Raw genomic sequence first — 144,179 nt, 5'->3', positions numbered from 1 at the left:
GATTTGTCAAATGCCAAATATTACAACGCTGTCAGCCCATAAAGACTAAGAGCCTGAATGCAAACGATGACAATGAGTAATGCTTTATATGCAGGAAGGTTTTGATGGACCCCACTGCCCTATAGGGAGGAGGATGATGAGGGAGAGGACGAGGTGGTGGATGGGGACCCTCTGACCCTTCTGATGATTAACTAGATTAACCTTCTAATAACATGCTAATCCTTTGCCCTTTGGCAAACCAAAAAACATTAATTTTTCTTCATGCAATATTAAAGTGATATTTTACCTATTCATAAATGGTGTATTTTATTATTTCAATAATTAGTGTGACGACCCTCCTCATATCATGCACTGGGTGCCGCATTGTGTTTCCTGTGTTGCAGGTGGTGATTGGAGGCTCGTCAGCCAGATGAGCAGCACCTGTGCCGGTGTGGCTGGGGCCTTAATTAAAAATACCCTGTTCAGTTGGCAGCGAGGGATTGAGAGGGAAGATCGCTGTTGACGGGCTCACGACCGGTGGTGCTGTCGTGGCGTAATCCGCTGGGAAACATTGTGCTACCTGTGTTTGGCGAGACAAATAAATTGTTTCTTTTTGGCCGCTAGCTCGTTGTCTCCCCGTTCTTGTTTTCAGTCTATGAGCCAGGCTGCGACATTATTAAGTCATATTAATCTTGCAAACATTCAGAAATTCATTAAAAACACAATTTTTTTTCCCCTCATCTGTTCTAACATTGTTGAAATTGAATACTGGTGGATTTGAAATATTTCAGAAAAAACCTGACAGTCTGAACTATGTAGCCTGTTTTCACAAATGAAAATGTCATTTCAAAATATTCCCAGTTAAACATGCAAATATATCTGCAAAGTGCGATTGTGTCGTGATCTATGCAGAAAAACATGCAAACGTTATTATATACAGTCTATGGTGCGAACACATCAGATGGTTAACAGTTCAAAAGGGATCCCAAGCTTGCACTACATCCCAAAAATACAAAACGCTGGCATGAGAACGTAGAATAAAAATAATGGTTAGACATGAAATGCCAAAAAACACATGTGATTAATTAACCACTATCGCCAGTATAATAATTAGCCCAATGGATTTGGACGAAAATGAAACGCTAGCAGGATAACGTAAACGAGGGTAATGGGGTGTCCCTACGTACGACACTTTGGGAATCCCCATTGATGGAGTTGTATGAATCAGTTTAGGTGAAAAACTACTGTTATGGTATACATGAATAGTTCCTATGACACACATCAATGGCAGACGCCTAATGCTGTCATAATCTGCAGGAGATAAAAAATAAACGGAAATTAAATGAACCCATTCATTAAAATAAATAACGAGGTGGTGGTGGTGGGGGGGGCAGGATAAGTTTGTTAGCGACCGCATGTCACTATGAAAACGCTGTCCCAATACATTATGCTATTAAAAGCACCTCTCATCTCAGGAAAGAATAGTAACAGAAAAATAATAAAGACTAGAATACGCTTTTTCCAATTAATTGTAGGAATCACGGCAAAGATCCGTTGATTAGAAACCTATTTGTAATGCGTCAAACACAAACGTGATCAGGGAGAAAATACGTTTCTAGTCAAATGTAATTGAGAATGTATTTTAGTTTTGGGGGAATGTCATTTTTAGGAGACCGGGTTGCACAATAACATCAACAATGGTTTCCTTAAACTATAAATTCTTCCTTCTTTGGTGTTCCCACCTCATCTTTTTCAGTCAAACATAGAATACACGTTCGAGCATGTTTTGATTCAAGTTCCGCATCTTGTCAGCATGCGTGTGTGTGTGTGTGTGTGTGTGTGTGTGTGTGTGCATACGTGCTTGCGTGTGCGTTCGGCCTTAATAACACCACCTCATTCCTCAGAGAGTTATCTGTTCGGAATCAGTGGGGACTGAGATCTCTCTCTTCCCTCAGGGAGGCTTTTTTTTCCCCAAAGACTCGCTCTCCTCCCCGAGATTGCAATGATGAACAACAACACATAACACCTAGAAAGTAGGCCAAAAGCTGTCTAATCAGTCCTCCTTCCAGCCAACTTTTTGTTGAGGACGAATGGGAGGATGGAGAAGGGGAAGAGTTAAACTGCTTATTGAAGCACCTGCTTTCTTGCAACCATCGCGGTAAAACAGCTAGAAGAAAAAACTGCCCCAGGACCCTCACATCGGAACAGGAAAAAGCCTCAGAGAGAGCAACAGAGGAGGGATCCTCTCCCAGGAAGGACAGAAGTGTGACAGATGTCATGCGTACAGAATGAACAACATAGCAGAGTTTCAACGCATTTGACAGAAATTATTCATATAATGAGAGTAAAGCGGAGTATAGCACTGATAGAATAATACTAGAAAAAGGTTAACTACTAATAATAATAATGTGCGTTATATATGTGTGTGTGTGTGTGTGTGTGTGTGTGTGTGTTATGGCATGAGGATACATGTTAGACAGCAGACCGGACTCATCTCTTTCTCCTAGCAGAACTTTTAATGTTGAGAGTTTCATTAAACCCTTTTAATCTTTCATTACAGAGTCGCATTTGTGAAAATAAATGTTCCTTATTTCATTGAATGTTTCACATTTTGGGAGGAAGTGTGCATGTCTGTCTCCGCCTCACCTGTCCACCAGTGGCCACTGTCACTCTGGTTTCTTTTGGTTGCCATGATTTCTATTGTCTTCCATGTAATTGGTGAGGATCTGTCTCTTTCTGTCTCTGACAGTGGAGAGATATTCAGACTACTCATGAGAGAAGCTATGTCACCTGCTCTGAACCCGCAGACTGTACATAAAGTAAATCTGTGGTTTGCAGAAACGTACAATGCTGACATGTGTTCTTGGTGCCTGGGCTAGAACTTCCAGAGAAAAAAATAAATGGAGTTGCTATGTTAAATCATGTTCTGTGCCTGCTTTCTGTCTAATATTAAAGATTAGTTTTTTCTCCACTGACCACAGGGGGTGTGTGTGTGTGTGTGTGTGTGTGTGTGTGTGTGCGCATCTGCTCGTGACCTTCTAATGCAGAGCCCGGGGCAGGGCAGCCACTCTCTGACCTTAACAGAGTTTAGAGAAAGAGTCAGTCCGCTGGCTAAGGATCATCATTCTGCAGAGAGGCGGGGGGGGGGGGGGGGTGGTATCTCTGCTCCAGCATTGATCTAAATGGCCTGTTTTGTCCAAATATGAATACAGAAATGTAACCAAACACTGAGCTCAGTCCCATCACACAGCTGGTGTGGTAAAGGTCAGACACAGTATTTGGTTAAAGGCCAGTTCAACTCTCAAAACTCACAGGGAAACAATGCTGCTGTCCGTCCTTGCTCTGCTTGTGCTCACACATTCATTTCGTCGACATAAAGGCATTGAGACATGGAAGCATGTTAGGTTTCCCTTTCAAAACATGTGTTTTTTGTTTGCGTAATAAAGACACAAATATACCTTCATAAAACTCTGTTCCCGATGAGGGAATCAGAGGTCTGCACCTCACCATTTTGTTTGCCAAACCGACAAATGAATGCTTACTTCATGCAGTGTCTGGCCAGGGATGGGGGGGTAGACAGGGTTTGAACTTCTGTTGCTTTTCATTCAAACAATGCAACACTACGACCATCTTTGAGGAGAGCCCATTTGAACGCGTGCTTTCTTCTTTCGGGAAAAAACCAGCGAGGCAGTGGAGGCCATCACAACAGGCACGTACACCGCAGTCACGTTGCCAAAATCGGTGGTAATACTGTTGCTTCTGTGTGTTTCGAATCAAACGCAGAGCAACTTTTACAGTGTAATTGCATAAAAAGTCAGCAGAGCAATGCAGAAGGACATGAACTGATGGAGATTTTTTTTCAGACTGAGGCACTGGTTTGTCACTTACCGAATGCTGTTCACTTAAAGACAAAGTCCATCCTCCTTTCTTTGTTGACAAAGAGTTTAATCCTACGATTGTGGTACATCGTTTCAGTTCCAGTAAGAAGTCCTTCTCGATTCATGGACGCCAGTGATGACAGTCCAGCCTCCCCAGTTGTATTTCGCCGGTCTGCGGCGGCCAGTTTGCAGAGGGGCCGGGATCCCACCTCCGCTGCGCCCGGCAGATGCAGTTGTCCCTGCGAACGTGTTCGTTGATCTGTAGATCCACTCGGGTTTCTCCAAAAGTTTTCAAAAGCACCGTAGTGTCCTGCCGTGCTATGGCGTCCTCAGGTTAGCGTAGCGTAGCTCCAAACACCAAGACACTCAATTCAAATTGAACACATTCCCAGCCATAAAATATGCAACGCTTCTCCGACAGGAACATCGTTCATACAAATCCTTTTCCTGGCTGGGTCAGGGCTGCTAGCTGTGGCGTTGACTTATTTCTTAGGATGTCCAGTTTTTCCTGAAATGTCCTTCTTGAGAAAGGCGTTGCCAGTAACTCCGCCACTAAATCCGTTTCTCCTCCTCCTTCAGCCATTGAGTGTTAAAAAACAAAGCTAGGTAAAAAAAAAAGAAAAAAACCACACCAAGCAAAACCCTAAAAATGTCATCATTTCTTCCATATCTTTCACTTTGAATTTGTACCACTCCAACTAACTTCTGCCAGCTTCCTTAAGTTTCACATTTGTCACGCGCTCGCCCACTAACCAATCACGGCGCATGCTGCACCTTCCTGCAGGGCTGACCTTAATACTGAGCAGCACGTTAATGATGACGTACTTGTAGGCCAGCTAGAAGGCTCTGGCACGTCAAAGAATACGCCCAACATGTCAAACTAAAGATCTGATTGGTTGAAGACTATGACAATCAACAATATCATCCCCATTTACTTAAACTGCAGAGGCTTTCACTTGTGAGTCTGAAAGCCTCGGGCCTCTCTTCTTACCTAGAGACATAGAGGTGAAATGTGATTGGATCAGAGCTCTCCTTAAAACAAGCTGTGCTGGAAGCAGAGCAACAGAGGAAGACAGTAGCTGTGCAATGAGAAAATAAGATAATGGGAAAAATAATTATTAATAATTATAATTAATAATTATTATAAATGTAGTGTATTTATGAAAAAATATTAAATTATAAAATAGCTATAACTTTGTGATTCTGTTTAGGGCAGCAGAGAAGGCTTAGCTGGCCCTGACGACTCACCACTGCAATGAATGCTTCACTCACAATCTAAAGAAGAAGAGCTTAAAATGAAAACAGTGTTAAATTGAAGTGTTCAAGTAAAAGCAAATGACACTGCTGTTCTGTTAACTTTCATGTAAGTCCAACTACAATCAGCAGGACACTGCAGGGAGTTGAACCCCATCCCAGTAAACTGACGGTCTGTTATGCTACAAACACTGAAGTGCATTCACACACATTTTCTTAATGATCTTAACAGGCTTACATTTATGATTGTATCGGAGGTACACTCAAAACATTTGAGGCTTAAGACCTGGCAACATGATCTTGCTACGCTGCTGGTCGACGCAGGAAATATCATCTAACTCGTGCACGCAGTGTATGACGGTCACAGAAATGCATGGCCGCGTCAACCAGAGTCCTGCCAGTACCCTCGACGTGCGTGAAGTTGCGAGGGCCCGATCAATGCTGCTTGCAGCTTTAATTTTTCATGCAATTGATCCCCGAGGACTTCAGAGTGACTCCTCCTCTGGTTTACCGGCTCGCCGCTCTGCTCACAAGGTAGATCAACTGGCATTGTGTAACTAGCGGGAGGTCCGGGTGTCTGCATCTAGTCTGTGCTTGAATCACTGGCCTCCTCCGGGGGGATGGGGAGCTTTGCCTGGCGCAGGACACGCCAGACTGAAGAGCACGGCAGGAAGCAAAACACTGATTTTTAATTGATACATTAAACAGTCAAACAGATTGCACAACCTCGGGCCATGAACAAAACAGCATGCACAACTCCAAGCCCCAGGCAAGCAGAGAAGCACTATCTCTCTCTGTTGTCTTCCTGTCCTTATTCTTACACTTACTCTCTATTCCGCGGGGGATGCGCTTTTGTTGTCTGGTTCTGCTGAAAACTGTGCACGCACACACAGACCTGCACAGTTTGCAGAGGAGCTGCTGCTTCACTGAGGCAAAGCTGCAGCACAGGAGTGGCAACCAAAGTCCCTGTTTTATGGAAATTGACTTGTCTTTAATTTGGCTCCCTGATCTCAGCCAGCAAACATTCAAATTGCATCATGTTCCTCCTGCTTGTGTGTGTGTGTGTGTGTGTGTGTGTGTGTGTGTGTGTGTGTGTGTGATCAATATGAACGACAGCTCCTACTCCAACTAATGCGCTTTAAATAGGAGAGTGTTTGTTTTTCGGCAGGACTAATCAAAATGATTCATGCTAACCTAGCATGGCGTCACTGGAGGCCAAGGTAAAGCCCACTAGATAAACAAAATAGCCAAGAATAAGGCTACATCCACACTAATCTATCTTCGTCCACACTGGCGTTTCAGCATCGTTTTCGAAATGATCTCCGTACGGACTAAAACGCCTGAAAACGAATATCACGTGAAAACATGAAGCTGAACACCTACAAATACACTAACTGCAGAGCGCTAAAACACGCATTCCGCCAGACACTCAAGAGCACGGGCCATTCAAATATGATTCACATTAGAGGGAATAATATTAACCATATCATAAAAACAACACAGTAGCAAAATGAACACAATAGTAACGCTACTGCAGATGTAAAAACACAAAAGCAGTTCACTTACCAAAGCTGCTGTTCACTTAAAGACAAAGTCCATCCTCCTTTCTTTGATTACAGAGAGTTCAATGACGCGGTTGTACAGAACATCTGTTCGGTTCAGTTCCAGCAAGAGGTCCTTCTCGATTCATGGACGCCAGGTGATGACAGTTGAGCCACCCCAGTTGTATTTCTAGAATATGTTTTGATGCGTTTGAGAGCTGAAAATGTCCACTCGACAGAGGCAGTAGATATTGGGATTGTCACCGCCAAATATGCCTAATAGCTAAAAATGTAATGTCACGTAAAAATGTCTTACATATCTTTAAACTTTAACTATTACAAAGTTCTGCTTGGACCAATCTAGCCGCACGTTAATGCTGACGTACTTGTAGGCTAGCTAGAAGCTCTGACATGTCAAACTAAAAATCTGATTGGTTGAAGACTATGACGATCAACATTATCGTCCCCATTCACTTAAACTGCAACGGGATTCACTTGTAATTCTAAAGGCCTCCGGGCAGATTTTTTTTACTTTTTTTACTTAGAGACAGCGTGGGAAGCAGCGCAACTGAGAAAGACAGTAGCTTTGCAAAGAGATAATAAGCTAATGGGGAAAAAATATTTAGAATACATGTAGTGTATTTATGAAAAATAATTGAATTATAAAATAGCTATAACTTTGTGAATCTGTCTAGGCCAGCAGAGAAGGCTTTGCTGGCCTTGACGGCCCACCACTGCTATCAAGACACCAAGCGGCACTGCCTACGTGTCAGTATCCTCAGAGGATGCGAGGAAAACCCTGATTAGAGTGAATATGAGTAGAGCTGCTGGGCCTGATAATATCTCTGGTCCTGTACTAAGATCATGTACCTACCAGCTAACTGATGTCATCACTGATATTTGCAACATATCACTGTCACACAAAAAAACATCTGCTTCTGTCCTGTGGTAACCACTCAGAACATCATTGGTACCATCTACTGAGCATCAGTGATATTGGTGAGAACAGGAGCCTGCAAAGAACCCAAAGGATATTAAGAGACTGAATCCACCCAGACACAACCTGTTCACCTGCTTTCTGTCTGGAAAGAAACAGACGTATCAGATGCTCAACTGCCAGTCATCAGAACAGAATATTTGTTTATATATCTTCGGTGTGTATAGCTTGAAGGGTTCTAAAGCGGCATTTCATTTTGCAATCCTGTATTACAAAATGACAATAAAGCGGAAACCTTGTAAATCCATCAGTAGTGTGTACAGTATATAATTGTGGTGAAGATGAAGTTCAGTAGTTCAATCTTCATATAGATCCATGCTCAGTCCTTAATGTTAGTTTAATGCAGATGTGAGTACCTATTGTTAGACTGCTACATAAGGCAAAGTGACTCAAATCTTATACTAGTCAAATTAATTTGTTTCTTGGAGTTTTCACACTTAAGTCAACAATGTGAAGATTAGATCTTCACATAGATCTTGAGCAAAATCTCATTAACAGCCTTTGTGGTGTTGACATTTCATTTGCATCCAGCCAACGAAAATACATCACTTCATTTCACACTTTGGTCTCCCAATTTCCTCCTCAGTTATGCCAGAACAAAGGGAAACAATGTATGAGAGTAATTTCCTTAACATTCCATTAATGCACAGATGTCAACAGCAGCGTACAGTACAGTATGTGGCCATGCTTCCTCTGGGTGCGTTAGCGAAGCTGTCAGCCTGCTGCTAACGACCCCTAAACCACCTCATGGACAACCCTTCTGCTCCTCTCGCTCTCTCTCTACTGGAAAGACGGTTTGGCATTTCATGAATGAGATGAATTACAGTTCTTGGTTGGTAAAGTGTTCATTTTCTCTTAACAATGTATAAAGAATTTAGAAGACTTAAGGAAATTAGGACGTGATAATGCATACCTTTCAAAATAAAAACCTCTTTACATAAAATGTTACATAAATTTATAATAATGAATAATAATTCATGCTTTAGCAAAACAAACAGACTAGCTACTCAGAGCAAATCAAATCCACTATGTTATCATTATTATAAACGCATATGCTTTGTCTCTTTACAACAGAAATAATGATTTGTGGGAAGTTGTGTCGGTGATTCAATGATCTGATTCAATAGATTTAAAAATAAATAAATGTCCTGATTCTACATGGCAACTTTTCAATCCTTTAATTCACTGCACCTATTTCTCCTCATTCTAATACATATTTTAATCCCCACTGATGTGTGTGGATACACTATTTCGTGATACTGCTTGTTTGCATTGTATGTGCTATATCCTCAATTGTCTCAAATGTCATTGTCATCGGCAGAACTCCCATCGCAACGGGCTTACAACAAACTCTAATGTAAACCCATCCACGTCATTATTAGACAGTCAGAGCAACTGATGTAGTTTAAAGAGTGTGAAAGTCCATGTAGGATGGGTCAAACAGACAAAGAACTTTCACCCAGGAGACCGCTGTTCATGTCCTTTGTGAAAGCAAGTCAATTTTGACTTATTTTACCATAGTTTTCTTACGTAGTACTGTACATAACTAAAGCTGGTTACTTAACAGTTCTAGTTATTTACATAACAAACATACCAATCTTACCCCAAACCACAATCTTTTCATTTAACTAGCCAACTGGTTTTGTTGTGTACGTAAACTTAAAAACAAATTAAAGCTGCGAGCAGTGATGAACAGGCCCTGACCAAATTTTAAGTGGATCTGACAAAGTCCCTAGAAGGAGTTCGTTGGTAATTTTAACTCATTTTCACTCTAGGCCACATCAGCATTATAGTTGCCCTCAAAGGGCCAGATGTAACTGTAAGACTGTATAAATGTAACTACTCCATAACATGTTGTTAAACAACTCTCTCTGCATTTGATTATTGTGTATTCAAGTGTAAACATATTGCATACATGCATTCATATAAATGTAAAATTATATGTGAGCATATGTGTTATTATAACATAAATCAAAGATCATCAATAAAAAACAAATGTCATCAAACACAAGTGAGTTATGTTAGTTATTAACTCTGTTCAAAGCATTTTTGTCACAGTTGAGGGGGACATAACTATGGTACAACAAATAATTGTGAGTTGCTAAGAACATGTGTGACAGATGTGACATCTAACTCAAACAGACAGCCTTGTAGAGGGCATACAACCAACTAATGAGAGATGGTTTTGATTACAGTAAACATTTGGCTGTATGAACACGTACACCTAAACACACTGAATACGTTGCTATACATACAAAGTAGTATATTTAATAACTCAAAATAGCAATAAGATATGTCTCGGTTCACAATTATATTGTTCAAGTTCCGGGTGAGGTTGATGAGGTGATGCTGCATGGCTTTGAACACACCAAGTAAATACTTCCTCACCCTAGGACACCATATCACACACCATCCTCATCCATTGATCATGTTCTGAAAATAACAACAAACAAAACAAAATGCAAACACAGCCATTCAATTTCACACATATTACACTGTACTTATTCTTGGTTGAAATACATTTTATTCTATTTTTAATTCAATTCAGGTTTTTAAAAATTGTCGTCCATCATTTCAGATAGCCCAAAACCCATGTGTGTTGCTGTGGACTGGGACACCACCAGCTAAAAGTAGCGACTCTGTCACTCCCAGAGAAACAAAAAAAAGAGAGTGAATCCAGGCCGACAGTAGTAACAGCAGCAGCCACAGAGTGTGTTCTCAATCTTACTGGCTGGATATCAGCTGCTGCCATCTGTGCCAGCCACATCTCACATTCAGCTCCTCTTTTTGAGCCCAGAAATTGAGCAGGAAGATTCTCCTAAAGCCTTGGCATTGCACAGGGAGTGGAACAAATGGGATTTCTTTCGTCTTTGATCTTTATTTTCAGTCTGATGCCATCTGCATGCATAGGTTCTAGCATGGCTCACTGCTGCCCATTAATATTGAAATGATAGTAATTATCCAAAGAGGCCGTGCATGCATGTTGTCACATGCCCCATTGTGAAGGCTGCAACTGCTATTCACATTCTATTACAGATATGGAAGTCTCTAAATGGGGATTCTATGTCCATAGAAACGCATAGATATTTATGTATATATACAGTATATTTAGCAGACCCCCTCAAACAGAATGTGCAACAGTCAAAGCTGTGGTTAAGTGTTACGTTGTCATTGCTTTTGGTTGTCACATTCAGGAAGTATTCAGCATAATCACACAGCCCATTACAGTCAGAAGCAAAGTGTGTAAATGATGAAAGAGGCCTAATCCTCAGGAAAGGTGGATGCTGCTTCTCCCTGTAGCTGAGGAGCAGATGGAAATTTGCTTTCAACTTCCTTCACCATTCTCTGAAAACTGAAAATCAAATTAACTTTTATCCATAGAAAGTGCATGCCCCGTGCTTATTTGATTTCTTGAAGAGTTAGATGGATATTACTATCATATGTGTTAAGTGGAGCTTGGAGTCAGCACCAGGCGACTTCAACATTGAAGTGTCTAAACCTGCATTCTCTCTAATGTCCATCAGGGGGTGACTCCTCTGGTTGTATAGGAGTCTCTGAGCTGCGGTACATTTTTTACATTTAAAAAGATCCCGTGGCACGCCAACAATCAAAAAAGTTACAAAATGACACATTGTAGCATAATGCAGCATATATGTTGACAATTTAATGACAAGTCTCTCAATTTGTCAAATATTTCTCCATCGCTGTTCGTCTTGTCACCGCAACCTCTCCCATCATTTAATTCTACTCTCTTAAATTAAAACGGCCATTATTGCGCTATCTACTGCCACCCACTGGTATGGAAGAGTATTTAATTACTTAGCCAGCCACTATATTGCAGGCTCAGACACTCAACCATGGCAAATTATTTGCAGCAACAAAATAATATTTTTTGGACCAATTAAGTGAAATTTGGACATTTTCCCACGGCACACCTGACGATCCCTCGCGGCACACGGTCACAGTGGTTGAAAGTCACTGCCCTAAGCTATGTTTTCCTTGTTTTCATTTTTGGGTTTCCTGTTTTATTTTGTCACTCATCTCTCCCTCTGGTTTTAGATAACTTCACTTTCTGCTTCACCTGTTTCCAATTACCCCTCCCCGGAGTATTTAGTCCATGTGCTCCCCTTTAGCTGTGCTAGTTCGTCTTAGTACCACTGGGTCTAGCGTACCAGCATTTTCTTTCCTGTGATCTGGGTAACCTTGTTATCTACTCTGCCTTTCCTCGACTGCATTTTGCCTTACCCCTGTTTTTGTATTTGTTTGCCTGTTCTGACTGCCTACCTGTGAACCAAACCTTTGTAAGTAAAGACTGTGTGTTGTTGGAACTGTCGTGGTCAAGTGCTTTTGAGTCTAAAACAAGATGGAGAGTTCCCACCAATCAGCCTGCATAAGGAGGTCATTTATGACTCTTAACAAAGCAGTTTCAATACAGTTTTTTGCTGATTAAAATTGACCAAAAATACTATTCTCTTTAATAACCTGAAGGAGCTTTTTTTTTTTTTTTTTTTACCAAATATTTAAAAATGAATGGTAATGGGTTGATGGTGGCTGTTTTGCTGTACACAAGCTGTCTTAAATTGATCAGGGATGCCGCTGGAGGTGAGGGACAGGTTTTGATGGAAAGTACAGCTGTACAGATGATGGGCAGGAAGTAAAACAAGTAATGTTTAGAGGGTACCAATCTAAAGATGGTAGGAGAACAGACGCAGGTGCAAAATAGTCTTTGTAAGGTAATGGGAACAAATTGCATTAGTAGAATTGGAATTTGACCAGATGGATCAGAAGATGTTGGATCAAACAAAAATTCTGGATCTGATGATGTTGATCTTGTTGAAGAAAAAAATAGAGAAGGTTGAAGGGAATTATATAGATCAGAGAAGATATGAGAATTTATTATTCAAAATGAGGACGGTAACTGCTTCAGAATTAGAGAATTTGCCTGGAGACAGAAGTCAAGTAGAATACATTTATGGTCAGACACTAAGAGGAGTGTATATTAAGCCCTTAAGTAAATACAAGGTCAAGGGAGTGTCCTCGGTTATAAGTTGAACCAGAGTCATGCTGCACGAGCTTGAAAGAATCATGAATGTTTAGGAATTCAGTGACAAAATGGTTGGATGGGTCATCAACATGGATATTAAAATCCCCTACAATTTTAATTATATTGTTCATTCCACCTATATATATATATATATATATATATATATATATATATATATATATATATATATATATATATATATATATATATATATATACACCACGGCTGGTGCACCTCATTGTTCAAATAACTGTAGTTGAGTGGGCAGAGTTGACTGGCAGCAGTCCCCAGTCTTGGTGAGAATGAATCAATCCTGATTATAGGAAGAGATCAAATAATTCAAGGTTATAAAGGTTTAGTATTACAGACACCTAGCATTAAAAAAATCAACGGCTGTAAAAGTAACAGTGGTACAGGCCGAAGGAGATCGGGTATGTTAACCTGTTTAGTGGTGCAAAGTGGGCGAGAAACCCTATTTGTTACAATGGTCTTAATGGGGGGGGGGGGGGACTGGTAACGGTGTTGGGGACAGACAGGGACAGTAGGGGGAGGTAATTCCCAGGTCAGTGGATTTAGATGGAAGCATAGAAGGAGAAGAAGAGGGGATTTGCGATGTGCATGAGTGAGGGGAACAGTAAATCACCAGGATCTGAGAGCACCGTCCCTGTAATAAAGAGACAGGCGATTTCAAGAACAGGTTAAACTTGTTAACATTGTGACACAGGTGGACTGCAGCCGAATGTGAAGACTTAAGAGTCTGCTAAAATGATCTGGACCACGGCCAACTGAGGGAAGGGGTCCTGAGATAAAAACATTCTATTATTCCGTTCATCTTAAGTAAGTCAACCTTTAGTCCTTTTGTTGTCTAATGCAATTTAACTTAGGAATTTAGCTTCATATTGTTACTTTAATCACAGACATAAGAGTGGTATTTATCTTCTCATCTCAGCGTCAGAAAGAGAGCAAGATGTTCCTTTGATTTAAACTGCTGTGCCCTGGGAGTGGGATGTGGGATGTATTCCCATGTGTTCGGCTGGCTATGTCTTTGTGTACTCTCCTGTTTGTGTGAATGAACACCCATTATGACTTCTTAACTGCTGCCGTTTGGATGGCCTAATTGGCCTAAATCATCTATTCTCTGCTGGCTTTCATTCTCTGGGCAATGTGAGAGAGAATCCCCGCTGTTCAGGAGCTTGCCTCCTCCTGCCATACAGATGAAGCCGAGCAGGAGAGAAAACAGTGGAAGAATAAACCGTTCAACAGTCCACCCCCAGCTCCCCACAGTCATACACCTCATTAACCCACAGAGGGCACAGGAAATGAAACCTCTGACAGGACGTTAGGGAGCAACTAATGACCCAATCAGCAAGGTTGCCACCAGCCAAATTAGCATGAGGCAAGTGTGTGTGTGTGTGTGTGTGTGTGTGTGTGTGGGGGGGGGGGTTATCCATTCACTGACCCCAAACCTCTATATTTGATATTTGATGCACACACACTCATCATCTGCAGAACATGTTGCTGCGGTTGTTTGTCAAGCCTCCTTCATATATCTGCATGTTAAATAAAGCCTTATAGGTAACTGTTTGATGGTAGTTCATCCATGTGAATGGTAATAAGATCCTACTGAACCCCAGGCTGCCCACTGCTCTGCACCGTGTGGGCCTCCTGGTACACAACCTCCTCCGAAAACACACACACACACACACACACACACACACACACACACATGCACACACACACACACACACACACACACACACACACACACACACACACACACGGCTACCACACAGAGTTCAAAAGTCTTCAAAATGCATATAATGAGATTTTACTGTGTGTATAACACAATAACATGATTAGACTAAGGCTGTTACATTCATAACATTTCACAGCCGCTTCCCACCGAGACCAAGATGTTTTCTAGGTCTGTATGTTATTTCAAAGAATGAATTTGTCTCCCGTGTCCATACACACTGTGTGGTGTTCTTCTCTGTTGTCTTTTTAATTCTTTATTCTCTGGTCTTTCTGGTGCTGTGGAGGTATAAAAAAAAAAAAGTGGGCAGCCGCACCGTGCTGGTGTTGCATTTACTCGGCCAGAAATAAAACAAGATGAAATGAGGCAGGTCCTGAAAACGATTCTGCTTTATTAAATCACGTCACTGTGCCCACAACAACGTTTTCATGGCAATTCAAAATGTGCATAAAAGATGGACAAATATACGTGTGCCCTCTACTGACTTTTTATTAAAAAACAAAAAAAACAAAAGTAAAGCTTTATTTTGAAAGGTAACTGTATGCATGTAACAAGTGTATAATTTAATTGTTTGTGTATTGTTGTTATTGCCACATAGTGCCATGCGGACACATATTGCATTAATATTGTTTTGCAAGCAAATGTTTACTTATTGTTATTAAACATTTTGTATTTGAAGACGTTTTTGTTTTCTTTAACTGTTGACTTTTCTAAACAAAACATTGTACATTATTAATGAATTAAAACTGGAGGCAACGTTGCAAAGAATTTCAAGTATATTCAACTAATGGGCAGTGGAATTTAGTAAGAAAATATTTTAAGTTTAGAGTAAGGTTCTCTCAACTCAAAAAGTGCAGTGCTATTGATGTACATTTTCAATCTACAAGAACACACAATTTCAAGTTTCTCCAATTTAATATTTCAAGTTTTTGTTAACTTAAGTACATAAGTAGGTCTGAAGAGTAATGTTAATTTTGACAAATTTAAGATATCACTTTGAGTGAACTTCTTATCTTAAGTTTAGAAACTTCCTTCGCCCTGAGTTGAGTAAACTCTAAAAGGCTTTGCAGCTGGTTGCTTTACTTTTTTAAGTTTTCTCAATTTTTCTTTTCTTAGAGTGATGTCAAGTGACTAAAGACTGTTGTGACAAAATAGTTAATAGATTTGCATTCATACAGAGTCTTTCTAGTCTTTTGATCACTATTCAATTACATGTCAACATTCACCCATTCACACAGACATTCATTCACCAATAGCACAGACTTCAGGAGTCATTTGGGCTTCAGTATCTTGCCCTAGGACACCTTGCCGTGCATTCTGGAGGAGCCAGGAATCGAACCGGCCACCCTCCGGTTGCCAAGCCACGTCCCCAGAGCCTTCAACTCGCACCTTCTAGTGGAATCCCTTTCCTACTTTGATGAGAAGCTTAGAACTCCGTATGGTTTTGATCCATTTTGCCACTGACCTCATTCACTATCACAGTCCCCATTTCCATGAGCTCAATTAATCGTGCATGTTTCCAGGTGTTTTCCCCTGATGTCATCGCATTTCAATAAGATCACACACTTTACAAAGGCAATGACATTTACACCTTTTGATGAGTTAAGATAAATGTGGTTTTAAGAATTCTGTGTTCAACTATCCTTGACTGAAGTGAGCGTGAAAGCAGGATTCAACATTTCATATAACATTTAAAACAATGTGAAGGAGGCGTTATCTGCCCTTCTCTTCTGCTTTCGGATAAAAGAAATAAGGCAACAAGGACACAAATACAAGTATGAGGATTAGAGACAGACTCATATATATATATATATATATATATATATATATATATATATATATATATATATATATATATATATGCATGTTTGTTACAAGCATGGGCAGCTCTCTATTGCCGTATTACATGCAACATTTCAATTCTATTGTCTCTACGTCTCTAAGAATCCCCACCAAAATGGTTAGATTATCATCATAAAATGTGTGTGTGTGTGTGTGTGTGTGTGTGTGTGTGTGTGTGTGTGTGTGTGTGTGTGTGTGTGTGTGTATAGAGAGAAGTGGGCCAGTTGTAATGAATCAAATTGACTGGAGACAGAAAAAAAGAACACGGAACAAAAAGAGGCCATCCTCACAGATGTTGTGTGAAGTGGTGAGCTAATGAAACTTTACAGTAAATAAAGGCAGAAAGCAACAAATGAAAAGGCAATATCCTGGAGTGTCCTTCTGTGTGCTGTCTAAGGACAACATCCATTGTGATCAATACATAATCCTGCAGTGGGTTTTTGTTTGGCAGTAGAGACAGGAAGAGAGGCTTCGTCGCGGTATTATAATGGCTTAATTGGGAGAATCTGATTAAAGCTCTTCACTGCCTTTATGAATTGTGCGTTAAAGTGTAAGCAGCTAATAAAAAGCTTGTGCTGTGCAAACAGAATGGAGGATGTTGATTTTTTTATTGTTGGGACCTCTAGCAAGCAGTCTCGGAGAGGTTGTTTTGGTCTGCAACAGAATGCAATCGCTGTGTTCACAACTGCCTAAACAAACCACACCAGAGTTTGATAAAAACAGTGCGTTCACACCAAATTGTGCCACAGCGTCACGCGATTATGCATCACTCCAGTCTCATCGGAAAACTATCCACATAGGAAGCATATGGACTGTATATGACATCACTCAGTGGTTTGTGGACTGATGTTTTGAAGCCTTGAGTTTGGCATTATGGCTGGCGCTATCTGGGATTCCGAATTGGCTTCTTACTTCAGAACGGAAGGTTGCCGCCAGGTTTAGACTGATACAAAAAATAGTGCCTCTCTATCATCACTTCAGACCCTGAAGTGTGTGGATGTGTCTGTATCTGCAGAGACTCTGCTCCCTGCCTGGATCTTCTCTTCTCATCTTGCTTTGCTGTGTTTAGGATGTTTGTGGGTGTCAGGAAAGAGCATTTGGGCCCCACTTGAGGGAGTAACTAAAGTTTGAAAGTAATGTTTTGTTATGTAACTTACACACATGGCGTTAGTTAAGAACACAAGTTACATAACAAAAGTAAGTGAAATAAGTCAACGATGACAGCTTAGGCCATGTCCACACTACTCCGTTTCTATTTGAAAACGTATATGTTTTGCTATGTTTACACTGAGCGTCCACACTACGTCTGCGAGTTTGAAAACGCTCCCAAGGATGGATAAGTTTGAAAACGCCGGGGTTGCGTATTCGTGTGGACGGACGAAAACGGACAAGTTTAGAAACGATGGCGTAGACACCCACGTTCGCTACTTGATTGGTTCTTAGCAGTCACGACGCGTCCTTCCCTGATTCGTCACTCCCCTATCAAGTGATCCAAGTGAGCGGACGTCTGAAGTCACTGTTAGCTGCTTTAGGGACGGTGATTGACACAAAACGGAGGACCTTCCTGTCTTTATTCATGCTTATTTCGTTCTGCACAACTATTGTGGAGTCCGCAGATAATAAAGAATAAAGTTTCTGTTCTTACGTTCTGTGGAATAAAGTTTCTGCTCTGATGTTCTGTGGAATAAAGTTTTCAATACGAAGCAGATGAAAAGTGGTGATGGGGATATTGAAGGTTCTGTTTGATCTCTTTCATCCACGTATAATCTGCTATTCCATAAATCGGTCTCATCACAAACTCACTCTGGATGAAGGTATTTAATAATAAGTAATCATTGAGGAGATGATAATTTAACAAATGTTTAGACTCAATGCCGATATTTGCTTCCAATATATAGTATGGGATGATATTACTTACACAAAAGTTACTGTGACTTTACCATCTTTAATTTTACTTTATGCATCACCGCAAATTAAACTCAACACATTCAAACTTAAGGCATGACATTAGTTTGTATATAAATGAGCCATCAATTGAGCTGATGATGTAATCAATCTGTTTAAAAACATCATAAAGACTTTTTTTTGCATTTAAAAAGTGATCGATATTAGAGCAGCACAGGGTAACAAACTAAAGGAAACCCCATTGGAGAAACAATGGATGCAGTCAAAAGGGCTCACTGAATGGTGAGAATGGTGATGAATAGTGATGAGTGTAAGAGTCATTTGCTAGGGTCTTCACTGTGATGAGGAAAAACGACAGTATCAGTCATTTCATCAAGCGCCTCAAAGGGACAAAGGAGGAAGTCCGGTGGTGCAATTATAGAGGTAAACAGGCCATGTGGTGAGGAGGTCGGCTGGATGGTCGGGTCAACAAAACATCACACTAAGCAGGAGACTGCTGTTTGTTTCTTGTGTCCTACCAACTTGTTTTAAAAGCAGGACCACATGATTATTATCAATACCAATGGTGACGAAGATCCCTTAACCTTGACGAACAAAATAGCCACGTTTCCATTCATGTATTTTTATGAGCAGTTTGAAGTTGCATTAGAAAAGCTTTATGGAAACGGTGAAATTCGATCAAACCTCTTCAATTGTGCAAAAAAAGTTTCCATGCTTGCTTGAGGTGGTTTTTGCCCTTGTAAAAAAAAACGAGTTGAGTAAATTCTGACATATCGACTACGTCACCCCAACACAGTTTAGACCGTCTGTTGTTACAGACAGGCTACCGCTGGTCCGTTTCATTGTGAAACCTCTTGCTTCTCGTTTTGGAACCCATGCTTACAGGCTAGACCAGTCCTCAACAGAGGTGAGCCGCCCGCTCACGATCCACACCTCGTTGGTACAGTTCTGATCCGATAGGGTCTGCTCTGCATATTTTCAAACTCTTTCTTCGTGTGGGCTAAGATCTTAAAGGTTATGTCAGATTGGTTCGATCGAAGATGTAAAATATTTGAACTGCCTGTGGTGACAAGAAACATTATTGAACAATGACAAACCTGTGGAAGAAACTATACCTAAAGATGTTTTGCTTGATATGTTCTCTTACATCGCCAATAGTGAAAATGAGTAGAATCCTGAACAGAAAGTTGGTCTGTAAACTGTGATGGATGTTTACTACGGACTGTTTGAGTCACAGGTCTACTGTTCATTTTCTCTCCGAAGTCTTCTCACTGCACACATTTATTGACCCGTTGGACGCATTTTTTTGCTGTTTAAGAGATTCCAATTACTCAACTGACACAACTGATGAAACCAGAGTTATTGAAATAAAAGTTGTAATAAACCATCCTTTAACAAGGATGAGCGATATGTCACTGAATCCAGAAGCATAGCAATGATGATCAGTCTCTGAAGACCATGACTAGAGGAAACTAAGGGATGGATTGGGTAGAAGTTGGCATTCATCCATCTGCTTATCATCTGTCTGTTCACATGTCAGCCGTGCTACCATCAGATTCATCTCTTTACAGCTCTGCATGCTATCAGTCTAAACATCATCACTGCACACCGGCCTTCCTGTCATCCCCGCTGATAGCAGCGGGGATGACAAGAGGTGAGATATAGAAGAAGGTTGTTTGGGTTTTGATTAAATGAGCTGGATCAATATAGTGAACCGACATGGAAAGTAATTGATAAGGCAGATGGACATTCTTGGAAAAAAAACTTGAAATATTTCTGTGCTTGGATATGACATTTCAGTGTGTCAGCTGTGGAAAATCACTACAAATATGCTGTGCAAGCGAGAAGCCTTTGTGCAACCATGTGTTAATATGATGCATTGATTTGACATTTACATAGGTACTTGGCAAATAACTCACGTCACAAGATTGACTTTGAATGGCACGGCGCAGAATGTATGTTTAGCAGCGCTGTCAGTGGAAGCAGGGCTGATACAACGAGACTGCCGCAAAAGCCGATGCAGAGAAGAGTCCAGTCTTGACTCTGGTTTTCCTACAGTAGTGTGTTTACTTAAGGGCATTAGAAACAGCGGATCAATGGATGGGGAAGACATACAAGCAACAAATAACAACATGGATTTAAAATAATGAATATGAAGTGGAGATAATTCCCAATCTAAAAAAAGAAACATGTGAAACTATTGACCATGGTGGTTTACAGACTAAAAGAAAAGCAAATGAATGAGTGGACAAACGCAATGAATGGACTAAATGAAATCCAATATTTTAATTAGTAAATCACATGCACAATCACTTTATTTTACCGTCTATTGATCCTGGTCCCATTTTATATTGATTACTGCAACAAAAGTTTCTTTGTATTGTTTGTTTCTTTTCCACAGAAAACTGGACAGATCGCCACCATGTGACGAAGAATAACAGCAGTAGAAATACTTCTACTAATACCTACCGTGCCTACATCACCGGTGCCGGCATGGGCAGGACAACAGGACGCCTTTTTTGTCCCCTCTCTTTCAGTTGTTGTAGTAATAAAGTGGTCTAAGCCAGGTGTTATGGTCATAGAATGTTGGCAATAATGTCGAAGCCAATGTCATCTAAAAAATTGGTTCATTGTCGGATCATAACCAGAGCAAGTTATAAGTGATTCTGAATTCTTAATGGAGCTGTTAACTGTTTTCAATGCATCAGTCTCCAACAGTTGATGTGCAGAAAGCACCGTGAAGAAGAATGAAACAAAACATCATGTTTGACGTGCACATAGGACTGGTCCAAAGCAAGCTGGTACCTCCGGTGCTGAAACATGAAGCCAACTTTCCAACAAAAAAACACACTTTTGGTCTGCTGCTGGCGGTCTGAGGTCCGGTCTCTGGAATATACGATGGATTAGGACTTCAGGAGAACCCTGTGATGGGAGGTCGGTGACTCCATAGTGGCATCCCGGATCAGGCTGCACTTTACGGGCAGACAGCAGGACAGAGAGCAGGACTCCGGTGGGACCAGAGAAGATGTGTTTACATCATGATGATATATCCTTATGAAGCTAATTAAAAACAGAAATGTTGCCATGTTTTTCTTGTGTTACAAATGGGCTACAACTGCATTTGGTTGTCATCCATGACTTGCATAATGGCAATAAACGATCCTTGAATCATTGAAACGACAGGGAGCAGTAAACCAGAGAGAGAGCGCTGCAAACAGCTGATTTGACAGAGAATCAGTCAAGTATATCTTGCTCTCTGACGGCGCTACGTTCTTGTGTGAATGCGCTGATTAATAAATGTGTTCTTTGATTTTGAAACGGTAGCCTCATGTTGTTGTTCTTCAGCCTTTTAGAGGCCGTTGCCAACGTGCTGCTCTGATGGTTCATGTTCTTCCACCACTGCGACGATTCAGCTGTTCGATCTTTAAACAGTCCATCTTTAAACAGTCCACTATTCAGGGTCAGCGCAAGTGCCAAGGGTTTGATCTCAGACCGCTACGACTCCCCACCAGATTAACAAACTTTCTGTTGCTGCCGTTACACAGGTTAGATCCTGCACTGACTTCTGGCCACCAGCCCGCCGTGACCCCCCCAGCACTGGGATCTATGCTGGCTGAACTTGAGTTGCTCCAGCTGCTATCTGAAGGATCGTCCCTGTGAAATATGACAGCCCCTGAAGCAATATAATGTGTGTGTGTGTGTGTGTGTGTGTGTGTGTGTGTGCGTGTGTGTGTGTGCTTATTAGAAAGATGTGTTGTCTTTGTGACAACACTACATCAATGATGTCTCATGCGTTCGTTTCCTGCTCTGGCTTCTTTATTTTGTCATTACTCACTCATTAAACCACATTTAGTTTCCTGATCTTCTTGTCTTGATCTGTCCCATCGCTCCTGTAATTTGTGATTCTTTATTTTCTGTTTCCCAGGCTCCTCTGTGGCGTGTAGATCTGGCCTGCTGGATGGGGGCTTTGAAGTAACCCCCCCCCCCCGCCTGCCGCTGCCTGGCCCCATCTCTCCACGCTGCTACACGGAATGGTAAGGTGGCTGCCAGCTCTAATTGAAATGCCACAGAGTAGAGAATAGAGACACAGATGGAAGGAGGGGTATCAACCTGTCAGGACAGAAAGTAAAGACAAAATTTTCTCGCAGACAAGGCGACAGTTTGATGAGGGGAGTATGTAAAGGTTACCCGGCTCTGCTTTCATTCAGCGCTCAACGTTCTCGAAGTGTCCTGTTGCTGGTTTGACATATTGATTCCACTGTAGAGGAGAGTAGATCTCTCTCTCTGGGAGGCTCTCTGGAGTTTCATATTCGGTTCGAGGCCTGTCACTACAGTCAGAGTTACAGAAAGTTGTGGATATAGAAGATTTGTTTGGTCCTAGTCTGACTTTTACCCAAAGAGTCTGAAGACGTGCTTTTTTTTTTTACAATATTTACTACTGGTATATCTTCTATGTTGATAAGGTGGGTGTCATTGTTGGAGGAAGTGGCTTTAATTTTGCCTCTTCTTATCCCTGAACAGTTCCAAAACTTTCCAAATATTGTTAAATTCAATAGTGGCACCACAATAACTGTCTAAAGTTGAAAATGTGTCAAATAAATGAAATTGCTGCTATATGTGAAGTAAACTACAGAGAAATTATCATTTTTCATTTTTCGATGATTCTGCATTCAATGTCAAACAGGAAGTAATGTGTTGTTAATTCATTTTGCAGACACGTTTGTTCCTATACGTTCATCCCCCTTTGGAACAAAGACGTCATACAAAACTGTGAGTGCATCCCTCTCAAACAGACACCAAAGAGCCTGTTCACTGCTACGGTACGTGAGCTTACAGTCAGTGTGAACATGCTCTATAGCAAGATGTGCGTAACTGCTTAGTCATCTCTCCGCATGCTGTCATCGTAGCTACTCCAGATCTCTGATACTAATACATTTTCTCGAGATAACAGCATTAAAAAAGAATTGCTAGCACGGGCGTTCTCGACTATTCTCTATATTTTATTTTGGGAATTGTAGTACTATCTATTTATGCAACTACTATTATTGTATTGGGGTAATTCAGATTGAGAATTATTTTATGTAGCATTGAGGCTAAATGTTTGATATCATGTGTGTGACGGCCCCAGGGCCTCTGCCGGGACAGGGGTGTGTGTGTGTGTGTGTGTGTGTGTGTGTTTGTGTGTTGTGTCTGTCTTTCTTTCAGTGTCCCTGGATTTGAGAGTGAGGCCATCAAGGAAATTGGAGGCAGCTGGCCACTGCCTTCGCCCTATAAGACCCGCCCCATCCTGACAGAGAGCCGGCTTCTTCCCACCTGACGTGCTGCACAGAAGTGTTGGCAGCAAGATTCCGTTAGTCAAACTGGCGGCACGTTTTGCCTACTAGCATTCGTTACGGGAATGCTTATTTTTGTTGCACATTTGAAATGTCCTGGCCTTTTGTTAATTAAAAGTATTTGTTTGGTGAAATCCTTGCCTGAGTTTGCGTGACATTTGTTTTGGTTTTGAGCCAGACCATAATTTACCATATAATATTACCATATAATAAAGTTTTAGTTCAAACCACAGGTTTTTATGTCATGTGACATAGCTGTCATGTATAAAAAAAATAATGGTAGTATAAAGCCTCCTTTCCCTTGAAACTCACTGGGACCAGCTGGGTTAGTATAGAGGGCTACATACTCATAGAACTGGAGTTACATCCAGGTAACTACTGTTTCTAGCCATTGGTTAAAACCTAAGGCGAAGGCTGTAGAGATTAGACGTACTCACAGCTGTGGACACTTGAATTGTAGTTGTTTAACACAGGCCAGTCCTCCCCGTGTGGTGTCGAATACTGTTTCCCCATTTAAACATCGGTCCAGTATGGTGGTTACGTTGAGTATAATGTTATAACGTTAAGTAACCTATGAAGCATTCTTTAACGTCATTATTGCTGGGGTTTGTGACTGTGGGGCTGGCGCATGTGAACCGGTAAAGCTTTGTTTATACTCCGCTCATATCTTATATTCATGGACTACTTTATTACCTTTGTACAAGCTCTGTAAACATACAAGTTAAGTATAATATCCTAAACAATTTGATTTGACTGCAAAATACATATTGAAGTGAAGACCTCCTGTTTCTAAAGCATCTGAAAAGGGCTTGGCCTTCTTTGTATAATCCCTCGACATGTAAATAGAACAAGTTTTCTTACCTTTTATTTGCCTTTGAAAATTATACTGAAGTAGCATTTTGATATGATATTAAATGTCATAGAACCCTTAGGTGTGTTTGTTTGGGGTTACAGTTAAGTTTTCACTTGGCCATTTTGCACTTCCTCTTCCCTTGTATGACAGATTCAACCCGGCCATAATCTATTCAGTCATGGAACATGGATGGGGTTGTTATGGCTTCATTGGGATATGTGTCATATCGGTGAAATTAAGCCGTATCATGGTAGTTATTATATATTTGCAAATTACAAGGTCTGCAGCTTAAATGCTTTGAGCAAAACTGAATATGTCCTTTATGTGTATCTTTTGATTCAGGGGTGGATTGGATGCTGTGCAAATTTGCAAGTTCCAGTCAAGAGATTCTTCTGAAACACTATCGTCTTTGTCACGGAAAAGGTGCACCCTGGCCATGTGTTCACACGCACTGTGTATTTAAAACTCCCGGTGCATTAGGACCCCACATAACTTGGAAAATCCATGAAAATTCAACATTTCGATGTGAATTGCGTGAGATCTGCAATGAAAAAACTTTTTGGAACCATAAAACCTGACGGATCGCAGGTTTCTTTAAACCATCGCCAAAACTACACTGTTTATTCTACATTATATTACAGTCGTTACAGTCACACACACACACACACGACATAATTATAGATGAACTTTCTGCTTTCGATTTCAATTTCCTACACAGTGTTGCTTCAATATATAACCAGTTTGTTGGTGCAGCCTCCCATGCACGATTAGCCTTTGCACTCTTAAGTGAATTAAATCATCAGCATACATACGGAAAAGGCTTAATGCTAATCTGTTAGTTGGCCTACATTTGGCTTTGTCCCCTCCAGCACTTGAACTGTTTACATTTTCCGGTTTGGATATTTACCGCAATCTGCAACAACAATTTATAATGCAAAGATGAAAGGGCTTTATGTGTAAAGTTCAGAAGATATTAGCGGCTTTTCTTTTCCTTTTTTTTTTAATTGCTAACAAGCATCGGACAAAACCGAAGACACTTTTTCAAAACTCTTCATACAGCCTGCATTACTAACATGCAGCTCCCTCAATCCACCAAAACACTTCATGCATGTCTCAAAATGAGCTCGTTGGACCAAAACACTGACAACAAAAATGTCACTCAGAAAGGAAACATTGTCACTCATAACACACTGACTTAAAAAACTGTAACAACAGGGAGCGTCACAGAAATAATAAGTCTTCTTCATCCATGCTTTCAAACATTGAGAATCGGTCTCACAGTTTTCCTGCCTCTTTTATGCTCCTCTGACTAGTACCTAGTACATGCGTCACACATGCAGGAGACATCTTGTAACAGAGTCAGCAACAGAATGTAACTGGTTGTAACTGGTTTGGTCCGGATAGACCAAAGCACTATACAAGCACTTGTTACATTAAAGTGTGTAAGCAGGCTACATGTTTCTATCACTTCTATCATGAAATAAAACAGTTTATATGTTAAATCATATCTAATATGAAATAAAAACAGTTTAGGTTAAATCAGTTATAATATGTGTAAACAAGTATTGTGACAGTTATAAAAAGTGAAAAAAAGATATATCTTTGTGATGGTTATACTTTTATGCTTTCATATCTTTCTACGATTTCTTAACAATCTTCTCAGCCCGAGAAAGGGGAGCACAGCAGTGGCAGAAGGCCTGAGGAGTGAAAGTCACATTGGTGGGCTCTGGGCCCAGGCACGACTCACAACGGGCAAATAGAAGGACAGCGCTGTTGGACAACATCGCAAGCATACAGTTTAAGCAGAAGTCTAAGCGCAAGCAGGGGCTTTGGGAGTGTGAGGACAGGGTTCGGAGGAAGGGCATTACAAAATCTGAAGTGGAATCAATGAGTTATGAAAGAACACGCTCTTGAATAAAGATAGGGAAAAAAAACTCACTTTGTAATATGCAGCCAGTAACACCAGAAGCACATTTCTCCGCTCTGACGGTGTGTGTGTGTGTGTGTGTGTGTGTGTGCGTGCTCACTCCAAAGGTAATGTAAACAAGTTTGCTCAAATGTTGGTAGGGACAATTCTGTCCTCCAAAATATTGGCAAGGACATGTGCGAGCCTAAGCCAGTTCATAGTAGAACAAAAGACTGGAGAATGCACTCTTCAATTTGATCACTGGTCTAATAAATTGAAAGAATTGCATACAAAGAGATTGTCAAGTTTAAATTAACAATGAGTCTATATTATTTAAGAATTAGTCATTTAATCTGTATCTTTTTAATATCCCGCGTTTGCTCTGAAAAAGCTCTTGTCATATGGGGGGGGTATGGTAGAAATGCAAAAAGATGTCCATGTTTACGACTTGCCCCGCTTTCAGGGTATGGGGCCTTACAGCAGTTCCCCACTTTGCCCGGTTGGTAATCAGCCATGAGCATATAATATTTATATGCTGCTGGAATATTAGAATGCATTACACACCCCGAGCTGTATGAGTAAATGCCATTGTAGCGATGACAGTAATATTAGAGGACTCAAGCCACTTGGTTTAGGATGGGAAAATATGGCAGTTGTGGTTTTATAGTTCATTTTTTAAGGAAAAACTAAATCGGTAGACATCATTAAAAAATAGTTTGGATCATTGGAAACATTAGCTCTCACTATTGGTCAGTAGTGATCCTACAGTTGCCTCACAATGTTTCAATTGTTTTTCTAACAGCTGGTGAGTAAATGTATTTGTGTCTACCAAGATTTGACCCTAATCACTAGTAAAAGAGATGAAGCAAATCAGGAATCAATCAAACACCCCAACCACCATAGCGTTATATTGTTATATTATTATATTATTATTCATAGCGGTATTATACTGCTCTATAAGCCACAAATGGGAACACAAGGTCATGGTTATTAAGTAGTAAGAGTGTGCTGAGGAATGATACGGTTTACCAAGTCAGTTTGTATATATACCTACAAAAAGCAATGCACTTTAATTCAAATATAACTCCCATAATCATGAGCCATGACTCTGAGAAAGTCAGGTGACGTAGTATGAAGACAAGTATGGACTGACAGGTGTTCAGAGTGAAACAAAAAAGTCAACGTTGACTTATTTTGAATGACTTTTGTTAAGTAACTTATGTAACAAAGATACTTATTTTAGGTAACAAAGTGTTATTTCCCTAAACCGTACCGAGCGGTTTTTTTGTTGCCTTAACAGGTTCTGCGAGCGCACTTATTGCTCATGTTGCTAGATATTCATAAGAGCGCATGTAATATACCTTTTCATATAAGCTATCGTAGGAACCGTTGTATGAGGATACATTGAGTAGAAACAAACGAAGCACAGGAGCACCCTGATTTGAAACACTAAGAGGACCCTTAACCGGACCCTGGGACTAAATAAAGAAAAATAATTTTAAAAAATGCTGTTGTATTTATAAGCTTGGACATTAGTGCTTCTGTAATTTTGAATCAAGCCACATACACACACACCTAACAGAGACAGGCCCCGGGGGAGACGGTGAAGTCTGCTCTGTCTCTCATCCACCACATGCTAGCTGTGCTAATAGCACATTGTTACACTGTAAAACAAAAGCTGTCTGGAAGTAACGTTAGTCAAACTGTTAAGCTCAGTTTTGCTACATACTCTTGAAATTCTTGTAAATTCATTACACATTACATTACAGTCATTTAGCAGACGCTTTTATCCAAAGCGACTTACAATTCAGTATCTATCTACACACCGTAGACGCAGCTACGGGAGCCATTTTGGGGTTAAGTGTCTTGCTCAAGGACACATTGACATTAGACTAGTAGAGCAGGAGCCGGGGATCGAACCGCCGACCCTCTGATTGAAAGGCAGCCCTGCTCTCCACTTAGCCACGGTCACCCTATTCCTCTGCTGGCTGAGACAAGTGGCATGAAGTGTCAATAATCACAACTGATAGTGAATCTGTTCTTTCCCCTCCTACTACAAATGATCAAGTTCACACTGAAATAGAGCAAAATCCATTCAGAATTCAGCTCTGGTTCACTGTAGGATTTATTCCAAATGAAACAGCTCTGTGCCAGCTTCGAAGACAGGCTCCACATTCGTTGTTACATCTCTTCCCCAGCTCTAATTGTTTGCATTTGACCTTTGCAAATCACATTAAAGCAGAAGGCAGGGAGAGGGAAGGGCACATTTTGAATTCAGCCATTAATTCCGACGATGCATGCACAGTCATTTAGCTGCTCGGCCCAGGAATCTATCAGTTTTTGCTCCAGTGTTTCGGCTCTTTGGAGAATGAATAGCTAGCCTGGCTGTAGCAGCTGCAGTGGTGCCAATGGGCAGTTAGAGTCCTGCGGTGCAGGACAGACGGTTGAAGCTAATACAGGACAAAAAAACGGCCAAGACTTGGAGATGGGATGGCAAGGAAAGCCGGGACTGGGAAACGGAGGCTGAGATGACCAAATTTCCCTCAAGTGAAGGGGTTTAGTCAAGTCAATTACTTTTTATTGATAGCTTTAAATCACATAGCGCAGATTTGCCTTAAGGACGCTCTTCTACCTGCACAACAATGAACTCTTTCAAGTTAACAATATGTCATTCCCACTCTTCAGACACAGGTTGCCAGCACAGGGAGGAAGAAAAAAAGTAACCCGTTAAATGAGTCTGGAAGTCCTGAGAAGGTCTTTTGTAGAGAGAGTAAGGAGGAGAGGAGATGAGAGGAGATGGAAGGAGATGGGGGTGGGTAAGGGCTGCCTGGATGGAGAAGAAAGGTGTGGGTGGTGGCAGCCTCCGGCTGGGATTTACAGGACGAATGCCAAGAAGAGTCCAGCCTTATCTTGACTCTTGTTTTTCTCTGCTCTCCACTTTAGCTGGCAGTGTTTTACTACAGCAGTACGGGAGTTTATGCAAACCCTTTGATACTGGAAGAAATATAGATCCAATTTGAATTTTTACATATATTTGCTTTGAAATACGAGAATAACCAACACAGAATCCTATGCCACCCACACAGCTGACAGAAACTGCTAAGCCTGATTTTTTTTTTTTTTTTTTCAGCTGTTTTCAAAAGCAAAACTGCCTTTTTTTAAGCTATATGGACAACCATGTCAAGAATGTCACTACTTTCTGCTCCCCATTCCTAGAATGTTCCATTTTCATTCCTGTTTAAATATCCTTTAACACCATCTGTAGCTACTTGCTACCATTCATTTGGTTTCTCCTGCTGAAGTCCAAATAATAGAAACAATTGTTTGTTATTTCTCATGTTTTTGAATAAAGATATAATTTATTATTTGTATAACTTGCTACTGAAAAGGGAATACTGCTGTTAAAAAGCACCTTATTTGTTTTAAGTGTTTGCATTTTAAATTTTTAATCGCGATTAAAAATTGAAATCGTTGCCCAGCACTAATACATATTTATAATTGTCCTTTACACAATAATATTTCCTTTACATATGTTGGTCACAATACTTTAATATATACATTTAAGGGTTCTTGTTTTTTATTATTCTTCTCATTTTTATTTCATTTGACTTTGTAGCATCTCTAAACTAGCCTTGACATCCATGTGTTCATAGATAGCAGGCCGTGTGTAATCGGGCGTGTGCATGTCTCTGGAGCGTCTGTTGACATGGTTTGCAGCCAGCTTGTAGCCTTTCTCCTCAACTGTGTGAAACCACTTGCCCACAGTCCATGGGAAGGCTGCCTGGAAACGGCCCCGGTGCTGAAAAACGCACGTCAGCGTCAGCTTTTTCCAAACCCTGAGTCTGACTCTGGTTGTGCTGGGATCTCATCACAAATACTCGCCCTGATGGCGGGAGAAGGTTGATAGTTCTATAAGCTCGGTAATGCACATTTAAAAAGAGGATTTGTTACAAGTGGAAATGTGAGGAAGTGACTGGGCTGTGCCTGCTGCATTGTGACTGGTGTGTGCAGCGGCGAGGCCTTTGCTTTGTGTGGGGGAGCGTTTGTCTGTGTGTGAGAAGCTGTGAAGAAGGCAGCAGTGGCTGGAGGGCGCCTTTCTCTTTGCTCCTTGCTCGGCTGCTTTGTACAGATGAGCCAGGTGTCTGGAGGAGCGGTCCATAATGTAAGCTTTTAAGGTATTGAACCTCTTGGAGGGCAAATCAAATCACAAAGGACATCTTTCTTTAGTCTGGACGTAGCTTAGAACATGTTAGTTCAGAGCATAGCAAATTAAACTTAAATCAGTTTCTAGCTGAAACTATCAGCAACTAATGGCATGCTTCGGCAAATGATGAGGAGCAACAGTCTACAAGTTGGAGAGCCAATAATACGGGCCTTAAAATGGATGTACGCCCTGTTTCTTTTCACTGCCCTCTACTAATATTTCCTTTCTCACTAAACCAAACAAGAAGTCTTATGGGACCAGGGCTGTTTGTGATCTGCCTGCATGGATGAAGCGGTCATGCAGATGGCTGGATGGATAGCCAACTGCCTCTGCAGGTGTTAGCCACCTGTTGGTTCCAGAGGTGTCCAGGAAAAGAGCCAGTTCCTCTGGGCTGGGGAGGACAACAAGGGTCTGGGGAGATGAAGGTCCTCTGGATGGAGGAGATGGAAACATGAGGGACCACTGTTGAACTTGGCATGATGATGCTTTCTAACAGAAGGCTATACTGACCAAAAGACCAACACAGATGGAAAGAAGACTATGTGGAATACCGTTTCTTTCTTTACACTTCTTTTTCCGATGTTAATGAATGTCTTGTGTCATATACCCTCCTCGCATTGTCCCTCCCACGAGGGATGCATGGAGAGATGCAAGGAAAAGATGCAAGTGAAGGAAACGAGGATGAGACATGGACTGTGTGAGAGTTAAATGAAATGTACAGCACAAACTTAGGTGTATTGGCTCAGAAGCTGATGTTTTCAAATTGATGTGAATATTTTGGTGAAGAATTTGTAGTTCTAAATGTGAAGGGTTGTCACACTGTGGTGGGTTTCTGGAAGTATGTGGCTAAAAGCTTTAAAACGATCAAGAGGTTAGAGATGGAGGATGAAGATGAAGTTGAGAAGCTCATCAGGAGCATCAAATCCGAAGTGGCCCCATGCAATCAGACCACATTAGGTAAATCTGCATCTCCGTTTGTTGTCGAAGAACACCGCTGATGATCACAAAAGGTTTGGTCTGACTGCTGAATCGGGGCCCAGACTTCTACATCGCAATTTCAAATGCGTCACAGAGGCAGTTGGTTTGAAACAAAACGTTTCCTTTTAATAAAGAGGTTATGGGTTAATCTCGGCGATTGTTGAGCATACACACCACCTTTTTTTTTTTTTATTTAAACACACTCGACACTTTTAACATTTCGCTTGTTTCCAGTCCTGTTATCTGTTTGTTGTGCACTTTATTTTATATTTTATATTCTTTTGTAAATTTTAATGTTTCTATTTATTGCACGTCTTGATTGTTGTTGATCGTTTGATGTTCTTGTTTGTTGATTGTTTAATGTTCTGCACCTTCCGCCATGACAAATGCCTTGTAGGTGCAAACTTCCTTGGCAATAAATGATTCTGATAAAAACGACTCAGTAACTTAAGCAACACAAACACGATAATAAACACAATAACCTAAATTAGCCCAGACTCTTTGCCTGAGTAGATTTCGTGGTCTGATCAGTCGGTCTGATCGGTTGGTCCTCCGACGGCGCCGTTCCGTGTGTTGCGCAATAAATTCTCTCCGTAGCAGAGAATTTATTCGGCTCATAACCGGCATGAATCGACTTGAGGAGAAAGGGACGTTGTCCTTTCTTCACTTCTGCAGGGAAATTGTCCACTTCCTCTTCCAGGATGCGAAACAAAAACAAACAGTCCAGTAGATTCGTCCAGCTAATGTAAAACTGTTTAACCTAGGATTTTCTTTTTAAACAGCAACATTGTGTCCATGCTTACTTTCGCCGACACAACGTCAGCGAGATAAGCGAACCCCCCCCCCCCGGGGCGCTAAGTGGTTTTGTAAGGTGGTTGTTTCCGGCCGTAAAACCGGAAGTCCTGCCTCCGCATCCCTGGTCTCGTCCAATGAGAGCCGCGGTGCGTTTGGGTGACGATTTCACAGGCGAGTGTGAAATCCTTTCTGGTGGGGGGTGTGGCGCTATCTACCCAAATCAGGATGGGCCTTGCTTGCAGAATCGGCAGGCCCAGATCCCTTTTGTTTCAAAACACATGGCAAGGCACATGGTCAGATCCCAACAGCACCCATCAGGACTGTACGCTACATCGACATGCTTCCACGTGGTCCATATGGGGATGATGAACACACACATTCACAAGCACACTCTGACAGGGACTGTGCACCACTCCTAATGCAGCCTGTTTACAGCAGCCTCAGCATATGATTACACATAAATCAACATCACACCAACCCATCTGAACACAGACACACACACTATAGGCACAGGAGCACAGAAAAGAAAACACAAACACAAAACAGCTGACATTGACATAAGCTTCTCAAAGAGCATGCATCACATACATATTAATACAGAAGTGCAGCGACATCTGCACCTCAGTACCAGCTGTAAGCTTTTAAACTAAAACTGTCAGGGTCTGCAAAAGGCAGCAGCCAGGAAATCAGAGTAGGACCCAAACGCCAACAAACACGGGTAGCAAGAGGATGATTAAAGGTGATTTTAATACAGTTCCGAAGGCGGATGCTCTCCAGAGGACAACCGGGAGGCTGGGACGACGGGCAAAGGACTTCTGTAGGGCAAACAGACAGGTGGGGCTGGGCCAGAGAACGGACCAGTCATTTGGGAAGCAGCCAGGAACCAGGAGGCAGGACCAGAAGAGCAGAATGCCTCCGGAGGGCGGACATGGGAAACTGAGTCTCTGGCGACTGGAACTCTAGTGACTAACACCGGCAACTGGGTCTGCAGGAACAGGAGGTTTGCCGTGGCCCAGTGGGGAGCAGGTGTCAGCCGCCACGAAGACACGGGAACTGGAGATACATCGGCTCCAACCTGCTTGAGCCGCATGTTGCAGTGCGACAGATCAGAGTCATTCCTTTACAATTCTACATACTGTATACGTTGCCTTGCGTTACTTTGCTACAGGTGCTTCACACTGTCAGCGATTTTTTTTTTTTTTTTTTTTTTTTTTTTTTTTTGCTAGCCTGAATTGATAACACTTGTTGTAGGACCGTTCAGCACGTGTCATAGCTCTGCCACTTCTATCCTGTTTATCTATCTCTCACTCAGCTTATTCAGTGCACCTGCTAGTCACACCCACCTCATCACCCTCACCTGCTCACTCTGCTGCACCCACTATTTAGACCCTAGTTACACACACACACACACACACACACACACACACACACACACACACACACACACACTCACTGCCAGATCGTTCTCCGCATTCATGCCTGACCTTCCAGTGAATACCCTCCGACTGATTTCCCGTTACCGACCCTGCCTGTCTTGGACTTCTCCACCTTGCCTCTGCCCCAGTAATTCACTCAGTCTTCTGTCCCCGACCACGAGATCCTGCCGCTGTTTCCTCAGGATTCTGTCTGCATTCTCCCGTAACAGATTGGCGTTCCACCGTGTGGGATTATACACCTGTGCTTATCCTAGACTGTTAACCTGTTGTGTGTCCAGTGGAAAATAAAGCTTCGATTCCAACTATCCAGGGTGTCTGTCGTACTGCTTCTGGGTCCTTACCACACCCGTTACAGTACGATCTGGCCTTAACATGGATCCAGCATACGACACCACATCACAGGCCTGGTTCGTGTCGATCGAAGAGGCGATACAGCGGCACGAGACCCTGGTGGTCACCAACACCGACGAGGGGGTGACCGTGGCTAAGTGGAGAGCAGGGCCGCTTTTCAATCAGAGGTTCAGCGTTTCGATCCCCGGCTCCTGCTCTGCTAGTCTCATGTCAATGTGTCCTTGAGCAAGACACTTAACCCCAAAATTGCGTAGATAGATTTGGGAACCACTGCTCTAGTGGAATGAAAGACCAATTGTTATCAAAAGGTTGAATTTGTATTTGCAAGAAGGCATGTCAACATATCAAATTTTGATATCACGACTATTGTCTGAGGAAATCCTAACTTTGTTATAGTCATGCCATAGTGGTGATTTGCTTAAGAAGACATAATTGAAATGATTAGGAAAAAAAATATTGGCACTAATAGTTTTTATTATGTATTAAAAGCTGCTTACAGCTAGTGTTAGGAAGTTAAACATGTCATAATTCCCTCTCTAATATCTATTTTATAATGCTGTGAAAACCTCTCTTTCAAACAAATGAAGCTCTAGCACAAGTTCAGTCAGGAAGGATTTACTCTTGCATGCCTAAGCCCGTAGTTTATTTCCCATACATCTGCCAATCACTCCTCACACATGCTCATTATTTCCTTGCTGTCATTGCTCTTCGCTGTCAATCATGACATCAGCTGTTTAGATCAGCCGGTCTCCTCTATCCAATAGCACAACCAGAAAAAAGCAAGGCAGAAAGAGGAGTAGAACGTGATTATTAAACTATTCCAAGATGTGGCTTCGTTTGGTGAGCGGAACCCAATTAAGCTAACAAAATCAATAAACAGGATGCTGGGTGAGGTGAAAAATGATAAAATAGCGTGAAATGAATCGCTGTTGATTTTCTGTAGAGATAATGTGCAACAAGGAGAGGCCATACGAATAAACAAGATAGATAGTAAGAATGTGCCGTGTTCATTGCTTGAGAATGGAGAGTTTTCTCAATGAGGCATTTCGGGAATACCTACAGATGTGTCAGTTGACCAAGTCAAAGATAATGTCAAAGGTGAAAAAGTGCTGGACGTAAAACGTCTGTAAACAACCAGAAATAGAGAGAAATGTGACAGCCTGTCTGTCATGATCAAATTCAATGAACCTAGACTACCATCTAAAGGATATATACGATATATGAGTTCGGAGGTTAGGCCAAATATTCCACTGATGCTACAACTGCAAACAATATGGCCACTTAGAAGGGAATTGCAGAGGCAAACAGAGATGTGGCAGAAAAGACTGCACATGAGTATGGAAAGGAGCTACACTTAAGTGTTGGAACTGTGGAGGAGAACACAGCTCAGCATATTGTGGTTGCTAAATCGTTAAGAAAGCAGCAGAGGTGCAGCGAGTTAAGGTCTCCCAGGGGATTTCCTATGCTGAAGCAGTGAAGTAAGTGTCCAGGCAAGATCAGTGGCAACAGAGAGCAAAAACACACCCTGTGGAGGATGTGACAAGCTTGCTGTAAATAAAGATATGCTTATTGTGGGCAATAAGGAGTTTGTATTGTTTATGGTAGATGTGATGAACTGCTCAGCACGGATGAGCAAAAAGACTGAGAAGATCAAGATCGTCGTAAAATCAGCTGAGAAATACTTAAAAAGACTTCCACAGGAAGTAGTGGAAGAAATATTAAGTGAAGGAACACCAAACTCTCAGGCTCTTCATGAAGTTAGTTATCCTACACTAGAGGTCTTGTCCCCAATGGATAAGAATTCAAAAAGTGTGTTGCTGATTTATCAGACAAGCCTCACGTAATATTAATACGAGAGACATGGTTGAAGCCACAATGGGATTTTTTTTTATATGGTTACACTGCAATTGGGGAAACAGGAAAACCGGGCAAGGTTTAGCTATAATTTAATTAATTTGGGAATGAGCAAGAATCAATTGTAATTAAAGTGTGGACAGGAAAGGACAGCTTAATGACAGTCAATTATTATAATCCTTGAATTAGACTTAGCTGTGACATATTGAGTGCAGCAAGTAGAACAACTCATGGGAAAGTAGAATGGTGTGGGGATTTCAATGCAATAGTATTTTGTCGGGGGAGTAATAATACAGATGCAAAGGGGCCTGCATTTGAGGAATGCATGGATGATAAGGGCTTAGTGTGTTCTAATAACGGAAAGGTCACAAGATATTACAGTACACAGAATACAGGAAGTCCAATTGATCCGACACTCACATCCACTGTACTCGCAGGTGTTAGCACTTTGGAAGTGTTTAACCAGTCAACAGTGGGCAGTGATCACTACCAAATAGTAACCATGATTGGAATAGAGTGAGGGAGTGAGGGAGGGATGACCCTTGTTTTGGTTGAGTTGTTTCTGGTTTTATTTTGAAGTGCCCTGCCTCTTGTGTCCCCGTGTTCTTGTCTTTGTGGTCTTCCCTCCTTTTTTCTGTGCAGCATCTGTGTTTGTCATGTGTCGTCCTTATCTCCTCAATTATGTTTCCTTATTTTATCAGTTATTTTTATTTCCTGTTTTATTTTGTCACTTACTTCTCTTCTTGTTTCAGGTCACTTCACTTCCTGCCTTTGTGTGTTTTCCCGCCACTGTGATTAGAGCTGCGTCTCAATTCAGGGGCTGCATACCTCCAGTATATATACTGTAAAGGTTTTAGTTTAGTGTTTTTAATCAGTTTTTTAATCATATATTCAATAATTCATTCAAAGTTCTTTTTCATATTGTTTTTCTAAATTAATAAAGTTCATTAAAACAATGTATTTATTAATAACTTTATTTTATTTCATTCACACATGAAATATATAATATATATTATATATATTGCAATCCTAAGAGAGGAAGAGGAAATCAATCAAGACAGTTAACATTAACAACAGCGGCAAAACAAATGTCAGCAAATGCGTTTATTAACTTGCAGTAGCACATATGCACACACTATTTTTTATATAAGTTGTGGGATGAGAGCTAATGTAACTGTAACCTTAAGTACAGGATGGTCAAATGGAGATGTTACAAATGGACTAATGTCTCAATTCCAAGCCATGGTTGCTGAATGTTTGTCCGTCGTTCTCCCCCTCAGCTCCTGGCTCCCTGTAACAAAACAAGAACAGAATTAGCAAAATACTCAAATTCAGTTTATCCGTGTAGTTAATCTCAATGTTTGTAACGTTACCGGACTTAAAGTGATATCTCAGGTTGATAACCTGTCTACTCGAGCTCCTGTTGGTCCGTTTATGTACATGACATGAAGTATAAATCATCTGTAAAATCGTCACAATCTCAGTAAGATATCAGTGAACCTCTGAAGTTTGAAAGTGAAGGCATTCAAAGTTACTTTACAAGGCTAACTATGGTCAGATGCAGGCAGACGAGCTGCCGCTAATAGCGTGCCGATGGATTGATTGGACCAACTCCATGTGGTCAATGCCCACGATCTTTGAACAAGATGGTAAACAATCACATAGTGTAATGGGTATTCAGACACTTATGACCATACATGATAGGCTAGTGTACGTTTAATTCTTTAATAAAATCTTGAGTAACAAATAGGATTTAATATCTAGCCTGATTATAATGTGTTTGTCACATTTACATGTTGTAACATATCACAGCCTTAAGGCTGATAACGAATGGAAAATGAATCTAAAAAAAGAATCCATGTTAAACTTAGCTAAACTCTTTGTATCAAATGCTATTTGTCCCCCTTGAGTGTGCCCACCATGTAGTGCATATTGTGAGGCTATGTGAGACTAATTGAATGTGATTATGTCTTTTACTCATTACAATCTAATTAACTCAACTATTTGACATCTGTGGTCTTTGCTGGTTGAATTCTCAATTTTATGAATTTTCTTTTCTTGTTGCCTCCGATGCGTTATTGTCCACAATGTGTATTTTCACTTCATGACAACGGCATAGACATCAGCCTCATTCATTTGTAGCACCCCAGAACCCCAGATATCAGGTTCAAACGCTGTTTAGGCATGTACACGCAGGAAGCTGTGTTGTATATATGAATCTTTACGCATGTAACAATATTAATTTCATGTTTAAAACCAGCTTCGCACAGACAGCAACAGCCTGGTTGGTATCCAACAACACTACAGGTTACGCATCGCCGTGATGGCAACGTAATTAATCCCATACAGCTACTCCTCCCAACAAAACACACCGGCCCCAACTAACATTGTCCGCAACTGCTCAGGAAGCTGTACAACATGAATACAAAATCACATATTTCATTTTACATAATTTCTATACCATACAAAAAAAAAAATGCATAATAAAAACCACACAGATATGAATGTGTACCTCATAGCAACAATCCACCGGCACACACCGCCACATCTGGGCAAGATGCTTCCTAGACACTGAGCTTTCCTATGAGTAAAATGTATAGTTTCATTTATCTGTGTCTGGACGCCGCAGTATTACCATACATCAAACGGTTTACTCACAATGAAGCAAAAAACTGCCGGTTTCTCTCGGCCAGTCACTTCAGTCCCAGCTCAGCGCAACGGAGACAGAGAGCAGACTCACAGGCCGCGGTTCAAATTACCGGTCTGGCCCGAAGCAACCATCCCTCATTGTCAGTTCCACCACCCTCCTAATTCGTGGTTCAGTCAACTCTCTGGTCATTTTATATCCAAAATGCTGCCTCACTGACAATTTATTGCACTTTCTGGTGAATATAAGGCTGTAGTGTTGGGTCCCTCTGAAATATTTACAGCAGCGCTTCAGGTGAATGACACTACTCCCACACACACACACACACACACACACACACACACACACACACACGCGCACACACGCACACACACATTATGTGACTTGCAGAACAGATTTCACCTCACATACACGTGTCTTAATGCAGGAATCAGAACACCATAGATATCATAGCTTTATCTCTTCAAGGGTGGACTATTGTAATGCTTGCTGGACTTCCAAAAAAAGACTGTGATGGCTTCAGCCAGAGTATTGTTACAGTCTGGCTCTAAAACCATAACAAATGTCACGCAAACTCAGGCAAGGAGTTAACCAAACAAATACTTTTAATGAACAAAAAGGCCAGGACATTTCAAATGTGCAACAAAAATGAACATTCCCGTAACGAATGCCAGAAAGGAAAAACGTGCCGCCAGCTCAACTACTGCAATACTGCTGCCAGACACTCCGTGCAGCACGTCAGGTGGGAAGAAGCCAGCGCTCCGTCAGAATGAGGCGGGTCTTATAGGGCGAACCAACCAACCAGGAACACTGAAAGACATACACAGCAACGCAACACACACACACACACACACACACACACACACAAGTCCCGGCAGAGGCCCTGCGGCCGTCACAGTACTCTCTGGGACAGGAAAATATTAACATATTGCTCTGATCGCTGAACTGGATTATGATAAATTACAGAATTGATTTCAAAATGTTGTTCCCCGTTTACATTGGGTTACTATGGGCCCACCGTCTGGAACAAACTGCCTGATGCTAGAAGATGTACCACAACTGTGTCCTCTTTAAAAAGCAAGTTGTTCTGTCAGGCCTATGGCTAGAAAGTGCCGCCATCTCTGTCTGTCTCTCTCTCTCTCTCTTTTTGAGCATGTGTGGGTGGATATGCTTATGGGGATGTATAATTTATCAATTTTTTTTTTACATGTATTTAAGTATGTATTCATGTCCTATTTTTCTGTTCATACTTGTGGTATGTAAAGCACATTGAGCTTGCATTGTATAACAAAATATACTTTTACTTGACCTACTCAGTGAATGGATGGACGGATAAACTGATTTGTTTCACTCATAAATTTTTCAATTTTGTCAGCCAAGCATCGCGTTCATGTTCGCCCAGTTATTGTTGAGTTTGGTTGACCTAAGTAAATGATCCATCCCACCAGTCAACATGGAAGCTGTGGTAGTGGCTGCTAGAAGTAGTTAATGTTTTTCCTCAACCATCAAATGAATATGCTGACAGAGAACGACATCCATGCAATTAAGTTTTCTCCAAAAAATACAGTATTTGGCAAAGTAGTTTGAGTCATTGAGCTACAGTCCTTACCCAGCACAGCCCCCCAACGAGCCTCTCCACAGGCGAGAGCGAGACGTCCCAATAGTCCCAGGCATGAATGGAGTTGATGTTTTGAGCATTGACACCAGTCTGGTTCCCCCTGTCTGTCGCTGCAGTCGTGGTGTGGTGAGGTGACGGCCGGTCAAACGGGAGATGACTGTATCGGTTGAGCTTCAGCCCCCTCTCTGTCTCTTGTGATCTTTGTTTGAGCAGGAATGAAAAGCTGTCAGCTCAGCATTACCTGTGAGGACTGGCAGAAGAGGGAGTTTTTGACACAGGGTGGAGGGAGTAGTACTCTGGAATGATTGTGTACTTCACCTCGGGGACTTTCAACTGGAGAGGATAGGTTCAGTAGAGAGTGTGTCGGGAGAAATGATGGAAATGACAGCTTGCGGGATTGTGAGGACGCCAGTCTCCCCTGTGACGAAAGACACAAACGCTGCAGGTGGCTGGGCCAACGTCACTGTGTGCTGTGATTTAACAATGGTTAAAGGCAATGCTATGTGCGATGGTCACACTTTTCCTAATTGTCATGTTTCTTTAAAAATGTGCTTGATAAATTATTTTGTTATCCATAATAGGCTTTCATACCGTCAGCAACAGATTGAGAAGTCATTCGAATTCTATTTTCTAGACCATGAATGGAGCTTCAGCTACTTAGTACATGATATACCTGGAGTGTTTTTCACATTGCAACTTAAAGCATCATGCTGTTGGAACCCTTTTGTTAAGATATGGTTCTGCCAACACATTCTAAATCTCAACGTATCAAACAGCAGCTTGGTCAGTGGCCCTTCTCTTCACAGTATGGCGATCTAGGTTCCCCTCTAGCGTCCGTTTTGGACTTGTCAGGGTACAGTGTGTCAAGTTTCTGCTTGTTACATGCATAATGTCTATTTAAAATAAGCTTCCAACGTAGATTTACTAACTTGTTACGTTTACTTACGTTTGTTACGTAAAATCAAGTCAAGTAAAGTCCGGAATTTACGTAACAAAACTATGTTACAATAACTAAACGTTGACTGCCACACTTTTTTTTTACATTTAATGTTCCTTTTTTTTTATTATATTGATGAGATTTATATCTTGGAGGCAATTCAGCAATTATAAAGTCTGAACTACGATATTGATATCAATGAGTTTTTTTTTTTTCACAATTCACACAAATGGGAACACCGGTGTCAGCATTTGTCATGTTGTTTAGAATATTACAACATTTTCATATATCAAGATTAATTTTCTATTTGTATGTAGTGTATAGTCTTGGCTTGTTGGTGATGTCTGATATAGTCAATCCACCTATTGAAAGGTTGTGTGATAAATTAAAAAAATGGAGGAATCATTTTACATATTGTTTACATCACAAATGTGGACCTGTGTAAGTACCTGTTTAAATAAGAAAAATTGACTCGTTGATTAATTTCGACAAGTCTCCTAACTTTCCAAAGACATCAAGTTAATTTGAGAATACCAAGTGTCAGTGAAGCCTGAGCATTTCAAGTGAGCCTTACATTATAAGTTTCACAGCAGCTCTGTGGAGAGAGTAATATAACTGAAGATATGTTTGTTGAGTGGTTAGAATACCTATCCACTCATATCCGACAGACCTCACTGGAGTGGCCCGATTGCTTGATCTGCTTACAGTGCTGCTCACAGTGTTGCCTACAAACGCTCATTGCTTGATGACTCCAGGGAAGTGTCTTAATATCGGTAGATCTGGCATCCAGCAGCAAAAATTAATTTCAGTCAATGCGTTTCAGCCTGTAAAGGCCCACCCCTGATGCACAGAACACTGTTCGCTATATTAAAAGTTTATTAATACGGAACATATTGCATATCCAAATTGCACCAAATTTTAAAAAAAAACTCCATGGGGTCCCTAGCAATACACCTGCTAAGCGTGAAGTCGACCAGATGAGCAGTTTTCAAAAGATGTGAAGAAAACACAAAGACAGAGAGAGATTCCATGCTTTACACTGAGATACTGCTGAACTGCTTTCCCCTGCGTCCAGCCTTTATGCTTAGCCAAGCTAACCGCATCTGGATTCCAGCTTTGTGCACAGAGACACACATTTGATATCCGTCTTCTTATCTCGCTTTCAGATAGAAAGTGACAACAAAGTGTTTCCCAAAATGTTAAACATGGACCAAAGTTTTGGTCAAGGGGACATTTTGATAGATTCTTCATTCAGCTGCTACGTATACAATAATGCTGTAGTATTTACTGTGGAGCATTTAATTTCACAACATAGCAATGGTATACTGTTGTCGAGAATAAAGCAGTTACACAGCGTCTGTTAGTTTTCGCGGAGAATAAAGGGCTGGACCAAAATGCAGGGAAACAAGAGGGTAGGATAAATGTGGATTTAATGGCAACAAAAAAAGTATTTAACACAATAACGTGTGAACCAAAAGTCCAAAGAATAAGTCACAAAAAGTCCATGAAAATAAAACGTCCAAAAAACAGGGAACGCAACAGAGGGGAGCAGACACGAAACAGGGACCATACTGGGGAGAAATGGCAGACAGACTATTATATTACTATTACTATTATAGACATTATTAAACGGACTAACACAATTCATCAAGATCCTTCGGCCAAAGAAGTCTCTGCCTCATGCTGACACACTCTTTTTCTTTGCCGCCTCTCTCTTCCTCCCTGACACTTTAGACTCTCTGCTGCTATCGTTACAAACAGAGTGGCTTCCGGTCTCTGAGCCAGTCACCCAGAACCCATAGCCAGCTGCAGTGTGTCATCGGTAAATGTAGACTAGGTGTCAGGGTGACTGGAGAGTAGGAGGATGTTGTACTCCAAGTGCAGTCACTTTGATGAAAAAAAAAACAGGCTTCAACTGTCAGACTTCATGTAGCAGGGGCCAAAAGTCATCAATGCATTTAATGACGGCAACGTAAGAACCCTATGAAGGAGGCTTTCTGGTCTTGTTTTGCCTAGGGGCAGACCGGTACTGGTTGTCTAGAAGGGTTGCAGCCGCTATGTGGCGGTCGTGGCTCATTGGGTTAGTGCTGTACTTGTATATCTCTTTTCTAGTGTTCCGACCACTCCAAGTGCTTTAACACTACATGTCATTATTCACCCATTCACACACTGATGGTAGGGGCTACCATGCAAGGTGACACCTGCCCATCAGCACTATATAACATTCATACTCATTCATACAGCGTAGGCACAGCTACGGGAGCAATTTGGGGTTAAGTGTCTTGCCCAAGGACACATCGACATGGAATAGCGAAGCCGGGGATCGAACCGCCGACCCTCTGATTGAAGGACGACCCTGCTCTATTACTGAGCCACAGTCGCCCGGTGTACCGGACCGTTGTGGTGAAGAAGCCAAGCCAGAAGGCAAAGCTTTCAATTTACCAGTCCATCTACTTTCCGACCCTCACCTATGGACATTAGCTTAACAGTGGAAATACTTGTTGGTCTAAAAAGACCTCACATCATTTTGTGACATATTCTTGGCGTTGCAGAAAACCCACTCCACTGTTAAAAATATGGACACTGGGCCTAGTTCTAACCCACCCATAACTGCAGTTTGTTATGCCATGGGTTTTTTGAAGGGCTGCTTGGATTGCTCAGGTGGAAGCCATGCTGATGGCAACAACAGCCAGCTGCAGCCAGTTAATCAAAGGGATAAAAACACTGGACAGAAAGTACTGGATATCTCTCAAAAACTATACGCCAAACCAGCCACTAAAGCGCTGATCGTAATATTAATATATCATTTAATTTAATAGTAATATATTTGTTTTGAGGAAGTGTTTTTTGTCCTTTAAGTACATTACAGCAACTTTTAAAAGCATCTAAAACATGCCACTAATAACTACATTTGAATATCTGCACATATAATTAACAATCATGAAACACCCTTGTTATATTGTGAGACATGTACAACATTCCGCTGTAGTTGACAGAAGTGAAATGGATTTAAAAAGAATGCATGATTATGTTTGTGACATATTCTAAACATACCGTATGTACTGATGTTCCTGACATCCAAACATCTAAGTGAACATTTGTGTACTTTGGTTCCTCAGCTCACTCAGGCAGTGGAGGTATCATAGAGACAGCCTTTTATCCCTAGTGTGTCTGTTCCAGAGGGGCTATGTTGTAATGAGATATGCTATTTCACATTCCCACCGTCCCAAATAACAAGGAGAACAGAGGGGCCAGTGCCCAGACAGTGCCCCCTTGCTCCTCCATATCCTGACTCCAATGCTCCCTCATATCCTGCTTATTACCACCAATGCCTTAGTGCTTAGGAAAACAGCAGTCGTTTTAAAGTTCACCACTACATCATAACTCTCAGCCTTCAAAAGAAGTCCAGTTCTCCGCTTGGGTCGCCCGTCCTCCTCAGGCAAAACAGGGGGATGAAGTTATTTCACAGCCAGTGACACAACATGTGTCACGGCACGTGGGCCACAGCCCTGGTGTCATTTCCCCTTTTGGCTCCAGGAGAGAGTTGCTGCTTTGCTGTCATTTTGGCTTTCATTACTTGTGTTTTCTTGTTCTTGAATGACACGGCTAGCTCTGACACATTACGACTTGCCATGCAACTCCATTCAGCTGTGAAAACAGGACGCTCGGGGCTTATGTGGGCCTGTGTAAAACAAATTCTTCTGTGTTACCGCGCTGTTCTGTGCCTCTCTATTTGGGGTTTGTTGTGGAACTGCACAGGATTAAATGACGTTGTGCTTTCCCTTAAGATTGCATTGTTTCAAGTCATGGTGTTTCTGGTGTGGACTAAAACGTCTGCAGTCATTTGGGTCACAGAAGAAAAGTACTGTCAATTTATAATCTGGGTCATATTTCATAGATTGGGCTAAAAGACATATATTTGAACAGTATAGATGAGTTTGTAAGGGTTAAAGGAATCGAATGGCATCACAAAAATAGTGAGGAGTGCTAAGGCCTTGTTTAGACTGCCAGGCCAATTCTGTTTTTTTGGCATATCCATATCCCGATTGATTTTAGGAAGTCTGGATAACCAAAAATGTGATTTTTGCAAATCTGATCTAAAGCACGATTGGAGGTGGTTTAAAATTCAATTCCAATCAGATATCTATGCTCTGGCTCCTTAAATCAAATTTCAAAGTGTCTTTTTGCAATGCAACACACAATGTCAACGTCAAAACCCAGAGTGATGGAAGTGCTGAACAGAATCCATGCTCTACTAGCAAAGCGCTATGGACATCAACATTAAGGACAACAACAGTCCGTGGACAGATGACAAAATCAATTCAAATACAATTCATACCAGCCTCCTTGGACGCTGAGTTTGTCTGGTGCGATGGAGGAGTTCTGCGCCACAACTTGACAGTGCGATTGTTTGTAAGAAGAAATGATGGACCTCCTTTCACCATGCTTCCGCATGAGAAAGGTTCATCGCCAGTGTAGCTACAGAGTGACTTTGTCTCAGTAGTGGACCCAGTAGTGGGTGTGAATGTCAGATGGTCAGTTTTTGGAAAGTTACAGGAATGGTTGCACAAAACCCCCCTCATTCAGATGTCTGAAAAGTGTGGGTGTGGCAGAAGGAAGTCTCAGAAGCTCTTCGGTCATACATCATGTAGTTCTGATGAAGTGTACTGGCATCTTAAGGTTACCTAGGTTGCAAAAGAAGATTTTTTTTTTCTTTAAGAACACCAGTATGCTGTGAATACTAATCAGTAAAATAACATCCCTTTGCTTCTAAAGTGGGACTGTGTGCTGTTTGCCAATGTGTATCCATAAACACTGTCCATTCCTGGCAGTGTTTCTCTCCAGGGATGAAGTGTCAGTGGCTGTCTGTCTATCCTCAGGATTTCTCTCTGGCAGAGCCAACAGGGAATGGACAGAGAAATCAATCACACTGGTGCCCAAACACTAATGCTGATGTTTGCATTTATTTTTTACTCCCCTCTCTATTCTGTGTTAAGGATTTAATGTAATACACTGTCAACTCCATCGTTAATTCATCTCATAAAGGCGTAAAAATGTGAGGGCATGCATATATATATATATATATACCTCCAACTACCACCATGGCCATTACGGCTGCTTTCCCCCAAGGGACCTGATGTTTCTTCTAAATACACCGCCTCATCCAAGCAGCCCTGCTGTGCTAAATAGGGTCCAGCTTAAAGAAGCTGCATTGTTTTCTGCTGCCAAACGCTGTTTGGAAGGTAAATGTCTTTGATTAATTGAGTTATTTTGTTGTTGCCATGGTTCCATGGGAAGCTTGCAGAATTAGATTGAGAGACTACTTCATCCTTCACAAAGAGGGGTCAAAGCAATTCTAGCTTGTCCCAAGGAGAGATTCTTGGAGGCGTCTCTCAGACGAGTGTACATAATGTGCATTAGCAGGATCCTGGAATGAGTAAATAGATCAAATAAAGCTACTTGGAGATCAATCCCTCTTTGATGGTCTGTTCTCAGCCAAGTGAGAAGAATGAGTCAGTGGGAGGCCAGGAGTGATGGCCTGCATCTTAATAAAATAAAACAGCAATATGTCAAAGATATATACCCACTTTATGTTAGCACTCAACTGCTTCCACGAACCCAACAATGTCTTCCTGGATCACTGATGTTGTAAAGCCCAACTGTCAACTGTGTTGATATGAATCAGAGTGGACTATGCAGATCAGACCGGAGTTGTTTAAGGTGGTCTGCTGTTAACCTGAAGTAAAATGATGTAACTATGCATTGTTTCCTCTAAAATCAAATCGGAAATTAGACAAATTGTCTCATAAATGTGATTTGAAGTTGGCTCGTGAATGAAATTTTTTGAAGAACTTTAATTTTGAAATGCTACATCACAATGTCCCGGTTCTCTTTGAGTGACACCTTGAGGTGGTCTGGTATTAACCTGAAGTGAAATGATGCAACTATGCACCGATTCCTCTAAAATCAAATCTGAAATTAGACAAATTGTCTCATGAATGAGATTTGAAGTTGGCTCGTGAATGAGATTTTGAGGGGCTTTGATTTTGAAATGCTACATCACAATGTCCCGGTTCTCTCTGAGTGACACCTTAACCCATCAAAATATACATTTATTTCAAAATGGTACTGAACTTCACCCTCAGACTATTTAATCTAACGCAGTAATTTCACTTCATGGTTAACTGTTCTCTCTGCTCTGATCGACACCAACACCTGTCTGCCCTTAGCTCAGTCACCGGCTCTATCTCATCTATGGTATTGATGGAAAAATAGATCAGCAATCCAGGTATATATATATATATATATATATATATATATATATATATATATATATATATATATATATATATATATATATATATAGTAATAGCTCCAACTCGAGGCACTACAAGCTGATCATTTCTGGACCCTCTAGTGTCATGGTCATGCACAGTATTACTATAAACAAAATTGATTCAACAAAAACATAAGAGTATGTATTTAATAATGACTTTTTCTCAACTTTAAGGCAAGATAGGCACTTGTGCAAATGATTCATGTTGGATCAAAGTATACAACCCAGAACCAACTGTTATGCCCTTTTTGCAGCAGATGACCAGACCATGTAAGAACAGTCAAGGTGCCAATGTGACGTAGAAGAGGACGACCAACAAAAGAACATGTCGTGGAAATACCAACTGCTTTTCCCATCTTTAAAATAATGTAATTATTGTGATGAGATCAAGATAGAGTGTAATGAAGCATCACTGCAAGGAGTTTTGCCCTCTCAACTTGTTGAATTATTGAATTACATAATTGAATAACTATATATCCTTTAACAAAGTGGTTCTCAACTGGTCTGGCTGCGGGACCCACCATCACCCCTTAATGACAAGCCGCGACCCAAATGTTCAACTTCTCAAATGTATTTAATGAAAAGATGGACCCACTGAAAACGGGTCCGCAACCCACTTGTTGAGAATCACTGCTTTAATCTTAAGGGCCAAAATATAACCTTTGACTTGTTCCAAGCACTATATTTTTTTATCTGCATATATATATATATCCTTCTACAGTTGAACCACCTTCTAATAACCTCATTATGACGCCACAGCTACAGTTATTTTTTGTTTCCAAGGGTGTAACAATACACGTATTCGTATTAAACCGTTCGTTACGAGGCTAACAATCCGAACAATACATTTGAATAATAGTGCATTTGGAAAATGCAGAAGCTTAAATTGTGGTAAATATAATGTTTTCAGCGGACTAGGCTCAATATGGTAGCATGCTGTCTGACACTCCCACCCCGGAACCACAACATTGTACTCTGGTTTGGTGCGTGTGTTCTGGGAGGCTATGCTAAACTAGCTTAGCAGGAAAACAACTGCAGCACACAAGCTACAAACTCTCCCTGCTGCGTTTAGCTGTTCCCTACTGATTCAAACAGGGCTAAAGCAATCACCACACAATCTTCATTTCTCCAGACCATAATTCAGGCTTTGTAAAAGAAAAAAAACACCCCAAACAGAGAATCAAATGTCTGACCCTAACCCCATGATGACGGGATGCTTCGTCATTAATGGACAATGCATATAGTCAAAATCAACGTAATTAACACAACGACAAGAACAAACTCACAAGAACCAGTCACATATATTTATATGACAACAAAGCATGACAAATCAATCCAGCAACACTGCAGAGCTAAAACACGTATTCATCCACACACTGAAGAGCACGAGCCATTCAAAAAGTATTCACATCAGAGGGAACAATATTAGCCATATCATAAAAAACGACACCATAGACAAATGAACACAGTAGTAACACTACTGCAGAACATCGGTCCGATTCAGTTCCAGCCAGAGGACCTCCTGCGAACGTGTTCGTTGAGTTGTAGATCCACTCGGGTCTCAGCAAAAGTTTTCAAAAGTTTGTTGCTGCCTTGGTTAGCAAATCCAGCTTAGCTCCAAAGAACCAAGACGCTCAGTCCCAAATAAAACGCATTCTTAGCCATAAAATGTGCAACACTTCTCCGACGCTGTCAGACAGAAATATCGTTCGTACAAATCCTTTTCCTGGCTGGGTCAGGGCTGCTAGCTGTGGGGCTGGCCGACCCTTTTCTACTATGTCCACCTTTTCTGGAAATGTCATTCTCCAGAAAGGCGTTGCCAGTAACTCCCAAATCCGTTTCTCCTCCTTCTTCAGCCACTGAGTGTTAAAAAACAAAGCAAAACGCAAAAAATGTCATGTTAATGTCATAACTTCTTAAATATCTTTCCACTTGAACTCTTACTAATACTAACTTCTGCTAGCTGCTTCAGCGTCACAACAGTCATGCTGGCCCACTGACCAATCACACCGCACCTTAATACTGCCTACAATACTTGTAGGCCACCGAGACAGCTCTGACACGTCAAAGAATACGCCCAACATGTCAAACTAAAGATCTGATTGGTTGAAGACAATGACAATCAACAATATCGTCCCCATTTACTTAAACTGCTAAATCTTCCTAGCGGGCCTCGGGCCTCTCTTCTTACCTGGAGACATAGAAGTGAAATCTGATTGGATAAAAGCTCTACTTAAAACAAGCTGCACTGGAAGCAGAGCAACAGAGGAAGACAGTAGCTGTGCAATGAGAAAATAAGCTAATGGGAAAAATAATTAGAATACATGTAGTGTATTTATGAAAAATTATGAAATAGCTATAATTTTGTGATTCTGTTTAGGCCAGCAGAAAAGACTTTGCTGGCGCTGATGGCCCACCACTGATATATATATGTATATATATATATATATATATATATATATATATATATATATATAATATATATATATATATATATAATATATATATATATAATATATATATATTTTATATATATATATATATATATATATATATATATATATATATATATATATATATATATATATATTATATAATAATTTGTTTTAAAGTTGGAAGTTTATAGCAGAATTTTTAATTTGAGGTTATAACAACCCTGTGCATGTTGAGCGAATGCCAGAAAATAGTATGTGTTGCTGACTCCAATGGGTTTTGCAGTATCCATCTATTAATCTGTTGCACCAGTCTGGACAAAGTGTTTCATTCTGACCGCGCAATACCTGTATTTTTACGTTTTTACCAGAACTATTAAAATCCTATTTCAGCTGGATTTTAACTTTAATTTAATTTTGTGTATATGGGTCCTGTGCTTGTAGTTTGCTTTACAATCATTCTCTTCCATTCTAAAGAGTGCATCTGTGTCTGGATCGAAGTAACCAGGTTATAGCTACCCTGCACTCATGTTCGTGTCGGACAGTCATGCTTGTGTCAGTATCACAGAAGTATCAGCGAAGCTCTGGTCATCACGGCTATTTCAAAAGAGAAGCAGCTGGGATCCAAAGGGGCTCCCCTGACCGTCCCTCGGGGGCCCGCTCGGCTTGGCCAACATGCAGAGTGAAGCAGGAAGTATCAGTCTCGCATATCCTCCCAGGGTTAATTAAAACTCACCCCACGGCCCAAACACCACGGCCATAAGTCATGTCATGCTCACTGAGCCTGTAATGTGTGGAAGGAAAAGCAATACAAAGTGGTACAGGCACACGTCTGTAATCTTAATTAAATATGCCCAGCTGTGCACCCTTTTCTCTCGCACTCACTGGGTTCACGCTTAATTTGAACCATCCGCTTCTATAGGAAGGCAGACATGGAAAAAAGAGGGAGGAAGAGAGATGGAGAGAAAGTGCTGTGTAGCACACTGAGAGGCGAAATCTATAAAAGGAACGGCTGAGTCGTTGATTAAAGCTGGTTACTGAAGCAGTTTAGGTGTAACCCTGGACATCCTCCCTCTGCTCTGGAAAAAGAGGATGAAAAAAGAGGAGGGAGGAGGTTTACACAATAAATGGAGGGGGAGGTTCCTACAGAGGGATGGCTGCCGGACATTATTCCTCAGCGTTGTACAGGGCTACTGCTTAAGTCATCAGCAGGGAGCTGTGATTTAGTGTACTTCTACACCTCTCCTGTCCTTTCAAAAGACACTGGCCACGCCCATTGCACTCTCACATGGAAGACGTAAAGCTCATTAACTATTTATCTTTGGATGTGATGTCTGTTTTTCGGCTCTGTGGTTGGCCAACCGGCACGATTGTTCAAGTGATGCTGAGGTCTGCTGTTCATCGTTACCAACCGTGTCAATAAAGGGCTTCTGCGTTTGTTTTATTGTGGTCCAAGCTAGGGCACCAGAAGTAGGGGGTAGGAAGTGAGGAAGGAGCCATTAAGCTTCTGGCTGATTTGGGTTTGGCCGTTGTTTGGATTAAATAATTAAGGAAGTTAAATTATATAATATGAAATAAAATATTTGTCATGGCCTAGGAGCAGGGTTATGACAAATGCATGATGCCAATTGGCTACTGCTTCTTCCTCGACTAACACTATACACATACTGTATAGAAACGATCAACAGCGTCCAGAGATTGAGGACATTGAGGACTCTTGGTGTTGTGGGAAAACAACAATTAGTGCAAATAGCAGTGCTGTGTCTGACACTCTTTCAATCAAAGAGCACAAACAGTCAGTTGGCATGCTGGGGGGGTGGAGCCGAGGACTTTCACTCAGAGCCTTATGCTAATGGTGACCTTTAGCACAAACCACATTTGGCAAACACTGGAGTCAGAAACAGTGTGTAAAAACTGTGCACATAGTACATACATGCACACATAGTACATACATGCACACATAGTATATACAGGCACCAAGAGTACTGCCACACCTTTGGGGACCACGGAAATGTATTCATGTTGTTACAAAGCCATAAATCTAAAAGAAATCTCTTACATCATTGGTACAGTGCACATCTGTCTATATTTTTGCAGTCTGGGGATTTTATGTCCCAACACAAACAGAACCCCCCCCCCACACACACACACACACACACACACACACACACACACTCCTTTCATTAGCTAGTCCCCTCAGTTACCTCATACTAGCTCAAAACTAAATATTTTCATCAAATCACTTTCGCCACACACACACACACACACACACACACACCCTGGTGAATCCGCACTGACTGACAGAACACAAAGAGCACATGACCATTGCCACTGGATGTCTTTTGTAATCTGCCAAATTTACAGACAGTAAATAATTGATGTGTTGATGTTTTTATTGACAAATTGTAACAATGGGGATTTTTTACTGTTGTCACTAGAAGTCAGATCTCTAAGGCAGTAAACGGCCTGCAAAGGCTCAAGGAGATGACCGACCCCTTTTTAGAGTCAATATCCTACATTCCAGGATCACACATATTGAACTAGGCGCCTGAATGCACGGGGTTACAGGGCCTTAAGTCCCAAGCCCAGAGTAGCCGGGACCTTACGGGACATGAGCTTAAGAAAATGTTTAAATATATTTGTTAGATTATGATATTATATATTGACACCTCTACCGCTATGAACAGTATTGGAACAGGGAAGTCAGAGGTTTCTGGTGCGTAGCTGTGATGATCAGCGCAATCAGAAGAAAGAATGTGGCCGAGCCTCTGGTTGAGTATGGGTGGGCAGTCAAAAAACAGTCAAAGTCTGTTTTTTTAGACTTTTTATTACAATAATGGATTCATACTGAGTAGTTCAATATCATGCATATTTAATTTTAAAAGATGACTAAGATATATTAATAATGACACCTAAACAACCCGGCTCCTAGGCCATGACAAATCCAGACGAGACACAAGGGATGGTGGTAAAGTATTTATTTTTAACTAAATAAAGAAGTCGTAATAATAATAATAATAATAATACATTTTATTTATATAGCGCTTTAAAAGGCACTCAAAGACACTTTACATGGGAAAAACAGAAACGATAAAAGCAATTATAATAAGAACAAAATAGACGACATGACAGTAAATAACAACACGAAAAGAAAAAAAGAAAACATTAGACGAGACACCTCCCATGGCCACGCCCCTGATTGGTACACAGCTGCAGACACTTCAGTTGATTACCTCCTGCGGGGTGACACACCAGACCCAGATCCCACTAATGAGATCTGGGCAGTATTTGAACCCTGGTCCTCCAGACCTGTGTTGTCAGTCCGTACAATCTTCATGCCAGAACAGTCATCATACAGGCTTCATTCCCAAACCAGCCTCCGGTGTCGATCTGCCTGCAACTCTGTGTCGGACCAAGGGATCCACACTGTAATCCTGCCTGTCTTCCTGTATCGGTCCACGGAGAACCACACCGTCGATCCTGCATGCTCTACCTTATAAAATAAAGTATTTCCTTTCCTCAATTTCTGTGTCGTGGTCGTGCTATTGAGTCCTGTCCAGAACTCCCTTGACAGTATGCTTAAGTCTCACCTCACTATTTGACCTTTCACTTAAAGTGACTAAAACAGTGACTTGGTGACAGATCCATGATCAGCACCATGGACAGTGCAACACAAACAAGCAAGGCTTCTATTTCTTGATATGGAATTTCGATGCAAACACAGACTGAAAAAGAATCAATATTTTGAACCACTTTAAAGCTGGAAGATAATTCAGGAAAACTTACCCAAAATAAGAAGTATGATTGTGGCCTACTTACCTACACACACCAGGAGAGAGCACTTCTGAGAGTAAGACAGTAGCCGGCTTTATACCCTAGCTTTGTCTTGACTTATTGTTGACGTATTGTCTTATATTGACGAGCATCATATCGTGTTTACTGATTAGGAGGCACTCCATTTACTATTCGTCACCGTTAACGGGGGGGTTCTGAATTAATATTGACGTGGCATATTGTGAAAGGAGGGAAAGGCTTCTGCATACAGGCCTTAAATGGATTCTCAAAACCTCATGTAGACATCCTATATAATGAACTAAGAATGTCTTACAATTACACAAATCAATTTAAACTAAGCCATCATTTTAACTGTGGGGAACAAAATTATAATATTATAATCAATAATATATTGGCCTTTATTCTTTCACTTTCTCAAAATGTTGTGTGAGTGTTTTGGGCCATCCTATAAATACGAATAAAGAAAAAAAGATGAAGGAGAAAAAACAAAACATAATTAAAGCTGCATGCAGCGATGTTGTCGGTGCTCGGGCCCTAATTAGACAAATTGTCTCATGAATGTGATTTGAAGTTAGCTCATGAATGCGATTTTAAAGGGCTTTAATTTTGAAATGCTACATCAGAATGTCCTGGTTCTCTCTGAGTAACACATTGAGGTGGTCTGCTATCAACCTGTCGTGAAATGATTTTGTAACTATGCGGCCGCCAGGTGCTCCGGCCGCCAGGTGCTCCGACCGCCAGGTGCTCCTGGCGCCTGGTGCCAGGAGAGGCTTTTTTGTAGATCTGGAGGAGGTGGACATGTGTGTTGAATTTCAAGTAAATCGGACATACTGGCTGAGGGGCGTCGCCGGTCCAAATTCTAGGAGGCGCTAGAGAGCCATTTATTTACACACAAATATGCAACCTATATCAGATGGCTATATTCACCAGGCCTGACAAGTGTGCAAAATTTGGTGAGTTTTCGAGTATGGCAAGTCCCCCAAATATGTGCCCGATGTACTATGTGTATTCAAATTTCAATAGGGCCTTCGCGGCCCGACGTTGTCGGTTGCTCGGGCTCTAATAATTTCAAACATTCACTCACCCGCTGAGCAACTTCTCCTCTATCCATCACCCACACATGAGTAATTTAGTCCAGCCCTTAAACAGTGTCACTGTTTAGTCCAGCCCTTAAACAGTGTCACTGAGCACACAAACATGCACCCAAACACCATTCTCTTATCCATAGATGGGTGTGAAGACCGATGCATGTGGTGTGTGTATATGAAAGCCTCCGTGTGTTTGGTCTGGATGGAAAAGGCCACAGGAATGACATTTCCTCTCCACAGCAGCACTACAAACACACCCCGCAGCTTCTCTCCCTCTCTCGCTCCTACAAAAGCCTGATACACTCTTTTTCCATCTTGTATGTATTGTTTATTATTATTTCCAATATGGACTGATGCACAATGCAAGGTATTTTAATACACCTGTTTGCTGGGGAGGTTTTTGTGCGCTTGTTAGTAGCTGGAGCTGGCATTCAGAGAAAATGCCACCACAGATTTTTGGTATTTCAGCTGGAAAAGCATGAGGATGACATTGACCTTAAATGGGAGGATTTGTAAAGAGCTCTCATCATCTGCCTGGAGAGGTATCCAATGTGTCTGGGCTTTGTAAGTATTTATTTAATATTGAAAATCCATTTTAAAATCTACTCTTTTTTTCTCTGCTTGTATATGACCTGGCTTGCTTTGCTGTGTTACACAATTGAACACAAAAAATGTTATGATATCTTGCATATAACGCTATAAAAATAGATCTTACAAAAAGTTTTTGCACATTCTCCTATGAATGTATCAGCAACAAAACCACTTGGTTAGATTTAGGAAAGGATTGCAGTTTGGGTTGAAAGTTTGTTACATAACTTGCGTGTTACATTGTACATGTGTACGTGGCGTTAGTTAAGTACCTAAATTGCGTCCCTAAAGGGGGCTCAGGTCCATGTTCTGTCAGCCTTATGTTCCCTCAGTACACTTGATTTTTCTTTCCCATCCAAATTAAGCCCTATTTTTTTCCTAAGCCCCATGTTCCTCTCAGCATCATCCTTGGCCCATGTTAAAATGTTTCTGTAACTTTTTAAGATATCACTCCAACACTATCCAATAACAGACAGAGAGTCTGGCTGGTGCTCTTTGCCTTCGTTGGCGCCTTGGTCAGGTTTAGACATGAGGAGTGAGATTGTTTTGGTTTAGGGCAAGAATGTCAGGGTAAGCAAATCAGAGGCAGAGTAGGGCAGGTCATGCCTTCACTATAGTAGGAAAACTAAATTGCGACCAGGAAGGTCCGGTGACGTCACTCTATATAATAATTAGCTTTGTGTTTGATCTGTGTTTGTTGTATATTCTGAGTAATGGGCCTTTGGAACAATGGTCGTTTGTTTTTGAGGAAACAGGCTGACATAAGATTGGGGCGACTGTGGCTCAGTGTTAGATCCGATCGTCCTTCAATCAGAGGATCGACCGTTTGGTCCCCAGCTCCTTGAGATAGGTGTGGGAGACCAAGTGAAGGGAATGAGTGATTGCATGGTCTTAGTGGCAGGACCTGAAGTGATAGGAGAGTTAGTGAAACGGGCAAATCCAGATCAAAACTAACTAAAAAGGTGTACAATTTGTGACAAGTTTAATCAACTTTGATTCTTGGTTTCACATGGGATACGGACAGCAGTCTCCTGGGTGAAAGTCCTGTCTTTGTTTGACCAATGCATCTACCCCAACCTCCTCCCTATGTGGACTTTGTTGCTGTTTATACTAGGTCACCTGACTTCACATGGCAGTGTACTTCAATCGTATTGAAGTATTTAATGTGTTCTCAGTTGCTGAAAACAGAGGACAAACTGCGACTGCAGTTCTGTTTTAATTCAAATGAATAGGCTTGCAAATCAAGGTGGAAAAGAGCTCATAAGAAAAAAACTAGTCGAACACGATAAGTGAATAATTGTAGAGAAGAGCCATATCTTATCATTTATAAATGTATTTGTGACCTGAGAGATAATAGTTATTAAAGTACGCTTACTAGCTTTTTTTCTGGTCTGTCAACCACATTTTGTGCCAAGTTCATGAAGTTTAAGACAACTAAGGGAGGATTTTGCTAGCTTGTCTTCATGTCAACTGAGCAAACTCATGATCTTGTAGTTTTCATTGGTGGTATTGTAACAACAGTACTTTCAGACAAGAGTATGATTCATATGACTACCAGAGGGGAGAGGCGGAACTGCCCATTGTTCCGACAGCCCATCGTTTCAAAACCCAGATGGTCTGAAAAATGTCCTACATTCACCTTCGTTTCCTCTTCCAAATGAATTTAAAAAACGAGTGGTTTGTTCTACAATTTGTATACTTCGAAAGCTTAGGATATTTGCACTGTTGGACTTTTTTTTAGCATTGTTGCATTGTTCACAGATGTCAGCAATCAAATTAGCTGGGTACCATGTTTTCGTATATGAAAATAAGATCCACGTTCAACTCAACCACAGTTTTTTAACCAAGTCAATGATAACTACCTCAATTTCCTCCTCTTGTGGCCTCTGAATGCCTATGCCTGAATATTTTGGTTGCTTCTGTAATAGAGATGAATTGAGTCCCACATTGTTGAGATTTTTTGATTGGAAATACATAATTAGTCCTGCTGAGGCTTTCATGGGTTTCAGAAATTCTGTCCAACAGAACTCCCTTGTCAGTCCTAGCTGTATTTGCAGAGTCATTGAATTTGAAAAGGGGCATAACTGCATCCAGCAGTTTCTTTAAGGGTAGCATTTGCTGAGTTGTGTATTCTATCACGCAAACAGCCAAAGAAAAGCATTTACATAAAGACCATCAAATCCCAGTTAGAGGTAATTGCTTTGTTTGGATTTGAAGGAAGGCAGGCATGGCAGGGCATACTAACGCCTTTATTACCATGCCACATCTTTCACCTGCAAACTGTCTCGCTCAAAAGGCAGCTAATGTTGCTCTGGCACTGCAGTGTTATGTAGATAACTAGCAGAAAGAGAGATGGAAATGACAATTACATTGCTCATTGTAATAATACTCAGCCTTTTGCAGCTGTTGCCAATAACACAGCCAAGAAAAGTCTGCCTGCTCACGTATGTTGGGACTGCTGGGATCGAATAAAGCTGTGGATCTGGATGGATGTTGGCAAAACTATGAGAAGAAAAAGAGAAAGGGGGTTAATAGGAAGAAGGTATTAGCAGGTTGGCTTTAACAGCTCTAGATGGCACTTTAAAGAAGACAACATCCTATAACTGAAAAAAACTACCTGTCCAAATTTCAAAATAAAAAAATAAAATAATACAGTTACCAGTTGTCATTGTACCCACAACAACATACTGATGATTTAGCTATTTCTGAGGCCTCAGTAAGCTTTAAACACAGTATTTGGCAGGTCGTTTAATGCCCTATTTCCAGTGCATGGTTCGGTTTGACTTGACTCAACCTGACTCAGTGTATGGTCAGTAATCAAGCGATGACTCAGCGTATGGTCAGTAATCAAGCGATGACTCAGCGTATGGTCAGTAATCAAGCGATGACTCAGCGTATGGTCAGTAATCAAGCGATGACTCAGCGTATGGTTTGTAATCAAGCGATGACTCAGCGCATGGTCAGTAATCAAGCGATGACTCAGTGTATGGTCTGTAATCAAGCGATGACTCAGTGTATGGTCAGTAATCAAGCGATGACTCAGTGTATGGTCTGTAATAGAGTGATGACTCAGTGTATGGCTTGTAATCAAGTGATGACTATATAGAGGTGTCATGAAATAAGAATACCGCCTGTGCTGTTTGTACATTAAAGGTTAACTGCATTGTGTTTGTGTGTTGAATATAGAAAAATAAATATAATGAATTTGAACAATCGATGAGAAACATCTGCCTTTTAATTTCATTTTTTCATGAGCTGAGGTTTATCATTCTGAAGCCGAGATCAAGAAAAGACTTTCATAAGACTAAAAAGTGAACGTTAATACAACCATTACTGTGGGAGTTATGTGGAGGCAGCAGCCATTGCATTTTGTCTTAAAAACACTTGGAGGGAAGCCTGCTTAAGTTGCGTGTGTGCTGGAGAAGTCTAGAAGTTTTCACCGCCCACATCCAAACACCCACTCACTGCCTGTCTGTCTGCCTGTCAGCCTAGCTGTAGCTCGGTCTGTTCCTGTCAGCAGTTGAAACAGTGCATCTGTCTGCTAGCCTGTCTGTCTGTGTTATTATGCATTCATGTACTGTCAGCATGTTGGGATATATGACAAATCCAGCACTGTGTATCGCTTTAAAACCCTCATTTGTTGGGCAGTGAACTTGAAGAAACTGGGATTCTAGTAGGCTTCTGGCACTGGAAGACTTTTCAAAAACAGATACTAGTGTTGCTACTTTTTAAAATGACTGCCCTTAGGCTACAACTAACAGGAGTGTTTATAGTGACAATGTCTTTCTTTCTTTGCTTTGTAACGCATTCTGTTCTCCTCTAAATAGGGCTTACTGCCTCACAGTGTTTGGGCTTTAGACATGAACTTTAGTTGTGCTGATCCGTCTAATTAGAGAATCTTCACTCACAGTAGAACACAAATGGGAATGTCCCTGACTAAGAATGTAAACGGTCAAATCTGATGTAGTATAGCCTATCATTGACTGAATGTCGAATCATAATTTCTTTCTGCTCATTGATCCCTATTGTCATTTGCAACATTGGCTTCCAATCTGTCCACACCTGACCAGAGACTGAAACACCATGAGGACGTCGGTGGACGACTAGTCCGTCCACACATTGTTAACACCTTTAAGTTCAGACAGAAACTACTGTTTTATACCATCCTAATCAGATCATTGTTGTTGAAATGTTTCCAATGTATTGCTTCAGTTCAAAGTATTTCCCGACTACATGTCTGGTGCAAAACATTGGTCGAGTCTGAAATAAAATAGCAAATTAATTAAGTCTGGCCAATAGAGTTATGTGGCAATTTCTGTTGTCTATTTTGACTAAAACGTTACACTCTAGAAGCAGAATTACCTAATATTAAACTAACTAAATACATAAATAAATGGGTATGTGGAATGCACACACACAATTCACAGTGACGTAGCTACTTTTTTCACTTTGATGCAAACCATATCAGTCTCTGAAGAGACATCACTCTCTTCCTGCGGTTGGTCGGAACCGCTGCGGTCCACACCCACCAGACCATTGGCAGATTGGAGATTCCTCTTCAAAAATATCAACAAGGATGTTCCTGTATACTGAGGTTTACGGGGCAGGACCCCCGACGGTTTGTCTTCTTATTTGTCACTATGTTAGACTGCTGGCTGAACAGCTTTATTTATTTCTTATTTCAATGTCTGCAGAATTGCCTTTTCCTTTTCTCTGATCCACCACAACTTTGCTGCAAATTGAAAATGATTAGCTACAAATTAGTAAAATAGTGGGAGATTGTTAAAACTGTATCCTAGCAACACACTCTGCAGGGCAGGGTGGGCATTCACATGAATGTGCATCACTAAAATCGGGCATTGTTAAGCCTAGGCTTGAGTTTGGTTGGTACAACTGACGTAAAGTCCATTCTGAAGACCGGTCTTAACAAAGGCCGACTTAGCAGTTAGGATCAGGCTTAACAATAACCAGCTGGTGCCACCCTGCCCTGGATCTGATATCCACGGCAAAACCTTACTCTTTGAAACATCTGGAGCTGGTATCCGAGCTACACTGTAGCTGAACTGTAACTACAGAAAGATTTGAACCTGGTATTCATTGCAACAATGCAGTGGAACAGCAAGAAGTTGGCGAAGATTATTAAATAGTAGACAGTGATGAACTTGCATGCTCACAAGGCACTGCTAACAGATCTCTATACTTTTTTTTTTTTTTTTCAAGAAGATGAGTAGCCAAATATAACACCAGATGATTCATCACCCAAAAGATGCATGATAGCAAAATGTGGTCACAGGAGAAAAGCTTTCTGTGGTTTCATTTGTGTTATTTCCCATGAAGCCTCATGTACCAGGAGACTAATTTGAGTTATTCATATCAGACCCTTAAATCATCTCTACCTGGATGTTATCAGTTTCAGTGCTCTTGAAGAAAGCATTGTATTAATTATGTATACAGTTATTTACTGGGCAGTGCAGTTCCCCTTGTATTCAACCAATCAGCCCTCTGTTCAGTAAGCATGGCATGGACATTCTAACAAAACACTAGAAGCAAACACAAATAAAAGCACAGACAGAGGATTTGAAGATTATTGAGACTTTGGGGGCCTCCACACATCTGCTTCTCATTTTAGACATACTCTTTGTTAGAATGTTGTGAGAGGCAGACTTGGTAGACCCGTAAAAATGATTCACCTTCACAGCTACACATTTACACACACACACACACACACACGTATACACACGTTACTCTGCCGACTGACCCCTGACCTCTTGTCTTGACTTGTCTCTCAAACCACCTGATCATGTTACTTGCTCTCATATTATGTTCCTGTGCCCATTTCAGTAATTATCAGTAGATAGTATACCACAAACAATGACTATGGTCAGAATTATCATCTCCACACTAATGCAGGATATTGCCTAAACATACAGTAAGTGGTCTAACTGAACAATGTTGTCCTGAGGCAACGGACAAAAAAAACACAATTTTAGTACATAAATAAAAAGTAAAAAAGATTCTTTACACAATCCAACATACTTCTTTACATTCTAATGTGAATGCATACATCTTTTATATAAAGATATTTAAATGTTAAACATGTTAAAAAGCTACAGTGAACTTACCAATGTGTGGCACTGTGTCCTGTGCAGCTTTGCGTCACTCCCAAACAAAAGGTCATACCCACTTCAGCCCCTCAATTCATTGGACACAGACATGTCTGGTGATAGTAAATACTTTTTTCAAGTTAAAAACAGTTAAATTGGGAGGGGGGGGGGGGGGGTCCAAAAAGGTAGTTTGTGGCCTGAGGGCAACAATATGCCATCGAGGGTTAGGAGAGCATTGTGCACTCTGTGCGTCTGATCACAGCTGCTTTGGAATGCGTCTCCACATGCGTCTCAATTGACCACTTGATGGGATCTCACTTCCCCGCTCTATATGCCAGTAAACACTTTCTGTGCCTAGTCGACAGAAATTAAAAGAACAAGAAATCAAAATCGCCCAAGACCCTAGAACGTGCCTTTTAAACATTTTAAGCCAGTGTCATTTTGTTGAGTTGTGCCTTATAGTAAAATGTATTGAGTGAATGTAAGTTCCCTCTGGTCCACAGAGACTGGAGACAGCTATTCGTTCAACGTTGATGTTTTTGTAACCTGTGCACTTCAGTGACGGCACTTCCGTTGTTATTTTAACCCAAACGACAACTTTTCCTAAACCTCACTGAGTTGTTTCCTGTGAGGACAGATGTTTATTTAGAAAGACTGTATTCATGTAACAAGCAGAAATTGACACATGTTTCATGGCTTATGTAGGAAAACGCACAAAAAATGAGAAGTAACTTTTCGTAAGCATATATATATATGTCATATATTTGTAAAAGGAAAGATCCCTGTACCTTTGCATTTAGTCTAGTTAAATGTCTTCCTCTCTGTAGTTGTCTCTCTGAGCATAAGTCTGATGTTCCAGCATCTGGTTTGTACGGGGCGTAACGGGAAACGTTGTATGCCAAATAAATGAAGAAGCAGTTCTGTTAAGACCTCTAACATTCGCATCCCTCTGACCTGTGACTGTCCCTCTCCCCCTCCCTTCTTTCTCTTCTTTCATTCTTTCCTATGAAGTAAGAAGTCAACAATACTTCTTTATTACTGCAATAGGAATTTGCATAGAGGTTGCCACGGTTCCACAAATAGATACTATTTTGGGTGTGGTAGGGGTCAGGGGTCAGGTGCTCCACCATCTTGCAGTGTGACATTCCAGTGAAGTAGTGAGCTGCAGTATCATCTATCGATCATACACGGCCTCAATAGTCTTACTGTTCTCAATTCTGATGCACAATGGGTGTGGCCTGACGTGCTGATCACCAAAGACGTTGTAACAAAAGAGTTATCACTCTTTATATGTTCATGTGCCATGTCATTACGGTCCCAATGCGGCAGCTTTGAAAAGTGAAAAGTGAAGCGCAGCAGCAGTATGAATCAAACTTCTTCACCCAGAGTCCCATTTTTATATTGGGAAATTATATATCCCAAATATCGTATGCCTTGCGCTGCAACCTGACAATCCACAACCAAACACAGAGAACAGAAATCCAGGGATACACTGTATTAGTCATCAAGATCCAAACAGTTTACAAGTACACTTTCATCACGAACATTGGGGAGTGTTGAGAGCATGTGAAATATTGCTTTAATGGACCCAAATGTAGAGAACACACATTTACATTTACTACGTTTTTCTTCTTTACTAAAGTCGATTAACAGCAAATTATTAACTGAACTGGTCATACTGTAGCTACAAAAGCACTGAGCTAACTAAAAAACAAAATCTTCTAAATGATTAGGGAAGAAATGGAAAATAATATTCCAAGAAAAATATCTTAGATCAAAGTACATTTAGGAGAAGAAAAACCAAAGTGTTACTAACAATGATTCCATCAGTTCAAACTAAATGAACAGTCTACAGAGTCAATGACAATGACTTCGTAATACACTGCATGGTTCTTAACTACATAAAAAAGTATTCTCTGTCTGTATATGTACAGATTTAAAGGGAGGCGGGACTTCATCCAGCTGGTTGTGCTCTTTAGCTGCAGAGTGCACCATCAACCTGCAGGTAGCACATGAGAGCAGTCCAGACTGCAACAATACAGAGAGTGAACACAGCAGCTGTGAAAGAAACACCTGCAGTCCTCCAGTAAGAGTATTGTAATGTAACAGAGCACAGCTGTATAAAAAGACTCCTCAGATTCAGTCACACCGCTTAAGTAGTTGTCGTCATTTTGAGTTAAATATAACAATAGTTTATGTTGCAATGCTAGAGATCAGGAGTTAAGATGCACAATTTACATCAATGCAGCAGGAATATTAATCCAGACACATCAGATATAATAGTAAAACATTTTACTCATCAATCATTACTTTACCTTGTAATAAGATCGTAGAAAAGTATGAAAGCATAAAAGTATAACCCTCACAACATATAGCTTGTTTGCGTTTTATAACCATTAAACATATATATTGTTTTATTTCTTGATAGAGGTGATTAGCCATATAAACTGCATATACGCCTTATATAAAATAGTTATTTAAAACTTATATAATCTTTCCTCTTCAGAACAGGATCAAACCAGTTACAACCAGTTACATTCTGTGTCTGACCGAGAAGCAGGAGGACTTATGTTTGAGTGACGCATGAACCTGAAGGAGGTTCCAGCTTTCTAGCAGCATAAAAAGGAGCAGAGAATCTGTGAGTTTGGGCTTTTTTCCCCCCAACTAGACTTAGGGGTCTTACCCCCTCAGAAAAGAGGACAAGAAGACCCTTTTTGCTGTCTTATCCACTGAGAAGTGTGGACCAGAAGACCTCTCTGCTATCAGAGGACAGCAAGAAAAAAAAGGAAAAACTCACAGACAGAGGAGACGGAGAAGAGCCTGGAAAACAAGCAGACAGCAGAGCAGAGAGAAGAAAGAAGAGGGGGCAGATTTCTAGGCTAGAGACTAGATACACCTCATAGCAAATCAGTGAAAGCTGATGAAGAGGAAAACCCCATCACAGTAGGAGTGTTAGAATTAGTTATTGCAGCACAGAGACTGTTTCATTGAATTGAAATTGTGGTATGTGACTATTGTGTGAAAAACTTTAATAAAATCAAGTCGTTACCATTTTGTAAGTGACTGAAACCAAACAAAGTATTCTGGTTCTTTAGAACAATTTAACCTTCTTCCCTGTCTGTAAACCGTGTGACCTGAAGTGACGACTGAAGCAATCAGAGGAGCTTAAGGTAAGCTCCCTGAGGGAAATGGTGAGGGGGGGGTGTTCTCAATAGGCAATAGTAAAGTACGGACAAAGTACATAACTATTCATACTGGTAGCTGGGGTTGCTTCCCACTGAGAACGTCTAGGGCATTAGCTGAAAAAGAGTTTCAGGAATTCAATTAATCCGAAATCCTAACGATTTAGCAACGGGGTGAGATAAAAGGCCTGAGGTATTGTCCTGACACCACAGCAGAGGAACGTATATCCTCTCAGGTGCGACAGCCGGCGGAGTTACCACCGTGTTAGGTGCGAACTACTTCCCCGCCTAGAAACGGGGCAGGAGCCACTCACGCTACAACCTTTAACTACTTAAACTACATTCAGCTGATAATACTTACAATCTTTTACTTTGCAAGGTAGGGTTTTAAATACAGGACTTTTACTTGTAGTGGAGCATATTTAAAGGGTGGTATGAGTACTTTTACTGCAGTACAGGATCTGAATACTTCTTCTGACCTGAATGCGAGGGACTTTCACACCCCTCACCCACCCCCAAAAAACACAGAGAGGTGGTTTTAATAAAGTATGGTGTTTATCTTAATAGGCTATATTAGCTTACTGGATGTACATGTGTACTATACGTGTCTACATGAGTCCTAGACATGTAAAAACACGCTGCATGTAGCCGGCGAGGAATCCCTTCCTTAATACTATGCATGATGTCTCTTGGGAATTCAGGAACAAATTTATTGAAGGCCGACAGATGAATATCCGCTCTAACAAAGAGAAGTTACCGTTCCAATCACTGCTAACATAACAAGAAATGAATGTCTCATATTTTTAGCCAAAGTTTTCAGTGAAGTTCCTGTTAAGAGCGCTTGCGTAGTTGCTTCACTTCCTGTGGAGTCAACGAGCTGAAATACAGGCCGCACTGCTGTGCCATTGTACCCGCATAGTGGTCAAAGTGGGTGCGTAGTAAAATCCTGTCATCAGAATTTAAACACTCTGCTGCCATCTTGCGTCTGCAGTTATCAAGTGCAACCCCGCTTTTAATGCTGCAACGTCGCTGTGGTAATGCAGTGAAACTAGCAACATCTGTATGTGTGTCCTTCTCAAATCTCAGGAACCCTTCCTTCGATCTATTTCTCACTTGGTGGGTGCATTGCTGGGGACATAAGGCCATGCAGTGTAGAAGTTGATGCAATTTGGACAGGCAACAATTTCAATATTAATACACTTTGAATAAACAAGTAAACTCTGTGAGGGCTCTGCAGACATAGTCCAGCATACCATCTGCAGGCCACGAATCATCAACCGCAGTTCACTTTTGCTGCTGCCTGCTGGATATACCAACGTTACAAACAAACTTCTTCTTCGCTTCCCTTGAGTTGGCAATGAGCAACAACACTGGAAGCAATCAGCGATGTTCCAAACGGCCAGGCGCTCAGAACAAGCACTGCACTAGTGATTCAAATCAGCAGAGTGGACCCACACAGACAATGTATGAGGAGAAGCTTTTTCTAAAGCATTGAATAACTGCTACTGCAACAAATAGCCAATGTAATTGTCTCATGAGCAGGTTATTTTATTTCAGGCCAAGACAAGGAACATCTTGAGAACAAAAAGAGCTCTGATTGTCAAAGTTCTTATTCTGCTGAGGGAACAACTGGCAGAACAAAGCTGTTGCAATACCTGATTGAAGCCATTATTGTTTCTTTTGGGACAAACTTTTATTTCTCTACATTTGGAAAGGACATCACAATTTTTCTAGTGTATGTAGAGGACTAGACCACAGTCCAGAATACTAACAGTCAGTTCCTTGAGCCAAGGACATTCCATGTTATCCAAAGTCTCTTGTCTTCACTACAGAAGGCTGGATTGACTCTTTAAATTTGTACTTAACGCCTTTCCTTAGCAGCAGTGATCTGTGCCTACTGTGAGTTTTAAAACTGCAAATTGACTGTGAAAAGTCACATTAAATGAGAGACAACAGAAAGTCACATGTTTCACAAGCATATGTAATGTAATCACAAACTAATTTTGATGCCTACTGTATCTCCATGCTTTAACACATTTAATCAAATGTATTCTCCCCACTGCGGTGTAGAAATCCCATCACACGCTACCTCTAAGTAAATCCAAATAATCATAGTGTGTGTGGTCTGTTTATTTCCCTCTCTTCATTCCTAATGGGAAGGTTAATATGCAGCGTGTTTGAAGGAGTACAAAGATGTTTACCCAAGCTGGAGGGGTTCTATTATCTCCCAGTCTCAAACCTTCTCTTCTCAGTCTGAATTATTCTCACCACAAACAATGCAGGAGCTACACACCCACAGGTAGACAGTTAAGAACTGCAGTGATGGTTGAAATCAGCAGATTGCCAGAGCTCTGCTAGCAGGAAGCAGATTCAACAATTGCTAGTATCATCCATGACATGATTCACCACATAAGAGTTTCTCTGATAATCACTTCAAGTATATATTTGCCGTAGGTTACTATTGTATTGTGTGACAAGCCCTGAAATAGACCGGAAAGCTGTCTACAGGATATATCCGGGAGAGGCTTTAGCCACATTCTCGATTTGAATGTAGTTTGAAATTTATACTTTTTTGTTTTCTGAAAATCACGGATAAAAGCTCACAGAAATCGTAATATTGATTGTTCCAAAACTCGGTATGTATTAACCTGTTCTCACTCCCAACTCCTAACAAATTCCGACACTTGGTCAGCGTCCCTCGCCGCCCTATACCGACACACTGAGGCAGCCTTCAGCATCTGTATGAGACGCACCAGGCTTCTATTTCTTAGCCAGCAGATGTCCCTTTTCCTTGCACTGTTTGTTGTTTACAGTCTGATTAGCAAGTTGAGGTGGGCGACTGGAGTCAAGAGACGACGTGGACCAACGGATTGTTTAGTAGATCACAGAGTCTTTTATAAAAGTAGCTTATCAGACTGCAGATACATCAGCTGTGGGGTTCCACAAGGAAGTTGCTTAGGCCCCTTTCTCTTCTCTATTTTCACATTAAGAATACCAACATGGTAATGTATGCAGATGACACAAGACTGTATCATAGCACTGCTTCAAACTAAGATGAACTAGTAACCATTATGAATCAAGATCTAGAAAGACAGTCTAATTGGGTGAAAGTGAACAAACTAGCCCTGAATATTTACAAAACTAAAAATAGTTTGGCTCTAGGAGTATACTTATTTGTGACCCACAGCTTCAACTCTCAGTGTCAGGCATGGCTATAGAACAGATCAAGAAGACCAAACTACTGGGTGTAGTGTTGGATGAACAGTTGTCGTGGTCTGAACACATTGATGGCATTGTGACTAAAAAGGGAAGGGGCATAGCAATGGGCTAGAATGCGCTTCATTTATTTAACATCCTCTATTAAGTGTCAGGTATTACAGTCCTCTGTCTTTTGTCATCTGCAATACTGTCCAGTCATATGGTCAGCGGCAGCAAAGAAAGACATAAATAAACTACAACTAGTTCAAAACCGAGCCGCCAGATTGGTACTTTAATGATCAATAAGAGCAAATAGAGCATATATGTACTCTCGCCTGTCATGGTTCTCAGTTTATACTATAGCATTGTTGTGTTTTTCAGAAATGTAGTATTTTATCAGACCTGAATATTTATTCAACCTAGTAGAAAACACACAACAGACATAACCATCACACAAGGAATGCTAGCTCAGGTCACTTAATACCTCCAACCCCAAGAACAAACCTCCTCAAACGCAGTTATCTAATGTTTAATAATGGCCTGGAACTCACTAATTCCTCATATAAATTATACGGGTAACAATCTGTCATTTAAAAAAAACACTTAAAGGCTCACCTTAGGCCACTGATTATATGACGAGAACTCCATTGCCTTTGTATACTCCTGATCCTTCATTAAAGAAGTTATGGATGCATAATGTATGCGCTCAGTTCTGATAAAATACATCCTAGTTTCTGACTGTACTTTGTATGTGTACCAGTATAACTATTCTGACTGTACTGGTATAACTGTTTGTTTTACGTCATGTATTGTATGTATTATGTTTTGTCCTTCCTGTGGACCCCAGGATGGGGATTCAGTTAATAAACAATGTATATCTGCCTCTCTACCTACCTGCCTGTCTATCTACCTGCCTGTCTCACAGAGTCTTCAACAGCTGCTATCTTAACAGCTGTGAGTTCTAACAGCAGGTCAACTCTGGGCTGCTATTTTTCAGTTTGATATAAATATATATATAGATATTATTTATTTTTTTATCTAGCGAATTCTAGCCAGTTTCTCAACATTAGCGACCTACCTTTTAATTAAAGTCCTGTGTTGGTTTGACCCATCCATCCACCCAGACCTCCTCCCAGATTGTGTTGCCCTTTACCCTCCATCGCCTGACCTCCTTCTCTATACTCTTGTCATAATTACTGTACAAAAGTGACGCTAGAGTAAATATGTGGAGCGTCCAATTTTGACGCATTGGGCCAAGCTGCTGTATTTGACGGGTTGTGAGTAAGTTTTCCTTTAAATGCTTTGTGGAACCACTGTAACTGAAGTCAACTCTGAACTTTGGTATCCACTCTTATGTTTCAGTGAATGAGAGTTCGGCAACCAGTCAGCCGTCCTGGTGTTCAAACCCTGGGAGCTCCATTGGGTTTCCAGCTTTCACTCAGTTCCTCCTAAGGATTGTGTGTAACGACAGGGTGTCCACGGGAAGAGATATGTTGTAGAGATGTTCAGAATTTCAGAAAGAAGGCTGGACGAATGTTTATTATCTTTCAGAAGGAGCGTTCTGTTACACCGTGTCTGTGTCTTTCTGTTTTCGTCCCCTCCCACCTTGTCTCCTTCTCTCCCTCTGTGACAGAATGAGGACACTAAGTTCTCTCTGTGGAGCATCACTCAAGCAGGTTGAAGTGGATGTAAAAAGCCCTGACTGCTACGGACATGCAAGGAATAGATGAGAGAACATTTCATAATTTGAATTCCATTCTGTGTCGCAGCAGCTTTGAACATGCACACTCTCTCATGCGCAAACACAGCACACACACACACAACTCTACAGCTGACGTGTGTTTTTATGTGTTGGCCGTCAGCTGACAAGACGTGATTCGCTTTTTTCTTTCCTTTCCTTTTATTGGAATAGTCTGCAGGTGGACCAGCCTCATATCCCATCACCCATAAATGGTCAATGCATGTACTCATTTACTTAATGAGTACATTTAGGGGACTGTGGCTCAGTGGTTCATTTAGAGGATCGGCGGTTCAATCCACTAGTGCATGTCGATGTGTCCTTGGGCAAGACACTTAACCCCACAAATAGCTGTGCCTGTGGTGAATGGTATGGCATGCATGTTAGATAGTTCTGATGGGCAGGTGGCACCTTGCATGGTGTGAATGATGACATGTAGTGTTAAAAAGCTTTGAGTGGTCCAGAGACTAGAAAGGACTTGTACAAATCCATTTACCATAATCCATATCTGCAGGTGGTGAAGATGAGCTGGTGAGGTGACTGGAGAAGGCAGAGTGTGTGTGTGACAGTTACCATGGTGATTCCAGTGAGTTCTGATAGTTACATCAGATAGCTGTTTTCAGTCTGTGTACAGAATGCTGTATCTCTCGAATAAAACCCAAATTAATCAATAAAGTCATTTTACACCCACAACTAATTTGAAAATAAAATGGTACTTTGTGATATCTGTCCAATATTAGAAGATATCGCTGAAAACTATTGACACTGTTCAGCACATTCTTTCATTCTTTTTGATGTCATCTTGGATTTCTACAACCAATGATGATGATGATGATGTCTGTTTATTGTGCCTTCTTAAATACGTTTCATGTTTTACAATCTGTTCTTGTAAATTATTGGCCCTTGTATGGTCACATTGTGTTATTTGTGTTTGAAATACCACTCCTGTTAAGCACTTTGTGACTTTTGTCTGTGAAAAGCGCTTTTTAAATGAATCTTACTTACTTACAAAATGTTCTGGTTACTGGCTTTTTTATTTTTGAAATCACCAAGAAACTTACTGGACCTGCCAAGGGCCCTGCACAGTGACTCACTTCTGTACTGACAATGAAGTGGGTCAGGTTCCTATGGGGGTCCTGACTGGATCCAATGGGTGCAGGCCAGGTAATAGTATAATAATTAACTTTATTTGTATAGCACTTTCCAAATCGTAATTTACAAAGTGCTTCTCATGAAGAAACAATGAATTTTATACAATATTTTTGTATGAAAGTATGTTTTACAAATGTATTTAAAATGTAAAACTGAATCAGCATTCCAGATCTCCTCAGGAACGAGGTGCCCGATTGTCATGATCTGATTGGTTTAGTTTGTTTCCTGTTTTATGTTGAAGTTCCCTGCCTCTTGTGTCCTGTGTTTGTTTGACTTCCTGTCCATGTGATTTTTTTTTCCCTCTCATTTTTCTATGATCACCTGTGTTGTATCAGTCTCGTCAGCCTTGCTCTGTTCCCTTTGTGTTGCTTTCACCTATCAGCTGTCAGCCTGCCCTCTTGTCTGCCCACCTGTGTCTTGTTGTCTGATTGGTTTAGTTATAGTCCTGTCTTTTGTGTGTTGGTTGTCGGTTTGTCTGCTATGTTCCCTGTTTATTTCCTTCGTGCAGTTGTCCTTGGTATCTCATCTTGTTTCAATTGTCATTTTGCCCGTTTCTCTTTTTTTGGATTTCAGTTACTAACTTGCATATAAGTTTTGTTTTGAATTTTTTTTTTGTAAAATCACTGTTAAGTATCCTTCTGCTCCCCATGTCTGTCTGCATTTGGGTCGATCCCCTGTTGTCTGTTTGCCATACCGTGACGCCAAAGTGGATCCTCCTGTTGCCCTTTATGTGGACAGCTGCTGCTGCAAGGAGGTGGGACAAACAAAGCTGAAGGACTAAATCAGTCGGTGGCTAAATGTCACTGTCCGCTTAGATGCACCACCGATGCACATCAGTTGTACCCCATTTTCATAGCACGCATTTCAGCCTGCATTTTTGAATGGGATGCATCTGATGTTGCTGAATTTGAAACGTCCAAGAGGGCCCAACTAACCCAGCAGGGCTGTCCTGCTGTGACGGTGAGGGGGCTGGACGGACACATCACAAACAATGAGCTTGCATTGCAGGGACTCGTGGAGGGGAGACATGCATCCGACTCCTTGATCAGCTGCTCACAGAGCTCATGAGCAGCAAGGGGAACAAGGTTCTCAGTGTTGGTCTCCTGGACACCGTCATGTGTGTCCAATGGCGGCATATAGGGTGCCTTCAGGACTATCATGGTGTGGCATTGTAGACAGAGATTGGAAGCATCACCAAGGATGAATACACATTTAATCCAAATGGGTCAATGGTCCATTTCCCCCCACTACCAAAGTGCAGTTGTGTCAAGCCAAGAGAAAAGTAAGCACAGAGGAGGGTTTCACAAAGCAGACAAGCGAAAAGCAAAAAATGAATGGTGATAAAATAATAAATTGGTGTGTTATTCATACGCCGTTTGGTGATACCAGGCTGGTTTTGGCTTTCCACTTACAAAATACAGTTTTATTTCAGATATGGCATTAATGCCTGCCAGACTGAAAAAAGATTAATAAAAGATTCTTACCAGCTCTGTAATCTGCAACAGTTTTTAGTTTCTTTTCACAGCCATCTGAAAGCAGCAGGTATCTGTTCCATCTGCAGTCTCTAACTGGAGCGATGATGCCTACAGTCAAACCACAATCACGCACAGCAGATTCACTGGTTAAATTCTGTGCAATCAGCACCAGACTGTAAAATAACGCCTGTGTTTATGTGCACAGCAAACTCCTTGATTTGATTACACAAAACAAAGTTTCTAATGCAAATCTACAGGCATGTTGGAGACGCAGACATTCGAACCAGTTCACATTGTAACATGAAAAGAAGTAGATGAATTAAAACTTAACCTTTTTTTTTGGTAATTAGTCTCTTAGGACCTTCTATTGCTGCTAATCCTTCCTCAGTGTCTCCATCCATTGAAAGAGATTAGCCAAAGTACCGCCTGGAACCAAGCATTTTTAATTACAGAAGAGGTAGATGTGTGACTGTGATGACCAACAGGATGTAATAATTTGTCAAAATCTTACTGTTTTTGTGGATCATTACCAGGATCATATTCGTGTTGCAATATATAGGATTAAACAGGCAACTGTTAAACTGACGCACCAGAGAAGAGAAGCCGTCTTTGGAAACAACACCTTCATAATTACTTGGTTTGGCTAGGCTAACCTCTTCAATTCAATTTATTTTCTATAGGCCAAAATCACAAATTTGCCTCAGAGGGCTTTACAATCTGTACACATACGACATTCTCTGTTCTGGGACCCTCACATCGGAACAGAAAAACTCCCCCAAAAAACTCTTTCAGAATCAGAACCATTCATTGCCACGGTATGTTGCACATACAAGTAATTTGACATGAGTTGGTGCATCCACGTGTCACTGTTTGACGAGTTGGGAGGGAGAATGTGTTGATTAATGAGCAGCAGGAGTTAGTGTATCAAAAGTGCCAAATTTACTTATTTTTTGTCATAGACAGGTCAATCCAACCTCCGTGGGGAAGACAGTGTTAATACCAAATGGTTAATTTATTTCAACTGAAAGAAAGAAGGTCCTAGTAGTAACTCCATCCAACAGTGTCATCATTCTGAAGATGGTGACTCGATCCACAACAGTATTTCATCTTCATACAGTCTGTGTTTGGTCATCTTGTAATTGCAATACTATGTGGGAATCAAAGCCGTTGAGATGATTTATTTAGTATAGAACTTGTTCTGTCCCTCTAAAAGATCATCTGGAACAATAGAGCTGCAGCAGGAAACATCTGGCAGCCTTTGACAGCTCATCCAGGACTCCCAGCTCAGATCAAGCAAACGCCTAATCGTTTGACTCTCACGTCTAAAAGACAAAGGAGAAGAAATGTTGAACTATAAATATTCTGTTTTCAGATGCTAAAACGGGGAGCAGTAAAAAAAAAAAAAAAGAAAACAGCAGCTCACTGGCAGCGCGCCATGCACCAATTAAAATTTAGGTTGAGTGTGTGTTAGCATACAAGCTCATAAACATTGAGCTCACTGATCCAAATGAGCGCTTTTGCCTCTCTCTCATTCATACACACACACACACACACACACACACACACAGACACACACACACACACACACACACACACACACACACACACACACACACAGGAGGTGAGATGGTAAAAGCGACAGATGGAGGAAAAGCTTGGCGTTGCCATTTTAGTCATATTTCCTGTTCAAAAGCAGGTTGTTTGTTCTCTCATTGCATACTTTGCATAGAGCTGATAGCATCACGTTTGGGGGTCACTGTATGGGATGACCGCCAGGTTAGCAGGGGCAAGGAGACCACAACACAGCCACTGAAATGTATTTTGTCCAAGTTTCATAATGTCTTTCGGCTCTTTCCAAGGATTTTACACAACACTGTGAAGTACTTTACAGTCATATGTGCAGATACAACAAGATGGAATATAAGTTATAAAATATTCTTTTTTGCCACCTTTGACTCAAGTTGTAATTACCTTTTACTGCACTTCTGGCCACTCTGTTGGAAAACAATAGGTTTTTGATTTTAGACTGTATAAAAGACAGAACGGAAAAGAAATAACCATTGCACTGACTTTTCCTGCATTGATTAAGATAGTTGACTGCGAAGAGATTTGAGGAGATGAGGAGAGGGAGATAGGAAAACAAGAGGAGGCTAAAGAGAGAAGGCCTCACATCAGGTCTTATCGTTGGGTTACAACACATGCACAATCAGGTCTGCACCGTAAGGCTCATTAGCCGGTGTGGGATCATAGAACATGAGGACGATTGATTGGTTCCTCTGAGACATCCACAGTCGTAGTAATCTACTTCATGGGTGAGATTTACAGTTCTGCAATTATTGAAACGATCTTTGATTAAAGACCATAAACAAATGTTTTCTTTGAAGATTGGCCATCCATTTTAACGCACCGCAGAGCACCTGAATGGACAACATCCTTTTATTTCGAATTTGATAGTTGAACCAGTTGGACCATGAACCAGGAACATTGTGGTTCATGGTCAGCACCAAAATCCTCTAAATATGGGACCAGCTGGAATCCATCCGTCATGACCAGACTTGACAAGTTGTGGCTGCACTTGAAGTTTTTATGCACCTCCTTGAATAAATCCAATTCACCATATTAGTATAGGAAAAATATGATACGTCAAGAGAATACTATGAATCAAGTATTAAACTGAATCGTATCATATTGAACTGTATCAAATTGTGACATGGTAACTGTATCGTACCATATCACAGACAATATATCGAGAAACATATTGAATCGTCCAATCATCCAACACATGACGTTGCTCATTTACCTAGTGTAATAAATAGGATTTTTTTGTTTCTATGAAAGAGATCATTATTAGCATTATTATTAAATGAACATATACAGTCCAAGTGTGTGAGTTGTTTCTCAGCAGCAGTTGGTGAAGTGGTTCACAATCTTTATCTGTTGCAACACAGCCTTTAATGTTTCAGAACAAAAAGCAATCGAATCCATTCAGTGCACATTAGAAATCTCCTCTGGAAACGGGGTTCAAAGCCGAGTTCTTAAGCCACACAGTCAAAGACAAAGCCACCTTCAAAACAATCAGGAAACAGAACAGCACAGGGAGCAGTGTTCCCTTGAATTCATGGAAATAACCTGTAAAATCAAAAGCCTCTCTTGAATGCTGGCAGGAGAGCTGGGCAACACAAACACAGCAATCATGCACGAAAAAAAAGACTAGGATGCCTTTGACTGTCCTTGTGGCTTACATGATGTAAAACCACCACAGAGAGGTGTAACCTGGGGTGCCACTTGCCACTTTTACATCATTGATTTTGCTTTTGACAGGAGGCATGCTAAAGCACACACACACACACACACACACACACACACACACACACACACACACACACACACACACACACACACACACACAGTGAATCAGAAGCTGTGAATGGCTTTGTGATTGCACCAGCACGGTACTGTACACGGCACCTTGTGACGAAACAACGTGGCTTTTATGAGAGAAATGTGAAAGCAGGATGAAAGGTTGACAGGTAAATTGAAGAGACAGGATGAGGAGGGAACACTGGAGGGCATATAACGACAGGGGGGGGGCACTGATTTGAATCTATCCTTCTAAGCCTTGCCATCATCCACAAAGGGATGGCTAATACCACTTGTCAAACGGTCTCTTTCATGCTGAGATTTGAAGAGCTTGACCTGGTTTATAGTACAGTCAACAGTGTGTGTTAAAGCGTGTGTGTGCATGTATGGTTGCTAATGTCTGCTGTGTGGTTCTGTCTGTCTCGTGTAAGGAATTTAAGTTTAAAAGCAATGTTAGTATGTTTAATAGCACCCCTAGTGGTGGATATTTTATGTCAATGTTTACTTATAGAAGTTTTAAACAAAAAAGTATAGTCATTTCAGCCAATCACTGAGCTGATTCATGACTTTTCAGAGATGTGAAGAAGACAAAAGACTGTGATTGTCCGGAGAGAGTCAGGTCTGATGGGAATCGCTGGACAATTAACTGGCAATGACGGTCTGTTGGGTGAAACGCATCGGACCTCTGTTCCATGGACCATATATTAATAGTGTGGGGACAACTCCTCTGATTGTATAGAAGTCTATGAGAAAATGACTCTACTTTTTCTCTTGATTTATTACTTCAGTAAACATTGTAAACATGAGTTTATGGTCTCAATCTCTAGTTTCAAGTCTTCTTCAATACAGCATGATGTTCATTTAGTACATTATGGTCCATTTAGAGTCAAACAGACCATAAAGCAGGGGATGATTTAGGGCGGGGCTGCACAGTGATTGCCAGTTCACTAACACAACGTTATCCGGCCTGAGAGTTGTCCGTGTTTTCATCTTATAACTTTAAACCTTTCACAGTGTGTTTTCAGTTCATTGTAACATTTTGGCCGCCTAAAATTTCGTATTCAGTATTCGCTTGTACTGAGCTCCACCCTCTCGTGTCAATTCTGGTTCCAAAAAACAAGATGGCGTAGGCATAAAACTAAGATTGCAACAGCAAAAATGAACAGCACTCAAGTCTTCAAAACCATAGTGCACAAACTATAAAAGGTTTCATATCAGCCTCATGTCACACTTGCAAGAACCGATGCCTCATTGTTAATGTTATCAATTGACTAGTTACTTATTGGTTAAGGTTAGAAGAATGATCATGGTTTGTGTACGGATGATAACGTAACAAAATAACTAGCGTAAACCAATAATACCTGCCCTTGGCAGAATTTCTTACATATTGTTATCTAACAAGTGTAACAGTGTTACCTATGTAAGAACCTTAAAGTCAGCAATTACTTTTGGTTTGTCGCGGGACACAAACAGCAACCTCCTGGGTGAAAGTCCTGTGTTTGTTTGTTGTTTCTGCTGAGTGAGAAAATAGGCAACTGTTTGCATACATGTTATCCATATGAACAAGGTGGTAATATATGGCCAAGAAAATCAATTAATGAGACCAGATCTGACTGAACCAACCTGCTGCTGCCAAATCTTTCCATCGTCCATGCACTGTGCGAATGTACCATTAAACAGGCCATTGTCGCAGCAGGGTAGGGTTAGCCTATAATGTGGTAAATCACATTAAAGCTGAATCAGACGGAATATAAAATGTTGCGTATGGAAACGGTTGCAAAGTTCAGAATTGTTTTGAAAGAGTTCCAATCAACCCTCTTTGAATTCATGGTTACGCTTATCAACAGTTTCTTATGAAATAATTAAATTAAAAGGAATTCGAAGAGCAGAAAGGTTATAATACTTGAAAATTCTCTGGATGATTATTGAAAATATTATTATCTATGTCCTGTAAGAGTGGCTGTTTGTATGATATGGGCTTTTTCAAAGCAAACATTTATAATGCACTTAGGTAACACAAATGTCTTATTATAATTACCTCAACAGTCCCTGACATATAAGGGCATTCTATCTTTGCCTAAATTTCAGTTTGGCGCAATCAGAGAAAAACTTTATAAACTACTTTGATAATGAAGTAGCTTATAAAGAAGCCTTATGCGAAGAAAGTCCCAAAATAAACCGATACCTTGTAGGGATCTGTTGAGTTTGGGTTGGGTAACAGAACTAATAGTGGCCAGTTCATTAACATATTCTGCAGCTTTTGTGGTCACTAAACCTTAAAGTGTGAAAATCACCCATAACCTTTCTGCCAGGAGAGTAGTATCACTGTGCCCCTCTGCTGTTTGGATGTATTTAAATTAGATAATATGCAGAAACTTGGCCCCTTTCTATGTAAATGAGGCTCATTGCAAAAATTTCACAAAGATCCATGCTAATAGCCACAGGCAGTTACAGTGAAATGATTAGTGTCTTCGGAGTTGGGAACTGAGGTGTATTAATAATAAGGGTTGATCATAAAGCCCCATGAATGTTATTTCTGAAAATAAATTATAAAAAAAAGAAACAATATCATTATTATACAAACAAATAACAAATGATTTCTTCACACACGCGGAGAAACAACTCATCGGCAGCTCTATTGTGAGGAAGGTGAAGTTAGCGAAACCAGAGGCCATAGTCACATGTGTTCCCAGGGCCAGAGCGGGCGACATGGAATCTTAAAACTGCTGGCTTAGGATAAGCGTAAATACAGTAAGATTGTAATTCACGTCGGCGGTAATGACACCCGATTACACCACTCGGAGGTCACTAAAGTTAATGTGGAATCGCTGTGTGTACATACATCAAGAACATTGTCGGACTTTTCTCTGGCCCCCTCCAAAACCTGACCAATGTCATCGTTCAACCGCTGGTTGTCATGGTGGTGTCCAGCAAACATTGTAGGCTTCGTAGATCATTGGCAGACTTTCTGGGGAAAACCTGGTCTGCTTAGGAGCCAAGGAGTGACGCCATTTCTACTAATCTGATCCAGTTTCTTAGTGGACCTAAGTCATGACAACCCAGAGTTCCGACCAGGAAGCAGAGTTGCAGTCTTCCATTAGAGCAAACCTGGCTGTGTCATGAAGAATATGTCAGCCTAAATTAATCAACTCTTCCTGTCATATCTCGTCCTGTCTCCTAAATTATGTCTTCCTTATTTTGTCAGTAATTATTTCCTGTGTTATTTTGTGTTACTTACCTCTCTTCCTTTTGAATTTGTTTGCCTGAACTGACTGCTTGCCTGTGAACCGAACCTCTGCAAGACTGTTTTTTGGAATTTACGTGTCTTGAGTCCTTGCCTCAGTGGTGGCTTCGGCCTTAACACCTCCAAGTCATATTATTACTCACGTTCTCCGAAGCGCCGGCCGAGGAGGTGGAGTAGCAGCCATCTTTCTCTCAAAACCCACTCATTGTTTAAACCCCACCCTCAACCTTGTTCTGGCTTATGGCATAGAAATAGAAGATTTAATAGTCTTTCCACAGAACCCTCTTTTATCAGAACATTATCTAATAACTTTTGAATTCCTACTAACGGAGTGTACGCCATTAGGCAAAAGTGGCTACATAGATGTGCTGTAGCTCAATTTAAAGCAGCGATTCCGTCTGTATTTAACTCAATACCATGCCTCAATATAACAGAGGACTCCTGTGATAACATTAGTCCGTCCCAGGTTGATGATCTTGTCGATAGTGCTACAGGCTCACTGAGAATGACACTAGACTGCTAGTAAAACAAAAGAGGTTCGCTCCATGGTATAACCTTCAAGCCCGCAAATTAAAGCAAACATTGCGAAAACTTGAAAGGACATAGCGTTCCACCAATTTGGAAGAATCTCGGTTAGTCTGGTGAGATAGTCTTAAAACATATAAGAAAGCCCTCCGTAATGCCAGAGCAGCTTATTACTCATCATTGATTGAGAAAAATAAGAACAGCCCCAGGTTTCTCTTCAGCACTGTAGCCAGGCTGACAGACAGTCACAGCTCTGTTGAGCCATGTATAGCTCAGTGTATCCTAGGAAGTCCCTCGGCAGTCTAGGCCTATATCAGCAAAACAAGGGGCTGGTCCAAGGCAAACCTGAGCCAGTCCTAACTATAAGTGTTATCAAAAAGGAAAGTCTCAAGTTTACTCTGTGGTGAGTGACAACGGTTTTCCCAAACTCAGAATGTTATCAGAACTGATAAAACGATGTCCAAAACTATGAAAACAGGATAAAGTTTTAATAAATGTAATTATCCATTAATAAGGAGTGATTGCCATTTTTCCTCATATGGGCTGATGTGTTGTGTCTTGTTGATTCCTTATCAGCTTTAAAATCAGTCGGAATTATTGGTTTCAGAATGTATCATCCCTTTGATACAAAGAAAGTTTTGAGCACAGCTGGCTGATTACCTTACACAGAAATAAACGTGTGTCCTTCCTGGGCCACCTTAGTTTTACCGTGAAAGTAGTTCCTCAGGGCTACTCTCTTATTTCTCCATTATTCGATTTGACCTTCTCTTATCCTCCCTTTGCTGATGCGTTTTTTTATTATGAAGGTTGGATTTCTGTTTTTTCTTTTTAACAGTTGAAATTGCTTTTGTTTTTTCCTTTAAATTTTATAATGTGGAGGCAGAGTGGTGTTTTCATGCATGCAGTTTGGATGAAGTGGAGAGCTCTTATTAGTTGGCCTCATGAGCGCTCAGTATTACAGCATTCCTCTGCCCTGAACACAATCTATCCCATCTCTCCTGCATGTTACATTCAAGGTCTTCTGTGAAAACGTGAGCATTTTACTTACATGTGCTGAGGGACAGTGGTTACTTTTTGCTTCCTGTGTGGCCTCTTACTCGGTTGTCTTTAATCATTTTACATAATGCAAATGTTATAACTTGAAGCAATTGCAATACAATTTTAAACATTGATTTGAAATAATTTAATTTTGAAGGGTACATCATACTGAAGGTCATCATTACATCATTTGTACTGATTTTTGTACTGTTTCTGTCATAAATTACAAAACTATGGGTGGGTACACTGTAGGGATCATGAATATACATTTTGTGTTATATCTTAATCATCTGTGTTGAATCACAGGCATGTTACTGCTTCCATATTAACTTCTCTTAAATAATGGATTGTTTTACCAATCTGATCTTAAACAGGTGCAGTCTGAATTAGAGAATGAGTGAGTCTTAATGAATGTCTGAATGAGAAACCAATGAGTGTCTGAATGAGATTCTGAATGAGAGTCTGGATGAGATTCTTTACGAGGGTCTGAATGAGAGTCTGGATGAGATTCTTTACGAGGGTCTGAATGAGAGTCTGGATGAGATTCTGAATGAGAGTCTGGATGAGATTCTGAATGAGAGTCTGAATGAGAGTCTGAATGAAAGTCTGACGAAAGTCTGAATGAAAGTCTGACCGAGAGTCTGAACGAAAGTCTGAATTAACTGTACAGTTAATTACAAAGTAGCTGTAAACAGTTAATTAGAAATTAACTAAAGAGACGTGCCAAGTCAACCTGCAACACTTGCTCTTCCCTCATGATTATCATTCCAGGGAGACTCTACTGTGAGCGTGTGTCTGCACTCGCATGTATGCTTGTTTGTGTGCTTGTCTGATTGTCACTGCTTATCAGTGGTCCCTGGCCTGTCCTTGTCCTCTGCTGTCATGACTGCGGCCTTCTGACCGCTAGCCTGGGACACGATGTGTGTGAATGTGTAGTGAACCAGCCCTTGTCCACCAAGCTCCACCCCTGTGTGTTGCCAGCGGTTACTAAAGCAGAGATCTGTTGAATTGATACTGTAATTAACAGCCCAGCGTCTGTCCATACGTGTATCTCTTATCTGTCCTGATAAGGACATGACTGCCTTATCAAGTCACAACATCCCTGCCTTCTAAAGTTTAGAGAGGATAGCCATTGTTGGAAGGTAGCCAAGGTACACAAAGGAAAATCGAGCTGTTGGGAACATTACAGGCACAAACAGAGGAGCGACATAGAGAAAGCAGATCTCTGTTCACCGCAAACCATCAAAAAACAGTTCAGAGAAAAGGCTCTCGATCCCAGACCTGTTTATGCTTCAGATTGCAATATTCAGTGAGTTTTCTGTTACACTGGCAAATTGTCTCTGTCGTACAGAAACCTTGTATCACAACCGTTACTTTTCAGGAAATTAAATTTAAACTGCGTTGGTAAAGTTGGTACTGTGTATGTATATATGGTCAAATTCTTTGATGTGTCATCATAGTGTTGATATTTTAGCAAAATCAACCTCAAATGGAGATACAAGGCAATCTATAATCAAACTGTCACCATTAGAGCTACCCTTCTCTTCCCCGGGAAGCGGTGAGGTCCAGGCTAGGTCTGCTGTAAAGGTCACGGTCAGAGCTGTGAGCCACCTTCACCCGGATCTTTCCAGGCCGAACCGTTGGTCGCTTCGCCTCATAGAGGATATGGGCCCGGTGAGGGCCAGCCAGAGAGGTCTCACTAAGGAATCCCCACACACTGAGTAGCCGTCCCTGACCTTCTCAGGTAAACCTCATGGGCAGGCTGCTGTTGAGAAGTGTTCTTTATGAAGCTGAGGGGAACGCTGGCTCAGATGAAGTCAGATGAATCCCTCACTGTTTACTTTCAGCTCTGCTGTGAGCGACGAGGTGGAGATATGAGGTTTTGCCGACAGTTTGAAGAACCGATGGAGTAACGGGATTTAAGTGGGATTTTTTACAGTTTCTTTCTTTCAAAGGCTTCCTGTGCAGCATCCTCCCAAGGGACTGTTCGCAACACACCCAGATGGACGTGAGTCTCAAGGCATCACCAACTGAATCCAGGATCACGAACACTGTATTTTCATTGCTTCAGTAGCCTGCACTTCACATCTCAATCCAGCATCTTTGGGATGAGGAGGAAGGTGTAACACACAGCTGAGTACAGTGCTACACTTAATAAATTGGCAACCCGTATGTGTGATGTCATGTTTTAAATGCTGGACTTGTTAATTACTACACGACTGCCCCCTCCATCCCTGCTTTAGACCCATCTGCAGCTTCATGGGAAACTGCTTCAGCTTGATGATGCTACTGCCTTTTATCCTCACAATACGAAGTTGACAACAGAGAGAGATTTGGGTCTGACATCAGTGTTATCTACCTCCACCACAACAGCAAAGGCCAGAGATTACACTGGTTCACCCAGACATCCTGCAGAGATGTCTGAGCCTCAGTTTACTGCTGAACCTGCAGGTCTGAGGCTGGCAGAGACAGAGAGAGAGCCACATTAAATGTGAACATGTAAACACACTCAAACTGACACAATTATCTGATTGATATAAGGATAGGGTAATAAACATTTCTACCACCCATACTCATCTCTAACTCCATGCCATCACAAGTCTGCTCTACAGCATGGCCTTCAATTCTGCATGGGTATTTCTGCACTTTCCTGAAATTCACATGGACAATAAACCCACCAACACCCACTAACATCTGACTTTTGACTCAGTAGAAACTGATATTTAGTGCAATGATGGAACTATGACATCCGAGTAGTGGTGCAAATTTTGCCCCTATCTCAGCCACAATTTATGTCCATGTCCATCCAAGCAGCGCTCGGAACATCATTCCAAATCAGTCTGCACAGAGTTTGAGAGAGACTGAACAGATATAAAAGAGAAGAAACCAATTTACACTGGTGTCCATACTGCTTTACTGTTTACTAACCCAGTTTTCTGGCATGTTTGTGATGTTGAATCATAAAAAACCATGAAGGCTAACTGGTCTACTGGCATTGGGAAATTACTCTATTGCCTATTTTTAGCAGCTTTCCTAGTGTTTAAACAAAGCTGAATATGCATTATGCAGTAAATGGACCAACTTTGGGGTGAAACCAGCTTGAGAAATGAAAAGCCTGTTCTAGATACAACCCAGTGGTGCTAAAAAAAAGTTTGCAGCACATACATCCCAGCCTGTGAATCCAGGCTCATTTTCCAAATGTGATTTGAAGCACTGGAAGGTCACATTGGCACACTGTTCCACTTTGCTGACACAATTAAACAATGAAAGGCAGTCTGAGCTAAAAAAAAACTTCATTTCCCTTTCTCGCGCTCTCTCTCCCCTTACAAATGGGCTGAAATGAATTGCAAAGCTATTAAATAGTAAAATGGTTCAGATAGCATCTGTGTCTCTTTTTTTATTGAGAAGTGAAAGCAGTGCACATGAGGGTTCCAAAGAGATTAACCCTTTCTCATGAATTCTCATTAGTAAGTCACTAATCTGTTCTTTTTGTGTTGGAGAAGGGTTGTGTGCAGGCTCAAACGAAGCTGTGCTTTGATAAGAAGGAGAATATAGCGAAAGAGAATGTGACACAGACAGACACATGACAGAGACACATAAGCTGCACTTAAACCATATCTGAAAGTACTATTCCTATGTACTGTGTCTATAGTAAATAAAAAAAGCTAATGACAAAACATATTTCCCATTAAAGAAATCAACTGCTTCGTAAAACTATATTATGCTTAACTAGAGTACTCTAACTCAATATTTGTGCACAGAGAAATTAAACAAAATTAGAAATGTTTCTCACTTCTGTTCCCTGTAGGAGAGGAAGGAGGTACAACACATAGTATGGGATGTCACCAACCTGAAGACACCTCTATTCACGCCTTTGAGGGCAGAAGTCCTGTGGTGACGTATGTGAGGCCCTGCTTGTATACATCCGTCACAAAGGTCATCCCTTGGTTCGATAGCCGCTCTTCACCGAGTAACCAGGTGTTGTACCTCGTTCGTCTCTTTCAGGGAAGAGAAAGACGGAACATTTTGTTACCTTTTAGTACATTCAACGCATGTAGAGTGAGACGTATATTCACGCCCCGCTGAGCAGCCGAGAGTCAAACCTCCAGCACTCTGGTGGATCGTAGACGCAGTCGTAAGGACAGAATGATCTAAAGGGGCTGTCACATCCAAATGTGAAAGTGTGAGGTGAAGACCAACTGGCTGCAGCACAGATATGCACGTTTACTGAAAAACCCAGAGCTTGAATGTGGGACAGAACCAGCAACGCTCTACAGTATGCCTCTGTGTTGTGGCGTGGCGTAAATGTGCATGGAGGTTTCCAGTTAAATGCTTTGGTACATACACATGCACGTACATGAGTAGTGAGTAGTCTCGCATGGCCAGGCCTAAAGTCTGGCTGCACCAGTTATCTGGTCTGGATCAAAATGCGTTGGCTTGTTTGTTTTGCTTTAAACCAATCACAATCGTCTTGGGCGGCACTAAGCACAGGATGCAGCGACGGTGCCCTTGCAAAAAAAAAAAGGATGAGGACTGCCGTGTGTGATACGCTGTGTGGCAGACTAAGTAGTAAGAAATATAGGAAATAGTAAGCACATAACTCCCCCTAAAAGCCTTTACTTTTATTGACGTGACAATACCCTCTGCCCCCGTATGAACAATGACAGGAGAAAAGGAGAAACTTGGGTGAAGTTACTATAGTGCAACGGGGTGGATAGATGGGTCATCAAAAAAATAAGACAACGGTGACCGCTGTTCATTTCCTCTTTCCAGCTGACCCATGATTGTTCCCTCACCTTAACCACAGGTTTATCATTGTAAACAAGGTGATGAATGTCCCCAAATTAACAAAATAGTCATTTTGAACCAAAACAAGATGGTTCCCTTAACCCTAACCAAATGTTGTTTGTGCCTAAACCCAACCAATCTTAACCAGTTTCATAAGTTATAGACAAATGGTGTTGCTAATAAAGGCGTCTGATCAGAGTTCACCTACGTGTTGTTTTAAAGGGCAGTTACAAACAAGTGTATGGTGACAAGTATATTTTTACAATGTACTTGTTTCAAAGTACTGTTATCTGTTTGTTTGTCTACCATATTGTATTTAAAATTGTAATATGTTTCTATTTTTACATTTTTCTTGATTATTGCACTGTGTTCATTGTTTATCGTTGTGCTCCATTCACCAAGTCAAACTCCTTGTATGGGTGACGTGCTTGGCAATAAACGGTTCTGATTCTGATTCTGTACAGAGGAAGACTAATGCCATGTTCAAACCAAACGCTTTTCATTTGTGTTTATTGGCAAGATGCACCAGAGAGATACCAGCATCGTTTCATCAATCATCTCAATCAATACTACCGCTGCTTTGAACATTTTGTGGAAGTCCCAGATGCGTCGGGAAAAAAAAATGATTTCGTGTCTGAGTTCATAAAATCCGGAGGCACAAAATTTAATTAATCTAGTTCACTGCAGTGGTATGAATCCTAAGTAGACAGACTTTGCAGTGATTTAGAATGCAAAAATAACTACATAATGATACTGATTTTCCTAAGTCTCAATTCACAACAAGCAAACCACTTTTAAAATACTGGTTTTCTGAATGGAATCTGGATTTATCAGCGCTAGGTTATGCTAAAATTGTAGCTGCTCCATCAACATTCAAAATAACGTCATCTAGGCATCAATACGGCGTTATTGTTCGTACCATAGACAGTTCATGGTTTATACATTTTATACTTAGAGTTTTGGCTGGTCTATGTATAAATATAAGGTACTATTGTAGAGCTCTGAGTAGCCAAAGACCATACAGTCATTAATAATTTTCCTCTATTTCTGATTCAATGTCAGGATGTCAGTGACCACAGGAGAATCTCAACGCTGATACTCTTCTGCAACACAATTCACGTCGAGTAGATTGCGTCACCTGGTGCAAATACCTCTATTTGCTTTGTTTGCATTGACTCTGTATGTAAGTGCGGTTAAAAAAAAAAAGTCTGCTTCACGTTTCGTGTGAACACACCATTAGGAGTTAGGAGTTGCTTTGTCCTTCTTCAGGTCTTTATGCTAAGCTAGGCTAACTACGTCCTAACTCATACCTCACTGATACCGAAATCTGCTTTCTGTATTCTTTAATCTTCAAATGGATATGCAAAAAGGAGTGAAGAACCACACAGCGTTTTTGTGTGTGTGTGTGTGTGTGTGTGTGTGTGTGTGTGTGTGTGTGTGTGTGTGTGTGCTGAATGCATCACATACATCTGCACATGAAATCCCCTTTTTTGGTTTTCCTCACCTCTGCTTACTTTTCATGTATTTTGCACATTATTTTTTATTTTTTTATAACTTTCTGAAAAATGTGGTGATATCTAACCAGATCAGGTCAGGTGCAACCATGTGTCCCTTTTACTCTGCATCCAGAAGAGCTTGACACAACATGACAACGTGCTTGGAACTCTCTCTGTCAGGTCAACCCCCCCCGCCCCCCCCCCCCGCCCAACACTCTACCTCTGATCATCAGCAGACATGATCGGCCATATCCGGGCCTGTGTGTCGCCACTGACCCTGCCAGCATCGTGTCCAGCCTCTGCAGGGCCTGGCAGATGCTGCTGTGGGCCGGTTGGCGTGGCACATATGCTGCGTGTCTCTGAGGCCATATGGACATCAACATCCACAGCCTGCTCTTCTTGCTCAATCACTTCAACCCAACCACCTGTTTTTTCCTTCTTTGATCCCCACCACTCCTCCCTTCATCCCATTTCCTCTCTTTCCCCTCATTTCTTATTTTTTCCGCCTCACATCTCAGAGTCCTTTCTTGACATGTCAGGCATCCAAATATGTGCCTAGAGACTGCAGAGAGAGATATAGAAAAGCAGAGATAAAAGTATTGCCTTTTATTTGACTCTGTGGGAGTCGGTGCTTGTTTTGTGTGTGTGTGTGTGTGTGTGTGTGTGTGTGTGTGTGTGTGTGTTCTCCTCTGAGCTGTGGGAGAAAAGAGAGAATGAGCCCACAGGGACATAAAGGCTGCAAAACGCTCTTTACAATAGCACTTTGGATGCGCAACAGAGTGAGACACAATTGACCAAAGCAGAGCAGCACAAAATGCAATCCTCTTGAAAACAAATGAAGAGAAAAGACAAGCAGGGTTTCTACTTTGACTTTAAAAAAATAGCTTCTTCCAGGCCTGGAAAAAAGTAAAATTCAAAAAGATTTTAAAAAGCAATAATATGAAATCATGTGTATGTGTGTGTTTGGTTTATTTCTAAAATTATGTAATGTTCGAGCACAAATGCAATGCCAGTATAGAGGTCTAACTGAATCCCTCTCTGAGTACAGAGTAGAGGTCTAACTGAATCCCTCTCTGAGTACAGAGTAGAGGTCTAACTGAATCCCTCTCTGAGTACAGAGTAGAGGTCTAACTGAATCCCTCTCTGAGTACAGAGTAGAGGTCTAACTGAATCCCTCTCTGAGTACAGAGTAGAGGTCTAACTGAATCCCTCTCTGAGTACAGAGTAGAGGTCTAACTGAATCCCTCTCTGAGTACAGTGTGGAGGTCTAACTGAATCCCTCTCTAAGTACAGTGTAGAGGTCTAACTGAATCCCTCTCTGAGTACAGAGTAGAGGTCTAACTGAATCCCTCTCTGAGTACAGAGTAGAGGTCTAACTGAATCCCTCTCTGAGTACAGAGTAGAGGTCTAACTGAATCCCTCTCTAAGTACAGTGTAGAGGTCTAACTGAATCCCTCTCTAAGTACAGTGTAGAGGTCTAACTGAATCCCTCTCTAAGTACAGTGTAGAGGTCTAACTGAATCCCTCTCTGAGTACAGAGTAGAGGTCTAACTGAATCCCTCTCTGAGTACAGTGTGGAGGTCTAACTGAATCCCTCTCTAAGTACAGTGTAGAGGTCTAACTGAATCCCTCTCTGAGTACAGAGTAGAGGTCTAACTGAATCCCTCTCTGAGTACAGTGTAGAGGTCTAACTGAATCCCTGTCTAAGTACAGTGTAGAGGTCTAACTGAATCCCTCTCTGAGTACAGTGTAGAGGTCTAACTGAATCCCTCTCTAAGTACAGAGTAGAGGTCTAACTGAATCCCTCTCTAAGTACAGTGTAGAGGTCTAACTGAATCCCTCTCTGAGTACAATGTAGAGGTCTAACTGAATCCCTCTCTGAGTACAGAGTAGAGGTCTAACTGAATCCCTCTCTAAGTACAGTGTAGAGGTCTAACCGAATCCCTCTCTAAGTACAGTGTAGAGGTCTAACTGAATCCCTCTCTGAGTACAATGTAGAGGTCTAACTGAATCCCTCTCTGAGTACAGAGTAGAGGTCTAACTGAATCCCTCTCTGAGTACAGAGTAGAGGTCTAACTGAATCCCTCTCTGAGTACAGAGTAGAGGTCTAACTGAATCCCTCTCTGAGTACAGGTTCAAGTAATGAATTGTAATACTTCCTTCCCAATTTCAGCAGAGAACAGTAAATAACTTGGAGGGAAGGGTGATATTAGCTGATGTTGATTGAAGGTGAGAGTTCTACAGGTTACCTGCTCTCACTTCACACTATTTATTATCTCTTTTTTTCATCCATCCAAATGGATTTAATAAACGTGAGCTTCCTGAGGACGCTCCAGTCTAGGACTCTCCATTCCGACCGTTGTGGAAATGGCATCAATGACCATTTTTGTCCTCATCAGCACAAGCTGATGCTCTTTTAAATGGACTGATTCCAAATCGTAATGTCCTGTTACTGTCTGTGTGACAGTTATGGTGTATATCAGTCTTCATTCTACATTTTAAGCCCATTACTTCCACTCGCTGTGTCTCTCTTATTTCTGCTCCTTCGCCTCCATAATCTCTATACTGCTCTGCTGCAGACCTCCTATAGAAAGACCTGTGTACTGACAAGTTATCTGTTATGGGTTTAACACAAAGCTACCACCTGTATATCTGTATCCAGATTCATGTGGGCAGAGCCCCCACAGGACCTTGTAATGAATCCTACTGGCCAGGGATCTTTCTGATGTGAAGTGTCACTTTCAAATGTTCTTGTTAGTGAGTGTGCCATATCAACTTTAGGTTATCAACAAGTTTAAATATGACACAACGTCAACATTTCAAAACAGGCAACATGCATAGCAGCTTTTTTTAGAAACACTTACATTGTAGTTATACATGAGAGCACATCGGAGTTGAAACCATTAACCTACCGACCTTTAGACCGATCTTCTTCATCAGAAATAAACGTACAACAGTAAATACTATGTTTACAGACAGAAAGTATACAGTACTTACAGACTGAGAAACTCTGTAGGTTTCTCAGTCTGTAAGTTCACAAATTCTGGAGGAAATGAAAAAAAAAAATTCTTTCAAACTACTGTAGTTAATGGGCCGCACGACTGCCAATATCTGTGAAAGAGCAGCATTTCTAAACAAACTGTCTTGCTCACTGACGGCTAGAGTGTTATTGGTCAAGCTAACGCATGCTAACGTTGGCACACGGGCCGAAGGTCGCTGACTCCTGGTTTACACCGCTTTATCTTGTGTTAAATTGTTTTCTACTCCATTTATACTCCTCAGCCGGTGTTATTTTAGCTGACAACAAAATGACTTCAACATGTATCTAAATTAATCAAATATTGACAAAGCATGGATTATTTGAAACCCATCTCAAAAAAATGAAAAGTGATTTTTTGAGACACTCCCTAACTTTATCTAGTTCTTCCTTCTTTTTAGATCCAGATCTACTTCTTTTGTTCTTACCTTTCACAATAAAAGCGCTAGTCATTTCAGACGTTTTTTGTCGTGAATACTTTTACACAGAACGCAAATATTGCACGTTCTGATTTGTTTATAATTTTTCAGAGCTTTTGCGCCACAAATGAAGGCATCAACAAATCACGTTGATACATGCACTACAGTGTACTATAACACAGAGGCTCATTGCTCCGAACCAAGACGGCACACTTTATTTTTGTATTACTCCTTTCCGCCTTGACAAAAGCAGCGCCTACCAGATCTTACCTTTCACAATAAAAGCCCTCGACATATACACTGCCTTAATGTGTACCAGAGGGAACTGAAATTCATTCAGAGCATTTGAGTGAAATTCAATGAAATAGCTTTCGATAGGCTATACAAAAATATTGCTCAAACAGACGGTCTGTTTCAATAATACCTGGCACTCTGCCTCCGCCGACCTATTGGAACTTTTTATTAAAAAAGTGCTGCAACTGTGCAAAATTTGCATTATTGCCAGTATGAACAGTTTTGATGCAATATATTCGCAAGCGAGTACTCTGCACTGGTGTGCCCTTTATACGTCCCCCCCCCCCCCCCCCCCCTCCCATTGAATTGACTTAACTGCTATTTATTTTACTTTATTCTCAATAGTTATTGAGAATAAACCTCACTGGATGTATGAATGTTAAATCCCAGTGCAGTACACCCAGTGTTTTTAATACAAATACTTATTGTTACATAAAATGACTCATCAAAACAACCATGGACAGAGGAGCATTATTCTCTTTTTCTTCCAACCACGTCCTTTGTTTTTTGCTCTTTGCCGCCTGCCAGCCTGTAGAAGGTTAAAGGATACTTGGGGGAGTTGTTAGTAACACAATTTGGAGAAAAGAGAGATGGTCAAAACGCCTGATATTTCCAAAATGGTTGACTTTCAACAGGCTGCCGGTTTTTTGATTTGTACAACACTAAGTAAAAAATATTACACTGTTAAATAAAAATGTAAGGGTTTGAGAATCCTCAGCTGCACTCCAGATGTCCATTTTATCCAGAATCACTTTTTGACCAGCGCAGAGAAATGCGTTCCTCCCACATCCAGTGTGAAGCAGGATTTGCCGGTGACCAGCTAAACCGGTGGTGGTGAGGTAGCGTGTGTTCAGCAGATTAAGGAACCGCGGCATCTCGTTACGCTTCCGCCTGTTATCGACGTTGCTTCAGGGATTGATTTTGTTATCGGACTGTTTTGCGTTACTTTAAGAAACTTTGGAACTGATGGGACTCGGTGTTTGAACTACAGTTTGTAAATGTTTGGTTTATTGTGCCGGAGTAGAGCGGGAGCCTCACGGTTATTTTGTTTTGCTGCATCCCGTATGCCGAATGAATTTGATTTATATTAATATATTGTGTTATATTTAACTGGCTGTGGGGTTTCGTTTGTGTCTGATGTGGTCTGTCCTTATAGTGAATAATAGAGAAGACCTTTCAGCATGTTTTTTTGTACCTTCAACTGTTACGCAAACCTGACCAATTCAGATCCGCCCGTGCCATTTTAATTTTAGCGTATGTACTTTTCCCTTTTTAGGTTCATATAATTAGGTGAATTGTTACAACATGACGCTAAGACAACGGGCTCGTCCAGAGCAATATCTCACTTCCATGTATAATTCCTAAGGTAATATAATTTACCATCTATATTCGGCTGGATCTGACATTATATAAACATATTCCATAACAGGCATTTGGCAAACTGTAAAATACCAGCATGTTAGGTTATTTAGAAACAACTTGTTCTCGCCTACCTGTCAGGCAGCACAAAAACACTGACGATCAAAAGAAAATACATAAATAAGGAATGTTCCAGGTAGGCTGGTCTTATTAAGGTCTAAAAAGGTAAGGACACAGACAGGTGAGCCTCTACGCCGCGGGCCAGTTTGAGTTGTGCGGGATAAAGCAAGAAGGTGCAGAAGCCCTGCTTCCTGGCTGTTTTCATAACCTGGGTACGGGGGGGTCCTGAGTTACGTTCTGGACATTATCCGATGCGGTCTTGTCATCTCAAGTTTCACATTAGCAAAAGTTGGAAACCACTTTGGTAATGATGATGAGATAAATCAAATGGGATCGCTTTTCGTGATTTTCTCCATTAGGTTTATTAGCCGTATATATTGTCAGAGTGACCGGCCCTCGTTTTGAACCAGGGTAGCTTTTTGCATTTTCCCATATAGTGTCCTCAGCTAGACCCACCCGTTTTGAGAGGTCATTGTGGTCTTTTTTAAGTGACACGATCGCTTTGGCGTTAGTAGGGACTTCTTTGAGGATCTTCAATCATGGAGGCTAACTCGTTGTCGTTGTTGAGACATCTTACTCCTAAGACCATCAGTCATTCCAGTCCAGATCTGACAGTTGTATATTTAAGGCAACGGTCTTGTAGAAAAAGTATAAGTTAGAGTTTGATTTTGGGAAAAAGATAGGGGAAGCGAGCGAGAGCAAAAGTCTTAAGCAGCCATCTTCTTAGGTAGTGTCACATGACTCTATGTACTTTGATTTTTGAGTTTGGCTCATGTCCCATCCGCTAACATTGAGAGAGCGGGATTAATGAGCCATACTGCAGCCAGCCACCAGGGAGAGATCAGATGTCTTGGCTTGACTTTTGGGGAGCTGTCATGTCTCCCATCTTTACATACAGTCAATTGTTAAGGCACTCCTGGAGCTATCCTAGATTTGATCTGAGACAGGAGTCATTGGCTAAGTAAGTAAAGTTGATGATTTACATTCGCTCCAAGTACTAAACATAGATCCATAAAACAGGGATTTTGTTTTTATACAGTTTATTGCAGGATAAAGGGGTGCGATGTTTTGAGAGAATTACTTTGTTACCTTGAAACAGCTGCAGTCCCTTCGGCATATGATGGGACACTGATTCTTGTATTCAGTGTAAGCAATGCACACACACACACACACACACACACGCACACACACACACACACACACACACACACACACACACAGGGGCTGCTCTGCACCATATGTCCTCTATGCCCTTGTGTGACCGTGGCTGCACCCCGCTGCTCTTTATGGGTGTAAAGTGGAAATAATTGGCTGGCTTGTCTGGGAGAGGTCAGCAAGATGGAGAATGAAAATGAGAGAGAGCTATCTGGAAAAGGTCAGAGAGATGGGGAATAGAAATGAGAGAAAGTGGAATATTTAAAGCCAATGGAGTGTGGTTTCCCCAGGAGAGAGGAGGGAGAGATGGATGGATGAACACGGAGGTGAAAAGCAAGCACTCTCACACCTCCATCCTCCCTCCCTGCTACAGCTCTGTCCCTTTATCTGTTCATCAGGGTCACACTGTCATGTTGGGGAGAAGCACACAAAATTGGGGAGAAATGCAAACACACACACTAGTGGGCAAAGGGACATTTCTTACTTTATTATTTATTATCATCTTTTTGTGTATTAAGCCAAGGAGGGAGACCAAATAAAGTTCACACTTAAAGAGTCAAACACCCAAAATACTAAATGACATCTATCTTCTCACTTCCCTCCACTGGTCTCTGTCCATACAGATAGCTTTGGTTTTATCTGTTCATATCCTGTATTTATCAAGCGTCTCAGAGGAGGAAAATTTTGTCCTAATGAGCCAAAAATTTGCAGAGTGACACAAAGTTGGCCCTACCATTTTATCAACTCCACGATTCTGCACTAATACTTCAATTTGATTGTCAATGTTGTTTTTCTTATGTTCATATATATAGTTTTGGACACATATTTATATTGTACATAGTCTTTAAGTGTTTAAATGTTTATGCTTACATCTGTTCTACTTTGTTGTCCTTGCTTTTATTCATTTTTTTGTTTGTTTATTTGTATATTCTATGTATGTACGTTGAGAGCAATGTAAAAACCGGAGTCAAATTCGTACTAATTGCAAATACATGGCCAATAAAGCTGATTCTGAAGTTACGGTCAGGATTCATACTATTGAGGAGATTAACAAAATCATTGCTACTTCCTTGAAAAATGCAAAAATATCAACTAAGTATCTAAACCATTTGAGGATTTTATGAAGGAAGGGGTGTGAATAACTGTTAAAAAAAAAAAACACACATAAATTACCATATTCTGGAGCAAAAGTAGTACCCATCAATGTTCCTTTGCGTTGTAGGAATAACCACTGGTGGGCCATCAGAGCCAGCAAGGCCTTCTCTGCTGGCCTAGACAAAGACAGAATCACAAAGCTATAGCTATTTTATAGTTTAATTATTTTTCAGAAACTACACGTATTCTAAATATTTTTTCTCATTGGCTTATTACCTCATTGCATAGCTACTCTCTTCTTCAGTTGTTCAGCTTGTTTTAAGTAGAGCTTTTATCCAATCAAATGTTGTCCCTATGTTGCGTCTAAGTCCAAAAATCTGCTTGGAGGCCTTCAGACTTCAGAAGAGAATCCCTTTGCAGTTTAAGTAAATGGGGACGATATTGTTGATTATCATAGTCTTCAACCAATCTTCATGGGCCAGCCTCACTGTTGTGAAACTAGCAAGCAGAACTTTGTAGTAGTAAGAGTTCAAGTTTAAAGATATGTAAGAAGTTTTTACCTGACATTAAAAGATCTATGGGTGAGCATGCATCAACTTTACACATTGGCATGCTTGGCGGTCATAATCCCAATATCTACTGCCTCTGTCAAGCAAACATTTTCAGCCCTCAAACGCATTAAAGTAGGAGGACCTCTTACTGGAGCTGAACCGCACTGATGTACTGTACAACCGTGGTATTAAACTCTTTGTTAACAAAGAACGGAGGATATACTTTGTCTTTAAGTGAACAGCAGCTTTGGTAAGTGAACTGCATTTTTACATCGGCAGTAGCGTTACTACTGTGTTCATTTTTCTATTGTGTCATTTTTATGATATGGTGAATATTGTTCCCTCTGATGTGAATAATATTTGAATGGTGCTCTTTAGTTAGGAGTTAGGAGTGTGGTGCTCGTCTCACATTCAAACCGTTCAAGGTCTCTTTAGACCTAAAGTTTGAATAAACTCTTTAGAATTCATCTTTCCAAAGTTTTTTTTTTACATGTATTTATAATTATCCTGCAATCTAACCCATATGTTGTATTCTTGTCCATTATTATTTGCTTTTGTCAAAAATGTTACTATAAATGTCTCTCTCCATATTGCCATCTTTGAGTTTCCAGAAGACTTCAAAGGTTACACCTCAAAGCTATTTGATATTCCAGCTTTTCACTTCATTACTGCCAAGTAAAGCTCCCTCTAGTACTCTGTGGCTCAGTGAAATCATGCCCTGTATAAAGCTGGAGAAGATTAGATATTCAGTGAGAGCTAATTCTAATAAGTTATATAATAAGTGGCAATCTTTTTTGCCATTCTTCACCTCTCTACAATCTCTGACCCCCCCCCCCTTCCTTTTCCTCTTTTGCATTTGTCTCTCGTTGGCTTTGATTTGTTTTTGTGGATTTAAATAGTTTAAATAGTCTAAAATGCAGAAAGTATGGATTGCTAATCTTTTGATCCATTGAGACGCAAAGTACTTTGATTAAATTATCATTACTATGTTTCTACTTTTTTGACTGTGATTGTCATTGTTAAACTGACATTTAAACTGACGGTTTTGTAAAAATGATCGATAGAAGAGTCTATTTTTACGCTTGAGCGGATCTCCATGACGCACCACTTACGCGCTGCTCTCACAGCCTGTGTAGCCAGTTCAAATAATTAAACTGGAAGCGTAGTGGCAGTTGCTATTGATCCGCATACGTTTTGTGTTCAATGTAGCCTAGGCATAACAGTGTACAGCCATGTGGGACATGAGATACACATAGCAATCCGTCCAATATATATGTTGAGATGTTTGCACCAAAGGGGTGAACTACTGACACTGCTGTCAATAAAGCCACATCACCAGTGGCGGCTGGCCAATAAAGGGCGCGCACCGACTAGGGACCACGGCTTCTGATGGAGTGGAGTGGAGGAGGAGCATTGGCAGCCAGACGGTGAGCAGTGACACCGAACTCTGGCGGCAAGGCAGTCCCAGCTGCCATGGCAGGGAACCGTGGTATAGGGCACTCTGGCACAGGTTGTGCAGATCTAAAGGCAAAACTTGAACAAAGACACGTCTTGCGGATAGTGTGTTTAGTGTAAACAGTAGAGCAATATAGTTTTAAATTGGCTTTAAACTCCTCTAAGGCCCGTTGTGGGTCAGCCTCTTCGACTTTATGGCTTTATGGTAAAACTCAATAACCTAACGGTGGCTCTTGAATTAAACTATATATCTGCACTCTAAGTGACTTGTAACTTCTTATTTTATTTTACTGAGTTTCTGTCAGTCAAATGTGCCATTTATCTTCAGTTTAAACTGCATTCAATCCAAATGTACAAATGTAATTGACTCTGGATTAGAATCCATCTGACTTGGCTTCAACTGTCATGATTTACTGCCATATATATTCCTCCACTTTTAACTTTTCACACTTTCCTATTCCCCACTCAGCAGCATATTAGCATTAAAACAATTTGAATGGAAATTGAATGTTGCTGTGTTCAATACGAATGGATTTAATCAAGCGTGCCTATGAGGCATTAGCTCGCACTGTGAGAAACTTCCAGTGTGGATGGAGAGAGGCAGAACGAGTTTCATTTATCACCATCCCGCCGTGTTGACCTTGGCCGTGTTGTAGAGCCATTCCAGGTTGAGAGTATGAAGAAATAAAAAGCTATCAAGCAGCAGTCATTAGGGAACCAAGCCAATAAGAAGCATGTTAATAGACAGACCTACCGCTCCTGAGATGTAACATGCGCACAGAAACACACACAGTCTCTTCACAGATTCCAAATGACACACAGAACGTGCAGAATGCAGATAATGGCATGCTTCATGTGGGTTTCAAAGACAGATCGTAGCTGAAATGCAGATAATAGAGGGAACAATGCAACAGGGACAGATGGCTTTATGTACTTAGGTCTTCAGCTTGCAGTGACCCTGGACAGCTGCCAGATCGTTTATGTAGGTGATGTGCTTAAGCAACACAGCACAAATTGACTGTAAAAGCGTGAGGACTCTGTGGATGGCCACGAGTAGGTTTAAGGTTGAAATGCAGGGAAGGACATGGTCTTCTGACTTTATATCAATTCAATTCAATTTGTTCAAATAGTCCAAAATCATAACTTTGCCTCAGAGGGCCTTACAATCTGTACAGCACACGACATCCTCTGTCCTTGGACCCTCATTTTGAAAAAAGGAAAAACTCCCGAACAAAAACCTTTACCGGGGAAAAAAAAGGAATCTCAGAGAGAGCAACAGAGGAGGGATCCCTCTATCAGGATGGACAGAAGTGTGACAGTTGTCATGTGTACAGAATGAACAACATAGTCAATCGATATGATATGAATTTATCATATAATGTGTACCGGGTGTGGTAAGGACCCAGGAGCAGTACGACAGACACACAGAATAGTTGGAATTGGAATAGAACACACGACAGATGACAGTCTTGGATATTCACACGTTTAGAATCCAATCCAATCATTATTTAAGCGTATGTCATGCAAGAGAGCCAATACAAACAAACGGAATGGTCAAAGTTGACAATGAAGATCTGTTGATTGATCCACAATGTCAACTCATGCATACTATAGCTACCTACCTGCGAATCAGTAAAGATGACAAGGTGGCAAAACATCCTTTCATTTTTTTTAGAACAGCTAAAAACGTAAAAGGTTAAGTTGATGATCTGATAGCAGATATCGCCACTAGCTGGCGCTGTTCAGGGAGCTAGAGGTTATAGGGTTAAACAACCTCTGGCTAGCTAACAGGTTGGCTTTCACTAATGTTACCTGGCATGTTACGAGGTCCTGAGCGCAATCCTTGGTGAACAGAATATGCTGGAACACAGCTGTAAAACATCGTAAACAGTAGTAAGTGAATCCAGCACATCGTTCTCGTGGATGTATTATAGCTCTTCCTGAAAGACACCAGTAACCCTCAAACTCTGGTCCCCAGAGGAATCAGGGCTAAATGCTACCACCTATTGACATAAAGGAGCGTCAATGAACCCTATTGGAGTGGCGGTTATTCGAAACAAGCCTAACCGTGTCTGTGCATGCGCTCCGGCACCTAAACAAATACTTAATGTCATCTGTGAAATTTCCCTTTTGATTTTGAAACACTGATGATGTATGGTGTAAATAATACCTTCCAGCCAATTGGAATCCAGTATCCTTGTGATGCAGCGACGGTACTACAGGTCTGATCCCATTTGCAGATTACAATGATGCACATTATGACATTTGAAGAGATTTCCGAGCAGTTATTACAGTGCCAGTGACTCCATGCATTCATAAATGTCCTCATATACACAGAGGGGAACTCTCCTCGTGCAGCCTGTGTCTTGGCAGACTCCCTTCACTGTTTGCAAATGCCTCTTCTGCTGATTTACGCAGCAGCTCGAGTCAAGTACGGTCATTATTTTAGACCTGAGGCTGACTGCACTCCATCAAAAGGGCTTTATTGTCTCTGACTGATTTATTAGCCAAACATCACTTTGTAGATGGGCACAGTGAAGGATTTCCCTACAGAGAGGTTATATGCAGAATATTGTGTCACTGAGTCCTTAAAATGTTTCATATCGGATCAGTTTAACAGGGAAAGAGTCATTTTTGGTCATTATCTCCTCATTCCATGTTCAGTGGGTGAGCAGCAGTGGGAGGTGGGTCAGTGTATCTGATGTTCACAGTATGCTTTCGCTTTGTGTTTCAGAAATAAATTAGTTATACTATGCTACATTTAACCTATATTTATATATATTTTTATGTTCCATACTTCATTATATTGGAGCAATGAAGTACTTAATTATTTATTTTTTTCAGCATCAATTTAGGGTGGAAATGTCTTTATTTATGTCAAGGAAAATACTAAATTCAGGCTCTTTTCAAAATATTAAAAACATAATGGAGCGTAATGCTGAAAAGCTCTGTCATTCTGTATTGCATTTTAAAAATATTCATGCTCCTGTAGATCAACTTCTCTCAACATTTAATTACTTCATTTCAACTTTCTTCACATTCAAAACATATCGCACATATCCAGATAGAAAAAAAGTCAAGAAACAAATGTAGCTGCCCTATAAAACCGAAACCAACAGGAAACACTTTTGTTAAGTCATGTTTATCAAAGATAAGTCTCCTTGTCCACACAAACGTTAACTTCACCACCACTTGGATCCACTTGATCATAAACATTCAAACCAGCAGTGTTATTTCAACCAGGAGAGACTTCCTTACAATTTACAATAAGTTATTACACATGCATAAGGATTGAAACGTGCAAAAGTCTTTGGCGCTTTGACTCCATCCTGACGTAGTATAACTGAGGGGTAGTGATGCTGAGGTCAGATAAAGCAGAATCCCCCTGGAGTCCAGACACTGGTGGTGGTGGTGATGAAGATGATGATGATGAGGAGCGTGACTGTGATGCTGTCTGGAGGTGACTGGGGTGGAGGAGGGTCGCATCCGATTTGAGCTGAAATGACAACTGACAGCAGCAGAAAGGAGAACATTTTGAAAGTTGACAGCAGCGATGTGATTGGCTTAAGGAAACTGTGCACAATCTGATTGGCTAACTTAAAGTGAACGCCCACAATCAGCTGATAGAGTAATCACAGGGAGAGAGAGAGACAGAGATAATGAATGAAAAGGAGAGTAAAGAGAGTCTTTCTGACTGAACGTCCCTTAAACTTCATTTTGCTTATGCCAGTGATCCATTACTGTTCCATAAGCACCTTTCAATTATAAAATATGTTCCACCAAGGCTCCACATACACACACGCGCACACACACACACACACATACACACACACACACACACACACACACACACACACACACACACACCATCCGATGCATCTTTCGGGGAGCTACAGCCAATGAGAGCGCAAGACACATGTTGAGGGGAAACCTGGGGGAGGGGTGAAGAAGTCATCCCAAAAAATGGAGGAATTTGACACAAACAGCTTGTCTTTTCCTGGCAGAAATGTAAATCCAAACATTAGAACAGTAGAAGTTACTCTGCATGTCACTGTGAACGGTGTGTGAAGCAGTGCAGCTGTTCACTGCTGACAGATTGTGAGGAAATGTCAGACTTTTGGAAACACTGAGGAGGCATGTGACCAGACTGTCACATAGCAGAGGAAGGCAATTAGCATGCTAAAGTAATGGATCTCCTCACCTCTGTTCACAGCACAACATGTACGTGTTCCTGTGATGGACACTGGTGTCGGCTGCCGCATCTCTTCACTTTGACGTGATTCCAGAGCAAAACAGTTTGCCTCATCTCATTCATGAGATGAGACATTTTCATATTTTGTCATTTCCTTCAACACCGGTGCATTGCCAGATATGACCATATGTTTCTTCCATGGCTCTACTTCTGCCCAAGAAAATACTTTAAACTTAGTCTTGTCTGGTTGTTAAAGGTCAAGGAAGAAAATTAAATTACGAACTTTTTAGTTCAAAATAACCACAGCATAATTAAGAGTGTTATGGCCGAGGAAAGACGTTCCTATTTCAATCAATCTAGCTGCCTGATGCAGATGCAGACGAACCTCAAAGCATATTTTAAGCTTCAAGTCTTTTTCTTCCTTTTTACACGTACAAATACATGCCGCTCACATTACACCTCCTGTGCAGACACAACATGACTGTAGCAATGGGAGTATTCAGACTCTTTGGATGTAGACTGTGGGTATGTGCCTGTAGTCACGTCTCATTTGTTTTAAATATCTCCTTGTTTCCCTCTCTTGTATTTCATCCACACATCTTATGCGAGAGATATAAGGAAAAGATGTGAGGAAAGAGGAATTGAGGAAACTGGGAAATGTCATATCCTCTGAACCATCGTTTAAAATGTGAAGTCAGTTTCACGACGACGGTGGCCGAGCAGCATCATCTGTCAGCCTGCAAGTGTTAACAGCTGCGTGTACCTTGGAAATAATGGAATATGCTGTCCAAATACCAATAAACAAAACAGTGTGACCAGCAGTCAAATCACAACTACTACTACTTTAATGCTTTGTTTCTAATTTAGATTATTTGCATTTCCCAATGTTTAGAATTCATTTAGTTGCATATATTTTGTGAGGAAAGTTATGTAATAATATCTGACATGAAATCATACGTTCTACCTGACACATCCAGACTTTAATAGATTATTCCCGTGCAGGTAGTTGAAGATTGAAAACACAATTGCATTTACATTTGTGTTCAGTGTGGTCACAATGGTGTTTTTGGCTTATTGGATCACAATCTCTCCTCAGTGTGTTTTGGTTGCATTTACATCTGTACTCAGATGTGGTCAAGCACTATTTCAATTAAAGGTTTAAAAGAGGGTAAAAGTTACAAAGCCTAAGTGAGAAGCTGTTTATTTTTGACTGTGTATGAACACAACCTGCTGAGTAACTTTCCCAAACACTCCTGCAGTCGTAGAAAGCCACCTCACGAGAGCTTTTAAATGAGCAGGGATTGGTAAAAGTCTGTCTTTGTCATCCTCCTAATCCTTCAACCCTATGCTCTCTTTCTCTTTCCCTCTCCACCTCCGCTCCGCAATCCCTCACTCGCTCCGCCCTGCTCCCAGCGCCAAGCTAAGACCCCTCATCCCTCTCTGTGTTGTTATTTTAGTCTCCACTGCACTCATGCCGGCCTAATGAAGTGTGGATGAGCGCTATGGTAAATGGATCGCATTTATCATTGACTTTGAGTTTAGTTTACAGAGCTCTGAATAATTTATTATGTATGAATAGGGGTTTAGAGTCTATCACAGTTTGATAATGTATTCCTCCTTGAAGCCTTCCCTGAATCCTGATGAAGCGAGAGGAGCTTCAAAACACACACACACACACACACACACACACACACACACACACTATGCTTGTGCTGATGAAGCTGCTGTACAGAAGGCCTGCATGTGTTGGGAAACAGATATGCCCCGATTCCTTCATCTTAGCTTCAGGATAACTTTCTTCTTTTTTTTTTGGGGGGGGGGGGGGTTTCACTGATATTAAAGCATTCAAGCAAGATGTAAACCTACAACTAAGCTACAACTGTATAAGTTATAACCAAATGGAAAAAATGTGCATTGAAGCAGTGGTTAGAATATATTCTCTTCTTCATAGTCACAGGATTTGTCGTTGAACAGTAGTTGGAGATACAATGATGTTTGTATTGTGTTGCCCTCGCTTAATTTAGATTATCTCATCTCATCTCATCTCATCTTCGACCGCTTATCCGGGATTGGGTCGCGGGGCAACAGCTCCAGCAGGGGACCCCAAACTTCCCTTTCCCGGGCCACATCAGCCAGCTCTGACTGGGGGATCCCGAGGCGCTCCCAGGCCAGTTTGGAGATATAGTCCCTCCACCTGGTCCTGGGCCTCCCTCAGGGTCTCCTCCCAGCTGGTCGTGTCTGGAACACCTCCCTAGGGAGGCGCCCAGGTGGCATCCTCACCAGATGCCCGAACCACCTCAACTGGCTCCGTTCCACCCAAAGAAGCAGCGGCTCTACTCCGAGTCCCTCACTCACCCTATCTCTAAGGGAGATGCCAGCCACCCTCCTGAGGAAACCCATTTCGGCCGCTTATACCCGCGATCTAATTCTTTCGGTCATGACCCAGTTCACATGACCATAGGTGAGGGTAGGAACGAAGATTGCCCGGTAGATAGAGAGCTTTGCCTTGCGGCTCAGCTCTCTTTTCGTCACAACGGTGCGGTTAAGCGACTGCAATACCGCCCCAGCTGCTCCGATTCTCCAGCCAATCTCACGTTCCATTGTTCATCACTCGCGAACAAGACCCCGAGGTACTTGAACTCCTTCACTTGGGGTAAGGACTCATTCCCTACCCGGAGTGGGCAATCCACCGGTTTCCTGCTGCAATGCAATCCTCAGCCCACCGAACTGTAAACACTCCTCCCCACGACTACGCCTCGATATCCTGTCCATGAATACCACAAACAGGATTGGTGACAAAGCGTAGCCCTGGCGGAGGCCAACCCTCACCGGAAACGAGTCCGACTTACTGCCGAGAACCCGGACACAGCTCTCGCTTTGGGCGTACAGGGATTGGATGGCCCCCAGAAGTGGCCCCCTCACCCCATACTCCCGCAGCACCTCCCACAGTATCTCCCGGGGGACCCGGTCATACGCCTTCTCCAGGTCCACAAAACACATGTAGACCGGATGGGTGTATTCCCAAGCCCCCTCCAGGATCCTTGCAAGAGTGAAGAGCTGGTCCGTTGTTCCATGGCCAGGATGGAATCCGCATTGTTCCTCTTCAATCCGAGGTTTGACTATCGGCCGAACCCTCCTTTCCAGCACCTTGGAGTAGACTTTACCAGGGAGGCTGAGTAGTGTGATACCTCGGTAATTGGCACACACCCTCTGGTCCCCCTTTTTGAACAGGGGAACCACCACCCCGGTCTGCCACTCCCTAGGCACCTTCCCAGACCTCCACACAATGTTGAAGAGACGTGTCATCCAAGACAGCCCCTCCACACCCAGTGCCTTCAGCATTTCTGGAAGGATCTCATCAATCCCTGGGGCTTTGCCACTGTGGAGTTGTTTGACTACCTCAGTGACTTCCACCAGGGAAATTGATGATGCTCCCCCATCAGCCTCCAGCTCTGCCTCTACAATAGAGGGCGTATTAGTCGGATTCAGGAGTTCCTCAAAGTGCTCCTTCCACCACCCGATTACCCCCTCAGTTGAAGTCAACAGAGTCCCATCCTTACTGTGAACAGCTTGGATGTTTCCCCATTTTCCCCTCCTGGGGTTCCGGATGGTTTTCCAGAAACACCTTGGTGCCGACCAAAAGTCCTTCTCCATGGCCACTCCGAACTCCTCCCACACCCGCTGCTTTGCCACCTTCACGGCAGTGGCTGTAGCCCTTCGGGTCTGTCGGTACCTTGCAACTGCCTCAGGAGTCCTCCGGGATAACATATCCCGGAAGGCCTCTTTCTTCAGTCGGACGGCTTCCCTGACCACCGGTGTCCCTTGACCCGATTCCCCTCTTCTTCAGTCTATTGTGACTGAACTCCTTCCTTTCCTCACCCACCTCATCAACACATCTCTTGTTTCAGGATGCTTTCCCACGGCCTTCAAGACCGCCAGAGTCACCCCCCTTCTGAAGAAACCATCACTTGACCCCTCTGACGTCAAGAACTTCAGACCGGTTTCTCTTCTACCCTTTCTATCCAAAACACTTGAACGTGCTGTCTTTAACCAACTGTCTTCCTATCTCCACCAAAACAGCCTTTTGGGCCCCCACCAGTCCGGGTTCAAAGTGGGTCACTCGACAGAGACGGCCCTCCTTGCGGTGACAGAATCGCTTCACGCTGCGAGAGCTAACTCTCTCTCCTCTGTCCTGATTCTCCTGGACTTGTCTGCGGCGTTTGACACTGTGAACCATCAAATCCTCCTCTCATCCCTCCAGGGGATGGGCGTCTCAGGCTCTGCACTCTCCCTGTTTGCATCCTACCTGACGGGTCGATCCTACCAGGTGACCTGGAGGGGGGCCATGTCGGAACCACGCATGCTGACTACAGGGGTTCCGCAAGGTTCAGTCCTGGGCCCCCTTCTCTTCTCGCTCTACACAACATCTCTGGGTTCTGTTATTCGCTTGCATGACTTCTCCTACCATTGTTATGCCGATGACACCCAGCTGGTCTTGTCATTTCCCCCCGGTGACACCCAAATGGAGACGCGCATCACTGCGTGTTTGGCTGACATCTCGAAGTGGATGATGACACACCTCCTCAAGCTCAACCTAGACAAAACTGAGCTACTGTTCCTCCCGGGGAAGGGTTGCCCACACCAGAACCTGTCCATCACCATTGATGATACCGTGGTGACGCCAACTCGGACTGCGAGGAACCTGGGTGTGACCCTGGATGACCAACTGTCGTTCTCGGCAAACATTTCATCTGTTACACGCTCCTGCAGATTCCTGCTCTACAACATCAGGAGGATTCGTCCCTTCCTGACTGACGAGACGGCGCAGGTTCTCATCCAGGCTCTTGTCATCTCCCGCCTGGACTACTGCAACTCTCTACTCGCCGGAGCCCCGGCGTCGGCCATCAGACCTCTGGAGCTTGTCCAGAAAGCCGCAGCTCGCCTGGTGTTCAATCGCCCCAAGTTCTCCCACACAACTTCCTTTGTCCGTTCTCTACACTGGCTACCTGTAAGAGCTCGCATCCAGTTTAAGACTCTGGTGCTAGCCTACAGGGCAGTGAAAGGAACAGCTCCTTTGTATCTCCAGGCCATGGTCAAGCCTTACACTCCCGCCCGACCACTTCGCTCTGCTGCCTCAGGGCGATCGGTTGCCCCGTCGCTCAGAGGTCCTGGCGGCCGATCGACCCGGTCACGGCTGTTTTCTGTCCTGGCCCCACAGTGGTGGAATGAACTTCCCACTGACGTCAGGACAGCGGAGTCGCTGCCCATCTTTCGGCGCAGGCTGAAAACCCACCTCTTCAGGAAGTGCTACCCTGAGCCTTCCACTTAGCACTTATTGTATTCATACTAGCTTGTTGCACTTATTGTATTGGTATTACTTATAGCACTAACTGTTTTTCTTGTTTCTGCACTGTACTTTGGTTCTGTGTTATGCTCTGCTTCATGCTCTTAGATGCTTGTTTGGAAAAGGAAATGTACTTATGACTTCTGGTGACTAGTAGTTCTTTTGATTACCAATGTTGATCCACTTATTGTAAGTCGCTTTGGATAAAAGCGTCTGCTAAATGACTGTAATGTAATGTAATGTCCACCACGGTGTTCAAGGGTTACTGCCCCTTGAGGCACCTAAGACCTTGAGACCACAGCTCACCGCCGTAGCTTTGGCAATAGAAGCTTTGAACATCGTCCATTCCTGTTCAATGCCCCCAACCTCCACAGGGATGCTAGAAAAGCTCCGCCGGAGGTGTGAGTTGAAGATCTCCCGGACAGGGACCTCCTCCAGACGTTCCCAGTTTGCCCGCACTACCCGTTTGGGCTTACCAGGTCTGTCCAGAGTTTTCCCCCACCCTCTGACCCAACTCACAACCAGATGGTGATCAGTTGACAGCTCCGCCCCTCTCTTCACCCAAGTGTCCAAAACATACAGTCTCAGATCCGATGATACGATAACAAAATCGATCATCGACCTTCGGCCTAGGGTGCTCTGGTACCACGTACACTTATGAACATCCTTATGCTCGAACATGGTGTTCGTTATGGACAATCCATGACTAGCACAGAAGTCCAACAACAAACGACCGCTCGGATTTAGATCAGGGAGGCCGTTCCTCCCAATCACGCCTCTCCAGGTATCCCCATCGTTGCTCACGTGCGCGTTGAAATCCCCCAGCAGAACTATGGAGTCCCCCACTGGAGCCCCATACAGGACTCCAGTCAGGGTCTCTAAGAAGGCCGAATACTCTGAACTGTTGTTCGGTGCATATGCACAGACAACAGTCAGAGTTTTCCCCCCCTTAACCCGCCGGCGTAGGGAGGCGACCCTCTCGTCCACCGGGGTAAACTCCGACGCAGCGACACTCAGCTGGGGATTTGTGAGTATCCCCAAACCCGCCTGGCGCCTCACACCCTGGGCAACTCCAGAGAAGAAAAGAGTCCAACCCCTATCCAGGAGTACGGTTCCAGAACCGATGCAGTGCGTAGAGGTAAGCCCCACCAGATCTAACTGGTAGCGCTCCACCTCCCGCACAAGCTCCGGCTCCTTCCCCCACAGAGAGGTGACGTTCCACGTCCCCAGAGCCAGCCTTTGCTGCCTGGGTCTGGTCCGTCGAGGTCCCTGGTCTTCACTGCCACCCATGGGGCAGCGCACCCGACCCCAGCGGTTCCTCCCGCAAGTGGTGAGCCCACAGGATGGAGAGGAGGGGGGTGCCACGTTGCTGCTTCGGGCTGTGCCCGGTCGGGCTCCGTGGCAAACCCGGCCACCAGGCGCTCGCTGTCGGGCCCTCCGACTGGGCCTAGCTCCAGACGTGGGCCCCGGGCTTCCTCCGGGCAGGGTCTCCTCGACTCTTCTTCGTTCTTTCATTGGGGTTTTTGAACCATTCTTAGTCTGGCCCTTCGCCTGAGACCAATTTGCCATGGGAGACCCTACCAGGAGCTCTAGGCTCCAGACAACATAGCCCTCAGGGTCATGAGGGCACTCAAACCTCTCCACCACGTTAAGGTGATGGCTCCCCGGAGAGGATTTAATTTAATTTAGATTAGTGAATGAAAATATAAAAATAGAAAGAATATATAGTCTGTTATCTGTTAAAAACACATACAACAGTTCTGAAATGTTTTCAACAGCAGTGTGTAAATCAGTAGATGTAACCTTCTCAAACTGAGTTGAATCTCAGTTTGAGATTACTTAATGGAAATACTACGTAACGTGACTCCCCAAGAGTCTAAAGTTTTCTTGATTACATGCTCTGTGTTCTTAGCAGGTGGCTGAAGTGCCTTGAAGCTGCATTCTGTCTAATGTCCGTCAGGGGGCGACTCCTCTGGTTGTATAGAAGTCTATGAGAAAACGACTCTATTTCTCTCTTGATTTATTCCCTCAGTAAACATTGTAAACATGAGTTTATGGTCTCAATCTCTAGTTTCAAGTCTTCTTCAATACAGCATGATGTTCATTTAGTACATTATGCTCCATTTAGAGTCAAACAGACCGTAAAGCAGGGGATGCTTTAGGGCGGGGCTACACGGTGATTGACACGTCTCTGTCTTTACCAGAGTCGTATACAGCGTCTCTACGTCACTCCTCTGCAGTCCATATATGGTAACTTCCATTTATTGGATGCAAAAAGGCAAGATGGCGTCAGCCGTAATCCAAGATGTCGACGGCCAAAACGTCGGAGTCAAGGCTTCAAAATGAATCCACAAACAAATGGGTGACGTCACAACAAAGAATGTCTACTTCGTATACACAGTCTATGGTTCTTAGCTGATTTAGGATACACTTATACTCAGGAGTTATTTAGTTTTGTGCAGAGTTGGAGGGTGTGTAAATAATCGGGATGTCTGGAAAGCTATGTGCCTTAACCAAGGCTAAAGATGGATGGTCAGTAAAACAGTGCAAATTTGAGGGTTGCCTGCTTGTTAAACCAGTGTCTCATTTTGTTTTCTACATTTATTTTGTTAATACAAAACGTGTGGGTGTGGAGGATTGTTTAAAGTCACCTCAGACGGAGCTGGGCTGAGTAACAAAAGTCTTTATCTTCATATCAAGTTGAGGTCGATGCCCAATAAAAATGCCTCTGGTCGCAGAGCAGAGGTTATGTGATGGCGATGCAGTCAGCTGTATGTAAGTAAGTAAGTAAGATGTATGTATAAAGCGCTTTTTACAGACATAAGTCACAAAGTGCTTAACAGGGGCAGAATTTCAAACATAAACAACACAATGTAGCCATATATGGGCCAATAATTTACATACACACAGAAAGTACAAAATTAAAACATGGTTTAAAAGCAGGCCTAGGACATGAGTATTTAGTCAAATGCCAGTCTAAACAGGTGTGTCTTGAGCTGATTCTGGAATGAATTCACAGAATCTGAGAAACGTAAGGGTGCAGGCAGAGTGTTCCACAACCTTGGTGCTACTGCCTCAAAAGCTCGGTCACCACGGGTCTTTAAGGCGAGTGCGTGGGACAGACAGATAATGTAACATGTTTGAACTGAGAGTGCGGGCGGGTGAGTAAGGGTGAAGTAATTCAGTCACATATGTAGGAGCCTGACCGTGTAGTGCTCTGTAAGTGAGGGTGAGAATTTTAAAGTGGATCCTAAATGCTACAGGGAGCCAGTGGAGAGATCGGAGTATGGGGTGATGTGAGACCGTCGATTTGTACTAGTGAGTAATCTGGCGGCAGCATTTTGGATTACCTACAAACGGTTAAGAGCAGATACACTGAGTGATGAGAAAAGTGCATTAAAGTAGTCAATGCGTGAAGAGATGAAGGCGTGTATGATCATCTCTAGTTCAGCTGTTGATACTACAGATCTCGGTTTACTGATATTTCTTAGGTGGAAGAAACATGATCTGGACAGCTGCTTAACATGGGGGTCAAACAACATGGCTCAATCAAAAATAACCCCTAGATTGCGCAGGTTGCAATGGGCAGCAGAGGAGAGTGGACCAATACTCTGTTTGATCGTAGAGACAAACTCATCTGGTGCAATGATTAGAACCTCTGTCTTGGTGCCATTAAGTTGTAAGCAGTTTTCTGCCGTCCAGTCTCCAATAGCATTTACACAGTCCAGGAGCCTAGTTAATGTGAAGCCTCACTGGGTTTGAATGACAGATGGAGTTGGATATCATCTGCATATAAATGATAGGTAATATTAAAACTTTTTATAATCGGTCCCAAAGGTAACAAATATAGGGAAAATAATAGAGGCCCCAGAACCGAGCCCTGCGGTACGCCACAAGACAGTGGAGAGGTGACAGACACAAAATCACCCACAGAGACATTAAAACTTCTGTCAGCGAGGTAAGATGTAAACCAATCTAATGCTATGCCAGATATGCCAACCCAATCACGTAGCCGCTTAATCTATGTGTAGCTCCGATAGCTGTCTGAAACAATAAAAGTGAACAAACAGTTTCCCCCACTGTGTCTCTGGGCGAAGAGTACCAGCTGGGGGCGATGCACTCAGCTGTGTTATCCCCCCTACTTCCCAGGGGCCGGTTAGGAGTAGTGAGTGAGGAGTCAACAGGAAGAGAGTAGCAGAATACTACAGGCAATAGAAGGTGTTTTGAGAAAGCGTCAGTCACCGCTGTTACGAAGTCGAGGAGAACCCAGACACAGACAAAGGGGGCGCAAGGGGCAAGGTTCATTGTAAATTTAAGTAGGTGATGTGGTGGCGTTGAGGGAGTGAGGCAGGGAATATGGATGATGTGGCGGTAATGGTTGAGAAGGGTAGAGTGTAGATCTGATATATAAATGTGTATAAAATACTTCACAGAATTCATAAAAGTGGGCAAATTTTTTTTTTTAAACAGGATTCACATCAGACATCTGTCCACATTGAACTCAAAATAGCCCGGATAGGTACGTTCACGCCACCTGGCACTGCTGTCTGTCTTCCTGGGTGGCCTTGTCCCAGTATCCCCTTCACTGTGCTTACTAGGAGACATTTCAACAATAAATCTGAGCAAAACAAACCGCCGATTACTCCTTGTGGCCCTAACTATCCTCATGAACTGGAAATCAAGGAACACCACACATATCACACACTGGAGAAACTGATAGAATATATTTCAATGGAAAATCTCACCTCCTCCATCATATACAATACAACAGAACATCTGGTCATTTGCTGGCTTGTATCTCACTGTTATTGTCGTCGTCTTGCTGTTATGTTTATGTATTGTCTCTTGTCTTGTAATAATTTTAAAAAAGGGATATTCCCCAAGCTGGAGATGGTTCTATATTAGCCTCCAGCAAACCCCATAGGACGTCTGACTGATGTCAGACAGAGTTACACTCTGCTTTCAATCTTCAGTCCTGCACTGCCTCTATCGTATCCTGTAACAGGAAATGATTCACACACACACACACACACACACACACACACACATTCTCAGAGTCGCTTGCATTGAATTCCTTAGTTTACACCTGTTGGAATGGATTTGACCGACAAATAATCCAAAACTCAAGATTTAGTGACTGATTATACAGTATTATCTAACATACAATAGCATTGGAAATGATACTCTCCACTTTATAAAATCTATCACTGAAATACACTTGTGAAAGACAAACTGTGTACTCTTGTATGTAAAGCATTAATACATTCTTAAAGTATATTTATGCTACACTGTCATGTCTCGTCCTGTTTCCTAAGTTTCTTCTTATTTCATCATTTGTCAGTATTTCCTGTTTTATTTTGTGTTACTTACCTCTCCTCTCGTTTCAGGTCACTTCACTTCCTACCTTTGTGTGTTTTCCCGCCACTGCGACCCCGCCCCTGATTGATCCCACCTGTCTCATCACCTCCTCCTCCCCAGTGTATTTAAACCCTGTGTTCCCATCTCTGTGCCAGTAAAGACTATTCTACCTACACCTGTCCTGTGTCTTGGTCATGCGATTGAGTCCTGCGGTTTCTCTGCGGTTCACCAGTTGTAACATACGTGGTGAAAAACATCGCATGGCTTCCATTAGCATTCAGAGTCACAGTCACTTTGCATTACCTTTTACCTTTTCTTTGCTATAACACAACGAAAGTATAGCGAGTAAATAAAATGGTATTTTTATGCAGAATGATTCACACACGCTCGTCGTCTCTCTAGAGACGCTTGTATTGAATAAAGCAAGTTTCCAGCATGTTAACCCAAAATCTCATTGGAAACTGAATGAAAATAGTAGTGTGTTCAGTATAAGTCATGTATTCGTGTTGCTCACACTTCTATCCATCACACCTAAACGCTAACCAATTTCCATAGGGGAGGGGGAAATGATTTTCCCCCCATTAGAAACCAACATATCTGCCTGAATCAAACGTCATTTTGAGTCAACGCTGATGCGTGGCCCGGCCAACATACTGGTTCTAACGGAGCAAAGTAAAAACAAATGATTATGTCGGGCAATATAAAAAGGACAAGCTTGACGACATGATGCTGATTGGGTAATCATGTGTCCCGCGACACTCATTGGACTGATTGCTTTTTCAACCGATAAACAGCTGTCACTGCCATGATGCCAGACGAATTAGTCAACTCGGTGAAGTAGGCAGAATTAAAGGTGTGGACCCAGGCAAAGTATGACTAGATTTTCTATTTCAGCTGACAGCCAAGTCAGAACGAGAAAGAAATGGCCTAATGATTTAATTGCGGCTCAAATGTCATCCAGGCTGCAGAGTGCCATGCTGGTAATCAAATCATTATTTGATCATCGCAACGTCGCCTGACACAATCAACATAAATACAGGATAATGACGAGCTGTATTGACATTTAAAATGAGTGATTACAGGACAAAGGGTTGTCTTCTTAATTGCACTGCCAAACAGCCTCCATGTGTACTCAGTTTCTGGACAGTGAAACTAAAGTCATACCTGTTAACCAGCAGCCATTGCAACCCGCTCGCTGCTGTTCAATTGATGTTTTACAATTGGCATTGTCTTGCAAAGTTAACATAAATGTGTCATTCCTGTTATGCAGCAACATTTCAGCCTCGTGACTTTTGGGGGAAAAAAGATGGGCCTTTTCATGTTTTTAGCATTAGCCCAAATTATAGTGACATGTTTAACTGTCAGGCATTTTAATAATAACCATTATGGGTGTTTTGGTTTTTATTGGTCTATACAACTAACAGGGGGAAATCTTAGTTAGCCATAGCCTTAGCTCTGTGAATTATCCATCTTTAGCTAGCTACGCTTCTACACTTCTTACAATGATATCATTCGACTAGCTTTGACCACCATCACCTAAATCCTTTTTTCAACGAGGCTGTCCCTGCTGAAGATGAGGCTTTTTTTTCGGAATCACTTGAGTGCAGCTTTTAATTGTTTTCTATGGAACGCCGTGCTCTTCAGACCTGTAACTCTGTCGCTACAAGTGCTTCTGAAAAAGCTCCGGGAAGGAGATTTGAGCTGCACTTTATTGGACGTGGTGAAGTTAACATTTTGCATGTAGAAGAATCGTGTTCACATAGGACCCCATTCGGACAGAATGTCACCAAACATAAAAGACCCAGGGTCGGCAAAAAGACATTTCCAAATTCTTCTTTACAAATTGTATAGACTATATATTTTATAATAAGCTTTATTGTTGTGTTTTGTTGTTTGTGCATTTTGCTAAATTTTGTTAAAGCAAAGCGGACTTTAGTCATTATTATCCTATCATTATAGTAAGGGGAACATTCCCAACTATTTCTTGCACAGGCAAACGCGGACTTCAACCAAGCGTTCATGGGGAATATGGAATCTGGAAAATCAGTTTTTTCATGCAAGGTTGACCTATAAAATAACAAATTAATATTTAGTGTTCCATTTTTGAATGGCTTATAATTCTTGTTGAAGTTGATTACTTGGCACTGGGGGAAATAATGTACCAAAAAAAAAAAGCTCAGAAATGTAAACATGTATTTTTAAAGCACTGCTCCTTTAACATTGGTTTTAATTATTAGACCCATTTTAAAGAAAACATTAAGTAATTCATGGTGATAGAAAATGCTGCTGCATTAGAGAAAAGAAATATAAACAGGTGAATGACATATTTGAAATAAGTTGTTAACAGAGAAGTCGTCTTCTTTACTTGAGGGACTTGTGGCACTGTGATCTGTTCCAGATTACGATTGGTCATCCAGCACAGCCCGTATGAAATGTAATGCCTCACAACTTTCAAATAGAGCCGTGATGAAGGAGGGCCTTGGTGACTCCTGCTGGTTCCCCCCTGTGGAACATTGGGATACTTTACAGTGCTACCAATGTTCAGTAAACTCACTGACTGATGCGGTTACCAACTTTCACTTCAGCCCTGAGTTTCCAAAGTTGACACAGGCTATTATTTATCAACACCTATTCAATGTCAAGTTGTTAGCTGGGTAAGTCATGTTGCGAAACCCGGCTTCAGTAGTGATGGCACATCGCACGCACATGGGAACACACACGCACACTAATTCCATTCAGTACCGATCAATATCATAATTAAGCAAAGTGGTGACCGCCTTGACAGATCTCTGGAAAGAAGCCCACTGGCTGTCTGTCAGCACCACGCCCTGACTGTATCTGCCTGTGATGGGTGGAGAGGCTACAGGAGGCTGGGGGAGGACGGTCCATGAAAGAGAAGAAGGGATGAGAAGTGACGTGTGGAGAATGAACAGATCTCTGCCAATAGATCTCTGAAGGTCACAGCTTTTGAAGACCGTGGTTTTGGAACAGATCAGAGCACTGATCTTTCATGCAAAAAAAACATAGCTTTACTTTATGAAATCCTTAAATCAAGTCCTAATAGAATCGATAACAGATATCTATTAATTGGCCGAGAATATTCAGCGTGTCACGTCATTTACGTCAAGAAAAAATGGCAAATACTTGATTTGCTGCTTTTCACAGCTGTGTTCCGATACCATTTTTTCGGCTCATGCTGAGTACCAATCAGAAACCACTGCGTAGGAGAATCCTGCCATAATGAAATGTATAGAATTTAGCTAAAATCTGAAGTTAATTCAAATTAAACTGCCGTTTCATTTTAATAATTTAGGTTGCACATTGTCTGCCAATTAAAAATCCAAAATATGAAGTTCATTTTGCATTCAATTTCACAGTCTTTATGCCAATGTTATGCTTACGTATGCTGAAAATGTTTTGTGAAGATATCATTTAGATTTTAATAATACTGTTTAGATTAACAGAATGACATTTAAATTGAAATGCAATTGACTGTGAATAGTTCCAAATCTGGACTACCATATGACGGTGGGAAAGAGTGCTGTGACAGTGAAGGCCAGGGAGGAGCATTCGGTGTCGGCCCGCCCAATACGGTGAATATTGTTGGGACCATGTGCTTCTGACCATGTGCTTTGAAACAAAGGGATCTCGCCTGTATGTTCATTCAGGGGCCTGATTTGGGTTGATAAGGACCAAAATTACAAATGGGGAATCCATCATTTATAAAGTATGAAAACACAATCATGAAACAATAATAGACAAGCTTATTAATCAAGAATAAAACATGTATTACTGTTGTTATGAATTCTATACTGAGTGTTAATGTAGGAACAATGCTTTATAAATGATGAATTAAGTTTTTACTCATACTTAACTAATGCTTCATAGTGTGTAGTTATTATAAAGTGTCACCGTGGAATAGTACTTTGACTATTGACCTTAAGAGTGAATACTAATTATGAGGTTTAGTTTATAGTTTGGTTATTGGTCCCTGGTCTCAGGGTGGTGCCTCGTTATTATTGATAATTGTTAATAATCTTAATGACATTAATAATTCTATTGATGTCAAACATTTTGTTTTCATATTTGCTGATGACTCAAACACGCTCCTTTTCATTCCCAACAATAAGCAATAATGAAAGGCCTTGTTTTAATAATGGAGAAGTTGCTGGGAGACATAAAGCCAATCAATGCTGAGTAGAAGCTCATAGTAGATATGAATTAGCTGATAGGGAAATGAGCATCACAATGTGAGGGAGAGAGGGGGGTGAAAACAGAGATAACATATCGATAACGCCGGCCTGAACTGCTGACAGCTGCAGGTAGATTCAAAATCCGATGTGATGATGGAGATAAGAGATCAACTCGTATAAAAAACAGTGCTTACTGACCAATTGGAGCCCTGTTCATGATTGATAGATTATATTACACAAATAAGAAGAAGTTAGTCAGAATCAAGGAACAAAGCAACACAGTTTAAACTGACACAGGAAGAACAGCTGGTAAGAAATCGCTGACTGTGTGAATGTGTAATTGAACAGATTTATGATATCACTTCTTTATCTAGAGCTCGACAGATCTGACTGAAATTACATGTTTATTCTGTTAAATGAAAGTTTTTCAGATGTTTTCTTATGCTGTGGAAATATGTTAACCTTATTCTTTTAGCTGCAGAAACAGACTTGGGAGCAAATTAGAAAATAAAAATCTGTATATATTCTTATATTCATATCATATATTCATTACGCGTGTCATCTTCTTAAGCCGTGTGTGTGTGTCTCTTTCTCACAAACAAACAAAGTAATCTAGAGCCAGGTCGATCAGTGCAACCTACTATGATGAGCTATAGTGCACACTAGTCACTATGAAGCGCACACACCATGTATTTATGTGACCAACAATGTGCTGGACTTTACAATACAATGAGTTACTCAGGCTGATGTATTGGGAGTAGCTCTCTCTACCGAGCTGCCTGCACCGTCTATATAACAGGGCAGCAGAGGGTAATGAGGTCTGAGGAGGCTTCTTGACTGGTGATTAGAGGCGTGGCCCTGCTCCCGTACCCGAGTTAACTTTGTTTAGAAAACGATTCATACTTTGTTGGTACGTTCTGAATATTAGCTTAGCCTGAGCGATGACTTACTTTCCGCATTCACTGGCTTAGAATGTAGGCGATAATACACGATAATGTCTGCTCTCTGTTCAGACATCATTTTACTTGTCGTCGTTCAGAGCAACATTCATTTTGCAAAAGAGAATAGCTTTAACAAGATAAGGAGCGTGCATGCAAACTGCAAGTGTTCCTTGAGAAAATGAGATTTTGATGGACTAGCGGAACGACAATAAAGCCGCCGTCTGACTTGTCAGAGCCGGTGTTAAGTGGTAATAGTCTCGCTTATCGAGGAGGATCAGTGGAAAGTAAAGAGGGACACTTGAGGTGAAAGGACGACGACCTGACGGCAGCGCTGGAGATGATCTCTGCTCGGCTGTTTGAATCCCGTCTGATTATCTCGTCAGTGTCAAAGGTGATTTTGCTCTTTTGAAGAGGAAATCAAACTGATTCAACAGTGTTGGAAAAATATACTGCTGCCTTTCCAGAGCCTGTTCATTAATCCCATGCTTACCAGGATCAAATGGAACGCCACATTCATCCGTCCTCTGTGAATACTTGGCCCACTGCAAAAAACAAATCATTTGTCCTGCTAATGAGTCTGAATTATATTTAAATGGTCGATCAATCTGTAGGCCTTTTGCCGAGCACATCAGAAATTCATATCTCATTTGCTGTTTAATCTACCACAATCTAGGGTTATAAGGAGCTCTGTCACAACAGCCTGGATAACCAGAGTTATGTTCAGTCCATGACCCCATATGTCTTCAGATCTTGAATCCAACATTACAGGCAGGTCAGTGTCAGGGAACATCACCTTGAGCTCTGCCATGCTGGATTCAGCCGTTGTGAGCCTCTTGGCGATCCTACTTCACAAAGTTTTTAATTAAATAACAATTATGGAACAAGAGAATGACCTTTCTGATTAAGTATCGGGAAGAGAGTTCAGAATTCTAAACCGACTCCCAGAGCTCAAACTGTAGCTGCTACCCAGGCTGGGGTTACACACATCTTTTTCAGTGCGCCTTTTGTCATCCGGTCATGCCAGCGCGCTTTAACTGTGCGCTCTGAGATCGGGATCGGACCGGCCGGACCGTATGCCGAAGTGGCCTAGCTCTCATTGAGTTCAGATCTCTTTAAGGCATGGACAGCACCTGGACACAATCCTGACAATGTATTAATCGTAGGTCTCCATCATCGTCCGTCCCCCCCCAAAACACAGCAGTTACTCTCCAGGCTGGAGCACAGCTGACGAATTTCTAGGAAAATGTGCATCACTGAATTAGCAATTAGCGGAACTTTATTAGCAACTATTCTTCGATCAAAGAAGTTTACTATTAATGCAGGGAGGAAGAGTAAGTAGAAATAACGTCAGACTTTTTTGGCAGTTGTAGTGTGGAACACCATAATTCCTAATTCATTCACAATTCCTAACATAATACTGATGTATCCTCATGCCGGGCTTGCAATAAACTGCAGGAAACCCTGAGAGAGGAAAACACACAGCTGACAACCTCCTAGCTATACTGTTGATGCAGTGGAGACTTAAGTGGCTGCATGTGTCCACGACAACGCATGCAACATTGTCGCTGCTGACTCTCCAGGGAGGCTGAACTACGGACTGCCTGTTTAATGGATTTCATCAATTTAAGCTAGGAATCGGACCCAATCCCCAAAACTGGCATCGTTTATCAGTAACAGACTGCATGTACACGAGACAAAACTGTTCATCAGTAACAGACTGCATGTACACGAGACAAAACTGTTCATCAGTAACAGACTGCATGTACACGAGACAAAACTCTTCATCAGTAACAGACTGCATGTACACGAGACAAAACTCTTCATCAGTAACAGACTGCATGTAGACTAGACAAAACTGTTCATCAGTAACAGACTGCATGTACACTAGACAAAATTGTTCATCGTAACAGACTGCATGTAGACTAGACAAAACTCTTCATCAGTAACAGACTGCATGTACACTAGACAAAACTGTTCATCAGTAACAGACTGTATGTACATTAGACAAAACTCTTCATCAGTAACAGGACTGCATGTACACTAGACAAAACTGTTCATCAGTAACAGACTGCATGTACACGAGACAAAACTCTTCATCAGTAACAGGACTGCATGTACACTAGACAAAACTCTTCATCAGTAACAGACTGCATGTAGACTAGACAAAACTGTTCATCAGTAACAGACTGCATGTACACTAGACAAAATTGTTCATCACTAACAGACTGCATGTACACTAGACAAAACTCTTCATCAGTAACAGACTGCATGTAGACTAGACAACACTCTTCATCAGTAACAGACTGCATGTACACTAGACAAAACTCTTCATCAGTAACAGACTGCATGTAGACTAGACAAAACTCTTCATCAGTAACAGACTGCATGTACACTAGACAAAATTGTTCATCAGTAACAGACTGCATGTACACTAGACAAAACTCTTCATCAGTAACAGACTGCATGTAGACTAGACAACACTCTTCATCAGTAACAGACTGCATGTACACTAGACAAAACTGTTCATCAGTAACAGACTGCATGTACACTAGACAAAACTGTTCATCAGTAACAGACTGCATGTACACTAGACAAAACTGTTCATCAGTAACAGGACTGCATGTACACTAGACAAAACTGTTCATCAGTAACAGGACTGCATGTAGACTAGACAAAACTCTTCATCAGTAACAGACTGCATGTACACTAGACAAAACTCTTCATCAGTAACAGACTGCATGTACACTAGACAAAACTCTTCATCAGTAACAGACTGCATGTACATAAAGATTCTATGAAAATAAAAGACTTTGAGCATTTTAATTGGTTCTGGCTCACATGCACTAACATGCATTAAGGTGCACTAAATGGCATGCTCAAAGCACTAACGTGCACTAAAAGGCACGCTCACATGCACTATCGATCACTAAAAGGGACGCGGACGGCCGGCTATGTGAACAAAACAAGGAGGAGCTCTGATAACAACACACACTGTCACAATGTCGTTTATTGCTCCATTGATTAATTAAGAGGTCCAACAAAAACAAAGCAAATGACTTGTGGACATGTGAGAACAGGTAAGTACGAGTTACTGGTGATTGCAGGGCTATCGGGGGACAGGTGAAACTGAACAGGGGCGGGGCAGACAATCAAAACTGGCGGGAAAACACACAAAGGCAGGAAGTGAAGTGATCTGAAACAAGAGAAGAGGTGAGAAACTAAATAAACCAACAAAAAATGGCAGACAGCTTGGTGACAGCCTGGGCACAAATGCGCCAGTTCATCCTCCCAGTTTTAAAGTTCTGGAAAATACTCACTATGATTGGTTGATGCCTTTATTCAAGGTGGGAAAGCTCAGAAAAATCAACGTTGTTCTGAATAAGTGTTGCTTTTTTAAATGAGTATTATTCACCTTCTGTGCGAAAGTGGTCATGACAAAAACAATGGTAAGAAGAATATATCGATGTGCATATTAATTACACACATGAGTGAGAAGAAGACACACCAGCAGTACTTTATTTAAGCTTAGGACACTGAACATATTTGGTTAAAGCTGCAGTAATGATTCTCTTTGGGAAGCAGAGCCAGCTGTAAACACAACACTGACACATAATTACATATGTAAACTAGAGCTAGCTAGCATGTGAACAAACGGTTACATATCCACCCGACACAAAGCAACACAACATTTATTTGGAGTTGTATTTGTGTTTTTCCTTTTTTTTTTCCTTTCATTTGTATTCTATCAGGAGGTCCCATTGTGGTACGGATCTCTTTTCCAAGAGACTTTCAGCAAACACTACAACCACAGAATAACAGAAGTCAAAAACAATGCCAGAGTCATAAAAAAACATCAGTAAATAAAGCTTTTCGAACAAATGCTGAATATGAATCTTGACTGATGAGAGTGATGTGAGTGCCGTTTAGAGTTTCAATGGCAGGACATTTAGTTTCACTAGTGGAGGTGGACAATACCATCGTCTTGGTCTTTTCTGCATTTCAAACTTTTCTGTGATTAATGATTGACAATTGTAAAAGACGAGTCAGGACCTGGGCTGGAGCGGAGCCTGGGGCATAGACGTTATTTATGTATAATGTAAACAGCAATGGACCAATGATGGACCCTGTGGAAACCCATTTTGCGATGGTAAGCTTGACTGAGTACCATCAGCCACAGCGTTCCACAGAGCCACAGAGTTCTCTCTGTGAGGTTCATTCAGACCTAGGGACTGTAGTTTGGGATCAACGGTATCAAATGGTTTGAGAGGTCAATTGAGAGGGCAGCACAACATAGTTTTTATCCAGAGAGGTATCAATGTTACCCATGACTGAAACTGCAGCTGCTAGTGGGTTTGTCTATGAGCTGGAACAGTGTTAGAGCTGTCAGAGAGCTAGTCCAGGTTAAGATCCCCATTTCTAATAGCTCAGAGGAAACATACAGAGATTGGACCTTTGCAATGTCCTCAAAAGCATCAAAATATGCTCATGGGTGCGATGCATACCAAAAAATGGCAAGGACAGGGCACCAGCACAATATATTCATATTTATGAGATCTGAGTAGGAGGTTATTTCGTGCACAGTGTCTTTTACATAGCTGAAAACTCTTACTTATTTTATTGCACCTAAAAACATGTTTTCCATCTATCGTAATGTCATTATTTGAGCTCTTCTGAGAGAGACATGTTTCAGCCACAACGAGGACATCTTGGAGTTGTCATGTAACAAATTATGGATATAGTCAGTTTTTGGGAGAAGGCTTCTGGTGTTTAAGTGTAACAGACCTTCTCCCTGGTGTAATTTAAAGTCTTGAGATGTGTCAAGTGTAACATGGTCATTAGATGTAACAAAGGGCTGACGAGTGGGCCCAATAGACACAGGAGAATAAATTAGATTTTTGAAGGAGACACACTAGTGGCATGGTAGATTTGGCAACTAGAGAAATATGACAACGGTTTCACTTGATTAGGTGGTTGAAAATCTATTTAATCATTCATCATCTATTTAACAATTCTATATTTGTTTACAGATGATGATCTATTGTTGATATAGAAAAATAATATGTGCAGCTGGTACTTACTGGAACTGAAGTCCAGCCTGTGACTTTGAGATGGAGAGGTCTTTAATGTGAACGCCCGGAGGGTGCAAGCCAAAAAATGTTGGCAGTAATTTCAATACTAATACAGTTTTTGGGGTATAAAGAGAATCTGATCATGCTGAAGACCTTCAAGACACTTTAGGATGTCTTGTTGACAACTGATGATGCATTTATAGGTGGAACATACAGGATTTAGAGCATTACTATGGTAGAAACAACTATATACTATATAGAGATATGGAGGAGTAATGTCTAGCTGATCAGAGAATGAAGTCTCTCTCCCTCTGTGTGTGTTGTTATTAGAGCTTCCTCGCTTTGTTCTCATAGCCGGCCAGCCGCCTGCTGTTTGTGCATATTAGTGCATGTGAACGTGCCCCACTGGTTAGCTTACGGTCGCCGCTCTGCACTGCTCTCATACGTTGGCTATACAGCCCACCCTTCGGTTCCCCCAAAGGTGAACACATTTGCTATAGTTTGTACTGTTAGCGCTGTTAGCACCTTTAGCTGCGAGGCACCAGCTCAGGCCATGTTGAGAGGCAGTGGAAATGCTCCCTATCGTATTATGTAGCTTTTTTAAGGTTGCTTTGTTCAGCGTATTTTTGGCAGAACTTTCTCTTCTACGCCTGGAAATTGACCTGATGATTCTTTGGCTTGTGACAAACTAAATTCAGTTTGATGCCTTCCCAGGGCTTCTACTGTCTCCATGACAGCAGCTCAATGTGTAAATCACACAAACACTTACCTTTTTTTTCCAGTCTTAAGAGAGAGTTGAGAGCTGTTTTTTAAGCCTGATGGAAAATACTCTTCTTCCTACACTTTCTCTTTTTAATGGATTATGCACTTAGCGCTGTCTGTGCATGTTTATCCCGCTATAATAAATGGACCAGTAGCTGTGTTGAGTGAAAGTGTATTCCAATGATTGAGTGTCTAGTCTATAACAACAGACGTGTGTGGGAGCTTTAAGTTATGGGGCCTCTGATGGGGATTTGATGCCAGCAAGTTATTTGTCAGACAACACGAAAGGTTTCTGTGAGCTATTAAAGGAATAAAGAAGTAGGAAACCATAGCGGTGAGGGAGAAAGTCTGGACTACTGTTTCTTAAACTTGTCACTGTAAATGGCACAAGTCCAAGGTATGTACTTAACTTCCAGGTTAACACAATAGAGCACAATGCAGAGGGGAAGTGAAGAGTAGGTTTCATCAACAACGTGCGCCGGGTAACAGGTAAAAAGTGCAAAGAAAGTTAATTAAATTTAACACTAAATGTGGCTGGCAATTATCTTCCTTCAGAAGCAAGTCAATCAAGAAGAATTAGGGAGCATGACACCTTTTCTCTCCTTTTTGTTAGTTACCGTGGGCCGTTAGGTCACATCATGAAGAGCTGTCATCTCATTGATTGTCCACTGAGAGGTCACAAGGTTCAAGTTGAAGTTGACTGTTGGGCGCAGTGGTGACGTTAAATCTGTGGTTACCTTTGCCTATGGTAGTACTGCAAATACGGATGTCTGACAGTTGTCAGTTGTGAAACAGAAAAGAAATCATACAACTTTCCCCATGGTGTTCTGAGTTTCATCTCAACATATCTCCCAACTCATTGTCTCTGGAGCACTTTATACTTGACAACATCCCAAATTGAGTTTTAGCACTGTAGTTTTTGAATTTGGGTTCATGTTTGTAATATCTTTGGACTGTCTTTGACCATATAATATATATATATATATATATATATATATATATATATATATATATATATATATATATATATATATATATATATATATATATATATTTATTTATATACTGTGTATATATATATATATATATATATATATTTATATACTGTATATATAATGTAAATGTCATAATTTCTCACTTCTCTCTTGCCCTACAGCGCATCTCCACACCGGATAGCTCTCAGACCACCCTGCGTAGATGGTTAGCTATATACGCAGACTAACCGAAAGGAAACGCGTTTAGTGCCAGTGGCTACTGGCAACATGGCAATTCAGACAACAGCCACCGGTACTGTTGGAGCCAGTTCATATTAATATTTGAAGGAGTTGTATGAACTAAACGGCACAGATTCTAATGGAAAAACTTTCACATTTTATGCAAATTGAACTAGTACGTGTTTGAAATGACATATCAAGTTGAAGCATCCGACCAGGAGCCAACAGCCGCAACGTTTCACAACCCAAGTAACACACGGACAGCCGTAGTACACAGTAGTCCCTATTAGTTTGTGCAGAGGCAGTGATTGGGGGCTGGGGATGGATGGGTAGGAGGAGGAAAAAGAATAGTTAGGAGCAGCTCATTTAAAATTAAAATTAAATAATTACTACCTTGCAGTTGTTTGCCTCTGCCAAACAGTCATGTTGCAGTTGACATCCATGTCTGTCCAAAATGTCATCAGTTGAAATAAATCAGCATGTTTCGCTACGGCCAAAAATGTGTTTCAGTGAAAAAAAATTAAAATAATAAAGAAATGTAATGATTACTAATAATAATAACAGCAGCAGTGAATCTAATAGAATAATGATAATAAAACTGGTGGTAGTAGCAGTAATAGTAATATAAATTGAACGTATAATAATAGTAATAGTAGTAGCAGTGGGTGTCAGGCACCACCATGTTTAATGTGATGAGTGTGTCGGCAGAAGAGGAGCTCGGTAGCTGACGGCTCTGGCTCCATCCTGCTTTTGTTTTGGAGACGAGTAACTCTGCATTGTGGGAGCGCAGTGCTCAGTGGGTTAATATGGTGCTACCAAATTCTCATCAGTTCATTCTTGAGTCCAAGTGGACGTTTGTGCCAAATTTGAAGAAATTCCCTCCAGGCATTCCTGAGATATCACAGTTTAGGAGAATGGACCTGGCATAAAAAAGGAAGAAACACTGTCTGTTAGAAAATGAACCCAACTTTTACTTGGGGAACCTGGGACACCCTAAACAACTCTTTCCACTTCTCGTAAGATGGTTTGGCTCAAATTCTGACACTTCTGTCAGTCACTCAAATCTAACTGTCTTTAATTAGCTTGCAGTTAAATTTAAAGATGAGCTGGAATCGTGACAGAGCTGTGAAACTGTTCCCACTTAAAAAAGTTGATCTTTGTGAAGCTTCTTAACCTGGCTGCCGCCCTCATTTCCCAGCTGCTGCGTTACTTTTTGACTGAAGGTAATCTACCATATAATTAACTAGTGATCTCAGAGACTGTTTCCATTTCATGGAAGTACAGTAGGGACCTGGTCTTGCAGTATATTTACATTGTTAACTTACTTATTCATGTATTTAGCCCTAATTAACTGCACCGTATCATCTAATGGGGAGAGGCAGCCACTGCATAATTTACTTCATTTCTATGCAAATAGAAACGGAAAGTGGGGTCCAATTAAAGATCTTTATGGATGACAAGCACATAAACACACATGCTACATATCCATATAAATACACACACACACACACACACACACACACACACACACACACACACACACACACACACACACACCGACTATGGCTTGTATCTTCTGGGCTGAGAAAGATCGCAACAAGAAGGTAATTAGAGTCTGGGATCAAACCTGCGTCCTCATTGATTATTCCGTACTATATGACGAACTAGCAGGTGTGTGTGTGTGTGTGTGTGTGTGTGTGTGTGTGTGTGTGTGTCTGTGTGTGTGTGTGTGTGTGTGCATGAGTACATCATTAATAACATTTTCTCCCTCTGTCTCAGTGAGTGTAGTCTGAGCAGGTGTAGCAGCAGCAGGCTGATCTCCGTGTTGTTGATTAAAGGAGTGGTGACCTTGACTCTGGTCTCCTGAGGCAGCACTTACTCATTCAAATCTAGCAGTAGTAATTAACACCCTCATCACATTTCTTCCACATTTTTCTTGCAATTAACTCAATTTTACTTTTTAACTTCATGTCACCCTTTTTAATGATGCACAGAAAGAGAATCCTAACTTGAAAATCAACATGCTCCAATTAGGCGGACTTTCTGAGTGGCCCCCGTGTTTGTGACACATTTTTGAAATGTGTAGCATAGGCCCATCCTTAGTTAGCTTACAGACAACTTTTACCGGTGACTCTTCAGACAATAATGAAGCATTGCGTTAGTTCATGCAGGACACGGAAGTCATACGCCCCCACTGTAACCAGCTGACAGCCAGCCGATTGAATCATCAGCTTCACATCAATCACAGCCCACTCTCACTTCAAGGAGGTTTATTTAAATATGACTCCCTCCTCAGTGACCCTTTCTACACCTACGCTGTTACAGACCGTACTGCTGGCAAAGCTTTGCCTCCTCCACCCCAGCCTCCACCCTTTTTTAGTTCAGAGTTCATACTGATTTTGCAGGCTTGCTTTGTGTTTCAACTTGGTTGAGTGTGATTAACACAGTTATGCGCACATGCAGTGTTACAAAGCAATTATTTGGTTTGAATATTTCTTGTGTTTTTAACTGCATTTTGTGATTTACATAACTGGGTCAAAGTACCCTGCTAACTCATGTCAACCACAGAGCAAGGTTTTGTCCAATTGGAGAACATCAGCTAGAGTCAACCAAGATGGCGGCCCATGTCGGGACGCTGCTTTGCCTGTTAGTCTGTGTTTTTATGTCCCTACTTATCTTTCTGCACCAACATGCCCGACCTATGACAAACACATACAAATTGGCTTACATTTCACTCTCAATCTACTGTGATTTTGGATCAGTGCTCGTTTTAACATCATCAATCACAACAACAGTCCTTGGGCAACAAGCTGGATGATATTGGGGCAAGATGAACATTGTAGCAAGACGTAAGGGACAGCAACCTTCTATGTTTCTGTGTGTAAGTTTAAGTGCAATCCACCAGGTCCCTGTTTCAGGAAGTAGGTTTAGTGAAAACTCTGAGTTAGTGATCCCTGAGTTGAGGGAAACTCTGGGTTTTCAGTTCCAGAAGGAGTCTGTTACCATGGTAAGTGACTCTGTGAACCTAACCTGCTCACTGGAAGGTTTTCTCCAACAAACCCTGAGTTTCTCTCTGTCTACTCCCTCTGACAGAGACAGACACACAGTTTAATTTCCTCATTCATTCAGTCCGTATCAAAGCACGTATCGCAGCACAATAATTATCAGAGGTTTCCTGTCTGTAGAATTTATATCCTGGCCAGATATTAGATTGTTACTCTGGAAAATCTAAAGTTATTGCATTTTTTTTGCACTCCTGTTAAAACATTACAGAGTCAAGTCTTCCTCGGCTCAAAATGAAACCTCTGCATGTGCTTCTTTTTGCGAGTGGGAGTTTTTTTTTTATATAAATATAAAACAATGTCTATGCACACAGTTGTCAGCTGTCAGTGATGGAAAATAATTCCTATCAGATTCCAGATTATATGTAAATATTTATGAGTATGAGTGAGCAGGATTGCGGTGCAGCTATTGAATGTAGTTTGAAAGTGACATTTTTAAACACTACAGTGGACGTGTTTTCTCAACATTTCAGTGAAGGTATAACTTTACTACATTTGTTAAAGTAGTTGTAACAAAGCCACTTTAACTTTTAAATCACCCAAAACATTATTACTGGATCAGATGTGAGTTTACAGTCATGTCTCCTATTGATCAATCCATTTTTTTAATTTTCAACTATATTTTTTATCTTCAATAGGTCCCTGTGTGTTTTACCCGCAAGATTAAAGTTCGGTTTGCTCCGTCACATTTATAACTACAGCTTGTAGCTTTGCTGCTGAAATGTCCCACATTATTTGCTGCAGTGACATCACTGCACGCGTAGAAATGTTTAGAATTCATTCAAGTAAATAGTGAAAGAAAACACTCCCATTGCATCATTTGAAAGGCAACAGGTAGAGCGGGAGGGAAATGTCACACTCCTTAATATTGACCTTGTGACGCAGAACCACCAAATTAGTCTTACTTCATGTCCATCACCACTTCAATCTATTACTTCATCCATGTTCATCTACTATGTTTCTTTATTCTTGTTCATCATTATTTGACTCCTTTTTAAGTGACATACTTGTAATACATTACATTTTACATTGTAATGTACTGTGTTTGACTTGTGTTTGTGTCCACCTGATGAATGTCAGTAGAAGGGCTATCTTAAGAAGTCAACGCGTAGTGCAGAAAGTGGCATTGTAGGCACTGCTATTTTCCCAGGGAGCTCTGAGGTCATTTCCTCAACTGTGTCCATTTGGTATCTTGGGGACTCACTGTTCCCCAGTGGAGGGGGGGGGCGACGTGCTAAGAAGGTCACTGAGTGATTTGTAAAAGGTTTTCTATCAGCCTGAGGCTCCCAACAGAGTACCGGCAGATCAAAGGAAGAAAAAAATTCCAAAGTCAGACCGGCAAATACCATAGATACACAGTGATTTCAGAATTCCAAGACTATCTTGTCTTTTGTGTGTGTAATCTATTTTCATCTCAATATAAATATGTTCTGGCCCCCATCTACGGATCAATGTGTAACTGACAGTGTATGAACCCAAATGCAGCACACAGGAAAGCAGGGATTGTGGGTAGTGACCTACATTTTCAGCTTCAGCAGGTACCAGAGCAAACTGCTAAGTAGAAACACAGTTTCTTCAGACTTAAGCATTTCATAATTTTTACATTGTATTATTTAATTGGTGTTCTGTGTTGTACTTTTGATCTAAAAATCATCATAACATAATTGGCACTTTTTTTTTCTTTCCAATAGCAAAATCCAATTCTATAGAGATCTATGAAAAAATGACCTTACTTCTCACTTGATTTAGCATCTCAGTAAAAATTGAAAATTTGAGTGTATGGTCGCCATTGCTACTTTATAGGTCTTCTTCAATACAGTATGATGTTCAATTAGTAAATATAATGTTCTGTGTTAATGTTATATGGTCTATGTTTCATGGTCCATGGTCTATGGTCTATGTTCTATAGTCTGTTCCATGTTCTATAGTCTATGTTCTATGGTCAATGTTCTATGTTCTATAGAACATATCATTATATGATGTTCATGTTCAATTAGTAAATCATGGTCACATTTAGAGTAAAATAGACCATAAAGCAGGGTATGATGTAAGTCGTGGTTACCTTTTGATCACTATGTTAATGTATGCTTTATAAATGTGTATTAATACTGCAATTCATGATTAATTCAGGTAGTTACTAATCATTAGTTAAGTATTTTGTGTGACCTCATCTAAAGTGAGGAATATCTATGCATAACGCATTAATAAAGCATATTAACATTAACCATTAGTGCATATCTAAATCATTATATAGATAAATGCACTTTAAAAATGATGTTATTAATCATCTACAACTCCTTAATAATTGGTTATATATATATATATATATATATATATATATATATATATATAATACTTAATTTACAAATGAGGAATCCATCATTTATAAAGTATGAAAACACAATCATTAAACACATAATAGACAAGCTTATTAATCAATAATAAAACATTTATAACTGTTATAAATTGCATACTAATGAGTGTTAATGTAGGAACAATGCTTTATAATTGATGAATTAAGTGTTTACTCATACTTAACTAATGCTTCATAGCATGTAGTAAAGTGTTACCGTTAATTGCAACATTGGTTGCCTAAGAATGTCTTATTCAGCATTCAGTTGTACTTAGTTCCATCTTCTCATATCACTTCTGGTCCAACAACACAAGATAGCGGCAGCCTAAAACCACCTCCCACTCAGGTTAATTATTGACTCTAAATTGCACCGACTGTAATATTTGTCAAATCACCACAATAGAGACAGTAGATTAATCAGCATTTGAAGTGGAAAGACGGTAATTATAATTTCACAAGCCAATTCCGATTGGATTTTTCAAAGAAATAATTTCTCATGTGATCAGTTAATTGCTTACAGAAAACATACTCTGACTGAGATAGAGAGGGAATAGTATCTCCTGTGTACGTACTTTCAATTCTCCACCAGTTTTCCGGCAGCGTCTCTGTAATAGAATGTGAGCACATTTAATAAAAAAAAATCTCAAATTCTGTAGCCGTGATAAAGTCAATCATATGGGGCTGTGTGTAATTAGATGATATCTTGGCAAGAGTAAAAGCAGGAATAGTAATTGAGCAGTGAAATGATTAGGGAGGAATGTGTTATTTATTTGTTGGCAGTTTGTCTCACCAGATTAAATTGTAGGTCTTATTCAGACGTGGGTAGCATGGACTTAAATTTACTCTGCTACGTTTACTTAAAGGATCACTTCACCCCTATCCTTTTCCGGAGTTGCCCAGGGTGAGAGGCGCCGGGCGGTTGTGGGGATACTCACAAGCGCCACTGTGATGAAGCTTTCCCCGGGGAAAGAGAGGGTTGCCTCTGGGCGACTGCAAGTCACTGAGGGAAAGTCTTTTACTTTTGTTTGTGTCTATGTACTGAACAGCAGTTCAGAGTACCTGGCCTTACTGGAGTCTCTGGGGGGCATTTTGGAAAGGCCACAGACTAGGGACTCTATAGTCATGCTGGTGGACCTCAACGCTTATGTGGGTAATAATGGAGAAACCTGGAGGGGGGTGATTGGGATGTGAACCCAAGTGGTTCTTTGTTGGACTTCTGTGCTAGTGAGGAAATGGCCATAACAAACACCATGTTCAAGCACAGGGCGGTTCATAAGTGTACTTGGTGGGCCATGTTCAAAACCTTGGCGGCTGCTAGGAGCTGTGGCAAACTATTGGACAATAGTTTCCAACAATTGGAAAGCAGGGCTTGGCTCAGGCTGTGTTCAGCAGGGGAGGAGAACTGCTGACCCGGACTGGGGATATTGTTGAGCGGTGGAAAGACAAAAACAAAAAAAGACAAAAACACTTTGAGGAACTCCTGAACCCGACCAACACGTCCTCAGTTGAGGAGGCAGAGTTTGAAGACTCGAGGGAAGACTGATCCATATTCCTGGCAGAGGTTGTTGAGGTGGTCAAAAAGCTCCTCAGCGACAACATGCCATGGCTGAATGAGATTCTGAAGGCTTTGGACATTGTTGGGCTGTTTTGACTGACACGCCTCTTCAAGGTTGGGGACAGTAGCTGTGGAGTGACAGACCAATGTGGTGGTTCCCATTTTCAAAAAGGTGGACCGGAAAGTGGTGGACTGGAAAGTGTGCTCCAATTATCGGGGTATCACACTGCTCAAGAAAGAAGGCTCCGACAGATTGTCAAATCTCAGATCCAGGAGGAGCAATGCGGATTCTGTCCTGGTCATGGAACAGTGGACCAGCTCTTTACCCTTGCAGGTCTGTTGGAGGGGTCATGAGAGTTTGCCCGTCCAGTCTACATGTGTTTTGTCGACTTGGAGAAGGCCTACATCCGTGTCCCATTGGGAGTCCTGTGGGGGTTACTGCAGGAATAAAAGGTACCTGGATCGTTGCTACGAGCCATCTGGTCCTTGTATGATCAAAGTGAGAACTGTGTCTAGATACTCTGCACAAAGTCAAACATGTTTCAAGTGTGTGTTGGACTCCGCCAGAGTTTTCCCTTGTCACCAATCCTGTTTGTGATTTTCATGGACAGGATTTCAAGGCGCAGCTGGGTGGAGGAGAGTGTCCGGTTTGGGGACCTCAGGATCGCATCTCTGCTTTTTGCAGACGATGTGGTTGTATTGGCTCCTTCAAAACATGACCTTCATTAACAAAGCTAGCTAGCTTCTAGCAAGCTATTCAGTCTCCATAACAATGTCCTCACATAGCATTCATAAGATAACTTTTGATCTGTATTATAACACATGAATTTGTATTTCTTTACAATGAGTACGTATCGTATGGATGTACTGATTTACTCTTTTTTCAGACCACAAATGAAACAAAAATCAGCATTAGCTAGCTAGCGCAGTCACCCCTGTTGGCAGACCTAACCTCAGAAGCTCTACTCTAATAACTAACAGTCAGCAGTGCAGCTACCTGGATATAACAACAGTTCTTTGAGTATGTGCTCCAACCTCTAACTGGCTTCGCTATTGGTTTATTGGTCTTAAGGCTCCACCTCTGCACCTGAGAAAAATCACATGTACTCACCGCCAAAAAAGGGGGTAGTGCACATGCACCATCTGCCCTCTATTTAAATCCTAATGTCTGCATTGATTGTCTCCCTTAAAACTCAGCAACTCTCTCTGGGACGAGCTAAACTAGTAGTTAGAGGGCTAGAAACAAACTCTGGAGTTACATTCAGGTAGCTACTATTTCTATATTGTGTGTGTTCCGTCTTTCTCGGTTCTCACTATTGGTTAACACCTAAGACAAAGGCCATTGGGATGAGATGTACTCCCAGCTGGGCCCAAAGCTGGGTGTACCAAAAAAGGCAGTCTGCTGCAGATGGAGCCTCCCCAGACAAGCACTGAGTGAGACACAGATTTAGCAGTCCTTTTCTAAGATATGACTGCACAAATGTTGAAGTGTTAGACCAAGAGGCAGCCAGTCAGATGTCCTCCACTGAAACACCTCTGTGGTGTTTCCCAGCATGCATTGCAAATTGTGTTTTTGCATGCTTGTAAGGTGGTGCATTAAATTAAAATGAATTAGATCACACATCTGATTTTTGCTATACCTATTTTACTGGCTTTTATAAAAAGCAGTTTTATTTTTTGTTCAATCCAGATCAGATTTAAAGTGAGGCAATCATGTAAGGCCTTCCTGTCAGTGGCAATTTAGGTGTTTTTATAACTCTTGTTAATAACCTATGGCTTGTTGTGAGTGAATGTTTACTCTATTAACTATATTTACTGCATATGATTGCATCACCTTGGCCTTAATGTGTGTAATAGGGTTCCTTTTCCTGCTGTTTGAATCAAGTTAATGTGATTTAAAGTACTTCTGGCAGATTGGCTGAATAATTTACCATCCTTAATGATCCTAGTAGAATTAAACATTACATTATATTATGCATGTAAATTACAGCAGCTCAAAAGGAGGCTTTTTCATTGGAAGTGGCTTTAACTGTCACGTTGGGAAATATGGCACATTATCTGTCTACTGGACACATATTTATACATAGAATAAATTGCTTAATGCTTGATTCATTATGACTGGAGTTGCCACTTGGCTTCATTGCCTAAGGCATCTGTTTGTAAAGAATTATAGTTTTATTGTCCAAAAACCTTGTGCTGCTGGCAACAAAAGCCCCATGGAGACACAGGTAACTGTCGGTCTGTCATCCTCACTGCACTAGTAGGCAGCTGAAAGTGGTTGCTGTATGACTATCAGAGTGGGAGACTGGGATACATGAGTTGTTAATGTTGAGAATTGGCATATTTGAAGAGACTTTTAAAAATATTTTCTTAGTACCTTTGTGGTTTGGTTGATTTAATAACATGGCATCTTTGCCAACCTCTGACACAAAGAAAGGCATTTTCAGATTTTAATTTGTTTCTAGAGCAGGGGTCACTAATAGGCGGACCACAGTCCGGATCCGGACGCCGTTGTATCCGGACCCTGGAACTAAAACCGATAGATAATTGAGAGTTATTACATTTTGACGGAGGGCCTATATTTTAACCGGCGCAGCTTTTCTAGCCTTTACGGCACTTGGTCAGTGGGCCAGGAAACAAACCGACCAATTACATGCATTGTACATCACATCACATGATGCAGCTCAGTCAATCAAATATGGGTATTCTGACACGTTTCCTGACTCAGTTTAAAACCACTGTGTCTCATATGTTCAGAGACTGTGACGATTATTAAGAGGAAATGGTGCATAGTTACGAAATCATTTCACCTCGGGTTAATAGCAGACCACCTCAAGGTGTCACTCTAATCTGAAATTAGACAAATTGTCTCATGAATGTGATTTGAAGTTAGCTCATGCATGCGATTTTGAAGGGCTTTAATTTTGGAATGCTACATCAGAATGTCCTGGTTCTCTCTGAGTGACACCTTGAGGTGGTCTGCTATCAACCTGAGATGAAATGATTTTGTAACTATGCACCATTTTCTCTTAAGATGCAAATTTTTTGAAGGTTTTCAGTTATGTCATATATATATATATATATATATATATATATATATATATATATATATATATATATATATATATATATATATATATATGGCACTAAATAGCGCAAGTTAGATATTATTGTAATTTTCCGGACCTTTGCACGAGGAGATTTTTTCAATCTGGACCTTTTGGAATTTGAATTGAATACCCCTGTTCTAGAGCATTACTTTACAGTGTAATTCCATGATATTGGTTCTGGAACCAATGCATATTGTACAAATTCTCAGATTATTATTCTTTCTGAAAGTAATCTCAAGAAGAGGAAATATTGTTTATATATAATAAAGCAGCCATATGTACACATTACTTAAAGGTAAACTTATTTATGTTTCAACCTGGACCCTATTTTCCCATGTTTTAATGTCTTAGTGACTAATGGGGTGATCACTGCAGACAGCAGCCACAAGACAGGCTGCAATGTAATCACAATTCCTTACTGTCAATATGTCCTCTAAAAGTGCTTGTTTTTGTCAGTGACAGACTCAGATTTTAACAATATGTGTCTAACATTATGGAAAAAAACCAACAGAGAAATAAAATGTCTTTCTTTACCTTTCACTTGTGTCTAATCAAGTCTCAAGGACAGCACCGCACTGAGTTACAGATTATTTTGTTCATGCCTGTGACATGTCCTACAGATAAAGACATTGAAATGTAGTAATGCTGCTGGTATGATGCCATATATACTACTATATACTGACTCTATACTGTCAAAAGATAATTATCACTGTCTATTTTTACATTAGTGTGTAATGACCTGAAACTAAGAATCGTAGTGATTAGAAAAGGCCATTTTCTCTACGTAGGGAGCGGGTTGTTCCCCGGAGTCCGCCATGTTGCATTGCTTCTACAGACGGACAAACCAATACTGGTTCAGAGCACAGGGTCAGCTACTTTGCAGCACCCAAGATCAGCAAACCCATGAATGCTACAAGACACCCTCTCTGACCACCAGCCCATCCTGCTGTCTGCTCTGTCCATCACCTCATCCATGCTTTGCTCTGATGATCACGATGATCATGTCTTCAAAATATACTGTAGTTTGGGTCCGTAGCCCGGGCTCATTTGGCTGACCTGGATGCCAGGCTGAATCATACTCAGGTTTAAAGCAATGAGGCTGACAGTGACATCTTCTGATCTGGGAACAGCCCATAGTCACAGATTAGATGAGAGCATGTTCCATGCATCTTATATCACTGAACAATGAAGGCCTCTCTCTGTTTGGAATTATATCGTGGTAACATCATCAGCCAACCAACACTGTGTTGCCAATCTAAAAACATGAAGTATACTGTTGATAAGCTTGCTGGGACACGTAAATCTCCTGCAACACCTTTTGATATGTTAAGTACCGGCTAATCTGGAGCTGAAGCCATGAGAACATGCAGGGTTTAGAGCATAAGATGGAATGCTTCCTGTAACATCAGATCAGAGTACACCAAACCAGCCTGGCTTAGGAAAAACAAGGGATGTATCTTATAAAAAGATTAATTTGAAAAAGTTGTATTCAAAATTCTCATAGTGTAAGGCCAGTGAGATAACTTCTACCTCAAGTGGAGTGGGGTTTAACTACAGACAGCCCACAGGGGCATGCAGGATCTAGTTTGAGAGTAATATAAATTAGATTAAAATGTTATATATATATCCTTTCTATCTTGTGTGATTGTGTTTATTTTACTTCAAATGTTTTGTCATTTATTCCATTCTTGCTCATGACCAGCAGAGACACAGGAAATGAGGGGAGCAAGAGAGAGGAGTATGACATAGTGCAAAGGTCCCCAGTTGGAATCAAATTAGGGACGTCGCTGTAATATGGTGTGTGAGTTGTCGCCACCGGACGCGCCAAATATGTAGTACATTTTTCGCGATTTTTATTTCTGTTCTATAGGCGGCTTAATCTGGAGATTGTACCAAACATGGACGTTCACACTTCTCATCCACACTGTGCCACATCCAACCAATAAAGTACATCAGAATCAGAACCAGCTAGAGTCAGTAACAAAGCTGTTTTCATGCCAGTTTTCATGCCAATGGGGGAAAACTGCCAATTACATTGGATAATACTTTAAGCCCCTAACAAAATTAAGTATTTATCTACGTATTAATTAACATTAAAGCTGCTAAAATGGATATTACAAGTACAAGTGCATTTACCATTACAAGTCCAATACATTGGACGTGTGGATCTTGTGGATCCTTGTGTCTCAATGTACACTATGTATCGAGAAAACATCCTGATCAATTTGTCAGGTATGAGTTTGGGGCTCATGTTTGAATCGTTCGTTTTTGGAAGGTAGAAATGAAACTCTTGCCAACAACTGCTGGTTAGACCCTTTTCTATTTGGCTACTGAGAAAATATCATGTTGGTGGATCAGGAGGGAAATCTCAAAGGGCTCTGTTCACCCATGACTGGCTAACTGATTTCTGGGAAAGGGCTTGTGTGTGTGTGTGTGTGTGTGTGTGTGTGGGGGGGGGGGGGGGGAGTTGATGTATGGGGGTGTCCCACTGTGCTTATTTGTGGATGGAAGCAACTGGCTGGAAACATCCAGTCAAACACCTGGCACATGTCCATTATTACATTGATCTGGTTCCCTTCCAACCAGCTGTTTGTGAACTGTTGACAATCTAAGCTTGAGCGTACACAAAACCAGACATGTCCATGATAAATAAATGTAATCTTCTGAATCAGATCTCAGGTGTTCAATATTAATGTCAAACGTCAGCTTCTCATCACACCTGAGAGATTATCGAAATTATTTATATCAGAAATAACAAGCCTTGGATAAAAGATGATACTTTCATGCAGGTGCAGGTAGAACCAATTACCCAGCCCACACAAACAATCAGGTCTGAGATTGCAGCCTGTGGGGAGTCATGGGTATTGAAAATAGAATTTCAGGATAGGGTGTGCGAGCATGCGTGGTTCATTATAATTGAGCAGAAGTACACATGATGAAAATGAAATTCCCTGGGACAGGAGGCAGCTGTTCTGGAATGCTGCTGTCCACTTGACCTTTGCTCTCTGTGAATATGACAGGCAGGTGGTGTGAGTGAGGCATCTGTTGAGATAGTTTACCCTTGGTTGGATTCCAAAAACAGTCCAGTCCATGCCCGGCATACAGGTGGACTCAGATACAGAGACATTCTGCTTGTTTTCTCTCCACCTCTCCCTCCCTACAGTGGTGGAAATAAAAACAGTTCCTTCTGACGTCTCCCCAGCCATTTGGATTTCACGGTTTCACCTCTGGAGTTGTGAAAGACACAGTTGCAGCTTGTGAGGCCTCATTAGGATTCAGACAGATGGAACTTTCTTAGCTCTCCCCCTTGTTTTTTTTCTTCACACTTTGTCATTTATTCATTTGTTTGAGGGTGCAGGGCACAAGGTGTTGGCTCAAGAACACAGGACAAACAAAAGAACATATGCCTTTAGAAGAAACACTTTTTATGTTATTTCCATATGTGCAAAGGTTATTTGAAAGTAACTACATCAGTTGAAAGACTATTTCAGTGTGGCTTTTACATTAGAGTGAGACTGAAAGAGAGAAAGTCAGTCACCCATTTAAATTTTCCTCTGGAGCTAAATGCTAATATTCGAAAAAAAATCTGTCTAGAAGTCTAGATAAAGGGACACGCAGTGACACACCGTGTCGCATACGGTCCAGAATCGGACAACACCGCACCAAAAGAGATCGCATGATATGGAGATCTGCGATCTCTGACTGACAAGTCTAAAAGTCCGGAGAGGCAGCCGGTAAGAGAGTTGAACTGTGCAACAACTGAGAGACTTTGTAGATGACGTCAAGATCACTGTCGTCACCAGTTGGTTAGCGTTAGCATTACGCCACGGGGATCTGTAGCAAATGCATACGGCGATAATTTAACCCTTTGTCGTATCTTACCGTTGTTGTTTATGATCGATTGTCCCGTTATGTTTTCTATCTGGTTGTAAATCATATGAAGGTGGAAGCACAGTAAATGGTGATGGTTTAAGAGTTTAATTGTTTGCTGATGGTATAATAAGTACATCCTGCTTCACTTTTGATCACTAATTGTGCTGAAATAAAAAGTATAATAATATTACCTGGTGTTAAGTTATGGCAGCAGTGAGAATTGGCTATATGTCCTTTTATATGTATCCAGACATGTTAAGATTATAAAATGTGGCACTGGTGCTTTATAACTCAAACCACTATGAATGCTTTGCCTGTTTACATGAGTTGTATATTGAATATGGGTTTTGTTTTCTGTTTTGTTTTCTATTTAAAGTTTTTTTTTACCTACACTACGCTACACTAGACAACGCTACACTAAGTGGCTTAGTGATGAACTAACTACTATGCTGAACCTATCAAAATAATAGGAGGAAACAGAAAAGTTGTTTGGTCATTGAGTGAAATCCAGTTAGAATCCTTCGGGTAGACTCATCGATCCTTCTCAAGTGGGGAAAGTGCACATTTTAACAACATAACTTGACGGTTGCTCTACCTAAGGTTTCTTCCTCTGTTCTCCCTGTTAAAGTTTTTTTTTTTTGGGGGGGGGGGGGGGGGGCTTCTTATTGTTCCGATGTGAGGGTCCTGGGACAGAGGATGTTGTATGTGTACAGATTGTAAAGCCCTCTGAGGCAAATTTGTAATTTGTGATTTTGGGCAATACAAAAATAAATTGAATTGAATTGAATTCTGCTGCAATGTTTAAATGAAAAAGAACATACAGTAAAAAGCTTAAAAAGGAGAAGTGTATTCCTCCTCCTTTAATAGTAAAAGTAGAGGTGTGGCAATATAATACATAAATATCGACCTCTTGTTGTTAATCACTTTGAGGTTGACCCGAATGGTTGCTATGTGTTAATTTGTGAACTCTTATATGGTGTAAAAATAACTATTCTTAATGTATATGCTGTTCTTAATATTGATACATACATCTTTACTACCATGACTAAATATAGCTGTCTTAATGATAGTGGAGGGTGGCTGGAACTGTGTAATGGACAATACACTAGATAACAGTTCTGGTTTTAAAGAGGAATCCTTGTCAAAAGAGCCTTGCAGCAAATGTTGGAGGAGGTTAGTGTTGTAGATATATGGAGGATAATGCACCCCTACGCTAAAGATCACACAAAACTCACAAATAAAACATATTCAAGAATTGATTTTATTTTGGTATCTAAAATATGTACAGAGCTTATTACAAGAAGCAGTACTGGTAATATCCATATATCCGATCACGCCCCAATTTAATTTTTTCTTTTACTAATTCCTATAAGCACAGACATGCCTGGCAGGTTCTTCATTGGCCCCCCATTCTCTTCACAATTACCACATGTGACAGACATGAAAGTCTGGAAACACCATGATAAACATTATGCTGCCTGCAACATCATCCAGCATGGCTCAGTGGTGGTCTGGAGAGGCATATCCTTGGAGGGTCCCAAACCTCCACGTGCTAGCCAACAGTACCCTGACTGCTGGAGAAAATCCTTACGCTGGTGCAGGACAATACCCGGCCTCATGTGGCCAGAGTGTGTAGGAAGTTCCAGGATGACGAAAGCATTGATGCCAGTGACTGGCCTTCACGTTCCCCAGACCTTAATCCAGTTGAGAACCTCTGTAATGTTATGTACCGGTGCATCGACGCCGCCAAGTCTAGGAGCCCACTGATGCCCTGATCCAGGTCTGGGAGGAGATCCGCAAGGACACCAACTGCCGTCTCATTAGAAGCATGCCCAGACGTTGTCAGTAGTGTGTACAGGCACGATGGGGCCATACACACTACTGAGCAGTGGCAGCTGGCCAATAGAGGGCCATGGGGCCTGGTCGATATTGTCAATATTTGTGTTTTTGAACTATGGAATGTACCCAGTAATATGTGTAAAATATTATATCTGCGCAAAATATATGCTTTTCCTGCTCGTCCTCTCCGCCTGTGTGCACGACACGTCTCAGAACGCGCAGCTAGGGGGGCCAAACAAATTTGGCCCAAAAGCGGCAGGTCTATGAAGTAGTTCATAAATAAAATTTAAATTGCTGATTAAAGATATAAATGAGTGACATACAATTTAGCCAATCGCAATTTAGCGTCTTCAAATAGATTCAGTTTGGGGCCAAATTCGTTTGGCCCAAAATTGCGTGTTCTCGTCAGGAGAAGTCTCTACAGGCGAGCGCGAGCGCCAGTGTGAGCACTGCTCCTCCAAGACCCGTCTGAGAGGAGAACTTTGGCGGAGAAACTTCAGGCCAAAGAGCTGATATCAGATCAACATGACCTCACAATCAGACAGCAGACAGGGAAAGGGAAGCAGCACATGTGAAGCTTCTCTAGTTGTACCAGACAGGTTTGGCTAACTGGATGCAGTCATGCTAATAACTTATTTAGCTTTTTCAAACAACGGGGACAGATCCAGCACGGACAGTTACGGGAGTGAGGGATGAGGAAGTAAGGAGACATGAGAACACCAGGACATTTAACTTGGTCATGGAGGCATCAACATTTAATTGAGATGGTAAATTAACAGTGAAAACTCATCATAGCTTATATCTATATATGTATGTGTGCGTTTTATATTATACTGAATATTATTATATGATATATATTAAACTGAATTCCCTGTGAGGATGACAAAAAATATGATGTCCTGACGTGTTTTTCAAAGTGTTATTTACTGCTTTTTTTCCTGTTGGAATAAATGTTAAATATTTAACTGCAAAGTAGTAATGCGTGTTTGACACCTTCATTTTTTTTGCATTAAATCATACTGGGGTGTTTGCTGAAATTGATTGGATGGCCCTACCTAGAACATTTTCCACCAGCTGCCACTGCTACTGAGACACATTATGAGTTCTTGGATCAGCCGTGACTTTTTCACTCAGATTTTTGGTGTGATTTTGGTGTGACCCTCAATGGGTTCATGACTTTGGTTTCCATTCACCGTTCTTACGTAATTTTGTTCTCCATATATTACACGATAAAGATATCAGTGTGTCACTAAAGGAGTTAACTTGAATATTTTGAGATCTGATTTTTTTGAGCAGTGTACATTAGCAAGAATTATTGAGTATGAGATGTGAGCTTACTGCACATGTTCAACTGCCCCACAATGCATTGTGTCTGGGTGCCTTTAGACCGGTCATTAGTCTTGTGAGAGTTTCAGCGGAGCTAAAAGCTGTTAATATGACACTTTATTAAGTTTTATGATGTATGATGTTTTCATACAAGAAAGTAACCATCTAGATTCCCAACATGTGGTCAGTTCATCCAAATAAAGCCTGTTAGGAAATTTGCTGTGATGTTTTCAGAGATAGGACAAAGGTGCCGTCGCTTGAGCATTCTTCAGTGTGAAGTCTGTTGGTGAAATCATACTCAATCATCTATTTAATAGGCAGTAAGCGCTGCATACTGATTGAGTAGGTACCGTGTTAGTATGCGATTTCGAACACAGACATCGTTTGGTGATCTTTGGTTGCGCTCGGCCTGACTGAACCTATTTGTAATGCTTTAATGGATGGTAGCCAATATACCATAGAACGTTTTCAATTCAAAATGTACCCAGCTCATGACAGAGAATGGAAGAGGTGATAAGAACAGAAGGAAACTTAAGTGACAAAAAAAAGGAAGAAAGGACAGACTTGAGTTCAGACAGACATTTACACCATATAATGGAAATCATTTGCGAGGTTGGGTGTGTGTGGCATGTGTGTTGGATGGTGGTAACTCATCAGTCCTGTATGTAAACTATTGGAGATCTGTGAGAATATTATGAACTCGGCTTAATGGCTCAGGCTTTTCTTAGAATACAATTTGCAGAGTGCAGTGGTGTAAATCACAGTTAAACCTCTAGAGTGTGTCAGAAAAGGTGTCAGTGACTCTGTGTGTGTGTGTGTGTGTGTGTGTGTTGCAATATAAATGAGAAGTCTAGTATGGGGTTGTGGAGGTACAATTACAAAAGCTAACTGGGACCAGCTGGAAGGACAGATAATCACAGAGCACAACACATCTATTTCTATAGCATCTTAATAGTATTATTTTGTATTATATATATGTCCCAAACCCATTGCACGGTTCAATAGTCCATTGATACAATTTTTAGTTAGTGTGGTTAAAGTTTTATACACGTATTTTGGTAACATTTGTACTTTTCTGCCTTAATTTCCGTTATAGAAAAATCTGTTCTATATCCTTAGGCGGTAACCTGTTGATCAACACACCTTTGCAGGGACATAACATACATCTGATAGGTCAAAGTGTGAAAGACAATACCACAATTAGTGGGGCAAGACCTGAGTATCTCACTTACCCTACTTCAGTGGTGCAGAATTTAGAGCAACTCAGTACAAATATGTACGATTTAGAATTTTACAATTGAAAATACTGCACAGGGCACACATCACCTACCTTAGGCATTAGTCAAATGGATCAAACCCTTCCAGGCTTATGCTGGGATGGTTGTGGGGAAGTACGCACCCTTGTGCATGTGTGTCCAGCTGTCAAGGCCCTCTGGGATGTAGCAAGTAAAGATCTAAAATATGGATGTAACCTAATGGCATCAAATGTGCATGTGCAAAACTAATTGTAACTTTATCATACCTTGCAACAAAATGCACAATTCTGGAGGACTCTCTGAACCTTTAAAACCATTGAAGAAGCATCATCACTGTCATACCTGGATAGAGGAGGGAAAATAGCAAGGTCATAATTGGACTCCTAATAATTACTATTCCCTATTTGGATCACAGAATATCAAGCTGAACATATAGACGTACAAATCACAGTTTCGACCTCAACCAAACTAACCACTGAGTATACTGAAAAAAATGATACTTCGGACAAAGCACCATTTTTTAACACCAATATTTATTACATCCAAGCATAGTTGTTTTACTTTAGACTAAACAAAGTAAAACACTAAACACTAGCAATTTCATTAACTATTCTCAAGTCAAATTTCAGTACAAATTATCATTGTTAATTACGCCTTAATCATGTATTTTATTAGTCCATAGTAAAAAAGTTACTAAATGTAGGTTAATGCATATTTTGCTTTTTTATAACTTAAACTTTTACTGTAACGGTTCTGGGGCAGAGCAGGGACTCAAGAGCAGAGATAGACACAGGAGACGAGATGAGGTAGAAGGCAAGGTCTTGTACTAGGCACCAAGCAGTCATACACAGGAAGTCAGTCCGTAAAGGAAAACAAATCCGACCGGGAGCAGGCAAAAATCCCAAAACGGAGAACAAGGCAAAGTCACAAACCATAGAAACTAACACGAGAGAATAATGCTGGAAGGCGATGAACACACGGGGTAGAACAAAGATAATCTGGCACCGGAACAGGGAAAGCAGGGGATTATATATATGTGTGGGGTGGGCAGAGGGAAAAACCAGGGGCAGGTGATTGAGGGCAAGTGTAGTGAATGTGTAGTGAATGACAAATGTTACATTTACTATAAACAAAAGCTAAATGTGCTATATTATAAGACAATACTCAAACATGTTGTTACATTCAGTGTGTAATTTAGTTTACTTACTATAAATAAAAACAGAAATATTTACTTCAAAAGACCTTAATGTTAATTGTGATGTACTTTTAAAATATGAATCACCTTTTCTGTTATGTCCTTAATAAAAATGCAATGATTTTTGTAGCCAGTAAAGCTACGTGTTCATCAACACACAACAAAGTGTAAAGATAAGTAAATTATGGTCTTTTTAAGTTTTTTTTTATTCACATGCAACATTTATTTAACCAGAACCACATACATTTTACCTTGCACAACTGAGACGATGTAATAGCCATGAAGAAGTGTAAAAATATACCATTCAATTGCTGGCGTACAATCTTTGAACAAAGGTTGGTCTTTTGTGCATAAACCAGTGTAAATAAAAACTATTACTAGTGCTACTGAATTGTTTCAATTTAGCAATATTCACATTTTCAGTTTAAATATAAGTGCCACAGTACTTATACAACAGAAAGAATGCTGATAAGAGCATTGATCGGAAATTGAGACCATTTTTCAAAGTCTGTTTCTCTACCTTCCATTATCCTGGAGTGTATTTGCATACACGTTATAAAACAGAACAAAACACATGCTGTATCCAAATGTCTTTGATTTGCTCAATATTTAGAGCTTGACACTCTCAGCGTGTCATTTTCTTTGGTTCTATCTCCATAATTATTTTATGCAGCGAAAACAAAAGTGTACTTGAGTTTACTTGGATAGCTGAAGTTTAGAGCATAGATGAAACTAAATATATAGCACATGCATCTGCGGCAGCTTTAAGGACTACCACATCATTATTATCAATTTCAAGGTTGTGTGGTGGCTGAAGACCATCCTCCTCCCTGATGTCAAAAACCATTTCACACCTCTCAAGCTCTGTTCCAGGTTCATCCTTCTGAAAAAAGACAAGACACTTATTAGAAAAATAATCTGATGAAACCAATTTCTGATGTACCAATTGTAGCGTGAACGGATCCTGCCCCGGGGAAAGCGGGACAAGTTTTGCTCACCTAACACGGTGGTCCGACCGGCGTGGGGTAGTTTCCTCACAGAGGTGTTGGAACAATACCGTAGGCCTTTAATCTCTCCCTGTAGCTAAATCGTTAGAATTTTCTGAATTATTGTGTTCCTGAGAGTCTTGTACGGCTAGGCCCTAGGCGCTCTCACCCAGTATGAATAGTTATGTAGAACGTCTGTTATATTTTACTATTGCCTATTGTGAACTTCTCACCATTTATGATTAACACTGCCAAGTCTTCACCCAGGGTACTCCTGGTAGAGTACCCTGGGTGAGTACCCTCCTCTGGTCGTCACTTCTGTATCACACGGTTAACGGACAGGGGAGGAGGGGTAACTTAATCTAAAAAAAACAGAGTCTTCAGTTTGGATCCAGCCACTTACAAATGGTAAGGCTGTGGT

Source organism: Cebidichthys violaceus, unplaced genomic scaffold (assembly GCF_023349555.1).
Source record: "Cebidichthys violaceus isolate CVI_PGR_0920_01 unplaced genomic scaffold, fCebVio1.0.p SCAF_2, whole genome shotgun sequence".
Lineage (NCBI taxonomy): Eukaryota > Metazoa > Chordata > Actinopteri > Perciformes > Stichaeidae > Cebidichthys > Cebidichthys violaceus.
The sequence above is the reverse complement of the archived record's forward strand: the minus strand, read 5'-3'. Positions refer to the sequence as shown.